The 144,179-nt window shown below is 38.8% G+C and overlaps 3 protein-coding genes across 6 annotated transcripts in view; all 3 read right to left on the reverse strand.

Moving 5' to 3' along the window:
* Positions 1–4,292: 4,292 nt before the first annotated feature.
* On the reverse strand, positions 4,293–6,042 carry CER1 (cerberus 1, DAN family BMP antagonist). Its single transcript, XM_064736759.1, has 2 exons — positions 5,515–6,042; positions 4,293–4,586 (listed from the first exon to the last, which is right to left on the reverse strand). The coding sequence occupies exons 1-2, from the start codon at positions 6,040–6,042 to the stop codon at positions 4,293–4,295; spliced, it is 822 nt and encodes a 273-aa protein (XP_064592829.1).
* Positions 6,043–14,479: 8,437 nt separating this feature from the next.
* FREM1 (FRAS1 related extracellular matrix 1) lies at positions 14,480–78,222 on the reverse strand. 3 transcript variants are annotated; one of them, XM_064736385.1, is made up of 38 exons: positions 78,155–78,188; positions 75,806–75,981; positions 72,660–73,152; positions 67,512–67,606; positions 66,661–66,962; positions 65,959–66,155; positions 64,970–65,293; positions 63,468–63,576; positions 61,545–61,676; positions 59,562–59,906; positions 58,757–58,899; positions 57,999–58,195; positions 56,757–56,847; positions 55,570–55,737; positions 54,804–55,012; positions 53,938–54,031; positions 53,327–53,579; positions 51,400–51,597; positions 50,021–50,206; positions 48,823–49,019; positions 47,839–48,067; positions 46,118–46,262; positions 43,703–43,844; positions 42,185–42,380; positions 41,193–41,457; positions 35,673–36,087; positions 34,350–34,551; positions 33,755–33,899; positions 31,382–31,511; positions 29,919–29,991; positions 28,888–29,037; positions 27,485–27,723; positions 26,740–26,787; positions 26,308–26,466; positions 25,991–26,116; positions 25,208–25,323; positions 17,997–18,082; positions 14,480–16,629 (listed from the first exon to the last, which is right to left on the reverse strand). In XM_064736385.1, the coding sequence occupies exons 3-38, from the start codon at positions 72,885–72,887 to the stop codon at positions 16,430–16,432; spliced, it is 6,534 nt and encodes a 2,177-aa protein (XP_064592455.1). In that variant the 5' UTR covers positions 72,888–73,152; positions 75,806–75,981; positions 78,155–78,188; the 3' UTR covers positions 14,480–16,429. The 3 variants fall into 3 exon arrangements, with proteins under 3 accessions (XP_064592455.1, XP_064592453.1, XP_064592454.1); XM_064736383.1 differs by lacking the exons at positions 14,480–16,629; positions 17,997–18,082; positions 25,208–25,323; ... (11 more) ...; positions 43,703–43,844; positions 75,806–75,981 and having other exon boundaries at positions 42,367–42,380; positions 78,155–78,222; XM_064736384.1 differs by lacking the exons at positions 14,480–16,629; positions 17,997–18,082; positions 25,208–25,323; ... (22 more) ...; positions 56,757–56,847; positions 75,806–75,981 and having other exon boundaries at positions 57,907–58,195; positions 78,155–78,222.
* A 32,044-nt stretch (positions 78,223–110,266) lies between these two features.
* Positions 110,267–144,179, reverse strand: part of TTC39B (tetratricopeptide repeat domain 39B) — a 78,069-nt gene continuing 44,156 nt past the window's right edge. For both annotated transcript variants that reach the window (XM_064735765.1, XM_064735766.1), the window contains 17 exons: positions 135,145–135,249; positions 133,756–133,887; positions 131,923–131,999; positions 130,718–130,785; positions 128,712–128,776; positions 128,446–128,551; positions 127,007–127,072; positions 125,363–125,471; positions 124,480–124,547; positions 124,333–124,392; positions 123,867–124,028; positions 122,724–122,815; positions 122,314–122,434; positions 120,298–120,409; positions 116,787–116,904; positions 115,538–115,654; positions 110,267–114,515 (listed from right to left, as the gene is read on the reverse strand). In XM_064735765.1, coding sequence (XP_064591835.1) covers positions 114,419–114,515; positions 115,538–115,654; positions 116,787–116,904; positions 120,298–120,409; positions 122,314–122,434; positions 122,724–122,815; positions 123,867–124,028; positions 124,333–124,392; positions 124,480–124,547; positions 125,363–125,471; positions 127,007–127,072; positions 128,446–128,551; positions 128,712–128,776; positions 130,718–130,785; positions 131,923–131,999; positions 133,756–133,887; positions 135,145–135,249 — 1,675 coding nt within the window. In that variant the 3' untranslated portion in view covers positions 110,267–114,418. The remainder of the gene's footprint in view (positions 114,516–115,537; positions 115,655–116,786; positions 116,905–120,297; positions 120,410–122,313; positions 122,435–122,723; positions 122,816–123,866; positions 124,029–124,332; positions 124,393–124,479; positions 124,548–125,362; positions 125,472–127,006; positions 127,073–128,445; positions 128,552–128,711; positions 128,777–130,717; positions 130,786–131,922; positions 132,000–133,755; positions 133,888–135,144; positions 135,250–144,179) is intronic.

Genomic DNA, 144,179 nt, shown 5'->3' on the forward strand with positions numbered 1-144,179 from the left:
AGGGGCATGGAAATACTCCTGAAGGACAACACAGTCATTGGTCACAGCCAGCATGGCTTCATGAGGAGACAGTCCTGCTTATCAAACCTGATTTCTTTTTGTGACAAGGTAACACACACAGGTGACCAAGGAGAGACAGTTGATGTAATCTTTTTCAGCATCCGCAAAGCTTTTGATGCTGTCTCTCACAGGATCCTTCTGGACAAAATGTCCAGCACACAGCTGGATAAACACGTCATGGGATGGGTGAGCACTTGACTCACAGGCACAAGGGGTTACAGTGAATGGGGTGACATCAGGCTGGGGACCTGTCACTGGTGGGGTTCCACAGGGCTGCATCCTCAGCCCAGTGCTCTTCAGCATCTTCATAAATTACTTGGATGTAGGACTGGAAGGGATGCTAAGCAAGTTCCCAGGTGATACAAAACCAAAGGAGTTGATGCCCTTGAAGGCAGGGAGGCCCTGCAGAGAGGCCTTGACAAATCAGGGGTCTGGGCCATCACCAACCATATGAAGTTCAACAAGAGAAAGCAGTGCTGTGGAAAGGGGGCCTGGGGGTCCTGGTCAATGAAAAGCTGAACCTGAGTCAGCAGTGCCCTGGCAGCCAGGAGGGCCAACCCTGTCCTGGGGGGCACCAGGGACAGCATGGCCAGCCAGGCAAGGGAGGGGATTGTCCTGCTCTGCTCTGAGCTGGGACAGCCTCACCTCCAGTGCTGGGGGCTGGTTTGCTCGGCTGAATATGAGAAACATACTAAGTTATTAGAGAGCATCCAAAAGAAGCCAGTGAAAATAGTGAAGGGTCTTGGAGGGAAGGAGCCATTATGGGAAACAGCTGAGGTCACTTGTCTGTTCAGCCTGACTGAGGAGACTGACGGAGACCTCATTTTGGAAGACAACTTCCTTGTGAAGGAAGGGGGAGGGGTAGACATTCATCTCTGTGGTAACCATTGACAGGATCCAAGGGAATGGCCTGAAGCTGTGTGAGAAGAGGTTGAAGTTGGATATTAGGAAAAGTTTCTTCCCCCAGAGGGTGGATGGGCACTGGGACAGCTCCCCAGGGAAGTGGTCGCAGCAGCAGCCTGACAGTTCCAGAAGTGTTTGGACAACACTCTCAGGCACATGGTGTGACTCTTGGGGATATCCTATGCAGGCTCAGGAGTTGGACTCAATGATCCTTGTGTATCCCTTCCAGCTCAGCATATTATGATTCCAGACATGATTGTGCAGCTGGCAGAGAGCTTCTGCCTGAGTAAGGAGTCTTGATTTGCTCTTGCAGCAAGGAGCGGGTGAGTAAATTTAGGAGAAAGCACTGCAAGCAATTTCACCACCTGCCCGTAAAAGCTAGTCAGCTGAGAGCCATGAGATTAGTTGTGAATGTTTCATAGGCGGTGAAAAAAGTACTAAGCACAGTGTGAAGTGCAGCTTCAGAGACTTTTCCCTAGAATATATGGTTGTGCAGGATTCAATAAAAGTCGATGTAAACCTGGTATTTGATGTATTTACAGGCATTAAAGCTGGTTGCGTTAAATTGACACTTAAAGGAATAGCATGGATTGAAGATTTCTTTTGCTAAAGGAGTAGAAAAAAAACAGCACTTCACTTACTTTCTACACAAAGCACACCCATTTGAAAAAAAGTGGGACAAATAAAAGAGCACAAGTGTAGAAACTGTGCTTGGAACTGATTAGAATTTTCAGAGAGCTCTGCAACTATGGCCCTGTTCTGTAAGTAGGTTTGCACAAGAAGTGCTGTAAAATAGATCACCTTAGCAGCACTTATCAGCATAGCTGCATTGGAAAAGCTTTCATTACAGAATGCATGCAAGCTCTGAGCAGACACAACTAGGGTCTGTTGCTATTATGTTACTACTGAAAGCATCCATAGTGATACGGATCACACCCCTCACCTTTCTAATCCACAGTGTTCTGCTTGTAGAGGTAATCATTATGCCCAGAGGCCAAAATCTCTTTAGGCCCTCGATAAAATATATTCCTAATTTGGATTTTTTAAACGCTGAGAAATCTGATCCAATTAACACATTGATTGATTTTGCAAAATACTGTGCTAATTACATGCAACCAGTCATTGCTGAGTTAATTAAACATGCATCAAAAAAACCTACAGATGTAATCTAATTAGCAATTACTACAGCTGTCATTACCTCTTTTCACCTACTTTTAAGCTGTGCAAATTCACACTAAGAATCTCATCCTGCAAACTCCTTACATGAATAGCTTTCTTTGACTGCTGTAATGCTTCAGCACAGAGAAGAAGCTTTAAAAATTGGGATAAATACTTTGCAGTCCACAATATAGCTTCTATTCAGACATCATTATGATAAACTTATACTATATCCATCAGTTTTGTCAAAATTACAAGATTGGAAGATTTTTCTTTTTAATTGACATGATTTTACTGGGAGTGTTTGTAGATCCTACCTTCAAGTGGTTCCTGCAAATCTAAATGCATACTTGCATTTCAGAAAACAAAAAAAAAAAGTGGATGAACATTCTTATATATTCAGACAGCTTTAAAACATGTGTCAAAAATTCTGAGTAAAACATCTCAGAACACAAGTTTTTTTTTCAGATTAAAGAAAATCATCAATAAAGAGAAAAGGTTTGTGAACTTTAATGCTGTGGGTTTCTTCCTTAGGCTTGATTAAAAATGTACACCAATTTTCACACACAATACAGGGATGATAAAACCTTGATATCTAGTTACTTGGAATGGCATCATATATAGAATATAAACGGCCATATATAGTTTTCACATCAGTCCTTCATATAAAAGAATAGAGAGAAGACTTGCTTTAGTACACAATTTTTATTATTTAAAAACAGGTTTATATGTAATAATAGGTAGCTGTATACTAATCTTTAGTTCATTCACTGCAAGTGACCTGCAAAAGGAAACAGCTTCACATCCAGTATCAGAATATAATTCAGATGAAATTTTTAGTAAATATTCAATTTGGGCCTTGGACTCCAAAGCCATGCTGCACATGTTTTTTGAAAGAACATTAAGATATTTCTAATTCCATTGCAGTTCAAATACAAGGAATCATTTACCCCAGCCCTTGGGTCACAGAATTTGACCTTGAATAAGCTAAGTCAGTAGTGATTTCCAATACCCTAAAAAAGAGCTAGGACAGTTTAACAACTGCAACCCAGACCTGAGAGCAGATTTCCAGAGGACTGAAAAAACTGGCATAGAAATATGCTGAGCTCGTCTGCTGGAAGATGATCTCTGTCTGGTGTGCCAGATCTGCAAGAGAAATCCAGGGTGAAGCAGCTGGAGAGAGCCAGAAAGCCAGTAGTTCAGCTAATAATCACTATTGCTGTGTTGCCTAGCAGTAGATTCCAGTGCTTCCTAGCAGGGCTCTCTCAGCTCTTCCTGTAAAGTTGTTAAGGTATTGCTATAATGATAAAGCCCTCCTCAGATTTTCTGTCACACAAATGCCTTTTCTGCTTTAGTCTAAGAGTTGAGAACATTATTTAAATTTTATCTTAGATTCAGTTACAATGTAAAAATTCATCAGACTGGAAAATGTGCATTGTCTTTCCACAGTGAATTTAAATAATAACAACACTGTATTTATCTGTGATGTTTTCTGTAGGAGTATGGCTTTTTTTTCTCTTTCTGCAGTTGAACACCTGAAGTAAAAATGAAGGTACAGAGTGAATGCAGGCGTGTGGAAAAGAGAGCAAGTGGTTTCTATGGCAAAATACCCCTTGCCATTATCTATTGGTGTAAATTGTGTGGTATATTAGTTCAATGAGAACTGAACTCCAACTGAGCTCAATCAGCATGACATTAACTAGTCGCAGCTTTCTATGTACCTCATGTCCATTTATGTTTTACACTCTCCAGCCATTTTCTAGCCGCAAAAGTAGACCCGTTTTTGTAGGGAATAGACTAAAATCTCATCTTTGCTGCCAATAGAGCTATATTGGCACTCCTCACAAGGAAAGGCAAAGAAAACAAGTCAACATTCAGGTTTTTCATGTTAATTCAGTCTTTGTTGACTAGCATCCAACAAACAATGATAGGAAGAGTGGAAAATTTTTAGTTTTCCCTTTTTAAAGACCTTTACACATAAGCCCAGTAATTTCACCTCATTTTCCTTAACAGCTGCAAGGAAACATTTGTTACACTTTAGGTGAAGGTATTGTTAAAACAGAAATCATGTAGAAAGTCTACATTTTTAATGTTTATATGTACTGGAGTGATGTCAACTTGTTTTTCATTGGCAAATTCTTATGATCAAGTTAAGAGGTTCTTTGAGCAAGTTAATTGTGCTCATGTATATTTTCATAAAAGTCTGACAGTAGAGTCCCAATCACAGGGTCTTTAATCTTCCGACTTTCACATTTACACTCTTCTACAATCATGATTTCTTTCACCACTGGAACAGAATCAGTGCAGTTGAGATCCAGGCGCTTCATGGAGAACTTGCTGGGCAAGCAACGTGAACAGAAGGTATAAAGATGATCTTCTGAACCAGGAACATGAAAAGAACTACATTTTCCAAAACACAGATTGTTCTGCACTGTCACCTTCTCACAGTTGTTATGAGTAACACCCTGAAACAGAAAGAAGTTTAATGTTTCTGATGCAGAAATTTCTCCATGGACTTTGCTAGAAGGAATGAGCAAAAAAAAAAAAAAAAAAAAAAGGGGACAAAAAAACCAAAAAAGCTACTGCACTTTTTCCTTCTCAGAACAAATAGTACAGGTTTCTAGGCAACATCTGTATGAATGTATGTCTGTGTGAAATAAATTTAGTTTTGGATGTGAAAAGACGTAGTCCTTGGCAGAAAGGACAGAGAATTGGTTACATGGTTACAGAAACACTGAGAATTGATGGTGATTTACAAGGAATACAGCACTTTTACCTATACTGTTTGCTTGTCCTAATGTTACAATGTGGCAGAATGGCTTCATCTATGCATGGGATAAATTACCAGTTCTCTGAAATTCTTATCATAGAGTTAGACATAAGCATTGGTTTTCTAATTAATACAGAAGAAAACAATCCTTGCTTAGGTGTAAGAGAACAACCAGCTTTTCCTGTAAATACTTGTTCTGAGAGTTTCTATATGCACGCGCGCGCACACACACACACACACACACACACACACATGTATATCTATACATATATGTATATATTAAAAGAGAGAGAAGTTATAATTCAGATGTACAAATAGTTGAGATATATATTTATTGAATGGATAATTACTCGTCAATTTCCTTCCTGCTTAGACCATGTTGAATATCTGTGCATAAAAATAATAAATAACTCTATAAAAATTGAGTCTGCGGCTTTCCAGTGCTGCAGTTCAACAGTTTGCCTCATCAGACTAAACTTTTTCATCAGAGTCTTTCAGCCACTTTTGATCAAGTGTTCTGAAGGCCTTTGACTAAGTTACTTAAATAACCCATGTCCCTTTAGTTGCTGATTACAAGAGATGGGGGAAAGGCATATTTGTTGATCTTGGATACGTGTTCTTACCTGGGCAAAAGGCAGGGTTCTGCAGTTTTCTTGGTGCATTTCATTGGTCTTGATTGGCAGGACAACCTCTTCAGATGCTGAATTTTTCTTTAACATGAAATGGTCCCAGAATTTCTTGGCATCTTTTCTGTAGGGAACTTCAGATTCTCTCTTGCTGGAATAATGGGGTGGAGAGAGGTTTTCCACAGGAGAGGTCTCTCTGGATGCAACCCAGGTTCTTGGGTTTTGGTCTGCATGGAGTCCTGCACTGGGAAGTATGAATCTGGACATTTTTTTCTCTTCTTTCTTCTCACTTCCAGATGCTGTCTGTGGAATTGATACAAAAAAGCTTGGTACTTTCAGGGTCTCTTCAACTCCTACTGGGTTCTCACTTGTCCACTCAGGAGAACTTTGGCTTTCAAACTGATTTTTGTTCAGGTAGAGAAAGTGCTGAAATGGCGCTCTGCTTTTCCTTTGCTGTGAATTTCTCTGTATCTCTGTGGCTCCAAGACATGAGAGCACTAACATCTGAAGCAGAAGCAGTGACATGATCCTGGAAAGGGCAACCTTGTAGAGCTGCTGCTTTTGCAATGAATGTAGTATGCTAGCTTTATACAAGAGGTTATGGCAGAGGAGAGGAGGGCTCAGGAGAGACCCTGGTGGGGCTAATTGCATTCGTTTACTGTAGATTACAATTATGATAGTGAAGTTTGTGCTAATGAAACTCTGCTTTCAATCTGAGTTATGTGTATTAGAAGCTCCTATCTGAAATCTAGTAACCCAGGATGTTGTGGAGGACAGAAGGAGTCAACAGGGGGAAATGTTTGGATAAGGTGTCTAGTTTAGGCTGAGGAATTAAGTAAACATTTGAGGTTGTGTATTAGAATGTTCAGTGTGGTCTCCATTGTTTATTTTGACTTTCTATTCCATACAGCCAGAGACTGTCAAAACAGGGAGTGTTATTTCATTATGATAGGAAAAGGCAAAACATTTGCTGAAACAGTAAGCTCAATCTGGAGACTGTATTTTCAAAAGTTAAGTCTAACTTTGGACTTTCAGGTTTAGGATATGACCCAAGGTCTGCATGACTAACAGACTGTTGCTCAGACAGTCAGAGGAATCTGTCAGGAAGCACTAGTCCTCACTTCATCTTCCTCACAGCAGGTTTGCAGCTGCTGGAGTACAGACATGTCACTAGCACAGAGCAAAAGATCTTAAGGTGAAGAAACTCTGCTTCCTGGGTTTTCAAAGATTCTCTTACATCCTGTTCAGGCACCAAAGCCACTCCAGACATCCTGTCAAGTGATAATGATAAATGAATATTTAAATAAAATGTGTTAAAAATAGGTATTTATAATTCTAGCTATCAAAGTCTCAACAGAATTACCTAAAAACTATTAGAGGCATCTTTTGCATAATTACCATGTTATGCAACATGTAAGAAAAAATAATCTACTAGAACAGCATATAGAGAAAAGCTTTGGGAGAAAGAAAAGTTATTTTCGATAAACATTGCAAACATTGATGCCAATATTAAAGTACAAAAAAGAAATTCTGCTTCAGATAATTTGCTATTTAGGTATGCTAATCTTCACAGCTCCTGTTTCTACGAAGCTCTATCAGAAGACTCGAAAGTTTGTATTATTCTTGAAAAATTGTGTGTACTAGATGTATGATGTTACTTTACTTTGATTTTCAGGGAATTAATTTCTTGCCTAGAACTGCATTTTGATTCCACACATCATATTTGTGTTCTCCAACAATTTGAACTGAAGCAGTTGATTTTTGTAGCTAAAATACCTTTTATCTGATGTGTATTGGTAACAGTCACTCAAAACTATCCAGCAATGTCTTTCAAACATGAAATTTTTGAGGCAAGATACGTATTTGCAGGTCATCTAAGGATGTCTCTGATGATGCACAGATAAAAATTAAGTAAATTGTAGAACTGGAATGATTTGGCTTCCCAGACTATCTAAACTAAACTGGCCTGGGTGCAGTGTAACTGTTAACAAAGAATGTATAAAAATCTTAGTATTGACATGTATATAGAAATGTTTTGCTGCTAATGTTACATTATAGTACAATGGCAATGAAAAAAGCCTCTTCAAGATCAGAATCCACTCCTGTCCTGTAACATACAGCAAGAAGAGAAGTCTTTGAGACCTTCAGATGTAAATGTAAAAATTATTATTTACAGAAGGGTAGGGAAGAAGACTGAAGCAAAATGGTGTCAGCAAGTCACTCTGCAAGCTGGTCTGCAACCCAAAGGCTGATAAAAGAGCTCTCTTCACTACTAGGTCAGGCCAGTTCTAGTTCCTGGGGTTGGGATGGTGTTACTTAAGATCTGATGAGACCAAAAAGCAGCATGCCAGCTCTAGTTCTGCTAAGACAGTCTAACACTGCTCCTTCATGCCTATAATATCTATGGCTGCTTTCTACGAGGCAAAAGTGGTAAGATATGGGATGTGGTACATCTGGGCGTGGTTTTCAATATCTAAGTACTACCATAATCTGTTTTGAAGTTGGCTGCCTATATAACTGTGGAGAGGCAGCAGGTCTCTCCTTAGCCTCTCTGCTTAGGCTCTCAGGAAGGCATCCCAATTCAGACAGCAAGCTCAGATAGTCATTCTGAAGTTAAAAATAGCAAGCATTTGCAAGTCTCTTTGTGGTGACATTGACTGCATAGACCAGTAATTGACTACTGGCATTTGACTGGGTACATAGTCATTATGTTCCAAATAGACCTAATCTCAGCTTTCTACAAAAAAAAATGCTGTTTCTTTTCTAAAACTTGTTTTCCTGCCTGATGGCCCTTTCATATAAGCATAACATGTTTTCACTGTTTTCTAGTTATTAAATCTTATATATATGCAGCAGTATCTTTCAAGCAGGCTTTAGTTTACCTTCATAGTAGCAATTTATTCAGGACATTCTGTTTTCACTAGAAATAGTCATTGTGAATGTTTGCCCATCCTTTTAAAATTGTCAGGTCTATAGATGATGAGTGCTATGCAAATGCAAAATGGTATTATTCATTTGTTTCAAAGCTGGAGTTTGTTCAGTCATTAATGGACATTATCTGTGCTGCTAGTTGATGCCTAAAAATAATTCTTGGGCAGTGCTTGAATTACTTGCCTTCTGTTGAGCTAAATAGTCTCATCATACCATGATTGATGATAAAATCATTAAAATGGATTATATGTATACAGTCCAATTCAATATCTTGTAATTTTGGAAGCACATCTGATGTAGACAAACTTGTATCCAGATATATCTTTCACAGACCCCATATGAAGACCTCAGAACTAATGAATTATCACTATGCAGTTTATTCTCCAATAATTGTACTTATCAAAGAAGGCCATCTGTGGTCTTTGTTTTACTGAGTTTCAGGGAAGCAGATCACATACAGGCCGCATGGGAAATTTTTAATTATGAAAGCAAGAGTCTCTTAACAAGGTATGAGATGAAAGAGCAGGCAATAGGTTTGTTTAGTTTTGTACTTCCAGCCTTAGTTACTCTACATCATGAACTCCCCTATGTTTCAAGTCCTCTATTGCACTGTTTCTTTCTCCACTCATTTATGTTTCCTTGTTAACATTTCTGTTTCTTTTCTGTGTTCTGGCAACAGAACTAAGAACAGCATTAAGTTTTCATACGGCAGCCAAAATGAAGGTGCTCTTACTTTAGAACATTTTTTATGGCTTCAGTGGGACTTGTCCTTTCACATGTATTGGACCATGGTCCCCTGGCTGTAGGTACATACAGAGGACACAATGGGTGATTCTGTCTCTGAATGGTACAGGCACTTATGTGCTGCCAAACTGACAGTGTATCCAGTTCCAGACCCAGCCTGATCAGTTCTCCTGGGTCTGTAATTGCAGCAGATTGCTAAGGCACGGGACAGGGAGAAAGACACTGGGAAAACCTGTGGGACAGGGAAAAAGAGTTTGGGCAAAGACAGTCAGTGTCAGGAAGATGCAACTTCCTAGATTGTTGTGAATCATTTGAGAGACGCAGGTTGTTCACTGAAGAATTTGACACCACCACCAAAATTTTTGTAATATAGTCCAAGGAAGATGCACACAAGATTTTTTTTAGTAAATACAAAAATAGATACAAACTTATCTTAAAATTTCTTCTATATGCATTAAAGGATATTCTTTTGTTCACTCTGATTATATGCAATTCTTCAGATACCAGATTCTTAATCACAGAATCACCCTTTCAGTCATTAGGGTTGAAAAGAACGTCTAAAGATCATCCAGCCCAAACCTCCTGCCAAAGCAGGGTCACCTAGAGCAGGTGACAAAAGAGTGCATCCAGGTGGATTTGGAGTGTCACCAGAGAGGGAGACTCTGCAGCCTCCCCAGGCAGCTGTTCCAGTGTTCTGCCACCCTCAGTGTAAAGTTCTGCCTCATGTTGAGATAGAATGTCTTATGCTTTCGTTTATGGTCACTGTACTTAAACCAGTTTCTGGGCACCATTGAAAAGAGTCTGGCACCATCCTCCTGACACCCACTTATGAGATATTTCTGTGTATTGGTGAGATCAGTCTCTCTTCTCTCTTTCAGTCTTCTCTTCTCCAGACCAAACATTCCCAGCTCCCAGAGTGTCTCCTCATGAGAGAGAAGCTCCAGACCCCTGATCATCCTTGTGGCTCTCCCCTGGACCCTCTCCAGTAGCTCCTTGTCTCCCTTGTGCTGAGGAGCCCAGAACTGGACACGGCACTCCAGGAATGGCCTCACCAGGGCTGAGTGGAGGGGGAGGATCACCTCCCTGACCTGCTGGCCACACTCTTGCCAATGCAGCCCAGGATGGCATTGGCCCTCCTGGCCACAGGGGCACTGGTGGCTCATGGGCAGCTTGTGATGCACCAGGAGTGCCAGGTCCTTTTCCACAGAGGTGCTCTGTGGGAGGTCAGCCCCAGGCTGTGCTGGCACTTGGGGCTGTTCCTCCCCAGGTGCAGGACCTGGCACTTGCCCTTGTTGAGCCTCACCAGGTTTCTCTCTGCCCAACCCTCCAGCTGATCAAGGTGCCATTGAATGGCAGAGGAGCTTTCAGGTGGATCAGCCACTGCCCCAGTTTGGAGTCACCAGCAAACCTGCTGAGGGTGCCTTTGATCCCTTCCTCCAGGTCACTGACAAGTAAGTTGAATAAGTTTGCTCCCAATATTGATCCCTTGGGAATATCACTATCTGCAAGCCTCTTGTTGGACTCTGCTGCACTGATCATGACTCTCTGAGCTCTGCCTTCAGCCAGTTCCTGATCCACCTCACTGCCCATTCCTCTAACCCACAATTTCCTGAGCTTACCTATGAGGATTTTATGGAAGACAGTGTCAAAAGCCTTGCTGAAGCTCAGGTAGGCAACACCCACTGCTCTCCCCTCATCAACCATCCTGCCATGCTATCACAGAAGGCCATCACATTGCTCGAACATGATTTGCCTTTGGTGAGTCCATCTTGACTACTCCTGATTACCTTCTCTTCTTTTATGTGCTGGATCACTGTCACCAAGAAATGAGGGCCTTTGTCGGGGATGAGCCATTTGTCGGTGAGGGGAGACTCAGACACTCAATATGAGTGATAAGCAAATTCCGTTTATTGAAGAGAGCATCAGACATTTATACAGCGAGTAATAAGCTTATGAATATTCTGTAAGCCAAGCAATCTATTGGTTAAACTATACTATCAACTCTTCCTCATTCCTTAGGGGTTACATCTCTCTTTTCTCATGTCTCTTTCACTGTTTGTTATCCTACCACAGCTAGGCCCAAGGACACTGCTATCTGTGCAGGTGCAGGACTTGGAATTAGCCATGGTTTTGTACTTTTCCATTTTCTAGCAGCTAAATTCCCAACAAATCACAGCTTCCAGAGTGATCTGTGCCAACACCTTTCCAGGGATGGAGGTGGGGCTGACTGGCCAGTAGCTTCTCAGGTCCTCTTTGTTGCCTTTTCTGAAGATGGAAGTGACACTGGCTTTACTCTAGTCATCAGGCACCTCTCCTCCATTATTTTTCAAAGAAGGTGCAGAATGGGCTTAGCAACAACATCCGCCAGCTCCCTCAGCACCTGTGTGTGCAACCCATCAGGCCCATGGATTTGTGGTTTTGTCTGCCTGGCCAATCTCTAAACAAACCTTCAGTGGCCAAGGGCAAGTATTCTTTTCTCCAACCTTCCTCTCTTGCCTCCAGGGTCTGGGATTCCTGAAGGATGGCCGCAGCAGTGAAGTCTGAGGCAAAAAAGGAATTAAATTACTCTGCCTTCTCTATATCTTCTATTACCACAATGTCCACAATACTCCTATAGGTCTTCCATATAGCCTCTCCCTTTTTCCATGTTCCATAAATTTCCTGTTTGAGATTTGCTAGAAGCTTTCTGCTCATCCCTGTAGGTCACCTGCCACCATTGTTTGATTTCTTGCTCATGGGGATCCATTTGTCTTGAGCTGGGAGGAATGCTGAATACTGACCAGCTATCCTGGACTTGCTTGTACCTCTAAACCATGGGATTGCTCCTATTAGATCCTGTTGGTTCGGACTATTTCTGATTGAAAAAAAGACATTACCTCAATGCAAAAAAAAAAAAAAAAAGGCTTGGGAAAGAGCTATTTTGTTCATATAATTTAAGTGTACTGACGCTGAGAACAGTATTTAAGTAACACAGAGTTGTCCATACTACAGTTAGGGTAGCTTCTTAAAGGCCAATGAGGGAGGAGAACTTCCTCTGAAGAAGACTGAGGTTTCTGGGGGACAAGGACTGTTTCACATCCTTATTTAAATCAAGAATCATGTTTAAATAATTCTTATAGACTGGCAGTCTTGCTTGAATTCATTCTTCCTCTTGTATATCTGCTTGCAGACCTATATCTTTTCTTAGATTTATTTCTCAAAATAAGCAGCATTTTGTCTTTTATGTGGGGTTAACTTATCGTACAAATGTCCTTATAGCATTCACTCAATTATCGGCCCAAAGAGAAGAAAAAACTGATCAGAAGCGGATCAGAGTAAATAGTAGCTATATTATGCTTAACTATAAGGGCATTTATATTATGAATTTATATTATTTATATATAAAATATAATATATATCATATATAAAATAAAATTTATTTATTTATGTCTATATATGATATATATAAAATATAAATAAATATAAATAAATATAAATGATAAAATCTTATATGATGTATAAATATCTATAATTATATATTTATATTATACATTTATATTATTTCTATTAATAACTAAAGTCATTATCGCTAGAAAGTAAGTTTTTGTGCAATTTTGAAATTTCAAAACATACTTTCAATAAAGTATGTTTTTGGGTTTTTATTAACACACATTACAGAGTTAAACATGACAATATATATAGTGTTTTGAATAGAAAAATTACCATAGCACCAATCTTGTGATGTAAATAATGCAGAATCACCAGCAGTCACTGAATCTTATGCATAATTCTCTCAAAGTTATTCTGATAATTTGAGTGAATAAAGGCTTGAAGTATCCATATGTAGGAAGAAGATCTGGAAAACTTTTCTGATATTTTTAATACTAAAAGCTTGATATATATATAAAGTTAGTAAAAACTCAAGTGTTTTAGAATACTTTGGTTCAGAGCAAGTGCTCCTGTGACCTGTTGCCTATCCATTTTTTCCACAATCATTGGTTTTGAGTTAACTATCTCCCTGTAAAATTTGTTTGAAATATTGACATATTTAAAAGATACTTGACAGGGAGTGAAAGTAGTTAAAAGTGACAAGCACACACAGTGCTCACACAGCCCATCCCTGTATATAAATCTAATATAACGGCTAGATTCTTTTCACTTAGCAACTTGGTTCTGTTGCTCTTGGGTATGTATTTATGGATAGCTCTGGTGAAATAAATCCTTTGTTTATCCAGAAAGTGTGACATCCGTATGTGAACACCAGAATTTCATGCTCCTTTTTCTTATTTTCAGCCTTTTGAAATACTCCTCATATCACTCCTCATAGTGCTGATCCCCTAAATACTGATTTTTCCTGGAGTTTGCTCAGCATCTAATTCAAAAATGCTGAAGATTAAAAAATCCCCAAAGCTCCTCAGAACTGTAGGCCCATCCATTTCTAAACTTCTTAGAAGCCATAATTTCCTATGTCAATAGAAAAAAAATATTTGTGCTTTCCCTGATTTGAGTGTGTTTTGTTCTTTGAACTCTAGTATCTAACAATGACAATAAAAGATGTAAAGATCTGTGAAAAAATACCTATTTAAGGACAGGAAAAATGAAATTTATTAATTAAATGTTTGGAGCAGTTAATTGTATTGGAAAAAAAATCAGCCGCCCTCTCAGGGCAGAAATATACTTGCTCTGCAATATAAGAATTTTAGTTTCATTAGTGTATTGTTTCAGACAAAACTGAGCCAGTAAACTCATGCAGTTTGCACAACTAAAAATCTGTTGTGTAGTAAAATCTTCATGCGCAGAAGTCACTATAAAGTCGTTCAAATGAAGTCCAGAAAACAGAAAACTTCCCCTACTCTCAAAAGCAAACCTGAGATCACTGTTGTGTCAGATGGCATGGGTCATTTATTAGTTACTGATCAAGTAACAAGCACCTTTGTCAAAATCCCCACTCTGTTGATATCATTTATTTATTAAATAATTGGGAGAGGTATTTGAATAATCTCAATAGGTTTTATCAAATTAGCACCAATAAATTCTACATCTTTTATTTTTTAAAAGGCCCTAAAAAATAAAAGTTTATGTTAGTCAATTTTCCCTGCAATTCCAGAATACACCACTAAAAGATACAGAGAGTGCTTTTTTAGATGCTTTGTTTTTTTCTGTAATGAAAAATTTCAGGAATAAAATCAGGTCTAAAACCAGATATTCAGGAGTACTTGGTTTGGAGACAAGTAGCATATCTATGTTGACCTAGAAAACTCCTTAAACAAAAGAGTTTCTGTCTAGCAAAAGTGTCTAAAAACTTCTCATAATTATTACGTTAAAAAACAAATTTAAAAAGAATAAAAAAAAAAAAAGAAAAAAATTAAGAAAAATTTAAAAAAATTAAAAGTCCTGGAAATATTTTTGTCTGCATCTGTTGATAGCAAGAGAAAAGGTGAGGAGGTTCTGTCCCCAGTATGTTTTTTCTCTGATTCTGCAATGCACCCATATTTATTGGCAGCAGTCCTTTCAGGGAGGCTCTTTCCTGTATACAAAGACTGTTCAGCTGCTCTCGTGTTGATATAGCTTGTTACAGGCAAGGAGGAAGGATGAGTAACCCATGTATGACAAAGGCAAAGAGGAGGAAGATATAACCCCTGAAAGTGTCCTTTAGCTCAGAGAACAGAGGTGATTCTACTCTGTCTGTCTCTTGCAGGACTGAGAAATTGCTATGAGCAGCTCAAGAAGGAGGTTTTGCAGCTCTGTTGCAAAACTGATCCAGAGGCTGGCTGAACAGATGAGCAAGGGGGATCAAGGGCCAGCAGCAGGCAGGCAGATGGGAAGGATGAGGGTTCATAGGTGCAGGGCAAATTCACCCTACTCACTTCCAAACCAGCTGCCACACACTGGCTCCTATTGAGAGGAGCTTTAATTTTATTTTTTTTTTAGGAAGCCTATGCTTGGATCCTAATTTCATTTTTGTTTGGGTTTTTCATTGTTTTTGTTTGGTTGGTTGGTTTTGTTTGGTTTTGTTGTTTTGGTTTGGTTTGGGTTTTTTTTTCATTTGTTTGGTTGGTTTTTTTGGTGTTGGTTGGTTGGTCCGTTGGTTGATTGGGTTTTTTTTTTTTTGTAATTTTAAGGCTGGCAGTAAAAATTTCAAAAAGCAAGCTTTTGACGGGTAAAATACAAATCTACTATATTGTTACAAAATGGTTATAGTGCAACCATATTTTTCTAAAATAATAAGTTCTGGCCAGCTGGATTTTTCCTATTAATTGCTGAGTTTTAAGCCATTCTTAGAAATAAATCTGGATTTTTAAAAATTATTTTTAAAAGCCTCAAAATCCCTAATAAGGACTTAGATTAATACTTTTCAAAAGCCATAGCTGCTTTACTACAAAATATGTCTCATGATTACATTGGTTTATACACACATATAAATCCTATTGATGTTCATGTATCAGTGACTATCCCCAAATAATATCCTAGGATTAAGTTGTGGTTTTTTTTAATAAATCATCATTTGCTGTAAGATTTGATTTAGAGATGTCCCATTATTTAATTACACTAAAAATTACAGCACCATCCTGCAGTTCCAGGAAAAAAAAAAGAAAATTTTTGCTTAGGAATGTGAAACAGATGCAACTCGGTGTGGGCAGATCCATTAGGTTCTGAAGCTGGCCTGGGGAGGTAGAAGAAATACAAGGCCTTGCTCCTGTTAGTACTCTGTCACCAGGCAGTGTCCAGCCATTGGTACTTTTGTAAGATGTACTTAGGTATTCACCAAACAAACTCCAGTACTTACATGACATTACTCAAATCATCACCCAAAAGATCTGGTTTTAGGCAACTGTCTACCCTTATTTCCAGCCCCAGCAGCATTCCTCTTAGTGTGACTGCAGAGTAGAACTGCAGTTCTTGAGTTGTGCAGTTCACAACTCTTCCTTGAAGAGGCAAGCAAATCAATTGACATGGTACTTTCTTTAAAGAAAAAGTACTTTTGCACAGAAGTGTGATGAAAGCCTTGAGACCCAGCTCTTTGGTATAAAAATACTCATAGGTAAGTGACAGATCAAAGTCTTTGGGGAGGTTTCAAAACCTTAACCTGGGCTTAGTTTTTGCATCTGATCTCTATACCTTCATTAGTTGCCAGTGCATCTGCACCTCTGGCAGCATATAAAATAAGCCCTGCTAATGATTAGAATGGTTTTCTAACACAGCTAACATACTGAAATAGCATGAATGTCCATATTCTTTCAGAGGCATCCTCCATCCATTACAACTTTCTTGAACATATATAGCTGTTTGGTTTGACCTTCTTGCAGTCAGTTGCTTGCCATTTTCCTCGCTTCTGCACAAATACACAATTTCTTCCTCTCACTGAAAAGTGGTAGGAGCCTCTTCTCCAGTTTATGTAGGTTACAGGCTCTCCTCCATTCCACTCCCAGTGTCCAGGATTGACTTGGTCATTCAAACCTGTGTGAAATCAGTAAGAAAAATCAGTGGTGTTTTTATTGTCACTGGAGCCAGATGCCAAGAGAGTTATGCTGTTCTATAAGTTGTTCTTCATTAAAAAATGCATACAGTTGCATGCTGAAAGAAAACATCTGATAGAACACAAGCAAAACACAATTTATGATTTAATTAGTTCACTTCAATCACAGTTAGTTCCATATGAATAAAGGAAAGCGCACTTCTCTGCAATAGTGCGTCTCTGAAATGTTTTTTTCTCCTTTCATCTATTGCACGTCTATGACCTCATAGGCTTCTCTTTCGATACTTGAAATAGCAAGGAGTCTGGGCAGCATCAGATGCCTTCAGATTGCTTCTGAATATAAAATTCTGAAGATCTTTATGGACATGATTTACACTGTTTAAATTAAAAGTTGTAAAACTAGTTTGTGTTAATTAGTCCAATAGACAACATATCTTTTCACCTAGCCTCTGAGTTACTAAGACCAATAGGAATGGCATAATTTCAGATATGACTTGTGTTCTTGTGAGAGACCATAATTGGCATAACAATCTTGTACTCTTAATCTTTGTCAAATAAATTTATTTCTTTCAAGTTAGCAGAATTATGATACCATTAAACATGATCCAAAACTAACTGTATTTTTCTAAGTTAATTTAGTATACCTAGTAGGTCCATCTCAGCAAATTACTAAGAGCTGATAATCACAGTCCAGAATCAGAGAGAAAGAGCAACACTGAGGACAGTGTAGCAGAAACAAGGTTAGAAAAAAGCAGTACCACTAGTATATGAGCTGAGGCAGTCGTTCACAGAAGGGATGTACTAAGACCCATGCAAATTCTTTCAATTTCTCATTAAATATTAAGTGCCTAATAAGAAGTAGCTAAATCTGAAATGATATGATGAAATGTTCTTTAGCTTATCATCTAATTAATTAATAAGATTTCTAACACAAGATAACACCATTAAATTAGGAGTAACACAAATAATTATCTAAGCTAAAACAAAATAAAAGAAAAAGCTAAATTAGGGATAAATAAAATAACAGTTGAAAGAAAGACAAGATAAACAAAATTGTAGGAGCTGGAACTATTTTCTTCAGCTTGTGTCAAAATAGGAAAGGTTTCAAGGCAAAAACAGTCCAGCAACAGACATCATGATAAACACATCTTTTTGATAAAGACTTATAAAAGTAGCTAGGTAAATTATGACTTTTTGGTTTATGCCTTGCACTGAAATAATAAAACAGCAGAAACATGAGAACAATACAGTGTTTGAAATCTGGGCTTGAACTGCTACAGCAGTTTCTGCTTTTCAACATGCACAGTAACTATAGTCTGCAGAGGGAACTTGCAGCCAATATACTTGCCTATCCAAAAGGGCATCTTCCCACTGAAGTCCCACAGCCACTGCATGTGTTGTTCATTAGCTACGCTTGTTAGACTCCCCAGGTACCTAAGCTCAACGAGAGAGGGCAGAGTAATTAGCATTCCACAGAGTGACAGACAGCTCCCATCAACTTATCAACAATGGGTGTTGATTCTACCATAACGCATATAAATAACGAGTCACAGGAAAACCACAATTTACTGGCATGAAGGAATAATTACATGAAGATGAAGTCTTAAAATTGTGGATTACCTGGGGAGGAACCAAAGTCCTAATCTGGTTTCTCTAACAAAAAAATTAAATCAGTTTGGCAACTGAAGGAAATGTATACAGGAAATATGTGCCTCATACTCACAAACTGTGTTTTAAACTATTGGCACAATTATTGGTACCTGATTTTCCATAAAATAATAAACTTCCTACACTGAAATCCAAGCCACTGAAAGGTACAACTTCATCTATCTGGTAGTAGAGCAGGAGATATCTCTTTAAAATCATATTTTGACAATACTGAAGCCTTGAATAATACATTTAAGTGGTAATGTGGTTCTGTGAAGTAATGATAGAGTCAGAAAATCATAGAATGTCCTGAGTAGGAAAAGACTGAAAAGACCATCAAAATATAGCTATTGGCCCTGCACATGACAGCCCCAAGAACCACAAAATGAGCCTGAGAGCATTCTTGAACTCTGTCAGGTTGGTGCTGTGACCACCTCCCCAGGGAGGCTGTTCCTATGCCCAAGCACCCTCTGATTGAAGAACCTTCTCACTATATCTAATCTAAATCTCCCCTGTCAAAGTTACACACACATCCTCTAAAATCAACATTTGGATTATTGCATCATCCCCCCCCCCTCCATTTCCTTCCTCTGCCTCTATCCCAACCCTTTATTTTTTGCATTTTCATCCTTTTCAAACAGAACATCCTCAACAAGCTGAGATGTTCTGTTTCTCCATCCTCCTGTGAACCTGCACTCAGTAAATGCAGGTATCCCATGGGTTCCCCCAGTTGTTCATCACAAGAAATTTGGTATCTGGAAAGCAACGCATTCTTCAGAGGATTATCTGCAGTGGCTATGCATTTAGTTCTAATTGGTTTGTATTAAGCAGACTAATTTCTGAATTAAGTCAACACATAAGCTCTGTTCTGCATTTGTACTTATAGTCTGCCAGCTCCAAAGGAGGATTTGCCAACTTTAGCCACTGAGTGGCCGTGCAATCAGTACCAAACATACAAGCACCAGCAGGCTATTCTTAAGCCATTTAGAGATCAAGCTAAATCTTTAGGCATTAAGAGACAAATGTCATTCTTCACATTTGCTGGGAACTGTCAGCCATCAGTGGCTCCACTTTCTTATTTATCCATCTTTGTGTCTGCATTGGTATATCCCCTTTTTACATGTCACACCTGGTGTTGCCATCCCTCTGATGCTGAACATCTGGTGCTGACGTTTATTTTGTCCCATATTTCTGACTGCTGCTCAGTCTAAAAGTGATGCCAACCCCTTCAGCCTCCCAGAATATCCTGGGTGACAGTTGATAGGGCCAGAGCAAACAACACTGTTCATAAAAACATTTTAACAGAGGAAAAAAACTTTTCTAACATTAGAATAAGTAAATGGTATTGTAAGAATTTTACTAATTTCATTACTTTTGCCAGATAACAGAGACAGAAGATTACTATTGCTCCAGATGAAGTGATAACTCCCTTCTTTAGGAGCTGGGGCAGCAACCAGGCCTGAAGAATGGCATGGCAGACTTGAGCTCACTATGGAGACCATGAGCAGATGTTAGAGTGAAATCCCACCATTAAGCATGCTGCCTAGTTAAAGATCCATGCCTGGAGCTCCATTCCCATTATTGCCCTGTATGTCTTCTAAGAGTACTGATCCCATAGATTTCATATGATGCCACACAAAGGGAACAGGAAAAATTTACATGAGAAGAATTCAAAGCAGTAGTCCACAATATTCTGCACAGTCCATACCACACAAAATCTGGACCATTCCTGAATCTGGGCCCACAGGGCCAGGATATGAAATAAATTCATTGTTTTTTTCTGAGGGGGGATGCTCCTGCTGCAAAGCCCTCCTCCATTATCCCTGCAGGCCAACCAAAGCAGGAGGGGATGGAGCTGCCCGGTGCTCCATGCTGCACAGTGGATCTGCTAAGGTCAGCAGGACAGCTGGGTGTTAGCCCTTGCCTGTGCAATCACAGCTGCCCTGGGGCAGGCACTGTGCAGTAATAGGCCCATCAGGGGCACTCTGAGTTCCTGGGCCACCAGAGAACAGCATGTAAAGGTTCACACTGACACCTGTGTACCTCTCCTCAACAAAAGGTGTGGCAGAACAGCCTCAAAACTGTCTGGTAGCAGTCAGGATTGTACACCCACTGTGGTAGAGGCCCCCAAAACTGCACCCAGTGAAGGTATCAGCCGAGCTTAGCTCTGCCGCTCATCAGAGTGAGATGTGCCTGTTCCACCCTTGGGACAGGCTTCCATCCTTCTGGGCCAGTCTGCCAGGCATAGAATCTCTGGTGAGCTAGGAACAAAGCTGTTACTCTGACAAACACTGTCGGGAACTTTCATACTCCATCTTCTCCTACAGACAGAGTCCCGGAAAGCAGGCATAGCTAATTCAGGTTGTCCTCTCAGGCTAACTGCTTCAGCAGCAGGATTCTATTCTGCCTGCCAGGGGCTGTGGTTGCGCTGACCAAATGGACGTGAGAAGAGGTTTGCACAGCAGTTTCTGTGGCATCACTACTAGGTGAACAAGAACAAAAATAGAGCATTTTATCTGGGTTCTGCTTAAGGGCACTCAAAACCCAGGAACAAAGTAATTTACTTTAGGTGAGCATAAAGCATTATGCACCAAAAAGCATCAATATGTGTCAGTAACTGCTGTATCATTTATGACATACAGGCATAGTCTGAGCAATAACAGTTTCAGACTTCAATTCACGTACTGGGGAGAGACTTCATCACTTTGAAAGGAAAGCACTACAATAATTATAATTTAACCTAATATTTTCTCTATAGGAGTGCTTTCTAAGTACAGCTTCACAAACACATTACTGAAGAGAGAACAACTGTTCTAATTGTTATACTTGTTTAGGGGAGTTGTGTATTTTAGGGAAATGCAAACCATCCTGAAAGAACATAGCACTTCCATAATGTTACTCACTGAACCTTGAGGCATAGGATCAGACGCCGGAAATTACAAGATAATGTTATTTGTGGAGTGTGCATCTAACACTTCCTAATGTAAATTAGTCAAGATAAGGAGTTATTATGCCTTATTAGGGAAAGAACCCAAACAAAACAAAAAACAAACACCTACCAAAAGAAGCCACAACAAACCCACACACACATCACTTTTTTCTGTGCTGAACTATCTATTTAAAATTGTTCCTGCATGCTTCATAACTTTTGTTATTGAGTCAAGAGCATCCTTTATCTTAGAGCAGTTGCACAAGTTAAGGAAACATTTTGGGTAGCTATTGACCTTGAAATATTATATGGAAATACTTAGCACAAAGACTTTACTGATTTTCTATTAAATTGCCTGATGCATTTAAGAGTCTTGTACCATTTTGGTAAATTTAACAATGGCAAAAGCATACTTGACTAAGTGTGAAGGTCTCCATGGGACACAAAATTTTATTTGAGCTGCTGTAGTAAATCTGTGTCCTATACTGATATTGAAGGGTGTGGGGGGTAACTGAAAGACTGTGCTTATCTCAGTCTTTTGTTTGGTCACCTAGGGAGTTATCCTGATGCCTTGAAATAGGTGTCTAGTGTTGTTTACAACACCTCCTATCATTCAGAACATTCAGATGAGAGTGGCAGACATGCTGCAGAGCTTGCAGAAGCCCTGCACTTCCAGACTGGCAGTTGAAAGCCAGACAGCATACACAAGGCCTTTAAAATTACTCTAGGTACCTGGATTCCTCTGCTGGAGTCACACACATATGAGTTAACCACTTAGAAAACCAGTACTAAAAGAGGACTGATGTTCCTAGGGAACACTGAGCCATCATGAAGTAACTAATGTATTACTTTAGATGTGGTTCTGCCTGTAATTCCGAAGGACTGGGGCCACATGTAGCTGTTCAAACAAAATAACATGTTCTGCCTTACACAGCTAGCAGTACAGGATCTGAAACCTAATAATATTTGAGCTTTAATTAAATGTTCAACTTCAAAAAAGATGAAAGTATAATATGACTAACAAGGCAAAAGACACAACTGTGGGTTCTATCTATGCAGTTCTCCCATCCCTTCAGTGGCAGCAGTGAAACCATCTCACACACAAGTGAGTCCTGCTGTACTGACCCTTGGGGAGGACATGTTCCTATTGGATAAACAAGAGCTGTGGCATAAATCATCAAAATTGCTTCTAAATCAGACTGCTGTGGGATCACTCAGCCATAATATCCCCCAGATGCTTCTCTTCACGTTGCCAAGAGTCTCTTCATGCATACAAACAAAGCTAGAGAAATGAGTTCTTAAACCACCTTTCTCTCCATTGAATTGGAGAAGGGTTAGAAATAGTGCAAGATTTTCACAGCAATTAACTGAGATTTCCCTGTCCCCCCATCCCATTTAACACTGATATATAGAAACTTGCATCAAGACAAGCACTTATTTTTGTCTGCTTCTACCCTTGAACATGAAAACTAAAGAAAAGGGTTGTATGCCACCTGCAACAAATGCATACAATGTATATCAATATAAACTCAAACAGGCCTGCATTAGCCCATGCATACGTACTTATGTCTAGACAACAACTGCTTCCACAACGAATACATTACTGTGATGGAATAGAATCATAAACTATCATGTTGAAAGGAACTCTAAGGATCATCTGGCAAAAGGACAGTCCAGACAAGATGGGCCAGCACTCAGTCTAGCTAAACCTTGAAAGTGTCTGATGTTGGGGAATCTGCTCCTCTCCCTGGGGAGAGTCTTCTAACGGCTGATCTCACAGTAAAAAAAAAAAAAATTCCCTTGTGTGTACTTGGAATCTTCCCAGGAATAACTTGTTCTCCTAGCTCATCTTTTCTATGTGACTCCTTGTAAAAAGGGAGTCGCTATCCTCTTCTTAGCCACCCTCTAAATATTGAAATACAGTGAAAAGGGTTCACCTATGTCTTCTTTCTTCACATGGCAGGCTTTATTGTCCTTTGATCAACTTCGTGGCCCTTGTCCAGACACTTTTTAGCCTGCCTACTTCTGTATACTTTTTGTATAGCCTATTCCCAACTTCATCATCTCAAAATTGCAAGATTGTCTCAAAAAGGGTAGGGCAGGAGACTGTTAGTGAATCAACTTCAACAATGCTTGGGCTCTTTTTCCTGCATAATAGAAAAATTCTAGCAAGACAAATGAATAGGAGCTTAAAATTATGCCATTTTTTGTAGTAGTCAAAAAATTATTCTTTTTTTCAAGAAAGTTGGCTGATTTACTAAAAGTCAATTCTAATATTTTCATTTAATATCTAGTTTGTTGATCTGTTGAAAATTGAGGGCTGACCTCCATGGTAGTTTTATTTCCCTGTTGGAAACATTTAAATGTCAATAGAATCCGTATTAATAACAGAAACACCACAATTAGTGGTGGTGATGATTGCTGGAGGAGCTGGGGAAAAGCACAAAATAAAATTTAATAAGTTATGTTCTTTTACCACATTTTAGCATGTTCCTGGAGCTGTACTCTTGTAAATTAGTTCCAGATGGAGGCAAGGAGTACTCCATTTACTAGGATAAATCTTCCTTAGTCTATGCTAGTATGACATTAATTGAATTAGCACTGCCGTAGGATTCATTTCCTTGTGGATTCAGTGATATGCCTTGATTTTCTGTGTAGCTTTTTTAACACTGTCCTTTAGTTACTGTTGTTTACATTTATTTAGTTTTATTCAGTTTAGTATCTACATTGCACTATCAAGAAGCTCCCACCTACAAAAAATATGGGTCACAAAGACTACACTCTTTTAGAAGATAGGATACACCTCCCAGAAGAGTGACATATGGTTCCAAGAGATCAATTCATTGTTGAAGCCTTCAGAAAAAAAAAAAATCACAATTTATAGCATTGTTTGTTAACAAGTAGCATAATAAAAGCAGATAATAACAAAAAAATTCAGGAGCTGAAATAGTAAGTAAACCAAGTGTTAACACAAAATTTAGGGTTGGCTCACAAGAGGACATGACATTTACACTTTAGTAAAGAATATCTTCCATCAGCTGGGAGGTAGGAGTATCAAGACTTTTCTTTTGCATGTTCCCAAGACATCATAATCTGGCATAACTAAGTGGAATGAATCAATCCTTGTTCTGCATGCTTGGCCATGATTCACTGTTCAGCATGTCCTTCCATTACTTTAGGAACATAAGCTGTTTCTATCATTTCCCACTCTTCCCTGTTTCAATTTTCCTTTGGAGTAATGGAGAGATCTGGAGTAATGGAGAGGTCTGTTTAAGCCCTTCCTATTTTTCAGATTGGTTTTCAACCTGGTGCTCACAATTCAGGACAAGGTACAGAGCATGCCTATCCTTGGACAAGCTTCATGATATCATGGCTAACATTTTTTTCCAGTACTAACCTAATACCTCTAAAGCCAAAATCTCAAACGTATCCAGAAAACAAGACTGACAGGTTTTTTGTCTCCTACTTTGAGACAGCTATTATTATTATTACTATTGTTGTCATTACTGTTGTTGTTGTTATATCCCTAAAAAGTCAGAAATGCACTGTTAAATTGAATGTAAAAGTTTTCAAATAGTTACAGAATCTTCAAAGCTGCATCTTCAGAAGCATACAGCAAGGCACACAGGAGCTGGCAATATTTTACCTTTGCTATGTCAAGAGGAGGTAGTGCCAAGGAAGTGGTGGGTAAGAGAGGATTAAATTCTGTCTCTACTGACTCCGAGTTTCTCTTCTCCCAAACTAACTCTCCCATTAGAAAAATATCCTCACTGCAGATGGACAGCTTTGGGAAACAACCACCTGAAGCGTTATGAGACTAATATTTCTATCGTCCACTGTGTTTGAATCCCAGGATTTGTGCAGTTTTGGGGGGAGCTGTGCAGAGCAGCCAAAGCTCGGCTTATCCAAATAAATTTGGTCTCAAGAGCAGCATTTGTCTCAGGGCAACAGCGCTGTACAGCAAATGCATTATGGTCTCTTACTGATCTCTGCAAGCCTGAGCAGCGATGTTCCAGGTGACCCTGTGATTCAGCACCAGGAAGTAGCAGCTGCCCTCATGATAAGTCCATCCAGAGGGGCATTTCTTCATAGTTACCTCCTAAAGTAAAAGAGGAAGAGGTAAAGCAGACTTCTGTCTATGCACAGATAGGCTGTGCACTAGTGTCCAGAATTAAACCAAGCATGAGCTTTGGTGTCTATAAATAAACATAGAGCATTGCTTAAAACATTTAAACAAATAATGCCTGACAGAGGATCCTACAGTTTATAATTAGTAGTTTTGATGGTGACAGTAGGATTCACTTCCAAAAATCTTCTAAAGGCTTTCTATTAGTTTGGACACCATTTTCTGTCTCCTGTACTCTGTACAGGGAAAGCAGTGCAGCAAAATTCAGCGTGACATCTTAAGTGGTGGGGGGAAAGTATGTTTACAGAATACCTAATTAAGCTTATTTTACTAAATTCCACCTATTCTCCCACAGACTTCATTCACTGACTGTGTTATGTCTCCATTGTCCCAAGCACCACAACACTAGTGCTCATGTGGTTTGTCCAGGAGCACCTGCGGATGACAGAGAGAAAAGGCAACCCCAGCAGTCAAGTCCTCATCATATTCCTGGGAAACTTTTGTTTCTGCTGAAAGCAAACCTGAATCTGGTTAACATTTATGCCCTGTTCAAGTAAATAACAGGTCCTCTGCTATAGGGTATCACCAATCGTAGACTCCATGCTCTGATGTAGATACCTACACATCGCTACTTTTTTACCTTGCCTTGGGAATTCCAGAATTTCCATGATATCCCATCACACTGAAATAATTTCTGTGTTCTTTCTTCATAATGCAAGAGACCCTTTAAATCTGGTGTACAAGGCTTTTGAAAAGTGTTCAAGTCCTGGAAAGAGAAAATGTCATTTGAATATTTGAAGGAAAATAATTACACAAAACAAGTGAAATGAAACAGATTAATTAGGTCTTATATTAAAATTGTATGCCATGAAAACTCTTCTAGGTGTTAAATCATTTTGGAAAACAACACGACTGAAAACAGATGGTGAAAATGCCCATGGAAGAAGGATTTCATACCCTATGTCTTGATCTTGGTTCAGCTGCAAGTTCTGCCTTATCAGCCAGTGGGATTTCTGTCTTTCTAGAGGAGATTACATTTATCTGTGTTTGTGCTTTCTTGTTGGTTTCAGCTGAGGAGGTGTCATCCTCTATTTTGAGTGATACAATCCCATGATACTTCATTTTACAGTATCACACAAGAACAGGAGAAAAAAAGGGTTAGTACATACAGGCAGCTCTTTAATTTAGTTTGTTTAAACTAAATTAAAAATAATAAAAATTAATTATTATAAAAATTATCACAAATAAAGGGAAATTACACCAAAGAAAAAGAAAGATAGAAAAATAAAGTATTAGACATAACAAATTATTAGGAGTGATAAAGCCTAGAAAGAGCAGAATCAGAAAGAAATCATGGAAATATCCAACCAACACCCATAATACTCTTACTTTGAAAATCACATCTGTTTCATTTCTAAATACAGATGAAGGAGGAACCTGAAAAACGTAGAACAGCAGAATGAGATGGGATTATAGAAACAAGATGACTTTATGCAACATTTATCACTAGCTTATACATCGTGGAGAGCATGTGTTGGTTTAGTTCTTTCTCTTTTAGTATAGAAGCATACCATTTCTGAAAGGAGCCATTAAAACGCACAAATTACAAGTGTAATGCTCAGTGTTCATAAAAATAGATTCCAGAAATCTTTAAGGTCACAATAGCAGAAAATTACTGAATACCTAACTAAATTAATATAGCTTAAGCAGGAGAATCAGTGGAAAGGGTTTAAATAACTATTCTGTGTTTAAACCAACAGTATTTTCAGCTCTATAACTTCAGTACCAGATGCACAGCTTTGCCTAGTTCAACCAACTTCTAACTTACCCATAATTTTTATAAGATTGGGAGTTTCATAATTGCTGAAGTTGCTTCATGCCCGTTTCCTCCCCCAGGTCTTGATTTTATTCCTCTCTTGCATACATGGATCCTCAAAACGTTTGGTTTGTTTTTTGGCTTTTTCCTTACAGTTTTTTTTTTTAATAGCCCCAGGTCTGACTCAGTGCAAACTCATGTAGTTTATAGTTATTGTGTGATCAGATAGAATTGCTACAAAAATGACAGTTAAATGAAGATGTCACATCACAATAAATTCACAAATCAGTTCATCACTAAACTACAGAAGTGTCTTACTATTCTGCCATTTCCAGTTACTCTCAGCCTGGTCCTTGACCGATTCGCCGAGCTGTGCTCCTGCCACAGATCCCCTCCATGCCCTCTCATCCCTTTGGAAGGAGGCAGTGGGATCCTTTCCAAGGAAACATTGCCAGGCCTGGAAGGTGATGAGGAGCCTGAGGAAACTGGAAACAGCGTGCCTCTCCCCCAGAAGTCATTCTTGCTTTGCCCAGAAGAATGGGAATAGCTGCACTGACCTGAAAGCATAGAAAATGGCAGATGGTCAGCTTTAACTGCATGAGCAAATAACTGGTCATGTTCACATGGGCACATAAACTGCTTTTCCTTAAAAGGTGGATGATTCTTTCACTTGAAGTAGTTGATTTGCTGTTTGTTCAGTCACCCTCATTTTTGGGGTTATCTATGACTATAACTGCAACTACTATCTCTATAAGATTTTATATGTGATGCATCTGTCTACCCACAGGTCAGAATTCAACCAAGCATCTGCTGAAAACACCTGCTTTCATTCTTATACTGGCCATTGAAGTGCTGGGTTTTTTTTTTTTTTGTATGAATATACAGGTATCTTTAACTACCATTGATGATATTTCCATCATCTCCAGAGAAGCTTCTTCTTGGAAATCCAGGATACTGTTGTTTCAAAGTCGCTGCATCGATTAAGTCCTGATTTACACTAGGAATATTTAGAAGACAAATCTGAAATTTTAAAGGGGCTTTTTGTAACATGAAGCCTAATTCATTGCAATATGGATATTTTAAATATTGTTTCACTAAACACCAGAAGAAGAGACACTCTTCAGCAGTCAGAGGCTGCAACTGCTTTTCTAATTATTTCTATTTTTCTACCATTTTCCTATGATTCTCTTTCTACAATTGCCTCCTTTTTGGTCTGATTTCAGATACTCCACATTTGATTGCTGAAAAACATAATGATAATGCAGTCTTCAAAGACTAAACTATTTGCCGTGATGTTATAGACTGTGCTTTTTAAGTATTGGAAAATATATTGCTAAAAGATGGATTAGTTTTCTACATTTCTTTTTGAGAGAAAAGTAAATCTCTTTTAGAGGGTGTGTAACAACTTAATAATAACTGGGGGGGAAAAAACGAATTTTCCCCAGTTTAGAAAATGCAAACTGAACTCATGGTGTTATGAAAAGTGGTTTCTTTCCTGGCATTTTTCTCATTTTGTACTCGTTGCTTTTCTCATCCTGTGAGGATGCGTATGATTTTGTGAGAGAATAAAGGGCCTGCAAGTGTCAAGCCTGTTTTCGCTAAAAATAAATTAGGCAGTTTGGTCTAATGGTGAATGTTAGGAACAACTCATGGTTGAAAATAGATAGCTATTCAGCCAAGATTGTCCCACCTTTTTAGTCACAAAGATCAAAAGAGAATACCTCCTTTTGAGTCCAAAATTTTCACTACAGCTTTTGTCCGTGTGCCAAGAACAGCATTCACAGGGGAGTTCAGAGCTACTTCAAAGACTTCATCATCTTCCTCTAATCCGTCATAGGTAATTGCTATATTCCACATCTTGGTTGACACTCCTAACACAAATAAACATTTTAATTACTCTTTAAGTGCTATTTCAATCAATCAGGGTGTCAAAGAAATAGATTAATTAACATGTCTGCAGCTAGAGTGGAGTAGATTGTGTATGCTATTGTGCTCCTACTGACTGACTGGAGTCCTGCTGTTCTTCCAAATAACATTAAGTTTGAATTTGTTCCTGAGCAATGATGATTCAGTTGAAGTGCATACACTGTAACAAAGTGCTGCTGTAGATGTGCAAAATTGCACTGTAATACATTGATTTAGGACTTCCACTGATTTTCAAGAGAAAATGTATCATAGAGTTTGTATCTGAAAAGTTTAACTTTAAAGATGGAGCACTTATTTAAAATACCTGCAAATGGATCAAAAACCATGTTAGACTGAAGTGCAACCATTTAGGCAAATCTTACCATTGTTTTTTCTTGTTTCCTTGTCTTTACTGGGTAACTTCAGTATTGTATGTTAATGAAATAGGGCCTTGGACATCTTGAATACCCTAAGTTGTTCTCAGTTTTGTCTAAATTTGACCTGTGTCCGGGGCTTTACCTATAATGACTGAAGTCCTTAAAGCATCCCATAGATCAGCTCAGGGTGAGTCCTATCCAGCCTAGTTGTTGGGAGATCAGGAGACAACATATCAGCACTTTTGATATTTTAAAAAAAGTAAAAGACTGTGGGCAATCTCATGCCAAATAATTAGGATACCAATTCACTAAAGAAGCCCAAAGCACTTCCAAAAAATAAGCTCAAGTCTTAAATACTATTCAGCTTCTCTAGCTGTAGATATGTAATAGATTTCATTCTCCAAAGCAAGAGGTTGCTCTTCTAAAATCAGTGAATTAATTTTAGAATTACTCAGTACACTATTTCATACCTGGATCAAACTGAACAAGCTTGGATGGAGTCACTGTGAAGTCCTTTCCCAGCCTAGCAGATATTTCATTGACCTGAGAAGAAATCAAACAGTAAATACTACACTGTGACTCTTTTCACCAAACCACTGCACTCTGCTGCACCCAGAAGGTACTTTGGATGTCTCAAATAGACAGGCCAACTCATACAAATACTTAGGCTGGGGAAAAAGATAAAGAGCTGAAGAATAAACCTTCTTATGTGCAACTGTCATTCTGTTCTTGCTTATGGCTTAAAAAATTAATAATAATAATAAAAAAAAATCCCTATCTTAAAGTTTTGCTAATTCCCCTCTGAGATTGCTATTTGACAACACCAGGTAACACTGCTGTTCACCATGCCTGGGGACCCTGCCATACCTGGCTCCTGGAAAAGCACATTCTGTCATCTCAGAAGAGCAGCAACAACTTGGCCATGTTTTCCTATTTGGCCCTTTGTGATATCTTGAGATAAGCTTTTTTGCACAGAGCCTTCTGTCACTCCCAAAGACTCATTAGGATAGATGTGAACCCTACATATGTAAATATAGGGATTCCAGCAACTCCCTGAAATTTTACAGGAGGCACCAGAGGACGCCAGTTTCCATACCGTGTATGTTTCCAGCTCTTGATGCTGGAATCAGTTTCACTGTTTCAAGTGACTGCTGGAGTAGAATCACCAAGATCTGTGAAGGGTAGGACAAGATGTTCCCCGAGGGCATCATTAGCAAAATTCCCACTCATTTCAGTAGAAGAAAAATTAAAATTATGTTTCTTATTAGGGCTATAATCCTGAGAAGCTCTGGGGGGGGAAAATTGTATTTCTCTAGCAAGGGGAGCTGATAAAATACTGGAATTTCCATTTTATGAGGAAAGATAAAATTTGTGAAGGCAAGTTGCACAAAACCTGCTCTACAAAATTATAGCCTTCAGCTTTCAGTCTAGTCTTTTTGACATTAGACAGAGGCAGTCATTGAAGGTACAGGGGAATTTCCCTTGGCTGTGGGCAGTAGGGGGTGAAATGGAGAAGGCTGCCATGGCTGTGTAGTTGAAGTACCTATACTTCCTGGGCTCCTGCAGCCTGAGAAGGCAAAACAAATACCCCAAGGCCCGAGATTGCCCAAAACCTGAATTTTAAAGTGGCAGATTCTGGAAACCAAGCTTCTGAGCACAGTGCCAGAGGAAACTGCCTGCTCTGCTTTTCCATCAAAACTGAAACGCTGCTCCAAAACATTCCAGGTTTGGTTAATCAGCATTTCTACTTAAGACTCAAGAAATTTTGTCAGAAGTATTTCAGCCATCTGTAGTAGCAGGGACAATGTCCCAGTAAGTATGGATTGAATCACATGGCCTCTTTGATGATTATTGAATTATATTTACATCTGAGGAATAAAATAACAGGCAGCACTTATTATTATTAAATTAGGTTGTTGGCTTTTGGCTTTACCTTCACGGTTATAAAGGCAGACTCCCCCAGGTGTCCTGCCCTGGTGATTTTCAGAGACACCACTCCTGTGTTTTCACACACCTCATATTCAGTCTGTAGCATTTCAATTCGAGACCACCGTAGCTCCAGCCTGTGGGAGAGAAAGGAATGTGAGTTTAGAGCAAAGCCACCTGGCCAGCTGCCCCCAGCCCCTGCTGCTCAAGGGCTGTGTGAGGAGTCTTCTCTCCCGACTGCTGATTTAGCCAATACACATACTGAGTCTTTGTCTCCACATTAACATATTTGTGTGATTTAACTGATTAGGAAGAGGCAGTAATAAATCTTGCAGACTAGCCCTGATGTATCCTAAGCCAAACTTGAGCCCTATTTTACAGCCAGAGGGATTCGGAAGTAACTTTGAGAAGAGCAGTTTGTCCATTACAACAATAGGCCTAGACAAGTTATCACTGTTTATCCTGGTTCCCTTTAGCCTTTCAGTTTATTATACTCACACTCCCCAGTCTTTCCTCAGCAATATCCTCCTTTCCGCCCATTTGCCTTCATGTATCCTCTATCTCTCGTCCTGAAGCACACAGAGTATGCTCTAGGACTTTTCTGCCTCTGTGCAAGGGACTTCTCTTCTTCCCTTACTTTAGTGCTCGGCACACTTCACTCTTCAACCTTTACCCTATCTGATTCCAGGTGTCTTATGCACTGAATTTTAGAATTTTTTATGGAGGATGGGGGCAGTGAACCTCAGAAGACTGTGTGCTGCACAGGATCGCCAATAAAGATCTTTCCTTGTTTAGAGCTGTAATAAAAATTAGTAAGACTCAGAGAAGGATGAATGAGATTGCAAAGAAGGAAAATAAGCTGAGCTATTTACAATTTGTACTTTACTAATACAAAATTCTAGGCCTTTCACAGCTGACTAGCTCTATCACCAGTGGAAGTTCTCTCCTGTCCTCCTTTACCCTCTGATTCTGATTTTGTGGGAAACCCGTTTGGAAGCTGATTTGCTTTATTTTTGCTAAAGAGGATGAATGTGCCAGATGTAGTCCAGCAGCATTCAAATAAAAGCTGGGATATGAACAATAAATTGTGTATTTTGAAACAGTTATCATTAGGTGATAACTTACTTTAAATTGAAAAAATACCTCATAACCTTTTAAATCCAATATTAAAATGCTATTTTTTCACCAAACTTCCCCTTTGATCTACTGGCAGATAACTTCACTGAAACACTTATTTTCTGCAAAAGAGTTTTTTCTTTGCTCTTCTCCTAAAGCTGAGCTATGCACTGTCATTTGTTTAAAGGAAGTTGCATTTTCCATGAAGTGGCATCACATAATGGTGATTTTTCATCTGCAAGCCAGCACAGAGCAACTTGGCTATCCATGCTCAGATGTGTTTGTGTATGGGGACATCTTTTGGCACAGCACATAACTGCCTAAATGCTGCCTCCAGCTCAGCTGAGTTCCTGTCCTCTCTCCAGTGTGCAGAGAAGTACTCTGCCCCTGGGTTTAGCTCTCTGCTTCTCTTTCTTCACCATGAGTCCTAGTTTGTGAGTAGCCATTTTAGCCCAGAAAAAGCATATTGGGTTTTTGGTGGTTTTTTTTGTTTGTTTGTTGGGGTTTTTTGTTTGTTTGTTTGTTTTGTTTGTTTTTGTTTGGTTGGTTTTTTTTCAATTTTTTCTGATTAAATAAGTTGGTTGAACACTTAGCCCTATTTTCAGGAATAAAAAGAAGCATTGCCTCTACTGAAGAGCTACTTGCACTTCTGGCTTTTATCATCAAAGCCCAGTTCAGATGATATTCTAATTTTTCTACATGAGGCTTATGGTATGTCATAGGATATATTGGATGGTGTGCCTAATACATGCAGTGGATGACAAAGGTGTTGTGTGTTCTCCACCTTCTTTCAGTGCTCTTTTGCAGAAATATGGCACTGAGCTTTGTCATTTGAGAGCATCCTGTCCACTGTAATGTCAAGCTTGTGAAAAATGCACTGCCATCAGCTAAGGGCAAGAGTGACCTGCAGCTGCAGGACCATGTTCATGAAGCGGTAGTCCCATCCTTCAGCATGCAGCATCTCACATATGCAAATGCCGAACCCCACTAAATGCATTATGTTTCCTGGTGAAGACCTGAAGGCCCTTGAGAACTGTGACACAGTCTAACCTGCAGCTCTACCCTTGTTGAGCTTCAAGAAGGCTTCAAGAAGGCTTCACCTTCTTGAGGAGGAGAAATCTTCTCTACTCTTACAAAAGCAATGGCAGGTTGAGTTGTAGCTATGTCCGTGTCTGCGTGGCTTCAAGCCCAGCACCTGTTCATTTGCCCCAAGGGGTGGCAAGCACAGTGCAGCACAGCCCATGTCACCAAGGACTGGAGCTACCTTTGGGGTGCTGCAGAGTTTCCACTGGCATCTGTCACTTGAAACTCCAAGTTGTCTGAATTCACTTCTCGTGATTTGTTGATGACATAAAGTATGATTTTGCTGTTTAAATCCTTTTGGCTAAATCCATCCTGAATGAATCCACCTAGGAAAGACAAATGGTATGCAGGTGAACGAAAATCCTACTAATAAGAACCATGTAGATCTTATAGACTCTTTTCAACTTTTTTTTTAGTTGAGTATCTGAACTTTGAGACATGTATGCTTACAGCTAAACAGCAATATCTGTTCATTATAAGCCCCTGCCAATTTCTTTATGTGTAACCTGTTTATCAAAAGGCCAAGTTCAATATTAATCTTTTTTTTCTTGATAGAAATAAAAAAGTTTCTCAATAGTTATTAAAAATTATCTCAAACTCTTTGAGGATTCATAACAAACTTAAGACTCAGGTTACATTGTCAAAGTTTTGTTATTACAGTCAAGCTTTGCCCAAAGTTTGCTAACAAATTTTGATTCTATCAAGCAAACATTAACAGGGTAGGGTTTGAAGTCTGGTCTGGTATGGCAAATCATAGAGATTATAGAAGAAATCACCTGTCGTTATATTTTCCAGGTAGCCATAATGAGGACCTTGCAAAATCTTAAAAATTATTTTGTCATCTTCTGTATTGGGGTCAGATGCCCTCAGGGACCTGGCAGTGATATAGATCCCATAATTGCCATTCTTCAGCAGTTCCACGTCAGAAAAACAATGGAGATGAGTAATTTTTGGTGCCATTTTGTCCAAATGATCCACCTAAATCAAAGTTAGACATTCATATTATAACATCAGGGTATTCTCTGTCCTGCTTTTGCTAAAAGAGCAGTAGCCAGATCAGGATGGCAATAGCCACTTTGGCTCACAGTCTGCTGCAGACCCCTGAGTTCTAGCTAAGTTGTACTTCACATGAAAAGTTTCCAGGTCCAGATTACCCATCACTTGCCACATGTAGCAGGGTATAGTACACTCTGGGGAGTGAAACACAAATTCTATATACCTCTGCCCTTATGTCCCACATTCTCCATAGCCCTCATTTTTTATGATTTTCTTCACAGCAAAAGATAACTGCGACAAAGGTTTGTCACCTCTATTTTATAATAACAATTCCATCTTTCACAAATTCTGGTGAACCTTCTAGCAGTCCACAATGGTTGTTGCTGTTTCCATATATCACCCTCTGCTGAAATAGTATGCCTCACTGGTTGTATAACTTGAAACTTTGTCATCAGGAAATATTAACAGTCTTTCATTAGCATCAGGGTTTTGAAACACAGAATTCTGACATGCAGTGCAACCAGACATACTTTGTGTACTGAACCATGCCACATAAATAGATAGATACAAAAAATCACAGCAAACAAATCTGAGCCTATGACAAAGTATGAAGGACTTGAAAACACAGGAAATGGGAAGTGAACAGAAAGATTCTAGCAAAGAAAGAAGAATCAGAGCATCTTACATAGAGAGGAAAGCTCAGAGAGGACAGGATGTCTAGGTGGGGAAGCAAAGTGGCTGTAATTCAGGATTCCTGTGACATTGACATGAAGATCAGCAATCATACTCACACCCCCATATGTGCAAATCACAGGATCAGGCACCAAGTGGGAAAGCAGAGCAGCAGAAAGTTCTATCCTTCCCATAGTGGAGATTCCTATGTAAAAATTTTAGCATGCAAGTATTAAGTATTTACTTGCTTATCTTTATGCATTTTGGTAAGTAGTTAGTTCCCCAGGTTAATTATTTGTGGAACACAGGAAGCAAACATACAAACAGTTAAATCAGAGACTGCAGCAAGTACCAGCTGTCATCAAAACTGCTACATTTTTGGCTTTATCGTCCTATTTATCTCTCTTAAGTAGGTCCGTGATCACACTTGCCTGAATGGTGAATGTCACCGGCTCTCTCTGCACCCTCCCATTCACGATGAAGCCTTGGTTAGTCCTATCTGAGGCAACAAATGTAAATCTGTCTGTCTGGGAATTCCCACCTCGGTGCTTGTATGCAACATCCCTGTTGTCCACATCTTGCTGTGTGAAATTGTACTGCAGTAGCACAGTCCCATTATAATAGAGATGACCATACTGGGGGAGCTGAGCCAAGAGGAAGGTAAGGTTTTCTTTCGCAGTATCTGGGTCTGAAAGCTGCAGTACATCAGGAGTAAGAAGTGCCATAGCTCCTTCACTTAATCTTAACCCCATGTTCCTAGATAGAGTGGGCAAAGCCTGGTCAGCTGCCTCCAAAGCAATCTTGAATGTCCCATGCTTAGTCCTCAGTCCATTGCTGATGATGAATCTGGCAAAGAGAGGCAAGGCAGTCTTCAGCATCTGTTCTTGATTCAGCATGTACTGAAATGAAATGATAATGCAGACCTTTACTACAGGACTTGCCTGTGTTGATACTGCAAAAGTAGAAGAGCTGGGTGGAGCACAAACCCAGACACTGGGTGGAGTGGATGTAAAACATAAAAACATGAAAGCAGACAGCCAGGTATTATGACAGGAGTTACAATGTGCTGGCAGGGTTTGAGCAGATGCCGGAGGAAAGGCCTTGAACATCAACAGTCATAGCAGAGCTGATCTCAGCTGGAAGCTGAGGTACAGGTGGAACAGATCTAAGAGGAAAGGCTGTCGGGGGGGCTTATTGTAGCTTCTGGTGTACATATTTTATAAATCCTTAAAATTTATCTTCACTTGGTTACCTGGCAGTAGCACCTACAGCTTACAGAAAGATGTATGTTAAGTGCATGACCTGCCAGGTTTTGTTTAGTTTGGGTGTCTTTCTGTTCACTGTTACAAATCTTTTCTACCCAATGCCCCCAAAGCTATCTGAAAAACCAAACTGGAGAAAGATTCAGCCTTATCTCACTTCATGGGTTTGTTTAGGCACTAACTCTATCTTTAAATTTTCATCCATTCAGTAGAATATGATTTATGTTTCTTTACAGAAGTCAAGCAAAATTTCACTGAAATGCTAAGATATTGGGCAGAACTGTACAAGTTGATAGGATAATTTTAATAACATAGATATCCATAGCATAAATTTATCAAATGGTCATATCTGTACAGCTCTTCTTCCATGCTGGGAATTTCTATCAATAGCCACATAATTTCTTGTAGTTCTCTCTCAAGTAGTGATGTCAAGTAGCGATGTTTCTTTAGATACTCTAAAGATTTGATTATTCACTACAGATAGTTTTCCTTTCAAAACTAAGAGAAAAACTGTAGGGAAAATCTGTTAGAAGCTCTGCTAGTTTTGACTGGGGTATAGTTAATTTTTTTCATAGTCATTTGTATGGAACTATGGTTTTGATTTGTGCTAAATACAGTAAAATAGTGTTGATAATATAAGGATGGTTTGGTTACTGCTGAGCAGTGCTCATACAGCATCAGGGCTTTTTCTGCCTCTTACGCTGCACAGCTAGTGATAGGGCTGGGAGTGCATAAGGAGTTGGGAAGGGGCACAGCCAGGACAGCTGACCCAAAGGATATCCCAGAAAATCTGGTGGCATGCTCAGTGTATAGAGCTGGGGGAAGAAGAGGGAGGGAGGCAGGGAGGGAGGGAGGAGGAGACGTTTGGAATGGTGACATTTGTCTTCCCAAGTCACCCAGTGTGTGATGGAACTCTGCTTTCCTGGGGATGGCTGAACACCTGCCTGCCCACAGGAAGCAGTGAATGAATTCTTTGTTTTGCTTTGCTTGTGTGCACAGCTTTCAATTTACCTACTAAACTGTCTGTATCTAAACCCATGAGTTTTTTCACTTTCACCTTTCCAATTCTCTCCCCAGTGCTACCAGGTGGGGAGGGAGCAAGCAGCTGCCTGGTGCTTAGTTGCCGGCTGCAGTTAAACCATGACAGAAGCCTACCAGCTGGGTATGGGCTTTTGCCATACGTGTGACAGCATGATCTGCAGAAATTTATTACTAAATTTAGTTGTGGAGAAAAACAAGGAGAAAGCCAATCTTTTAGCCTTTAAAATTCATCTTTGATTTCACAGGCAAGATAATTATTTATGTATTTTCTTCTGAAAATAATTACATGGAACATTTTCATGCCTGTAACAAAAACTTTTGAAGGTATATGAAACTAAAAATTGCTCTGAAAATGTTTCACAATCCTTCATGTCCCATCAACTTACAGCATGTATGTGCTACCTTTCTACATAAATTTCAGTGGTTATGCTGCACAGTACATGCAAAAATATTTTGTAAGGTGATTTTTCACCCAGGTTGGTTCTGCCTGAGTCAGAACAGAGTCTAGTGTGCAAAGAAATTTGTCTCTACTAGAATGGGACAGTTGTTTCAGACAGTATGAGGGCCAGTCTAGCTGGCTGCTTTCCATGTAACACTCTTCTACCATACTTAAGTGAAATGGGGAGTGGCTGACATTTAGTGGGTTATCTGTTTCCCCTTGGCCTCTTGACTGCAGACCTTGAAGATGCACTTTTAAAATTACAGGGTCAACACCTAGTGTATTGCAGCATGACTTGAATGGGAGTGACTTTCAGTAGGTCATGGAGCAGCTTACCGTGTCACAGAGACTGTCCATCTAAAACTCCTCATTGCCTTCACCAACACTGGATGATTAGAGCTTGATCACTTGTAAACTGGCACTGTGCCATGAAACAGATGGGAATGAGCATAGGCAGACCAGGGACTATGTAGCAGTTTGAAATATGTTTACTGAGGATGGTATTCCCAGCTGGGAACCCAGAGACATCTGCCTACGCTGACCAAATGCTATTGCGCCAATGGTAAAAGGGTTGTGTTATTTGTAAACTATCTGAAATCAAATACAGAACTTAAATAATGATGATGAATACTGTAATAGGAGAAAAAGGGTAAAACACCTTCAGTCAAAACCTTAACCTTCTCTCAAAACACCAGAAGCATTGCAGCAGAAGTGAATTTTCTTTCATTCTTTTGATGGTGTAAAAAACATTTGGATGATGTCTCAAACAATATTTAGTGAAAGACTTAGATAATTCAGTTAATTAATCTGAATATTCATCCAGCCTTCTCCAGAATGCCAGATAGGAACAAAGCTCCTGCATGGATACATCAGACTGAAATTTACCATGAATTTCCTTCACTGTTCAGTTTCACAGGTGATGAAACTGCCTGTGTCCAAGATTTCCTTCTGCACTTTGGGATATTTTGGTTATTTGTTTATTTCTAGTTTATCTCTGCTTTGTCATTTCCTAGGGAATAGAGAGCAGCCAATATTCTCACTCTGATAAAATTTAGGATACAATTCTCAGACAAAGTTTGGAGGACATGTTGCATGGTTTGATTTCACAACTACCAACATTTCATGCTTTCTGCAGTTTGATGGCAATAGAGTTGGCTACAGGATCTACCATCTGTCATGGCATTTAAAGGATAAAAATGGAATCATAAATAGTGCCAACTCATTACAAAATCGAGCCAGCATGTCAAAATGGAGGACATTAGCATGTTCCTTTAGCATTCTGCTGCCAGCATCTGATGTCAGGTTGCTAATCACTTGAAGTCATCTGTCCAAACAAGCACTGCCAAATCTTTCTTCCAGGCCAACAGCACCAAACAATATAGGTAAATTTATGTCTGAAGGAAGTACTTTAGTGGGAAGTAAAAATCTGGTCAGTTAATTCCTCCTCCTCCCACAATCACCCATATAATTAATTCCTTGTTGAAATAATAATACTGTTCTGCCAGAATATTTATATGTGTAGACAAAACCAAATTATTTTCCAAATTATAACATCAAGGAACTTAATTATTGGGATTAAAATAGTTATCAAATATCAATATTTATTAAAGCATCATAACCTCACTTTAATAAGACTGACTTTTTGGTTTGTTTCTTAGCCATTGGCCTAAACAGAAAACATTTGGTTTATTCACACTTGAAATTTGCCTAGAATTGCTCGATCTGTTTTTAATAGTGTGATATGGGAGCCATACTGACACAAGGCACTATACTACACTGCCCAAACTAGGGCTTGCATGACTGTGACCTTACTTGAATAATCTAATTCTAGTTTGGGTGAACATGTTTCACAATTAAAAAACATAAAACCAGGGAATATTTTCTCACTTTTTCTGTAGTGAGTACAAATGAATCAGACAAATCTCCTAACAAGAAATTCCAGCACACTGAATGCAGTGGAAGGGATGGTTAAAAATGTTTAATCTGAGGAAAGTTTGAGAATTACTTTTGGGCTAAGTCTGGACAATGCTACCTGACCCAGTATCATAGGGAGATTTATTTGATGTCTCCATGCCCAACTTGCTTGACTTGTCTGCAAAAAAGTTCTCAAATTGGATGATGCAACATCTTGTTCTTGTAATTCATCATGCCTCACAGAAAAAGCCATTCAGATCAGAAGTCTATTCTAGGAGAGTTTAAAAAGGAGTCTTTTCTGAATTTCAGCTCTTAGGAGTCAATTCTTCAGTTTTTAGTAATCACAAATGAAAAATAATAATCTCTTAATTTTGAATTTTACAGTAAGTCCATCTTCTGTCAAAAGCTGTTTTTAGAGAAAATTACCAATATTAGCAAAAAGTAAGCATTCTTCTTTTAGAAACATTTTCCTTTTTTTTGAGCTTTTTCTTTTCCCTGTTTTTGACCTTTTTTACAAAACTGTCCACAGAACATCTGCTCTTTATCTGATGATAATTCATTGCATCATTCTACTTTACAACCAAGAGAGCTTCATTTAAGAACAGAATGAATGCACCTAGTCGAAACTGTTCTAAGTGGAAAATTTCAGAAATAGGTGAAAATAATTTTCATTAGGCTACTGAACTGGGCCTGTAGGTAAACCTACGGATTTACCTCAAAATTTCAAGAATCTACATGAATTTCCATGTCAAAATGGCATGCCAATGATAATGTCAAAATAGATTAAGTGCACTGGCTTTCATTATATTCCAGAATACTTAGGGATTCAAAAACCCATAATCAAATTAATATGATGAATTATAACCTCACAGATAAGAAAGCTTTTATTTAATACCTGAATGGACCAGCTTTACCACATCCAGCTGTAGCAAGAAACCAAAGGAAAATTCCACCAACTATGTTCTCAATCCTTCTCTCTCACTCAAATCTTAACAGCTGTGTATGTCCGGGTGCTGTAATAATGTTGAAGCTGGTATCGAGTAAATGTGTCTCTGATTATGTTTTCAGGGTCAATGAGAAAATTCATTTATTTCCAAAGCATTCCCAACTATATTTATTGCTGTAGAAATAGATGTGCTGTGTAAACATTGGGAATTCACACAGAGCCTCCAGCTCTTTTAATAAATTATTTTGGGGCCTTTTGGGTGTTTTTTTGGGAGTTGCGTAGTGCAGGTTTTTTAAATACCTCAAAAATTCAAGGGGAAGAGCTTAGGGGGTGGGGTACTACCCCTTACCTGAATGTATCTTCACGAACAACTGCCTTGGCTCTGTGAACATAGCAGACAATTTGTCGTGCTACATCCATTTGACTGAAGCTCGTAATGGGAATGCCAGGATAGCTGACATATTCTATTTGTCCATACTGGGGTGGGGAGGTTATCACATAAAGGAGCTCCTCTGGCCTGCCAGTACCATCCAATGCAAGGAGGACATCAGTTGTAATGCAGCTGTGGTCTCCTTTTGGCACTCTAAGGAGTTTTGTAAAAACAGCAATGTCTCCTGCAGAATAGACAAAATACCACTAAAATAGTCATGTTGAACTGGATGATCTCTTCTGCATTTTTAAGCCACAGGAAAGCCATCACTGGTAAGAAAAACTAAAAGACTTTAAGATTATAGAGAAATTCAGCATGGAAGGGACTTCAGGATATCTTTATTTGACCTTCTGCTCAAAGCAGGGTCAGCCATGAGATCAGCCATTGCCACAATGCTTGGGGTTTTATCCTGTTGGAACCTAAAAACTATTACCCTTTTGAGGCCAAGGATGAAGAGACCACAGACTCTTTTGACACGTCTTCCAATCTTAACATTGTCAGGTAAACCTTTATGTTTCTAATAGAGAGGAAATAAAAAAAAAGAGAGACCCTAAGACTGTAGAATAAGCTGGAAGACCAAGCTGTTTCTGAACAGTCTTTTGCCTACTTTTTATATTCTTGCCATTTTTCTCTGCTGCTTTACTCAGACATAAAGCTAGTTTCAGAAAGATATGTTTAACTCTATTTGCAAAGCAGTTGGTAGTCCTGGGAGGCAAGGTGGAACACATTGTATTCAGTGGAGCCTTTTCAAATCCCAGGACCTGGCCAACAGTGAAATCTGAGCAGTTAAATTTACAGGATCTGCAGGAATGCTGGCTGGAGCCTATATAAGGAAAGGAGCAGGACACATACTCAAATATCTTGGTTTCAGAAACAGGCACTGTAAAACATCAAGTTTAGTGGATCTTTACCCTTTTCCAAGTCCTTGATGTTTATGTAGAAGTCCACAGCTGGAGATCTGTTGTACCCATCCCAGAGGTAAAATGTGAAGCTGTCTTTTTTCTTGGACCCTGCAGTTCCTGTGTGGACATATCTCACAAGGTTCATATCCAGCTCTTCCTGAGTGCACTTCATTCCAGTTAGGAGAGTAACCCATCCTTGTCCTACCTGGAAAACACAAGCATCCTTCATGAACTGATAATCACCCATGCATCTTTCTCAGTTAATTGTATTTCTTTGTAGTTATATAGGCTGTTAGTGGCAGCTACCTGGCTTTCCTTCTATAGGCTCTTTCCTCATAGCATGTTTTGAAGGGCAGCAAATAACTGGAGTTTTTTCCCAGCAGATATAAGGCTGGAGAAGATACAATGATCATTAATAATATAGGAATATGGAGTTTAGCCACTTTTACTCTGGGAAATCATATTATGCACACTTCTCAGTCAGACACCAAGATGAAAATTAGTTCCTGACCCAGCTTATGTTTTCTATTTCCTAATTTCACAAATCTGCTCTTGATCCTACCTGAAATCATAGCTAAAACAGTATGAGAAATAGCTTCAGGGAGCATGGGAGTTTTAAGCCCCAGAGGTCCTCAGCTGCAAAAAGAAAAACCTTTTGGTGTTGATTTTTGGACCAACCAGCCAACCAACCAACCAACCAACAAAAAAAACCCAACAAAAAATCAACCAAACAAAAAACCCCCACAAAACAAAACAAAACAAAAAACCTAAAAAAACCCCCGACTTACACCATAAAATTCTGTGCCTTTCTGAAGATAGCCTAGTACCCTAAATTAAACTGATCCATGAAGTTCGTCCCATGTGATCCACAGATTGATGTTGAGATCCAGCATCAAAATGCTTTCCAAGTTCAAAAGATTTAGAAACAGAATTTTATTTCTATCACATAGGCACACTATTTAAAAGCTGCATTTTTTTCAATCTTTCTTCCTTTTTCTTATTTTAGGTCAACAGATTATCATCTCGCCTTCCATTTCTAATCTTAATTTTTGTGATTCCTCTTGACACATCCTTTCTATCATCTTCCTTTTCCCTTCTTTCCCCCTGTGCTTTTCTTCTAGTTGGTGGGGTATTACTCACTCTTTAACATGCAACTCCTTCCATGCCTTCTGAACCCTGAAGTAACTGAAGTAAGGGTTGGATTTTTCAACCAGAGACTTTCCCCCATTCCCCCCAGCTTGATTTTCCCCCTTTGTAGGATTATTATTCCAGAATCTCTCTCAATTTTCACCTCAGTTGGTCTGCCATGTTTTTTACATTCCATCTTCTCCTGTTCAGGATCTGGGTTTTAATGCCAAAGCCTCTGGGACAGCACCATTGTTGTTGCTCCTTCAACAATTAAGCTGGCCAAGCTGTCTACTTCAGAAAATGACAGGCATTTGGGAGAAAAGGAAAATGAACTTCATTTTGCCCTAAAAAGAGAGAGTTCTTTGCATGCCTGCTTTTTGTTGAAGTACAAAGACTAACCTTGAGTTGAAGCTGACCATTTTCTGGAATTCTTTCAAATAAGTAGTAAATTCTCTCCCTGGGGGTATCTTTATCTTCTGCTGACAGAACATCACTAGAAATTATATGAGTTTCACCTATGTTCACCTCTATATCGTTCTTCCTGAAAAAATTAAAAGTCATGTATTGATGCAATAAAGGAACCTTTTCAACATGTAATTTCTCTGCCAGAAATATGGATTAACCAAATGCTGAGAGAAATTACGATTTCAGAGAGAATAGGAGGTAGCCTTTTTCAGTTCAAAAGAGTAAAAAAAGCAAGCAGTGCAGACAAGCTTCTCCTTACAATGGTAAGAAACAACAAAGACACCTAAAACACTGATTTAACATATCTCTTATTCCCCTGTACCCTATTCTGCTCACCTCTATACAATTTATAGGAATAAGACAATGTAAACCAGTAGACTGCATTATTACTGCCAATATAGAGCACAGCAATAGTGGTTCTAATGGACTGATTGCTCATTTAGGAAATGACTGTCTTTCAAACAACTAGTCTTCAAGGCTCACCTTTATCTGTAGGATACACAACCATATCTAAGTGGCTTCTTCTCTGTACTCCTTCTAGCACCCACATCTCATTTTGGGAAGAAGCTCTCAAGAGGAATGTGTGAAGGCTTTACATTCCCCAAGGGCACTGTCTGTTACAGGATGCAATCCAAGAGGTGACAGATTGAGGTTTTGGCAATCCCTCTGAATAAGAGGAACTGTTTGCCAGGCAAAAACATCCCATCACAGGTTCTTCAGTCTGTTGACCATAACTAATGGAGATAAGAGCTGAAAATCCCTGGGGTGGACAGTGCCCCAAGATCAAAAGGTTAAGAAAAGCTTTCAAGTACTGCCCAATATTCAGCTGTAAAACTGCACTAGTATAAGGAACTCTGTACCCTATAGTGAACATGTAGTGACTGAATGTGGCAGGCTAAATCACCTCAGTGTCAAATTGAACATTTTCCTAAAGCATACTGCTTAAACACTGGCCACACATCTCATCTAAGTGGAGGGGTAACAGCTATTCCTTCTTATAAAGGAATAGCTATTTTGGGAGTAAATTTTTCAGTCTATGAAATTGTTCACCACAGGAATGGCAAGTGGTGAGACCTAATATTGCTAGACAAGGAAGCAACAGTTTCTGGATATAGCTGGGCAAAGCTAAAAACACTTGACTTCTTGCACTTCATCATCTTATTTCACAGAGAGGGGCTGGAAAATGGCATATCAACAAGCTATAGCATGTGAGGAACAAATAGGTAATTATCAATAATTACCTGTATATAATATATGCATACATAAATTATACTCTTTATTCTAACTGAAAATTCTCAAATGTTAGCATTATGTGGTCATTGAAAATCTTTTAACTAAGAAACTGATATTTGTTATTGCAGGAAGTTCTACCTGGTAAAAAAATAATAATCACTCTGATCTGAAAGTAGGCAAATACCCTGACAGATCAGAAATTCCCTCCTTAGAGGCAGTTGTGAGTCTGATATGCAAACTTTAGAGTTTCAGAGCTATTCCCAAAAAACCTTTGAACTCTTAGCTTCCTGTCTGTCAGTCTGGGGCTGGAAAACAGTCACAAGTATGGAGGTCCTGATGCTCTATGACAAGTCATCAGCTGGAGATCCCAAGGGATAAACTCCTTTTTAAAATGCCCAGGAGGTTTGGCTCTCTTGCAGCCAGCTGCCTATCTATCTATATGGTCTGCCAGGCAATTTCTTATCATGTCTAATTCATTTATGACTCCTAGCTTTGAAGTGTAAAGGAAGTTAATGTGTACTTTTGCAGCAGTTGAATTATGGCAGAGAAAAGTTTTAGAATATAAAAGAAGAGAATTATATTCAGAAAGCCCTTCCCCTGCTGCAGCCTTGTGGATCCTCCCATTCCAAAATCCAGAGCTGCTTTCAAAGAGGTATTTTAGGCAGGTCTTTGTCTTAGGGAAGAGAAAAGCAGTACCATGGTGGTCAGTGTTCAGCAGAGATACAACACCTGGCAAACACTTTGAAGCAACTTATGAAAGAAACAACCAAAATTTTTCCCCCCACATTTTTATTTTTCCTCTATTTGCATAATGTAGAGCAACACTAAGCAACACTAAAGCTCTTCTTTCAGTAAAAATTTTTTTGTTAAATAGGCTGATAGAAAAAGACCTATACAGAAACATTTTTATTGACATTATTCTGTTGATTGTTATGGCTTCCTCTTTGTGTCAGACACCAGATATTGTTTAATGGTAAACATGGTGGCTGGATTTGATTCTCTTCAAGGCTTTTTCCAACCTTAACAATGGCATGATTCTATGATTTGGTGTTTTGTTCTATTTTCCATCATTTTTTCTAAACATCCCACTGTCAGGAACAGAAACATGTGACTTACTTGCTCAGTGCTGGTTTCTCATCATTAACTGGAATTATGTTTACTGAAATGGTTCTGAGGACTTTATGTTTTCCATCTGATAGTTGAATTTTAAAACTGTCAGTAAGATTTTCAGAGTTGTCATGCATGTACATCAGCTTCATTCCTATGTGAGACAGGAAGAGGATAAAAACGGGAGAAAGAGAGGAAGAGGGACAATGGGTGAGATAAATGGAAAGATTTATTTTTCCTGCAAAATCCCTCTCATCACTTCACTCTGCCTCAGCCACCTTTCTTCCATCTCCTCTCTCCATATGCTAGGGTAACAACAAACATGCCTTAGCTATCAGAAGATGAGTTTGATGAGCCATTGCTGATCAGTGATCTAGCAACATACTATTGACTCAGGGTCACCAGCCTGACCTAAGTAAGGAGTGACTGTCCAAAAAAGGAGTCTCTGACAATCTGAAAAAGGTACATTTCTTCTCCTCTCCTTATTCTATGGGAACTATATAGAGGGTGAAACTGCCAGGCAGTTTCAAATTTGAAACACTTTCCTGTGTTTCAAATAATCCTCAGGGAACTTTGAAGACACCTTTGGAAGGACAGCTGGCTTTGTATCTATGACCATGGACAATCAGATGTTATAGGCTAAAGATGGCTCAATCACCATTGTGGATAACAGGCAAAAGCCAAAAAAGAAAGTCAAAACCAAGACTTGGGAAGGCAGAAGAATTTGGGGTGGACTCCTGATATTTCTGGAGGCTCATGTTAGACAGAGAGACAAAAAAATCTTTCCTTGGTTTTTGAGGGCTGAACTGAAATTTGAGTGACGGTATTGAATTCATGCTTCTCTATAGTGATAGATTCCATCTTTTACTAAATAGCCACAGTCAGGAGGGATCCACCATATTCCTTGCACTGTTAAATACACTTTTTCATTACATGTACTTGAAACAGATTTGCTGCTTTAAAGCAGGCTGACTGCTCATGCTAAACTGTGGAATCCCAATTTGTATGTTTATTGCTAGACATATGGTATATTGCAGCCTTTCAATGTCTAAAGAAGGCTTATAGGAGAGATAGAGAGACTTATTACCAATGCCTGTAGACATAATAAGGGGCAGGAGTAGGTTTAGGTTGGACATAAGGACAAAAAGTTTTACAGTGAGAGTGGTGAGACGCTGGAACAGTTTGTCCAGAGAGGTTGTGAAACACTGGAAGTGTTCAAGGTCACGTTGAATGGGGCTTTAGGCAACTTGGTCCAGTGCAATTTATGCCTGGCCATGGCAGGGGTGGTGGACTAGTTGACCCCTAAAGGTCCCTTGCAACCTAAAATATTTTACAATTCTGTGATCATTTGAAGAAACCTCATGAGCAGTTAATTTGTCTTTAAATCAGTCTTGATGTGTCTCTATTCTAGGTACTGTAAAACATTTACAAATCTATTTGATGATGTTAAATTATGTTGCATTATTCCTTTTATTTCTTTTCAGAACAGGTGATTTTCCTACTCATATTACTACCCTTTTCAATACAGAGGTCTCTCAAGATGATTTTATAGACAGTTCCTAAAATCAATAGATAAGGACAGCATTAAATATGGACAACTTCCATTCCTAAATATTGTCTAGAAAATAAACATAAGGCAAGCGAATAAATAAATTATGAACATTTCTTTGGTGTGCATCTTGCCTCATCAAAATAATGAAAGACTATTGTAAGAAGAATGCTGCACCTACCATTCCTCAGTAGTTCCATGGAAAAGGCATGAACAAGCAACCCATGGCTGTGGTGATCATGGTTAATTAACTCTTTATAGTGCAGAACATCACTGCCATGAACGCCGTTAATAAGAAACCCATATGAGGGCATCTGCACAACCCCAAACACCAGAGGGTCTTGAGGCACATCCAGATCAACTGCATTGATAACAGACAGATCCAGCTCTTTCATCTCCCCTTCTTGAACCTGAACATGAGAGAAAAAGCATCCAATTCTTTTACATAAAAAAAATCATACAGTTCTAGCATGGTTTCATGAGTATTTTTGTGCATAAGTGTATCTCTTGATTCATCCACCCTTACCAAGATTTTTAACCAACCTCTTATTTCAACCGGTTTAGGAGACAGAGAAAGTGGTTATAGTGACAAAGAGAGAAGTTGCAATAAGGAGATCATTTTGCCCAGATTAATAGAAAATGCATTAAATCAGTGCCAAATCTAGTGCTCAAAAAGGGGAATGCCTTTCAATATATCAAGGTATCTAAAAATGTCAATGCATATGGATTTATACATCCACTTTTTACTGTGCAGTAAGTTTACATTCTGCTCATGAAATTATTTATATTAATGACAGTCTACAGAGAGGGGAGAAGCTATGCAAGAAATATTTAAAAATACTCTAGTAAAAATGTGAAAGCTCTTAGGAATGCAGAAGGAGATGGAAGATCTCACTGTTTGCTAGATCACATATTTGTTTAAAGATTTTGATCACTTCTTTTTACAGAAGTGCAAGTTTCCAAGATCTATGCACTGCTCCTATCCCACTGAAGTTCTGTCTTATAGGTTTACATGGGATTTCACTGGACTGTTTCCTGAAGTAGGCTGAACAACAAAAAATAAGGGAAATATGCAGAGGAACAGAAGGACAATGTTCTTATTTATATTAAAGAGTGGTTTCTGGTTAAAGTAGTTCTATGACAGACATATTGCTTATTTCCTTACAGTAATATTCCTGGCTATGAATTCTGGAACTTCATCATTGGTTGGACTGATTAGTACAAAAAATGGAGTCTCTGCTGAGCGATGCAGCCCATCAGTGACATAAAGTACAAATTTGTCTTCTGTTGGCTCCATTCGCACGTGCCTGGCTTGAACGTAGTTTATATTCATGGCTTTCAGATGCTTCAGCTGAAATGAACCTACAGATTTTAAAAAGAAAATGAGTTAGCACAATACTTTCATGTCTCCTAGTCTTATCCAGCATCAAAATAATTGAAACTATGTCTTTTTTCAAAAAATAAGTAACTTGAATTTTTAAGTTCTTTGTCATTTTTTGACGGTAAGAGTTACATTGAGCATGTTACTCCAGGAAACAAGCCCTTTACCCCCCAAAATGCATAATTTTCCTTCAGGTGGGATTCTGAAGCTTGTCACTTTTCAGTTAAGACTGCAAAACTGAGCCCACATTAAACCAACTCAAAAAACGGGTAGGAAAATATCTGAGGTCCAAGGTCCAAGATTCCTTGATAGTGCTAGGTTAATCACTGGACTAGATGCTTTTTCCAAGCTTAACGATTCTATGATTATATTATTCTAATTAGATTTTGACTGACAGACCACAAAAATGAGAACTTAAAGACTCAGTGATTACAGGTTTCCAGCTGAGGATGCCTGGTAAAAGCTGATAGCATTACAAATCATGTTACAATGTGTTCTGCTGAGGGTGAAACTGCCTTTCACAGTTTGAAAGTGGACAAGGGAAGTCATCATCTAAGTCAAACACCACCTCTAGCACTTCTGCAACTTTGCCTTGGAAACAAATGTGGGACTCAGGCTACTGCATTTAATTGGCAGAGGTGTAGGTGATGGAACACTGGAGTCTTTCATGGGGGACTGAAGAGGAAGGCAGGGAGAGCAGATTTGTATCTCATATCGTGACTTCTAATAGATCTCAGCAGGATGCATAAAACAACTGTTGCCTTGTTTGCTTCAAGGGCCGATTCTTCACATTTGCATTGCTTTAGTCTCCCTTTGAACTCCTCCACAAAGTCCCACTGCTGTTCATTTGTCAGCACCTGCATTCCTCATAAGTCTGTATGAGTGCCCACACCTGCATCTGCACCACCAGAGCCCACTGCAGAGCTTTCCACAAGCCCTCCAGATCTAATCTGCTTGATTATCCTAAATTGTTAAGACTTACCTATGCTTATCCCAATGTTGCTCTTCTCAAAGCCAGGAGAAGGCAGTATGTTTTCAATGTAACCAAACTGGGGAGGAGAAACCAGCACAAACTGTAAGTCATCTGCAGCGGTGTCAGGGTCAGTGGCAAACAAATGTTTGGTAGTAAGGGTTGCTGAGGAGCCCTCTTCCACCACAAAGCTTGCACCTGCGCACAAAAAACATGTTAAGCATTATTGGTCATGAGCTGATTTTACTGTTGTTTTTGGTAATAAGAATGGAAATAATAACAAAGGGCGGAAATACAACAAATACTGAATTACTGAGGGGTTTTGTTTTAATGTTTTCTTCTCTGCTTTCACTGACATCTCTGCTTTTGCCATCACAGAAGTAGAGAAGAGGATCATGAAATTATTTTACTGGTTATTAGCTATGGTTTATATACTGCTCAAGAACAATTGTTACTTCTCTTTGTCAGAGCATTAATTACATGAGAGCTGTTAAGAATTGCTCGTAATGAACAATTTTTGATGCATCACTGCTTAATTTCCCTGCTGGGACAATGCTTCATTTCCAGAACATTACTTGGGTGAGCGCCTGCAAATTACAAAACTACTCATACATATGCTTAAATAGTCTCTGAGATACATAAAATATACCTGATATTTACAAACAAATGACATTGAAAGACACAAGCATATAGAAAACATACTTTTAATATGTACACCACAGACCACACTAAAAAGCCCAGGAAATTGATGGAAATTTCACATAAAGGGCTGCAGTTGGACTAGATGTACATTATGAACTCTATTTCCATTATAACTGAATTTCTTAGATTTTGAAGTGTAGTTGTGAAAATGTCGCTTCATATCTATTAATGTATAGCTTTTGTCTTTATTTGCTAAAATAATTAAATATAATGATTCTGTCCCAAATTTCTGTTTTGTGCTCTAGACACAATGGTAAATAAATATCTCTATTTATGGTTATTTATGGTTATGCTTTTGCCCTGTATAAACCTAATAATTGTTGAGCCATGAGTTCAGTTCAAGGACAAGATATAGATCACTTTTACCTAGACATAGCTTACATATGCAGCAGTTAGCATGTAGACATGGTAGGGAGCAGATCTGAGTGTTCTTATCTCTAACTGCATGCTTTAAGCATGCAGCTGAAGAGCAGCCAGCTCAGACTTGCACTGGCAGCTGGATTGGGTGTTTGGACTGTACAAGGAAATGAAAATGAAATTGATGAAAAGTCTGATACAAAACTTTTGTATGCTGATCTCAACTATTTCTAATGCTAAAAATCAAAACCAAAAACAGCCACGCTGAGTCTTTAGCCATTACAGCGCTGGGTAGCCCCCTTTGTTCTGCTGTATTGAGAAGAAGCTTTCACCGGTTAAAATTGATGGAGGCTGGTTGTCCACTGGAAGCACAGTGATGTTAAGGTCATAGACAGGAAAGGGATCATCACGTGAAACTGGGGGGGAAGGAAGTCCATCATAACAGCAGTCTGTCACATCTAGGCCAGCCTCGCCATCAGAGACAATCAAGGTTAGGATCTCAATGCAAGGAGTCAGGCCAATCTCACCGCCTGTGAAAAAATATTCACCAAAACTTAGAAGAAATTATTTACCAAAACTTCCTGAAGACTAATTTTTATCCTGCAAGGACAGTCTTCAATATTAAGTCAGAAGAAAAAGACAGCAGCAGCAAAATTACTGGAATTCTTAATTTTGAGTGGTGAGATGCTGCTTGGTTAGAGATTTGGTTTGTTGTTAATAATTAATTTTAACCAGCTCACTTTTATGATATAATGAGAGGGTGTAGAAAAGAGTCTTAGCATTGTTATATTAATTATAATGTTATAATTGTAATGTTATGATATTATGTTATATTGTCATAACACAGCTAATAGTCCTCAAGATTCTGTTCTTTGTGCACTAATGTATGTACAAAATTTATATTGTGTGGGGAAAGTGTTTTTTCTGCACTTCTTATCAAGGAATGTAGGAAAATCTTTATTTTATATATGTTTTCCTCTATGACAAATGGTAATATCCATGCTCTTCAAAAAGAAAAATATTAATATAGCGAGTAATGTATATATTCTTATGTGCTTCTTATCCTTACAAAATGGACTATAACAAGGGCTGTACTTTAGTGCTGTACTTTATTACGGTACTGTATATTATGCCTATATGCAATCACATTTAAAATGTGGGCTGATACAGCACTGGGAACTGCCACCTCTTGCAAGAAGCATCTGTGGGCTCAGAGCATTCCAGCTGTCAGCACTGCTGGCAGCCTGTGTCTTGCATTGCTGCAAGATTTCATTAATAAGCAGCCTGAAAGGAAAGTGACTCCCAGACTTCTCTTGTAATACCTACTGACAGCACATTTAATGTTAGAAATTTGGAAATGAAAGCCACAAATGCTACATCCTACGCTACAATGAAGTAAAACTTCATTGCCCCTGAAAAATATTGTCATTGAAATACAGTTTGTGATGTCTTTGGAATGCAGAAGAAAAGTTTGTTGGTGGTGGCCACAATTATGTACTTCCTTTTCAAATACCAGCTGCTCATTTTACACAGTGCCAAGCTTGAAAATACCACATCTATTCTCCATGCTAACACAGAATTACAGAATCATTAAAGAGAAAACCAGAGTGTTTCAGGGGAAAAAAAACACTAAAGCTGCTATTCAGAGACATAGAAAGGATAAATCAATCACAATGAAAGGATAAATTTAAGTAAGAAAGGAAGTTTGCCAGCCCTTGATTTCTGCCAGTAATTAAAAAAAAAAAAAAAAAAGGTACTAACAATAAAACCACAAAATAAAGCATTTTAAACATTTTTTTGTCTTTATGAAACTCAGAACTTATCTTGTGGTATGGAAAGACTATGAGCTGTCCAAAGTAGATAGCCTTCTAGATTGGAGAGGCAAGGAAGAAGTAAAAATGGGGGGTTTTACTGTCATAAAGCACATCAAAATACTGTAGTTTTTACTTAATAATAATTTTGTCAAAAAAGTCCAAGACATTTTGTCAGCAACAGTGAAAGTGTTCCTCCTGGATTATGGTGCTTTCATATACTTGTTCCAATATAATTTTCAGTTCAAGCAGGGATTTGGATAACATATTAAAACATTTGTTGGTTGTCTATCAGACAGCTCTTTTTTAAAGCCAGTTTATTTTTTCCCTAGTCACAACGCACGGTTTCTAAGAAGTTCCTACTGGAATTCTGCAAAAGCGTTAAGATATTTTTTACTAATACTTGTCTGACCACCTTTCATTCTAATTGTGTCCTTAGCTCACTTACTGGTGTGCTTGTAGGTGACTAAACCAGCAACAACATCAGCCTGGGAGAAACGATCCACGGCAGCGCCAGCTCTCCTCACTAGCCCATGGTGCGGCTGGCGGGCCAGCAGGAACACCAGCTCCATGTCGTTGCTGTCCACATCTGTGGCATAAATGTACTCCGAGGAGAGCACAACTTCTTCACCCTCCAGGCAGGGGAGCACGGGAGCAAGGCCTGTTTGCATAACAGGTCGCTCATCATTCACAGGCAACACCTAATCAGAAAAATAATTTAAGGTTTTCTTGCTGTTCATTTCAGTGGAAGCCAGTTGTTTCAGTACACTGCTTTGCAGCCCAAGCTAACAGTTTGATGCCACTGTCAGAGTACACTGAGCTTTCTCTATGAGCAAAAAGAAGCCAGCTGAAGTAAAAAAAACCCAGTTAAAGTACAAAGGGCAAGTCAAAGCTACTCTTAATTTTGCCACATTAACCTGAAACCTACGGTTGAAATGGAAGCCTAACATATCCATTATCTTCCAGTTTCCAAGGTAATGCAAGGACTTTCAAAAATCAAGCTTTGAACCATTTGCCTCCACACAGACAACCGCTCTCAGAAACACACCACACACTGACCTTGACCTGCAGGATGAACTCTACAAAATGGGTGCCATCTGAGGCTGCAAAGAAAATTTCATCAGTGAGAGTCTCAGAGCTGTCATGACGATATCTGTGGAAAAAAGATTACAGAGCTACACAAATTTTTCACAGATAAAAAGAATCCATGCTTTCTGGTCATGCCTTACAATGTGTATCCCTCTCTGTGTAAGGGTGTACACCTAACCCTGTGATTCTGAATCAGAGTTTCTCCAAAGGGTTTTTGGGGTCTCTTACAAGAAGAAAACTCCCAAAATAAACCATCCATCAGTCAGGAAAAAGATTTCCCTAAGGATTTGTCACCTATGTCCTGGCTGCTTGTGAGGTGTTTAGTAAAACATGTATTTCAGGACTGTGGTGAGTCCCTACTTTCTAAGAGATGGAAATAGAGCCAGGGAGCTCTAACTCTGCATGCATGTGTCATGTCTTCTTTTTGTCACAAATAAAGAAGGAAAATTTTCTTCTCTACATTAATTAATGTTAAAAAAAGTTTTCTTGTAAACAAACCCAGCTTAATAAACACACAACTTTCTTAAAAGAAAAAAGCTGGCACCAGTGTCTTCTTCACAGGAACTTCATGGCTGAGTACAGAATTTGTCTCCTCACCTGCATGAAGCAGTGCTTTTATAGAGAAATCTATTTACAGCAGACATGCTGACTCCCATTTCCTGGCCATTCAATGCTCATTTCATGGTGACATTGCAATCCCAAGGTTCAGCCAGCAATCTTCTGGAGCAGCTCTGCCAGAGCTATGGTGAGCACTGCTATGGTGAGCTCTGCACCACTTCAGGCTCATTCAACCGAGAGCCTCAGCTACCACAAAAGACAGCCACCACTCTTCTAACCTCACTGCCAGGGTACGCAGGTCCTCACAGGAAAGCCTGTCACCTCCATTCATGGGAATGTTATCCAGCTCCACCACCCCATGCTGCGGCTGCCTCTGCAGGAGCAGGAAGAGATGCTCTCCTTTCGTGTCAGAATCAGAGATGAGAACGTGTCCCTCTGTAATAGGGGTCGTGCCACCCTCTTGCACTCTCAAAGGGGTTGCTAAAACCTGCAGGGAGGAGAAATGCTGAGCTTTCCGTGCTGCTGCACCTCTAAACGCACACCAAACAGGGTTATTCTCATTTGCTGTGCTATAAAGATGTGTGGCACAATAAAAAAAAAATATGCCACAGGATATCTCTTTTCTGCTGTGTTAGAAAAAGCTAACGAAATTACCAACAGTGGGCTATGATATGTGCCTCCTAGTTCTCATCCCATTTCTGGAGGCTTCTGACCTCCTAACGCAATAAGCAACACAAAATATAGGGATGCAGTTTTGCTAACCAAGATGCAAAACATATATGTTTTTGTACAGATACATAGATGCCAAAGGTAGTCCTCTGCTTATCAAGGAAAATGACATTTTGCACACTCGCTAGACTTCACTAGAGAAACACTCACCTGGTGCTCCTATCCCAATGCAATCTGTGTGCAAGGCTGAAACCCTGATATACCATGGAAAATTCTTTTTTTAACTCAGTAAAATCAGAACATTTTATTTTGTTTGTACCCAAAGCAATTTCCAAGTCCTTCCTTCTCACTTTCCTACCCTACACCCTACCCTACCTCTGGGGCTTGATTGTCCACAGGAAGAATTGTAATATTGAAGCAAATCCCATACAAAGTGCCTCCATGCTGATTGCTGACAGAAAAAACAAACTGGACTTGCTGAGGTTCGGGTCCAATGTCCTGCAGGGGTGGCATGTAAGCAACTTTCATATAGTTCACAGCATGCTACAAAAAGAGAAGAAGGGTACATGTAAGAGAAGATGATGGGGGGATATTCATAATCCATGACATTAGGGATCTTTATCATCCCCTGTTTAGGTGCTATCCAGCCATCAAAATAAACTTTAGAAATTTTGTATGCTTTAGCTACTAGCCATACCTTGATTAAATGCATCTTTAAATACAAATTAGGTGAGTACATGTTCAAGTACTCAAACTTCTAGCAAAGAAATACTGATATGGTTTAGAAGTGATAGCAGAGGTCATGGCCTAAACTTCTTTACGGGTCCCTGTCAAAATGCTGGTCCAAGGACCTTTTCTAACTGTCACTTTAAAATAAAAAATTCATAAAACCTAACATCTCCCAAAGGAGCTGAATTTGCCCTCATTAGTATGAATAGTAAGTGCATGCCCTCTCTTTCATGGCAAGGACAGGCCAGTGATAGGAACATTAAAATCTTGCATCCAGATACCCATATTAGGCACCCTCTGTAGGGTCAGAGCTCTCATTTTGGTTCTGCAATGATCATTATGACACTTTAACCATACAGCAGGATATAAAACAGGTCACTTTAGTAATACTTATTTGTCAAACTACAAATGCATGAAAACTGAATTACAAAATCCTGAGAAAGTCTGTTCCAGCCTGTTCTATCCAGCACTACTGGTATCTACTGGAGGAGACACTGAGATGAAGCAAGAAAGTGTTCAAGATCTCATTTCCACATTTTTCATACTTTTTCATTTCTCTTTCATCATTGAAGCCAAATTCAGCCTACCCAAGCAACTGTTGCCCCTGCTTCTTTTAGGATATTTGTGTTTACATATTGAAAAATTGAAACACCATAGAAATTTGTTTTAAAATCTGGTACTGGAATAGTAGCGTTTTGAGCTTCTTAAGCGAAGATTGTGATAGTACTGCTCCTCAGTTTTCACCTCTCATTTTCCTGTCAAATAAAAGCTATACACTTGTAACTTTTAAAAATTGTTTAGAACTCATTACGGTATCAGGTAGCATAACAAACCTGAGTAAATGACCGCAGTGCAAGAGCAGTAGGATCCTTGACCAGTTTGGGGATGGTGTCCACCATAAACAGCTTCCCAGCATCTGAGTAGCTACACAAAAATATGTATGTCACATCTTGGCTAGCAGTACCAAAGAACAAGGAAAATAGCCATATAGCTCAATCTTGCATTTCAAATTAGCTTCAAACTTCCACCTGCATTGAAAGGAAAAATATTTTCCTTTCTTCCATCCTTGTTATTCATTTTAACATTACCACAGAAAACTGACCAAAAGAAATACTTTTCATGATGACCATGAAAAATCATCTCGTAAGCAAGAATTACTGTGAGTGTGTCTCTACACACCCCAGATACTATTTACACCACCTGCAAGTCTAGTCTATCACAGTATTATCATTATTACTCGCACACCTGCATTTATCTTTAAGTGGAAAAATTAATTATTTCTAGTTTCATGCATCTTATAAACTCTGAAATTAACTGGTTTTCAGCAACCCAGCTTTCCAACAGCTGTAACCAGCAAACTGGATAACCATGTGGCTATTTGACTGATTAGGAAAATAGCCTGCTCTCCCAGCTACGTAATGATCCTTTGCTGCTTGAGATCAAAATTGAAAGTGTTAATCTTCAGCTTAAACCATGCAATTTCTGGATTTGAAACTTTTCGTTTAGCAAATTGTTGCTGATGTTCTAACAAGATTACATCACCAGTGATGTAAACTGCTACTGCACCCATTCATTCCATACGTCCCTTGCTCCCATAGTGTGTTTTGCCTGTTTTCTGCTCCACATCTTCCTAGTCCACAATCAAGAGTGTCTGATACATATTTTTGAAAAAGCTGCAGCACCTCCTGGTCTCATTCTGGGGCAGACACAGGTCAGCCCCATTCTAACTGTTAGAAGAGGTGCTGTGACTTGTGCTTGAGGCTGTACAAAATCCCAAACTTCAGTGTAAAATTCATATCAAGCAAAAGGAAAGTATTTCACAAGGTTTACTCCTTCTTGTTTCTTGTTCAACTATGAATTACCTATTTTTTATTACTCTGAGTATTACTCTCTTCCTTCAGGCTCTAGCTTACCCTTAATCATCAGCAGGAGAACTGCATCCAGCTATTGTCACCTGCACTTTCAACAAACAAAGGAAGAACTTGAGGCACCAGTATGTTACTGTCACTGAGGCCGCTGCTCTTACATGGGTTATTCCCCAGTCCCATCTGAAAGGTTTGTCAGGTTGCACCTACCCATAGGTGCAAGAGAAAAATGGGGAAGTGGTTATGGTGTATGTGAGTTCCCTGTCTTGCTCCTCCACATCTATGAAGTGGAGATGTTTCTTAGTTAGGTGAGAAATCTCAGTCTCCTTAACAACCAGGTGGCGGGTCACTCCTGGAGCTTCTCTGGGCAGCTGGTCATCCACAGGGATAATGTGAACCATCATCACCTGCAGTTGGGGAGACAGTAGAATCATCAGCCATTGCTCTCAGTAAGAGTGTCCCAAGCAGCTGTTAACCAACAAGCACACAGAATTGGATCACTGGACTGTGAGATACAGAATGTGGCTGTCATGTCATATCATCAACACATGATCAATGGAGGTGTTCAACAGTTAAAGGCAAAGCTTTTGAATCTTAGAGGTTTCCCTTTAAATTAAATGCAAAGTTAAATTTAGTATGTTGGGCTTTTGCATAAAAAAATAGTCTATTCTCAGTTGACTTCAGGATGGTTGTTTAATTTGCTTGTACTATCCCCAAATATGATTTGTTTTCAACATTTTGTTTTATAGCATAGGAAGAAAACTTTTTGAAGAACTTTAATCAGCCAGGGAGAATTACCCCATTGAAAGCAAGAACAAGAAATAGCCCTAAAGAACATGGGTTTTGGTGATGACTGTCATCAGAAAAAAATCTATACAAGTCTTATTTGAAAGCCTGTCAGATCATGTAAGATATTAGCCATTTGAAGAAAAAATTCAGGAGACTGCAAAGATGCTTCCTTTCCATACCTGTGGCTCTGAGAGATTTGGAGGGTCATGACTATCACATAGCACAAACTCAAGGGAATCTTCAAATACTTCTCCTCCCAAATGATGATAATAAATCATTCCATTAAATAGATCCCTCTGAAGAAAACTGTTAACAGAATACCCTGTTGAAATGAAAAATTAATCTTCTATTTAACACTCCATGACTTTAATACTACATTAAAGTTATGCAGTTAGTTGTCCAAGTAACTGGAGAAGTGTAATGTCCTCTTTTTCATCCTAACTGGAGCAAGTCCTTCAAAATGTTCTCTCATTGTCTTCCACATTCTCTGAAGATCACCATTAAGTTCTTTTCTGTGTCAGTTAAAGATCATTCAAAAATGAAGCAAACAGGCCAAAAGCCCTGTTAAAAAGTCAGAACAGAATTTGCAGGACTAGCAGCCTCTACAGCCTAGCACAGGAATTTCTGGGTTATTACATGGAAGAAGAGTTTTCTCATCATTTAGCATAATTAGGATCATGTCTTAGCTCTGACTTTGTCACAGATCCTTGCATGTAAACTAACTCACACCAATACCTTTTCTGGAGTAAAGAACTGCAGGAAAATGGACTCAAAATGGAAAAATTACAGGATAAATTGTGTACATAGGAACAGTTATGCTAGTGCAGAGATCAACATTAATTAGTGCTGGGGTTTTACACTACAATTAAATAAGTCCAAAATTGCCACTATTTGTCCTGAGCCAAAATAAGGTCTCTGACTGTAACATGTACTGTATTTTTAAAAGGAGAGGACAAAGAAAAATTCGTACATGTGCTTCATTACCTAGCAAGTTTGGTCCTGGTTTCTTCAAGACTTCTCCTGCTTGTGGTGGCTTGGTAATATTGAATAGTATGTAGTGATCACTGGAATCCATGTCCGAAGCATGGAGCATGGAGCGCTGAATCAGGATTGTCTGTCCCTCGTGAACTTCAATGACCACATTGCTGATCAGAAATGGAGGGCTGTCATCTTTAGGGAGGATATTTATTGGAAACTTATGGCGAATACTGTGGGAACCATCAAAAATTCTAAACACCACAAAGTCCTTAGTAGAATCACTGTCATCATGATGGTAGCGGACAACTCCAGCCTGAATGTCAGAGACAGTGAACATGAATCCTTTCCCTCCTGTTAAAACAGTGGAAGAAAGCGCATCAAAAATATGTGGTTCAGCCCAAAAAAGTATCTTTCCACTAATATGAAGATTATTGAGGGAGAGATATGAACAGCATGTTGCTAACTAGAAAAATCAAATGCAATTTCACCTATCAAAATAAAAGGTTGTAGGAGTTGGAATAGCTAATAAGAATGCAAAATTTGTAACTGTGACAGCAGAGAAAATCCTCCAAATGTCACTAAAGGTATGTGGAGACATCAAGGATTTTTAACTGTGATTGTTTCCACTTTAATTTCTACTTTCTCATCAGAGCATTTTACAGGCATTTTAAGCATCAAAGAATATATCAAATATATATATTTATATTAAAGATCAGGACTTCATTTCAAGTAAAATACAATGATGTAGGGATTTTGGTATTTTGAGGTTATGGTCTGTCATAAGACAGTTTTATACCTCTGCTTCACTAGAAATGTTATGCATACAGACAAATATTCAGGCAAGCTAAAGGATTCATGAACTGCAAGCTGGCACTAAAAGGTATGATCTCCTCAGGGCCACCAAGAAAACAAGCCAGGCTTTCCTCTAAGGTTTTACCTACAAAAAGACAATTCCCAGAATATGCGGAGATGTTTTCCTTGTCATGAGGAGCACCAAAAGAGAATAAGGCACAGTCACTGGAGATAAAATACCCACCTCTGGCTGTATGGTAGCCTGAGAAACCCTCAAGCTCAATATGCACAGGCAGGATTGCCGCAGGAGATGGGCCCTGGCTGGCTGCACTGCCTCCCTAGCACTGTCTCTGGGGAGAGACAGCGCTGCTAGCTCTGCTGCAACCCACCCAGCACTGCTGCCAGCACACAGTTCCTGCCTGCAGATCTGCAGGAGGATGATCTTGCAGACACTGTCTTTTTACTGCCTTCTTAAAACTTCCTGATTTTTATAGATTCCCACAGTGGACTACTTGTCTGGAGTTCCCTGGAGTTAAGTTTACTTCTGAATAGTTCTGTATCTGCTATATTCAAAACACCACCCTTCTTTTTCTTTAAATAGCTTCTTTACATCTTTAGGTTATGCAATTTACATGAACACATTCAACTACCAAAAAAACTCAGCATTGATCATGGCTACGTATTCCCACCCTGCCAAGCCCAGAGTGATTTCCATTACATAACCTTTTCCCCAAGCACTGTGATGACTGATATGCTGGAGAGTAGAACTAGTGATATTGATAATGCAGAAGGCTAATGAGTTAGAAATCTAATTTATTTTCAACTTTTTGAAATAAACCTTAAAGCTGCCAGTAACAACTATATCCAAATGCTGTCTGTATTTGCCAACAAAACAAAATCACTTGGCATTCCTTAACATCTGCAAGCAAAAAAGTAAGAACTGAAAATGTATTGACTGTGTTTCTCCAAAATCATGTTTCTCAATGAAAGCATAGCTGATTTCTTTAAAATTTTCCCTTTGGAGTGTAAACATGCATTAAGAAAATGAAGGTTTAAATATTGAATTTTTTGAACATTCCTGTTTTAATACACATGAATAGCGTGGTTGTAGCAGGGGAAGGTGGTCAGCAGAGGGAGCAGAGCTCTTGTTTTATCACCGAGGAGATTTTTCCAGTCTCTGCAGTTGAAATTACCTACCTCTGACTGAGAGCTGCCCGTGCTGTAAGCCATCAACTGTGACCAAGCGAACATTTTGGATGTCATCGTTGTCTACAATTTGGAAGTGCTGCCATGTGATGGGTCGGGATTGCCCCTCTAGCAGGTTGAGTCCTACAAAGAGCAGAGAGTTACGTCACTGTCAGCATCTAACACTTCTAAAAGTGTTTTCAACCAGAGGAAAAAACTCAGAATATTTAATTCTATCTGCACATCTATGTGTGAAAGGCATTCCAGTGAAGGTTTAGATATTAGGAAAAATTTCTACTCTGAAAGAGTTATTTAGCTTTTCAACAAGCTCCCCAGGGCGGTAGTGGAGTCACCATCACTGGAAGTGTTCAGAAAATAAGCAGACAAAGCACTTCATGATATAATTTAGTGGGCGTGGTGATATTCAAATGAAGATAATTTTGGGGGTTCTTTTCAACCTTAATACTTCTATAATGCTATGATTTTAAGGCCACCTAAAAGTCTGACAACAGCTTCTGACATACTTGAATTTTTTCATTGTCTTTAAGGAATCTTTTTTAGAGAAATAACCAATTCTGATGTTGTAAAATGCACCTACTGCAGGTAGCCTCACGTGTAAGTTGCACATTGTGTCCTGGGGGGAGGGAAACATCTGGAGCCCCAGGCCAAGAACCATCAATGGGCATGGGTGTGTCTGGTCTAAAAGAGGGCATGGGGTCTGTCTGGTCACCCAGAGACTGCAACAAGAACAAATATCACCACTGGAACAAGAACACACAGACTGTGGGGGTATAAAAGACAGGGATTCCTGTGTTTGGGGTCCCTCCCTGCAGACACCCAGTTTGAGGTAATTTTGTGGTGCTGCACCACAGTTAAATTACATAAAGGAAACAGACAGCAAGGATTCCATATGGGAAACCCAGGCTGAGCCAGCAGCAGAAACTTGTCTGTTTGTGTGTGTGTGGTGAGTGTGGGAAGTCAAGCAGGACATCCATCAGGTCACTGGAGCCACCTGCTGTGGATGGCTTCAGTCCCAGCAGTGCAACGGCTTCAGTCTTGGCTAGTGCAATTGTGGCTCACAGGGAGGGGTATCCGAAAGGTAAGGCAGGAAATTTCCTTGACATCTGGTTTCTAATTATCTGATAATCTAATGAGGCACATTTCTGGACATTCGCACTGAACAGGAGCATTGCACTTGAAATCTCACAATGTCTGAAACTGGGCATTTAGATTTTTTAGTGAGTTAAAAACATATGTTGATCTTCCTGAGAGAGGACAGGTGCTCCTTCTTAATTAGACAGTCATTTCAGGTGAGGTTTCTCTGGAAGACATGAGGCGCCTTCTTCTCAGATCCTTTCCTTTTCTACCATAGGAAAACTGCGCTTTCCCTGGTGTTAACTTCTAGACGTGTTTGATCTTATATTTTTTCCTTTTGATGATTAAATATCAATGCACTCTAGATGAGAGACTCTATTCTCTTTCCAGTGCAGGCATTATAAATCTGTTTGAATTAGACCTAACCCTGTAAGGTTTCCAGGCTTTAAGTGATGGTGGTATATCATGCCCTTTTTCCTATTTGTTAATTTTTGCACACTTCCACTTTAAACAACACCAACAAGCCTTGGTCTTTCCTACGTGCTACCCCATTCTTCCTATTCCATAGTAGTAGCCCTTAATATTCATAACTTTTTATGTACAGTCCATTCTTCAAGAAAATGCTATATGAATAAATCACAGTTTTCCTGTAACTCTATTTTTGAAGTTGTTGTAACATGTTCCCTCCAAAATGGATATAGGGGAAAATAGATTTCTGCTCCTTTACTTTAATGATCCTTAGACTCCAGGTGTAAATCTGATTTTTAGAGCTTTGTCAAATATTTGTGCCAAAATGTTATTGATTCTGAAGCAAAATTAACTTAGCATAAGAGATCTCACCTGTATTCCACGAAACCCGTGGGGCATTTGTATCTGTTGTTCTGATAGACAGATGCACAGTGATTGGTGAACTCCTTTCAAAGTAGAAGTCATGCACCTCAAACTCCACCTGTTGTGAAAACAGATAAACTGCTTATTGAAGACTGGAAACAAAAACACATATACTCCAAAACACATATAGTGCATTCTCTTCAGAGAGACCTTACAGGCTATTATCTGATAATATCTTAATAAACAAAACTTGATTTAGCTTCTAAAAAGAGCCACGGAAGTTCTGCACAAAACTGAACCTTCTTTGCTCTTTGCAGTGAATTCTGTGAAACTTGGTTTATAGTGCATGTAATTTTCATTTTATATGGAGTAGTTAAATCATCAATTAATATGGAGCTTTTTAAAACTAGTAGTAATAAAAAGTGAGGGAGACATTTCCTGCTTTTTTAAGACGTGTAGGACCGAAATAGGTATGACAGAAAATATATGCACTAGTACAGAAAAAATAATTTTAAAAAAAAATCAAACTCCTGAGCTTTCAGATTCCAGAACTGTCAAATTCTTGAACCTGCAATCAGACAATGTTGAAAGCAGAACAGAGATGAGGCACTTAAGGAGAAGATGTTTTGGTAGGATGTCTGGTCCTCACTTTAAGGAAACAGGGAAATGGGGCTCCTGTGAGAGCCAAGAAAAAAAAGGTGAGACAAGTCTTGTCAGCATCAATTGCCAGTTATGGTTGCTGTTGCTCTGCTTTCCAGGCAACCATTTCCTCATCTTATCTTGCTCTGATTTCTTGTTTGTTCAGTTTTATTGCTTTAGTACCAACCATTTTGCTTTGATTGGATAATTCCTTAAGTAACTTATCAGACAGTATTTCATAACTCACTCAAGAACCTGCAGACAGAAGTCTGACCTCATTCATCATTTCCATCATGCTCTCTGTGTTAGTGACATGCTTTTACTACTCCCAGCAGGAACTGTTGGGAGCCCCTTTTTGTTATCCCTAAACCCTCATTATCACAGCAGGTAGGCTGTAAAGCAAAAGTGCAATCCTGGCCTTTACCTGGTCTATCTTTCACGACTTTAAATATGTCACCTCTGCACAGGTCACAGAGATCAGTAACATCATGCAGGGATAAAAGCTGTGTGGAAAAGGCACCACTGATCTTTCCAAAGCCTCTTGGGTAGAAGTAAAAGCACTGTTATTTCACTATTCCTCTTACTAAAAAAAAAAATCCTGTTTACGTATTTCTCAGTCAGAGTGGATAAAAGGTTTTCAGTGCAAAAAAAAATTCTTATGGAATGAGCAATAAGCATGTATTTTGTGTTAGTTAAGATGATGTGTCATAGGAGAAAGTGGTAAAAGATTTTGCCTCTGCTCCTGTATTGCATATAGTTTTAAAAATGTCTTTCCCCTGAAAAATGTTCATTACATGTGATTACATTTATTTCCATTTTACGTAATCTTAAGGAGGTGGAAGCCAGTAAATGTTCACACATCCCCCTGTTACCTCATAATTCCTCCTCTCTGTGTGGCTGTTATTTGGAGGCTGATAAGCAATGAGCATGTCGCTGAGATCCTTCCACGTGAAGGAGCCAATAGGTTTGGTGTGGTCGGAGAGGTGAGTGATAAAGCCTCGTGGAGGTGGCTTGGTGATGTTGAATATAAGCAGAGACTTTGGAGTTTCATTGTCTTCAGCATCAATGGTTGTGGTTGTAATAGGGGTTAAAATAAATTGATCTACTTCCAGGATGAACTTTGCCATTGGGGCAGCTTTGGGTCTTTGGTTGGGAACAGCACCTCTAATCCGAACAGGGAGCCATGCGTACTCCGTCTACAACAGAAAAAAATGAGACAACTGAAAAGGCAAAGAAAAGTGAAAAAATAAATCAAATTTCTTCTAGCTTCACATAGCAAATCCGGGTACATGTTAAAGCAATAATTATTTTGAAAAGAAAAATTAAAATATTTTAATTAGAAAATGCCTAGAGTAAATATTGAGACATCAAGAATATGACTTTCAGGTTCACTAGTCTTATTTGTGTTCTTAATTTGAGGCTGAAATGACTTACTTAATTTGATGTGAGTTTAATGAATAACTTTATCTGACAGAAACATGCACAAGCTATTAATTATTATTAACTGAATATGTTCACAGAGCTCTTAACTTATAATTACTGTGTATGCTGAAGTCAGTGCAGATCATGCTGTACAGAAGTTGTGGAATTATGCCAGAATTAATTTTTCTCTCAGGATAAACTACTTATGTCTGACAGTAATCAATCAGAGGTGTTTCTCTCTAGCCATAGTGGTCTAATCATAGAGGCATGGAGATAATGCCTTTCATTAACTTAGCTGGCAAATTTCTAAGAACTGAAAAGATTTAAAGGCTCCCTATCTCTCTTCAAATGTGACAAGGAGTAAAAATTATTAAAAAAGAAACAACAACAGAAATCACAGGATGACAGTCAGACATTATAAACTTGCATAAACACCTACCTTGTGCAGAGTTTTGCTTCTGCTGTCTGAGAGATCCAACCTCACAGGAATATAATCAGTGTCAGGTGAGGGGGGATCAAGATGTCGATACTGAATTCCCATCCTCAGAAATTCTTCACAGCTCATCTTTTTGTTGGTAATGTCTCCTAGCCCCTGTGCACAGCTCCTGTTTCTGCACTGTTGGCCCAGATTGTGCTCTGTAACGCAAAAGCAATAGTGAAATTTACCAGAGCAGAAACCACCATGGGGAACCTGCCCATGTAGCTAAAGCAACCCTGAGAGAGACAGTGTGATGAGAAGTAGGGCTCCTTTCCCTAATTTCTCCTACAGGATTTTGTTTTCCTCTGATGTCTTCCAACTCCATCCTATCCTGGTGTTTTAGTTAGGTGATGCCTCCAGCAACGACCTGTGCTCTTTCTACTGAGTCTTGGCACACACAAAGCTGTCACATTGGTCCTACATACATCTATGGGCCAGAAACATGGCCAGAATCCAGTCAAGGAATTATTGACCCAGATCTGTGGTCTGCAGGGTGCCTCACAAAAACTTCATGTGCCTTTCATGCCCACAATAGCTCAAGCTGTTCATTAAGTTTCACACAACCCACTGTTACACAGCACGTCTGAAACAGCCCACTGCTCCAGACTTAATCTGCTGCACCTCTCTGAAGGTGCTAATGCAAACAACAAAAGCATGTCATACTAGTGCCAGGGAAGAAGCTCCATGGCTGATCTCCACCAAACTGCCCTTGCTGCACTTTCCCGGCAATAAGCAGGCCATGAGCAGGCAGGTGAGCTTCCGAAGAGATTATGGAAATGGTGCAGTCCAAGTTTATCTTCCTGTCGTAATCAAAGGTGAGGATGTTCTTGTCAATCGCCCTGGACAGACCGTAGTATTCAGGGACCTCCAACGCATGGGACCGCATTTTTATGATGTTGCAGTCTGGCTCAAGTAACTGCACATGAAGGGTGAATGTTTCTACAAACGTTTCTGTTTCTGTAAACCTGCAAGGGACAGAAGAAAATCAGTTATGTTTCATGCCATCTGCTGCTGCTTTGTGATCTGGGCATTGTCCTCATCTTTGAAACGGAATTAATTGAACTGATTTCTCTCTTGTGTGCTCAAGCCTTGAATCACCATAACATAGATCCTGCTGCCCAAATTCCCCTTCTTGTAAGGGGGTGTGTGTGAAGATGTTACTCTCTGTGTGTATATGAGAGTATCTTTCCCTGTACGCAGGACAACAGAGAACAAACATGCAGTATTCTGAAAGTGCTATTGCCCCTTTCCACAGCATAATGAAAAATCACCGGTTGTGTGTAATAAGCCAGCAATACATAATACACGTTAAATGAGCATATCTGCCATGCATGGTAAGAAATGTTCCTGTAAACAGACGGTCACTTCTTGACTAATGATGCAGCTAGTGGATCTAAGTGGTTACATCATGTACAGCAGAACATGCTTTAACTGTAAAAAATGGACTGCTTGTTCTTCCTAAGGTCAGCTGGGCTCCTGGTAACAGTGAAGTGTGACCTGCTGCTGCTGCTTACCTGTACAGCCTAAGCATGACCATGTCTTCATCTAAAATCGGACATCCATTGTGGGTATATTTGACTTCATTAGGAAGGAAGTGGCAGTCAAAAACCTATGAAGGAGAAAGAATATTCTGGCACCACACTGCTGAAGAAGTTAACTTCACAGCCCCTGTTCCACTTCTCTCTGAGTGCCTGGAACCAGACTAGCAGAATGTTGAATATGTAGTTTATTTCTGTGAATGGGTATTCACCTGTACTGTGATCCCTTAGTAAGAGCCAGAGCAACCACTTGACCTGGGGCTGCCTGCACGCCACAATTAGAAGGGCGCAGGTTGTATGTGATTGTTTCAGGCCACCAAGTCCCTCCCCAGTACAATAAATAGTTTGACCTCACCTTCTTTACCACTGCAGCCTGTGGAGTTAAGGCTGTAGATATATCCAGCAGTATATACAACTGCAGTGGAGCTGAAAAGTCAGCAGTTCCAACATTATAATTTGAGACTTATTGACTTTTAAAGTTGCTCATGACAATAGCTTGATTATATAGTAAATCTAGCTTTATGTCCACCACAATTATACCAAAAAAGTACGACACAGCTAACTTAGAATTGTTCCTAGTTTTTGTGATACTGACTTTGTACCAGTGGCTCTTTTCTAGATCAGACATCATCTCTGTGCCATACAAACATCCATCCCCAAAATCAATGTAATCCACAGCACAAAAGCAAACAGATACCTATGCTTTCCTACCAGCTAATTCAAAACGGACTAATTCTGACAACATACCTGATATAAGCAAAATTTGGGAGTCTGTCTGGCCACAGTTTAACCATCTAAGGCAGACACTTCTTTCAGGCAGATTGATTTATTTAATGGTTGGTTAGTTTGTGAAAGCAAGGCAATGAGGAAATATGCCTGATGTAAATAGAAAAAAGATTGCTTTGACACACTCGTTCTTTGGAAAAGAGATTTGGATTCTGAGGAATACAATTTCCATGTTCTCAAATACTGCAATTGGCAAGACTGGCAATTTAAAATTCCCTTGCAGTATTGTTTCTTTACTGAATCACCAGCTGAAAGCTCCTAGCATTGATAGACTGTGATAACCTGGTGATAAAAAGGAATCCCTACACAGTCCATGGAGGATGGGACATGCTCATGTTTCTTATCTACAGAGAGAAAAGGCATATTCTAGCCAGCAAGAAACCAAAATCATTGCATTTCTTAAGTGAATCTTCACTGTGAATCTAAACATAGTTTTCATTGCATTATTTGGGGCAGTATTCACAAATGGGTATATGGACTTCCACAGACTAAAGTGAAATTTGTTCAAAACTTACTAACAGACACAATAAGGCCATAACTAATAGCAGTTAATATATGTATATGGCTGACTGACTAGTCACATTTATTTTTTCAAAAAAGAAGAGGCAATTTCTTAATGACAGTAATTTTTTTAAAATATGACAAAAGAATCATGAAAATTATTCTTTGAGCCAATTCGTGCAAATGCCTTGCATGAATTGTGTTCATTCCCTAACCACTTTAGACGGTGGTGAAATGGCTGAGAGACCTTAGTAAGGTTCTAAAATTTTGACGGAAAGTGTAACTCATAGAGAAAATCTTTGGATGCTCTGACTTTAAGTGTAAAACTTATGTAATAATTTAATTCTAAATTAATTGTTAATATATGCTTAACTGAAGCACCTCATGACATTTATATTAAAGAATTTAAGAATTATTGAACTTTGTTTCTTTCTAACCATTACAGAGAAATATAACTTACGTCCTTCTTTAACAGAAGAATAGTTGGAGTTTCTCAGCTTTTATTATTAGTGAAAGGGTCTACTTCCACTAAAGTCATTCTCAGGTGCTCAAGCAATGTGATAATTTTTCTATGCTCCAAGCAATTTTAAAACTTATTGCCTGCTTTTAACTTTCATCAAGAAGTTCATTGCACAAAGTCTTTATTTTTTTTAGTTGCTTTTTGGGGTTTTTTTTAAGTGATGAAGTAGTTGCTTTTCAGACATATATATATGTGGATTAACCTCTTGGAATAATCTGTGGTTTTATGGAAAGTACACTTGATTTTATTTGTTGGGTCTGCTTAGAAAGGAAGGACAAGAACAATATGTGGAAAACAAAATTACTCTCATATGATTAAAATTTTGACTACGTTGTGGCTGTTCTGTTGTGCATTATTTTCAAATTCTGTAGAAATATGTACTCTGCTTTATTTTTCAAACAAAACTAAAATATATTCCTTTTTCTTACTTAATGTCCTTTCTTTCTTAGTACAAACTAATATAAAGGAACATGATATTTAAGTAATAAAATGGATAGTCTTATGTGATAGTCTACAAAAATGGAAAATAAAATTAAGAAGTAGTTATGTGGTATGCTATCTTGAAGAAAGAAAAAAATGTATATTATGTACAAAACCCACTCATATGGTAGATTCAGAAGCTTAATGTTGTACACTGAAAGTAAGATTCTTCACTGACATAAATCAGTGTAGACCCCTCAAAGTCAGTAGGATTTTGGTTTCATAAGGGTGTTGTGGGGGACAAGGCCAAAGGGATTACAGAATTCCAGATAAAAGACACCCGAGCCCTTCCCTTGCCCCTGATGGAGTCACTCCATCACAGAAAGCCAAGAGGGGGTCAGGCAGGACGTGCCCTTGGTGAAGCCATGCTGGCTGGCTTGAATCACCTCCTTGTCCTCCATGTGCCTTAGCACAGCTTCTAGTAGCATCTGTTCCATGATTTCCCTAGGAACAGAGCAGAGGCGAACAGGTCAATAATTCCCAGGAAAGATCTGCCTTTTCATAGGATGGTTACTGTAGCCATCCTCACCTGGCTGCCATGACTTTTCAAAGATTATGGAATATGGCTTCACAGCTACATCAATCAGCTTCCTCAGGGCTCAGGGATGCATCTTACTGGGTCAAATCATATCAAAGAAATAATGTCCCTATTTTTAAGACATCATTAGTTGCACATCTTATTTGGTAACAAGAGATTGGAAAATTTAGAACCTTTCTACAAAGATTTGTTACCACTGACTGACAGTCAGTTTATATGTGTATTTAGACACAATATGCTTTGCAAAAAAGAAACATCTGGTTTATGTTTCCTGATGTTTTCCTTTTGTATGAACAGGCAACTCTGTCTATAAACTCACTGGGTAAGACAAAGGAAATCTAAATGTTTTCCTAATTACTGTTGGGCTTTGGATTTTTCCACTTCAACTGCTTTTCAATTACAATTTATAATTAAATTGTCATACATTCCTAGAACATTACCCAATCTAATGGAAGCAAACCAAATCATACCAGAGACATTTTCTGGCTGCAGAATTTCCTGCAGAAAGACCATGAGTGGCACAAGGAGATCTGGTCTCTGGCACCTTTTTTCAGGAACGGTGAAAGCTCAAGCACCACTAGCAGGCACAGTCCTTGTCCAGCCTGGTGCCCTGGGGCCACCAGCCCAGCAGAGTCTTCCCTCTACGTGTGTGCCTCCAGCTGCCACACTCAGCTGCCTGGGCAGATATGCAGGGCCATGAAAGAGCAGGTGCTTAACAGATGTGGGGCTGGGAGAGGGGAGGTTGTTTGGAAAATAAGGTGCAGTGAATGCACATCTCCTGGGACCTCTTGAAAAGATATGCGCTTGGAAGGTGTCGGGTTACACAGGACAAAGTGGCTATTTCAAAATGCCTGGGTCCTGCTGCACATAGAAGCTGAGGCAGAAGTTAAAAGCAAAATTACTCCTCAGCCAGACAGATTGCCTACAGAAGAGTTCACTATGTAAGTCCCTCTTTTCTTCCTCTCCTTTAGGTTGTATATTATGAAAAATTTCTTTACTGAAGAAATTAAAACAGGCATTAAAACAGGTTCCCCAAGGAAATGGTGGAATCACCATACTTGGAAACATTATTAACATTAACATTAAAAAATTATATATAAGTAGGTCTTAGGAACGTGGTTTGTAGTGCACCTGGCAGTGTTGGGTTAATGGTTGGACTCATTGCTCTCCAAGGTCTTTCCAGTCTCAATGATTCTATGTTTGTAGGAGCCAAGGACCAAACTGGGCTGGGGAAGTAGAGAGGTGGGGTACTAAGGTCAGTGTTCCTGGCTGGCAGAAAACAGGCCCTGGGTAGTTTCTGCAGATGCACTACACGACTTAAGGCAGTCTCTAGAGAAGATCACACATTGTCTTCCTGGTTTCCCTGGTACGCCTCAGATCCTTAGGAGGGCTGATTCAGCTGAAATACTTGTCAGTGGTTTGCAAAAATAATACTGAAGACCAAGCCAGAAGTTTTGAAAAATCTATTGAGATTGGTGCTTCTTCACCTATCTTCACAGAAGACACCAAAAACCCTGGAAAGGAGGTTAAAAACTATATTCATATACAAGCACATGAAAATGTATGCTGTGGCACAAACCAGAACTTTTCAAACTCCAAAATCCCCTTAGTTATGACATTAAAACCATTTATCTTCTGTCTATAACATTACATCTTCATGACAACTGTGTTCAGCTCCTTCCTGCTATAACTCAGGTAGGCAATTTGTAAAGCAGATGAGTAGCAGAAAAGTCATATATGAAATATATTTCAGTATTTCTACAAGCTCAACATTTGAAAAGAAAACGGGAGTTTTAATGTATTTGCCATCTGCTAACAATTTGGCTGTTGCAGAGCAGAACAAACAATGCTGCACACAATGTGCTTATTGTATGTGATTGTTTTTTCTTAATTGGTCCTTAAGTAGTGGCTCCGTGACTAAAATTCAAAATGCTGTAGTGGGATGTGCATTATTCAAGGGGCACTGGCTACCCTCATGGGAGAAAAATAAGCAGCTGAGAGACTGGAGGATATCTCCTAACTGGAAGTTTTGAAATACCCATTCTTCACTTGTGAAAGGAGACTCTGACCAGACTCACTTCTGTGCACTCATGCTACTGATCTCAGCTTTTGGATTTCAGGGTTGCAGTTCTCTGCCAGCTGTCCCCTTAAGCAAAAGGCTGAATCCCACACACCATTCAGATTCGTGCCTTTTAGTCGCTACCCAAAAGAAGAACAAAAATCAATCAAGCAGCCTCTTTTAGTTTCTCCCAGACCTGCACACACCGATACTCACGGCAGAAAAACAGAGCCCAATTACCTGTGGAGTAAGTTTCCCAACCCTCTGTGTTATTGGCTCATTGATCACTTCTACTTTGCAGACATCTTTCTCTCTGGGGATGGAAAAGTTGAGGTCTTCTTCTGACAGGAAGACAGACTGTCCCTTCATCACTTTCACCCCAAGGTTCACACTAATAAAGGAGGAGCACACAACTCTTAACACAACAGGCAACAGTAGAAGCAGCCAGCCTTTCTCAGAGGGCTTCATATTATAGGGGAGTGCCAGCCTTCTTCAGTGAAAAAATTTCTTAACAAAAGGAGTCTTCTTCCTCCACCAGCAGACTTTCACCATGTAATTAAGGCATTATTGGTCACAGATTAAAAATGTATGGCACATTTTCTATTAATAGGCTCTCCTTGACTGAAATTTGGGCAATTATTGGGCAGGTATTTTCAAAATATCCTTAGGTTTTTATAAAATTGATTGGTCAAGCCTGACAAAATGATGAATGTGTTCTCAAGGTTTGTTAATCCTGAAAAAAAACAAGAGAAAGAAATTGCTATAAGGAATCAGGCAACTATAGGGATAAAACCAAAGCAACTAACATAAAAAATACTTCCACCATTTCTGACAAATGCAGTTCATTTCAATACTGTTCAGTGCACACATGATCAGAAAATAGCAGACAACCCCTAAGTCTGAGAAAAAATCAGCGGAGATAAAGAAGACAAGATAACATAGAAAATAAATTATACAAGTTTCTTGTGCCCCTAATTACAGTGAATCTTCATCTTTCATGTTTATAACCTCATAAGAAAATATTATTCTTTTTCTGGCATTAAACCAGCGCTATTGAAATCCTTTTAAAAGCCTAATTTCTACAATCCTCCAAAGTAACTGAAGCTACAGCACAAAGAACAGGAAGTGAGATTGATTTAATTAAATTTGAGAAGATCATAAGAATTCCAAGACAGAAAAGTGTCAACATTCCTTTTTGTAAAATTTTAATGCCCTGACTAATTGTTTGCCACAACCTTACAACCAACAGGGAAGTTTCCTGAAAGTGAATTAAAAACCAAGTTCTTGTATGTCTTTATTTTCTTTGTTGTTTTTAATAGGTAAATGTTCACTCTACTGTTTCTGGCAGAATTAATTTCTGAGTAGCCTGTAACTGAATATAGTTATCCACCCAGATTTAAATTTCACTTAAAAATAACTGGCAGTTCAGAAGTTCTGTAAAATTATTCACTTTCAAAAGTTAAACAAGACAGATCCACTCACTTCATCACATGTTTAAGATTGAAGATAATGAGTCTCACATACATATGAAGTTAGATGTATGTTGACTGTGTAGTCTGGAATGCAAATTTTTACTCTAGTTTTCTACATATTTATCGGAAAGTCTTTCCATTTTTGGTTTAAAATGTTGAAACCATACCAGTCTGAAGTAAATCTGAGAGACAATGTAGAATTCTAGCCAGTGGAAGAGGAATGAAATCTATTGTAGATCATTCTGATAAGAAAACAATTAGAAATTTTAGTTTCAGACTAGAACCTGGCAAAGTGCTCACAGACAGTTAATGACTCTGATACATAGACCTGGTGGTTTGCATCTCATGACAATGCCACTTATTCTCTGCTCCATAATAGCAGGCTGAGGCAAAGAAATATGGTGCAAAATAGCTTTATTCACAGGCGTTTTCTTACACAGTGCCTCATCAGAAATTATAAAATTAAAGCCTGGATAATTTTGACTTTCTCTACTCCAATGTGGATAGCTATCATAAAATGATGTCAAAGTTGAGAGATAGCTTCATCACCGGTTTGAAAATGACACTCATGCAGAGACATCTGTATCTTGACTCTGCTTCATCTGTTTCTGGTGCTGCCCCATAAATCCCAGCATGGAATACAGCTCTAAACCTTGCGTGCAGGCAGTGGCTTCTATGCTGCCCTTTCCGGCATCAAAAACAGAACAGAAAGTGTTCAGGAGGAATCAGGAGCATTTTGATCAATTTCATGGTGGATGTATGAGATATTCACTGCTATAAATTTGGCCCCTTGGTCACTGTGTATTACAGTCTTGCTTTGACTACTTTAAGGTGCAGACAGAGCTCCTGTATCACTATTTTTTTGCCCCATATGTTGCAGCCACTGGCCTCTACTTGGATGCTGTAGGACTGTCTCCTGAGGTGACCAAGGGAAGACCTTGGGAAGTACAACCTCACTTTCTCAATTACTTACACAAAAAATCATAGCAAGATGAAATGGCAAGAGAGTCTTTCAACACATAATAACAATAAAAATAAGAAGGCTTTTGGGGTGAAAGCCAAAGGATTAACATCCTCCCTATCTGTAAAGGAGGGCATTGCTTCAATGAAGTTATGTGTGTGCTACATGGTACTTATACTGATTGACAGTCTTCTGCTCTTCAGCAGATACGCTGCTGCTGGTGATGCCACTGTCACATTTTGTGACTGCTTTGAACTTCCTTACAATCTCTTACTTATCTCTTTACATCTCTCACTTATCTCTTAATTATCTCTTACAATCTCTTACTTCTCTGCCCTTAATATCACAGCTGAACCTGATTCTCCTCTGCTACTCATTTCCACGTCACCTGTGTCTCCAGAAGGGACATACAACTAAGGGACTATTTAATTCAAAGTGCACCAAAATATTTCATATTACCTAGTGGCGTAATGAAATAATGGTATTCACAAACAACATAGAAGGAAATTAAACTGAAATTAAGCTGTTTTCTCGTCGGCTTTCTAAGGGTCAGTCTATATGCTAAAACAACTGAAACAACTGAGCAACTCCAGGTGCACTGTGTGAGTACAAGCTCACAGAAAGCTACCAGCTTTGGTCCCAGAAGCAAAACAGTCAGTTCTATGATATATCATGTGTAGCTGTTATTCCTCAGTGGGGATGGAAGGTTTAATTTATGAGGAGGGGCCAACACAGCTGGATTTGTTCAGCCTGAAGAAGAGAAGCGTTATTGCTTATTTTTAGACTTCTGACAGAAGAGTGCCTGGAGCGCAAGGAAGAGACATACAAACACACTAAAACAGCAAGGTTTATTTAATTAACAACTAATCAAGGCCCAAGCTGCTTGATGCAACTTTGGAGCAAAATTTTCCATAAAACTGGCTTTTCTTGGGAAAAGAGGTAGGCACAGTTACCTGCAGAAGTCCTTTTCACCCTAAATCATACGCTGACTCTAGGCTGAAAAAGCAGAGCCATCTGACTGTGGGATCTCAGCATTTCAGGACTGAGGTGCCGAGTCACCGAGACCACCCTTGGGGGGCTTGGGAGTCCTGGAATGTTGCCAGAAGTGTCTGGTGGCTGGACTTTGATCCTACACAGGAGACGACACTTGTATGAGGATTGGAGGATTTCACCGGAGTGAATAGTGAAGGGATAAGTTAATTAGAGAGTGAAACACAGGGTTTAGGATTTCTGCACAGGGGGGTTTAGAGAAGTAAGATGGAGGAATTGGGGCGTGTCCTGTCCTTCTTCTTCTTCTTCTTCTCCTCCATCTTCTGTGGTGATGGTGGCACTTTGGGATTGGTCATTACTAAAAGTGCACTGGTCAATAAGGGTGAAAGGTATTGGGGAAAAATGATAAATATTGTACACGTAACTTTGGGTATAAAGATAGGTGACCGCCCGGAGGGCAGCGGAGTGTGCTCATGGCTGGCTGCTGAGCAGACCTCTGTCAGGCCGAGAGAAAATCTTTTAGATAAACAATTAATAAACACTGAGACCGAGAAAAGAACTGAAGCCTCTTCTCGTCCTTTGAAATGCGGGCTGCCCCAAGGCCACCCCGGGCCTTTCCAGGCCATCCAAACAGCCGAAAATCGGACATCTGACTGCTAAGATCTAAGATGGTTCATTACAAACATAATAAGTGAGCCTGATTGTGAGCAGAGCTACATTGATGTAAGTAAAAGTTTAATACAAAATTATTTAGATAGCTATCTACCAACACAAAAGAACTGAAAGTAAAATCTGACACAGCACCAGTAAGTCTCAGCTTTAATAACTAAAACTTGACAAAAATACCTGTAATCACAAGTTGGCTTTGAGCCAAGTCTCAATGACACCCAAAACTGTCATTGGGATTTGGATGAGACTTCAAGAGTTTCTCTGCATGTGACAAAATCTCTGGTTTCCTGGGGTATTTCCCTCAGCACGTGGATCAAAATTGCCCTAATCTTTTGCAAAGCTGGAAGGGGATAATGGAGAATGATTGCTGTAGGTTGGAAGTTGGATTGGTTTGTTTTAATTAATACCAGAAAAAGTTTGCAAGAAACAGAAAGAACATACAAAAATTTTTGAGGACACATTTAAAGAAAACAAGAGCTTTCCATGATTTCTAGGAAACAAGATTAATATTATTATAGTAATTAAAATCTGGCACGAGGTAATGAAAGGATCATGAAGTATTAAATTAGAAGAATGTGCACTTAACACATGCACCCCTTGGACTGTTTGCTATTTAATGGTTCTGTTCCATGCACACAAACAAGAATTACAGGTCACCAAGAAGCTAAGTATCTGGCAAGGTATTTGCTGAGTTAAGGAATGCCAGATAACACCCTGTAAGTAGTTACACCTTGGACCCATGCCAATGGCAGAGATGCATTTTGCCTAAGGTAAAGTGCAATTCTCAGTTAGCTGAGATTGTGACTAGTAGAATTCTCTAACTAGAAAATACATTACTTTAAAAATACCCTTCTAATAACCATTTGAAGAAACAGTGTATAATTATCTGCAGAATTTGCTGGAATATCTCAGCAAAACACAGGAAAAGCAACTTGTTTTTAAAAGGTGATGATTCCAGACAAATACATAGAAATCAGCAGGAAATGTAAAATCTTTGTAAGCACATACATTAAGGGACACATGTAAACTTTTATGCATGCATATGACTAATAAACCTCTTCCTATTTTAGATTAATCGGTTGTCTGAATGAAGATGAAAATGTAGAAATGCTGACAGTTCCCTATTGCAAAATAAGTGTACGATTTTAAAACATGTATTTAAAAAATAAGTTATCCCAACTAAATGAAATATATCCTTTTTAATGACTTACTAGTATCAAAAGGTTTTAGCATATGTTTCAGAGCTTTTTATCACATTTGTGTCTCTCATTAATAAGACAATTCTAAGCAAATAAATCTTATTTAGGTCTTCCAAGCTTTTAAAGCCACAAAGTTTCATTATGTCTGATGAAAAAAAGCCAGCATGGTTAAGAAATTTATATCAACTTAAATATTAGGATAAAGTAAGCTGTTTGGAATCCCAGCTTTCAAGTTAGCTTCTACTAAACCACTGGCAAAACCCAGTGCCTGCTTTCCTCAAAGTTAGAACTGAGCTTTCATCCATCTCGAGCTCAAAAATTACTGTCTGGCTGCTCTGCTGCAGCATTCAGCAACAAACTGAACTCTGCAAGCTGCTAAACACTATTACAACCACAAACACCACAGCATTCAGTTTGTACAACAAACTTGAATAAGATACTTACAGGTACAGTGTTTCTGCTGGAGGCTGAACATGAGATCATTCTAGAAAAAGAGGAAAAATGTATGTCACTGACCCAGTAATTTCTGTTTTAAAAGGCTGGCAGAGAAAGAAATCCAACGAGTGAGCGACAGAGAGAAAGCAGAGAGGGGGAGGGGAGATAGATGAAATTCCAGTCTTTCTGGTCAGCTTGGCTGTAGTTTTCTCTGTACTGAAAATCCACAATAAACACTCCTTGCTTGCAAGACTGCTCCTGACTGCAGAGTCACAAATTACAAATACTTTCAGGCTTCGTATGATAAAAGCACTCACAGATGCCTTGAAGTGTTTACACTCAGCAATGTTTCTCTGTCAGTCAGCTCCAGATCTTCTTTTCCCTTTCTCCCAGTTAAGTCAGTTGGGACCAGAAACTAAGCTGCTGTTACTGATGTTTGCTCTTTGTTGTTCTCTTTTTTCCCTTTTGTTCCTTTTTTTTTTTTTTGTCCCCGTTTTTGCTACTTTATTTCCTTTGAAATGCACACAAACACACTACTGCAGTAGTATTCAAATTATAAATTTATTTTTTCCCATTCGGAACAGCAAGGAAGACAAATAGTATAGGCAAAATCCTACCAATTATTAAATATCTCATAGGATTCAAGATGTCTCTCCAGCTTTCTGTTATGATTCACATCAGATTTAACTAGCTGATGAGATTCTAAGTAAAATTTGCTATCATACAGTGGGTCATGGGTGCACCCTGAGGAGTAAACCTGACAGCCCTAATTTTCGGAGCACAGAAAGTGAATTGCAAAGTCCCAATACAGGGACAGACTACCCTAATCCATCTCAGCACAGGGACCTAAAGAGTTTTTTAAGTACACAGAACAAAAACGTTTTCAGCCCAGCAATAGGGCACTGGGACAAGGGCAAGAGGGGAAGAGCTACTGACTTCCAGGTTGTTTTGCAGGAGTCAAACCCAGCACAACTGTAGTGCTGCAACATTGTCTGCCCTTGTCCCTCTTTGAATCAGCAAGCTGACTTTGACCCTCATATGGAGACAAAACCACAATATAAAAATGCAAAACTGAAGTCAGTGGGAAGAAAGAAAATAACCAGCAGATGTTCCTGTGGCATGGCTTATGTACAGATGAAGAAAACAGATGACTGTTAAAAATTGAAATTAACTCAAAGCTACACAATGTGTAATATGATACAATCTGGCCTATATTTCCCTAGGGAAAAAACCACCATGCACAAAATTTGCCTCGAGGTACATTGTTCTTATTAATGTACTGTCCTGGATTTTAGACCACACATTTTATCAGGCTTCAGAAAAACTTGCTATAAGTATTTGTCTCCTCTGGGTTGTGTAGATGGCTGTGGGTTAGCCTGTATGTTTCTGGCTTTGCTTGCTGAAACGTAGCTTCTAATTCACTGTGATGAATGGCCTGTCTGTACTGTACCATGGTCTGATTGGGAGCATCAGCATAACTGTCCTTACAGGCTGATTAAAACAGTGGCAGCTTATTATAAAGCCTGTGACACATTAATCAATAATATCATTGCAGAAACTGTCTTCAAACCGGTTTTATTACTGCAGCAATGAGCTTAGCATTCCATTTTTTATTGTACTCCTTCGCTACAATTAATTTTTGCAATCTATCAAGGTCACATTACCTAAAGGATAGAACAAAATTACCCAAGCTTTTCTTGATAAATGCCAGAGCACTGAAGAGAAGACAAGCCTTTTGTACAACACTCAGTCTTTCCATTTCAATGTTTGCCTGCACAGAAAATAGTGTAGTTATGTTTCCCATAGACGAAATTTAGGCACAGTATATATTTTTTATCAATTATTAGTAAAATCATGCGGTCCAGATTGTTGATATGAAGGTAATAAGTTAAAAGTTTTCTGCAAGCTTTTGTTAACAAGATACAGTCAAAATCAGCCACTTTCTTTACAGGCTTTTATTTGAAAAATTAAAAAAGACCTTACTTGAGGCACAAGGTAGGCAAGAGTACACACACACACAAGAGACACGTCACACACAGCCCCATCTCTGCTTTTTCATTTTGACTTACATTGATAATAAAGGCCTAAACTCACATTTTTTGATATCTGCACATTCAGCCAACACTCCTGTAAGGAGGATGAGGTTCTCAAAGGAACAAAAAAGAATTGTTCTTATCCTAATCTGAAGGCTGTACAAGAAGATCTGCTACATTGTGAGGAAAAAAATACAATTATTTTCCAGGTATTTACTACATGACATAAATTTTATTGTGTGAGCAACAATACCTGATAGCAGCAGTCCATTCTTCATACGACTTTTAAAGAAAATATTCTAATACATCAATGTCTTACATGGAGCACAGAGTTCCTAGACAAGTTGAGCACCATGAAAATATTTAATTTGGCATCATTGTAGAGTAGCACTTAATGAAGACATAGGAGGAATGGCAATATCCCTGTGGTAGAGGAAATAATTATATTCCCACTAGAAAAGAGTTGGCCTGTTCTTTAATGTGCCTAATAAGGGATAGAAAAAGCATTTTTTCACACATCAAGATGCATAGGAGGGAAAGGGTAAACACTATGTGTTCAAAATGTAGGCTAAAAATGGTTTAAAATAATCCCAAAACACATGAAGGATTGGTTCATGCTGGCAGTCTGCCCACTTCTTGCAACAGTGCTCACAACTGGGCTTCAAAATGCATGTTAAAAATGCCCACGTTTTCCCTCTCTTTCTTTAAAGTCTGTTGTTACATGTCCAAGCATTCCACCAAATCTCACAGACCGTGTGTCCTCATTAATGCAAAGGGGGAATTGTTTCAGTTGCAATTTGCTTAAAACTGAAAGATTTTTAGGAATATTACATTATTGCTATTAAGGTAATTTGCACTCAGGAAAGGTTCCTTAGTTGTTTTAATTGAGGTCAATCAAGTGAATTTAATGAGACTCTGGAGATTTTTATCCAGTCTTTGAAAATTGAGCCTTTTTGTGGGGCAGGGACTTTTTTTTTTGCTTTAAACCACATATGGATTTAGACCACAGCTGTTACAAATGGATTTCTGTCACAGTTCATGTTTCTAAAGTTTCACTGGCTTTCCTTATTTAGCTTGCTCTGAAACTGACTATGAAAGATCTGCAAAGAGAGCTTTCCAAACAATGTCACAGATTTTATTTTTGTATTCTACAGAAGGGTGTAGGTTCTGCAAAAGCAGAGTACATTATGCTTAGAAGCATAATATGGTAGGTCTAAGGCATAACAGATACTGCTCCTGACCTTAAACAGTAGTTCCAGAAAACCCATACTTTTTAGAATATTGAAATCATTCTGTGCCGAGCATGCAGGCTAAAACCAGGAATGCTGATCCTCCCTTGCCTCTGGAGTGTACATTTTTACCTACATCTGTGCTTTAAGTGTGACAACACATTCCCAAAACCTTTGCAATCCCTAACTGTTCCAAAGGCATGCAGAAGTCTTTAAGCACAAGATAGTGCTTTAAGCTGCTATAGTCCTCTAAAAAGGTTACTTCTGAAGAATTTTCATTTCTTGGCATTCAGCGAAGATATTATTAAGATGAGAGGTAAATTAAAGAAAATTGAAGGAGGCTTCTGAGATAGGAGAAGAAAAGAGAAACCACACTAGTTTGCACCTGCTGAGGATAGCTTAGGGAATTCTAGGAAGATGTGTTATTTTAATTCTAACAGCACCAGATCTGAGTCTTGCTTGTAATGAATGAAACACAGAAACTGGAAAAATGGGTAGTCCTCCAGAATATCTCCACTGTGCAGGTGGGTACTCCTGTCATCTTTCTACTTTACTATCAAAGCCCAGCCGTGGCGCAAGCAGTACCTTCTGTTATCTGGGCAGATGCAGACCTAAGGAAGGTGGAACAGAAAGGGCAACATGAGAGGTTTGAGAGACAAAGCCAAAGAGAAAAGGAGAGGAGAGCAGAACAAAGACTGGCTTGGAAAGGAGAGCTTGAAATCCAGATGCCAGCTATGGCCAGCAGCATCATCTCACACACCTTTGTTTCAACATTCTACTCAACTGCACATTTGTGATAAGACATGGTCTGTTGAGACCAAAGAAATATTTCCCCATCCTGACACAGATCTGTATCTTTATGTGTACAAGCAGATGCAGATCAGCAAGAATTTTATAAGAAATTATGCAAGTAATGCAATAAAGTTTGGTCACTGGAAGCAAGGAATCATACTTTCCTTTTCAAGAACTCAGGATTACAGTAGATAGTACAAAGAGAAGAAGAAAATTATTAAGTAAGGACCTCTAATGTCTGGGAAAGAATCTTGAATAGGTGTTTTGAGTTGTATTAACTTCATAAGCGTCCATATATGACAAAGGAATTGGGAAAAGACATCACAAAACATTAGACATGCTATGAAGAACAGAGACTTTCTAAAAATTCAGCACCCAGTCACTGTAGTTGGTAGATTCTTTAAAAAAAAAATTGATTCTACCTTCTCTTCCTCTTTCACTATTTGCACTATTTTTTGCAGTCTTTCTTTTCTAAGTCTGCAAATGACCAAATGTAGGTCCATTTCAGTTTCACCTGGAAGTGCCTAGTTTTTATTCACAACGTCTGTTTCTTTCTTGAACCGTCCTTCCTGCACTGGTCAGAGGACAAGCCAAGTTAAAAAAAAAAACTGAAATAAGTAAATATACTTCATTTAAAACCTCTTTCCAGCTGAGGTTCTTTACAGAGTGACAGTGAATGATAATGTGAGGTGTCTTTTCTCTTGGCAGTTTGTCCAAACAGAATTTTAAATTAGCCAGCCTAGGTCTGAGTGAAAAAGCACAAAGACTCTTGAGGACTGTAGGGTGTAGGTCAGAAAAACAGATGCTTGCATAAAGAGCTGGGATATTGTGAAAGAACAGAAATATGAATGAGGGACAAAGAAAGTTGTCCCATTTTCTGCCTTTCCCAAGCCAAAGGTAGCCAAGGTTAGATCCAAACTGAGAGCACTACATCACATATGTTGAACCAGCTGCAGAATTTCCAGGCCACAAACAAGCCTCATGGAATTCTAGAACGACAGTGTTCTGGTTTGGAAGGGACCTTAAAGATCACGTATCCAAAACCCCCTGCCATAGACAGAAGTGACATTTACAGGACCACGTTGCTCAAAGTCTCATTAAACCTCATCTCATAGGATGGATTGGGGCGCGCCTCAAGTGTTGTTAGACTGAAATTTACAATAACTTTATTAGTGCAGACAGAATAGAAAGCCAAAGAGAGTCTGGGCAGAGTGATTAGAAACCTACTCAGCCTTAACAGCATTACAGTGTGCATGGCTGTAAATAGGAAAATTAGTGGTGCATGCACCTGTATTTGCATTGCATGTCTCAGTTGCCCACAACTTTGGAAAATGGCTTTTTCCAGACTGAATTAAATGTCACATTGAACAATCTGAAAAAGTAATCTACCTTGAATTCAAGAATGCTAAGTTCTTTGAAGACATGCATGACTGCAAGCCCAAAGGAAGCTTGTCCTGGGGGACACCACCGTGCTGAGCAAACCCTGCCTGGCTGGTGCAGAAGGGGCTCACTTTACACCAGAGTTTTTCAGGGGGTGGATATTCATTCATTTTCTAGTGAGATGGAATTTCTGAACTGAAATTTTTTATAGCTTTTGAGGCGAGATAATCCCATCCTCTGCAGATGTGAGAACTGACAGGACATACTTCCTAGCAGTTTAGCCCATCACTACATGCAACAACTGGATACTTAAGGAGACGTCAAAACCTGAAAAAGACATTTTTTAAAATACATCTTGGTTTAAAAAAAAAATGTCAAATTGTCTGGGACAATTACACAATTTCAAATTGTAAGCAGACATATTTAAATGTGCATCATTTAAAAAGTGTACCAAACTTCTCTTCACTAATGTTCAAAGTTTGAACCAGGACAAGCCAAAAGACTCACCAGTTGCACTTATGAGCTGTTCAGTCTTGCAGCAAATAGCTTTATTATAACAAGCCAGTGCACACATCAACAAAAACTCTGTTAAGAACCTAGCCAAAAACTGTAGCTTGATCCTTTTAAGTCATGTACTCAGGTCACATCTGTAATCACACAGCAGGGAATTATACAGGCAGTATCAAAGACCTCTTACCTGTGGTGTCAGATATGATCTTGACTCACAGTCTTTAATGAATTTCACTATGTTGAGGCTATTGTATTCTGCTATTTACTCTTTCATCTGAAGAAAAGGCAGAAAGAATGGTTTCAAAAAGTTTTATTGATGTAAAAGAGTTTGAAATCATAAGATAAGTTTGCCCTGTTTTTTAAATAAACAAACGCGCTCTTATCTCTCTTTCCGTGCATGCAACATGAGAAATTTGAGCCTGCTTGCTATGCTGAGGAGAGAAGAAGTATGTGCTTAAGTGAGGGGGTTCCTCAGTTGAAGCCACTTGTACGGCCATGCATATACACTGTTAAGTTTGCAGGAAGAAGCCATGCAAATACACTGTTAAGTTTGCGGGAAGATGCCATGCAAACACTGTTCAAGGGTCCTTCTCTTACTGACTGTTTAGAGCACATCCATAGTGTACATCCTCCAGCTCTGACTCCGGAGGGAAGTAGCCCTGTTTGGTCCCACTGTTGGGAGACATTTCATGCACTGCTTGGGTCCTGGGAAAGCCCAGAACATGTGCTGCTGGGGCAACACTTCAAACAAATCGGACAGAACTACTCCTCCCACATGTGCTGCCTTGGCTCCAGACCAAAGTGGGAAATTCACTGCCCCTGTGCTCAGCAGCTTGGGCACAGAGAGAGCTGGAGCCTAGTGACAAATACAGACACGGTGCCTGCTAGGTAGGACCTGGGGGAGCTCAAGGTGCAGGAGCAGGATGCTTGCAGAAATCCCAGCTGCGGCAGACCCAGCTCCTGTGAATGACTGCAAACAGCTTTTCTTCCTCAGGCACGGCTTGGGCTGCTCTGTCTCCCCAGTCTGACAGGAAAACATTCTCTTGTGAACTGGCAGGTCTCACTGGGATGAGAGTGGAATGTAAGGAAACAGCTAACAGTGCACATTTCTTTCCTTTCACCAAGCCTATTCCCTCCATTAACAATACTGCCATAGCACTTCTACAAAAAACTGAGGTGTCAGAGAGACCTCATCCTACAAGCACTTAGCTCAGATGTACAAGCCATGAAATTATATATTGCTTGTGGCCAAAGAAGGCAATGACTTACATATGCTGTTAACTACCTTGTGCTATGGTCTGAAAAAAAGAGTGTAAAACAACATGGTATTTAGAACCAAATACCAAAACTACTGGATGGAAAGGGGGGTCATTAGTACAACCGAGGGATGCATTGATAAACTGGTAATAACTGTACATTAGCAAATTTTGGATAGTTTCCATATTTTTAACAAAAAATTTATTCTTTATATCTTTGATCTCTCTCTACTGCTGCATCTTCCTAATACAGTTGACTTCCTTCCCAAAAGAGGGACTTGCATGAGCAGGGAATTGCTTAGTCCAGCTTTTCTAGCCTTCAGGGAAGCATAGCCAATTACATTTATATGCAATGTTTAAGGGCAGTTCTTGAAGTTTAAGGGCAAGGTCTTGACCAGACTTCAGCGTTTAATGTAAAGTCTGTGTTGACTTCAATATTCAAATAAGTTCGTGTTGGTCAGCAGACACCCCTCACTTCCTTCACATGCCTTTTCCTTTTTCCTGCTTTTCCCTTTTTTCTCCAGCATGATGCAGGATACTGACCAACAAAACAACTGACAAAAGGAATCATGTGTCTGAGAGAAAACATTATCTTGCCTCTAATACTGTGCCTTTATTCCCAAAGCTGATCTTATCAGGACTGTTATAAATGGGGGTGCAGGAAAGATACAAAACCACAGAATTCTGGTCATCTTTGAGATGGAAGACCATCTCTGCTAAAATCAGTAAGACCTGACAATTATTTGAGTTATTTTTCCTTTAGGACCAGGATTTACTCCCTAGAATCCACAGATTTTTATTGAGCATTGAGAAGATAATCATGCAAATAGAAAAAATGCCTTTTAACTTAACCAATGTTTTTTTAAAGTCTCTAAATAAGCCAACAGTCTTAGCCAAATCTCATTTTAGACCTCTATTTCTAAAGTATTTATTTGAGTAGACCAAACATGTTGTACCAAAACCAGAAAGTCACTGTGTTCAAACCAAAAGGAGAAGGCAAAGGTCTTACTGAAGTTATAATAATTTTAAAACATAAAAAATTCTTAATCCAAATTGATGTCCTGTGTCTTCTGTGGTAATGTGTTCAGCACATATTTTCTCCCTCCCAGTCTTCATTCAAGTCATGGATAAAACCCTCTGGGGCCTCATTCCTCTCAATCCTGAAGCTGTGTCCTAACAATTTTTAACATCTTCCTCTTTGCAGGAGTCTGTCATAGTAAATCCCTCTCAGTTGTGTCGGTACCAGACAGGGCCAGGAAATTCCCTTGGATGTGGCAATTGGCTGCCCTGTATTTGGATGTCCTCCTGCAATGCACTGACCTGCAGAGGTGCTGAGCATCTGGCATCCCCCCCTTGCTGGTGCCAGCTGTTGAGGATTTCAGCAACACACCATCAGAGGCCTGACAGTAAGATCAGATGCAGTATTTTTAACAGTATATTCATTTCAACCATATTCTATCAATGTGTTCAAAACCAGGAAACTTCAGTTATCTTGATTTTAAGCACTAGTCAACAAGCTGCTTACCCTGCAGGCCAAGTATCCAACCTGTAATCCTGTGAAAAATTATCATTGCCTAGGTGGAGCTTTGAGCTCCCATGGAGCCTCACTGAAATAAATCTTGTTCTCCCTATTCAGAGTTTATCAGGGGATCCAAAATGCATCATTTATCAAGAATTCAGTAGAAGTACTATTAGCAAACAAAGCAGAAATACTCCCAGTGCCAAAAACCCTGCCAAATGGATTCTTGATTGCATTTAAAACTTGGATGCAACCACACAGCACTGTAAAACAGAAATGTCTACTTTCATTTTCACAGCGTGTTGAAGGATCCCCTCTATCCTACGTAGGGCTCAGCCAGGGCCCAGCAATGCAGCAGTGTGTTCACTGCTCTCATTTTGCTGGGCTGCGAGACCAGGGAGGCAGCAACTTGAAACTGGAAAGGTCATCCCTTTCTGAGTTTGTGTTACAACAGATGGTTACAATCAGCTTTTCCCAGTAAGCACAAATGAAGAATGATGTTTAAATTCTTACCATCCTCTAGATAACATCTCATGTAAACAGAAATAAATTGCATATAAGAAATGCCTTCTAATGTATTTAAAGGGACTACTGCTATTTCAGCATTCCTCTCTGAAACCAAGACCATGACTTCTTGAATGTCTGCAGTCCAAGGGGCCCCAAGTTTGTATTCTGCTGTAATAGCCAAACCAGTTCTTGCTAAGAACACTGCCAAATGCTGGAGACAACAGCATATGGAGCAAGTATATCACCCTTCATAAACAAAGTAAATGCCAGAGTTGCTATTCATACTGTCTTTGCACTATATAATTTAATTCTGTAATGAGAACACTCTCTCTTCACTAACTATACCAAACATTCTTAAAATCAGGAGGCCTGTGTTACACCCATACTGAGCATGCCATTCTCAGCCTTGCTAAAACAGGATACTAGGATAATGAAAAGCATATTTCTGAAAGATGGGAGGCGGGAGGAGCTGGACAGGAATGTTCCCAAAAAATAACAAACTGTTAATAATGGCAAGAATCAACATAGCTGACACCTGTTACATCATTTACAGTTTAACAGCAAAATGAACTGTTTGTTTAGGAAATGAAACATAATGCTACTCACTGCAAACACATTTCTTTGCTAATGCTGCTTTGTAACTTCCTGCTGGCTACATCGCTGAAGCATTTGCTTACTTTGGAAGAAATTTGCTCCTTCCCCATGAGAAAAATGTTTCCTATAATTTTTGCAGTGAGCAGAGGGAGTTCAGGGGTCAGGGGCCCATCCAGAATATTTTTGTAGGAAAAGCCAAGTAGTATTTTGCCTGCTAGCTTACAACCTTATTTTCCCTATCTCTTTTTTTTTTCATCTTTTCACTCAAATTTCCTTTAGGGGAATTCAGGGGATAAAAATAGGAAGTTAAAAAAAAAAAAGGAGTTTTTGGATATCCTTTAACTAAGAGTGCAAAGGTGCAAGTGTATGAGAGAGAAGTAGGTCTATTGCTGCTGAAACTCTTTTCTAATTAGGTCAGAACATTAAATCTTGATCACTTCAAATATAAGTTATAGGGGAAACTGGGAAAATTGTTTTCCCACTGGAGTCAAGAAAAGGAAGGCAAAAGACACAGAGAGCCTGGGGAAATTCTAAGGTTGGGGTTCTTCTAAGCTTTTGTTCACAGCTTTTTATCCTGATTTTAATAGCAGTTTGGCTAACATTTTGAGATATCTTCCCATCAGTCAAAGAATACACACAAAAAACACATATGTGAGCCTTTTTCTGTGTCAGGACATCCTTCACCTGAACGAGCACTGAGCAGGGCAGCTATTTCTGATGCTTATCAGGAAAGAAAACAAGCAAAGAGACTATTCTTAAAATCAGAGATTTTAAGGTTGAGTAGAAAAGGCCAGCTCTTTCTAAGAGCCAGGAAAGTCAAAAAAGCAGATTTGAAAGTTCTTTTATGGGTTATATTTTGGTCCACCACAAAATAAAATAATAATTGTAGCGTCAAACTTTTTGTTTCCTGTTCAAAACAATTAAATATTTACTAGTCAGATTTCACTGTATAACCTCAGTGCTTTTTGTGTTTAAACACACAAAAATTCACTTGACTGAAAGATGCTTGTTTTGCAGAAAGAAGAATTGTAGGTTGATAAAGTGGCGTGTTGATAACACGGCATGATAAAGTAAACATATCTGCTTTGTGTTCCTGAAGAGTGGATGGGTCTCTTCTCCCATAGAATAGGAAGAGCATTTGTGCTAATTCAACACAAATGTGTAGTGTACCCTCTGGATGAGAAAAGTAAAAAAAAAAAAAAAAAAAAAATCCTCAAAAAAAAAAAAAAAAAAAAAAAAAAAAAAAAAACCACACACCAAAACACTTGCTAATAAGATATCCAGAGTTTAAGTGTTGTACCTGCGTGGTACATGTGTTTCTTTTTTCAAAACCATGAGTAAGTTGAAGAAGTCATCATGTTCAGTTAATTATTTCTATAGTAACCCTGGAAGTTTGAGCAAAATAAGCAGGAGGACAAACCTAAATGTAGGTGGTAAAAACACTTGTATTTCACTTCCAGCAATGCTGTTAATAGTTTCATCTTGATTCACTTGATTCACAATAGTTTCATCTTGATTCACTTTTCTGTGACTGGAAATTTCAGTTTCTGTTGAAGAAAAAGGCTCCTCCCATTTTTTCCAGTCATGCCCGGTTTGTGTGATGGATGTAGCCAGGACCACGATCTGTCTCTCTCATTGTACTGCTTGCAATATCCCCATCTGGAGAAATGTCTTCCTAGAAAGTCTTAGAAAGTTTTAGAAGTCTCAACGTAGACCATGACTGACCTTGCCCAAAGATGAAACAGTGAAAAGTCACCCTCTGTACCCCGAACTACTGAAATTTGTCTGAGATTGGCACAGCCAAAGACAGCTGGAGCTGAACAAACTGCACTGAGACCTGCTCTCACAACAGGCAGCCAGTCAAGCATCATTTTAGTGTTTCCCAGACAATTCCATGAAATACAGATAGCCATGAAACATCAAGAACATCTCCCTCAGACCATACATTAATCTACTTTAATTGTTTTAGTCAGAACTGGCAGTTTTCTCAGTGTGACTGAGCACATACAACTTCCCTGCATTGTTTTTAACACGCTGCTCACTCGCCCTGTTCTCCACAGGTGGAGGCAAAGGCGTGTGTTTGGTAAGAGTGACAAAGAAACAGCCTTACCACTTCTGGGGTAACTCAGCATACTGAAAGGAGTCAAAAAACTTCAGATCCTTTGTTTCTTCTGACCGATACTAAAACTCCCAAGATGGTCAGAAAACGTAATAAGTAAATGCTCCTTTAATAATTTTTAGTGCATTACATTTTATTAATAATCGTTTGTCCCGGGCAAGTATTTCAGCATGCTGTAAAAATATTCCACATTCTCTAGGACTTAACAGTATTTGTTCACAGCTTTGTGCATACAGAAATAAAAAAAGCTAAAATAAGGCCCAACACAAATTAAAATAAACCACAAACTTATTCAGAGCTTCATATCTGTTCCAGAGGAGATAGCTGCTTTCCATGCCAACAGAGAAATCTATTCACATGCAAAGATTTGCTATTTACCTCCACACATGACATTTTTAGTCCATTAAAGCTTTAAAGGGAAAGAAGGAAATACAACAGAAACTAGTTACTTATCCACTTATTGGGGAATGTATTTGTAAAATATGGCTGCACTGGTACCTGAGCTGTGCTTTTAAGGAGTTGATATGTTCCTGCCCTGAGGAGATCACCACACAGGGGCAAGCACAAGGGCTATATTCTGCCATCACAAGCTGCTAATCTACTTTGCTCATGTGGAATTTCAGTCTTCACTGGATCTCCTATTCTAGTGTTTTATGCAGCGCTACATAGATTTCTTACAGAGTTTATACTTGTAGAGAAATTCAATTTTTCTTTAAAGAAATTAGATGGAATGTTGCGAGTTTTAGTAGTCCAGTTCATTCTGACCCAAAATTACTTTCTTCTACAATGGATGATAAAAAACAGTATCCATTCTAATACTAAAATGCAGCACTGCTACAAAGAAAAAAAAAGAGTTGGCGTAGGCTTCTCATTAATAGCAAAAAATCCTGAGTAAGCATCCTACCACATTCTATGTTTAATGATCCTGAAGGCCACTAAATAAATCCTGTGAACTGATGCATTTGTTTATCTTTCACTCAAATTTATAATTAAAAAAACCCTTAGGAATACAAGAGTGAACCAAAGGTAACAGTATTGAATTGTCAAAGGCAGTTATCTTTTCATCCCCTTTCATGTGAATCTACGTCCATACATGAGGTATTTCAAACATGGACTGTACAAAAGCATTTCAGGTTGACATCTCTGCCCATAACATGTCTGGTACAGTGGTAAAGCAATTTGTTCTGTGTCAGTAACAGCATTCATGGCTGATAAGGAAACCTAGGATGTGATTTATTCCTAGAGCAGCTGAAATTCCAGCTGTGTTACATTCTCTTAGTTAAGCCAGCTGTAAATTACAGCCAGATCCCTCCAAAAGGCAGAGAGATACTGAAAAGATGAAAAAGGAAAGCATCTCCAGAGACACAGTACCTCACAGGCTCCAGGGCCCTTGCCAAAAGGCTTGGCCTGGTTAATGATAGCCTGTGTGATAAGGAACATATGGCTTTCACACTTTAAAAAAAGTTTTTTTAAAAGCATCTCAGAGAAGGGAATATTGAACCTCAAGCAGCTACATTTGGTGAAGGGCAAAGGGAGGGAAGTGCAGTATCTTAGCTGGCAAGAGCTAAAACAACACCAAAAATTCTTACTAGATCTGGAAACTGAAAATTACAGATAATGGAAATAAAATGTTATTGCAAGGGGCCACACATTCCCACCAGGGGAAGAATTCTTCCAAAGTCATAGAGTTGGCACAAAAAAGCCTCCCAACCTGGTGAACCCAGGTGTAAAATGATCATCTGTTTAGCAAAAGTATATGGCCACACTGCCTTTGGGAGCTGCTAAGTATAAGACAGAATTTGCAGTTGTCAATTGCCATGGAAAGCTTGGACAGAGCAGAGGGCAGGAAGAGGAACAAAAATGTATATTTGCCTCTCTTTTCTACCCTTTTCCTCAGCTGAGGATGAAACCCTTCACAGATTCACTGCAGATTCATTATATTTTTGCAATCTTCTGGAAAATACACATTTAAGATGAAAATGAGAATAAAAACAGCTCCCAATAATAACATTATTAACAACAATTCAGTTCCTATTTTATTAGAGTCAGTGTTTGTTCTGTTGTAGAAAGAGGAACTTCAGCCTGTGTCTTCTGAATAAGTCTTCCTATTTTTATGGAGATACTTTACATCTGGAGACGTAGCTGCAAAGTCACATAAACATTGTCCAGTTGCAGTAGTTATCCAATACAGAACTTTAAAACTTTTTTACTCTCTGAAACAAAAATATTTAAAAGAAACAAACAAATGAAGCAAAATTAAAACCAACCAAAAAATAAACCTAAACTAACAAATTGAACAGTTAAAAAAAAAAAAAAACCAAAACAACACCACCAAAAATACCCTCACAACTCAAGTAAATTGCAACTGAGTTATCTAAAACACTGCTCTTGGCAGTGTTTAACTGATTATGCTTATTTCAAGATGCTTTTAGAAAAAAAACAATAATTTTTTCTCAATTTCTTGATAATCTATTTGCCTCCATTCTCCAAGCCCTTTTTCATTTCAAAAAGTATCTATTGAGAGTAATCACAAGCGAAATCAAACTGACAGAAAAACGCTAAACTGTAACTACAGAAAACTAAAGAAAAAACTACTTTTACATGCCAACCTGAGTACCATTTCTTGTCTCTCACTATTATTTCACCACTGTGAGGACACGTACATGTGCCAGAGCTGGCTACATGCAACTAAAATTGCTCCTAAACATGAAGGACGCAGGAAGAAAATGCAAGAGAAGATTCTTGGAATCTCAACCCCACCCCACCACTCCTGTTCTCTGTCTTGTGGACACAGCCAGACTCAGTGGTAGACAGATTCCAGTACTAGTTAAGGGTAATATTTTTACTGTAATAGGTTTGAGTAACCCCGATGTATGTAAAAAGATTCAATGTTATTGCCTTAAGTATTTCTCAGCTTTTCCACATGGGTATCATTGGCCAAGCTCTGAATTACAGGTACTATGCAAATACCTTGAAAACCCCAATCTCAAGCTTGCTCATAGAAGGCTAAGAAATTGCCACTGAAAAATCTTGTTGTCCTGAAAATTTCTGCATGAAAACTCCAGTTGCCACATTATCTTCTGAAGTCATAAGTGAACAGTGAAATATCTGGCATTAAAAAAGAGCGACCATTGATGACAGACCTTTTAATAAATGTGTTTTACTTGATACCATAAATTTTGATAGGCCAAATAACAGCTTCTGTAAAAGCACCTCATTGGAGGGCTAAGATCACTATGTAGCACAGATTTCATCAACTGATGAACAAATCCAAACAAAATTATGGTGCAGTCGCAGCACTTTCTAGAGGCATGCAGTGAACAAAGAGAGAACTCCCACAGAGAGGGCAGTGATTCCCACCTTACCCTGGAATTGGGAAACTGTGTGAGAGAATAACATCTCCAGGTTGTAATGAAAGAACAATACCAGCAAGACTTCCTCTTCCTCCACTCTGCAGACCAGAAAACACTTTATTAGCTAATCAGCAAGACCTCCAGCCAGTGGGAACTGAGGGAGTAAAAGCTGCAAAATTACATTGCCAGTCTTCCTGGATGACTGAGCTTGACTACTTAATAGGAAATGGAATTCTGATTAAAAGGAATTAAAGACTTATGGTAAACAAGTTGAACTCTGGCAAACACAAGGCTTGTTGGCTATAAGCTTTGTCCTCATATCAGTGTTAAGGTATACACAATGGCAGGAGCAGTCAAACCTCACAAAGTCATTATTGTGCATTTTATTATGGCAAACAGGGTGCATGTTTTTCTTCATAGCAAATGAAGACCAGTGTTATTAATCTTTCTGATTTTGTTATTCAGTGTTATTCATCTTTCTGATTTTGACCAGTATATTTCAAGTAAAATATACTGGTCAAAATCAGAAAGATGAACGACACTGAAGCATTTCATCTCACCAAGATGCACAGGTTAAATGCTCCAAAAAAAGTGTTCATATATTGAGTGTTAATTTGTGAAACTGTGATTGTGAAGTTATTTCTTGCAGTAACTTCCCAAACTGTAAATGCAGCTAGGCCAATCAAATTAACACCATAGTGCACCAACACTAGTTTAGCTTTTTAGGGACTTTTGTCCCTAAAAAGCACCTGTACAAGTCTTTGTAGTAGTGATCCTTGATATTCTTCACCCCTGATACACATCTAGGTATAAGGGTAACATTGACTCTATTCCTCAGGTCTTTCCATTCAAACCTGCATATATTGAATAACTACTAATTTGAATAATCACTAATTATAATTTTTTTTTCAAATTATCTAAATAATCCTAGGGAGGATCATAAGAACTGATGCAGAGAATTCACACAAAGGTTAACAGCAAAGAGTGCAACACTGTAAAACTGCAGCTTTTTACCAAATGTGTGCCAAACAAAGCTATTCCAGAGAAATTAAGTTGCTAGAACACCCCTTCCCAGTGAAGAAATTGCTGGTATTCATGGGAAGACATTTAATTAAGTTCTTTCTGAACTTATATCTAATTCCTAATTCCTGTACAGATTTTCTTCAAAGTGACTTTTTCTGATCTTTGTATGAGTGAATGAAATAATGAAATCCCACAGGTGGCTAGGAATGTTGCTTACGAATCTTCTATCTTATAAATGACCAGACAGGTGCCTTGTGGATAGTTTCATTACTTGAATGATGCATCTTTATCACTAATGGATGAAGAGCAGTCAATTGAGACATGGATAATAACTATAACTCACAAGAGAAATTATGACCAGACTAGCAATAAGTTACTTGCAATTGTGCTTTCATGCTTTAAATTCCAACAATGTAGTCAGATCAGATTTCCAAGTGGGAGAGGAAACAGGATCATGGAAACGCAAGAATGCCCACAGCAAAGGACAGGAGGCATGGTTGAAATTCAGAAGGAAAATTGGCAATCAGTTACTTGCAACTCTGAATTTACAGAGCTCTGTTACTGCACAGCTAATAGATAAACTGAAGGATGAGGATTATCTATTAAAAATACACAAATAACACCAAACACAACAAGCCAGACAAAATATATCAGAGCTTCTGAAAGTCATATGAATTAAAAATACTACTTTGAAATGTGTTTGAACAAGCACCATAGATGGTAAAAGGCAGTCGCAGGTATATGAACATATTAATTTCCACTGTTTCTCTCATACAGTAACACACAGAGTAGAAAAGAAGACTTAAATACCTGGGATATCACTGAGACATACATGAAAAGACTATTTGTATCAGAGCCAACATTCATTCAGCTGTGTGTGACATTACACACTGCCAATCACGCGGCCACAATAAGGCAGAAAAAGTTCTCACTGTGCTGTTAGTTGCATTTTCTGTGTTCGACCCCCATGGAGCCAGGGCTAAGCATTGCCTTTCTGCAGCATGGACCCTGTCAGATTTCACAGGATGTCACTAAACACCCAATCAGCATTTCTGAAACGTTCCTTCCTTCAGTAAGCTCATTGGCTTCACCAGGACAGCATGCAGAGGAAGGAGATCCTGGCCTGTGAATAGCCGTGTATATTGCTTCAGTTTCTCCCACCAACAGGCACAGGTTGCATGGGCAGGAAACGCACCGTTGATGTCAGCTGTAAATACCAGCCCAAAGCCTGCGCCAGGGTAAAGGGAGAGCCAGCCAAGCCAGCCCTTTGTGAATCCCTGGTTGTCTTGAGCAGTAGAGCAGACCATGGTCAGTGTGACAGGAGACACCCCTAGACCCCTGAAGCCTGATATGGTTTCTCACATGACAGGGAACACATCACTGGGTGGGCTGATGGCTCCTGCAGCCACAGGACTGTGCTGTGAGGAGCTGGGGCTGCAGCCTTGGCACTGTGCACCTCCCCTTGCCCCTGCACTGCCCCACAGCTGGCCTGTGTGCAGCTCAGGGCAGGCACATGTGGTGATGGTGGCCGAGCTTGGATAAACCTCTAGTCAGCACAGCCCTCAGCCCAGCCCTCTGAGGGACCTTGGCTTGTGCCTGAAGGGACCAGAGGGGCAGAAAAACCAATTACTTTTGGTTGGATATCAATGGGCAGGTGAGTATACTTCAGCTAAATCCTCAGGAAAAAGTTCTCTACTGCCCATGGTCCCACATCTCCTTCCACCCTATAAATCATATTGTATTTCCCAAGAGACTCACAGCTGGGCATGTGTCGTGGTTTGACCAGGAAGGAGTGGGAATTCTGGGAAGCTGTAGTCAAACCAATGAAGGTTTTGGGTTTGAGACTGGCGTCTGGTGTGGCTAGTGGGGTTTGGACACACTTCTGAGAATACACAGGGGTTAAAAGCAGGGCACTGCTCTTAGAACTTCTTCTTTTGGACATCGCGGCGAGGAGTTCAGATCTCTCTCCCCCGCCCAGCCTGTTGCTGCTGGGCGGGGGAGGGGCTGGCTATGCGGTAGGCCCGGGGCCTGGACAGAGATGGGGTTGAGGGGGCTTCGGGGGGGCTTCGAGGATGGAAGATCTCAGAGAGTCAGCCCTCGGGCAGCTAGCCCCCCCCTCTCCCCCCCAGGAGAGCAGCTAGCCAGGAGGAGAAGGAGGGAGAGTGCCTGGCCGGAGCGGCAGCGTGTGGGCAGCGTGCGTGGGAGTCGCTCCGGACTGACAGAGACTGAAAACTTTTAACCCTTCCTTGCATGATTGGGGCTTTGCAAAAATGCTAATCTTCTTCGAAGCAGAATAAGAAGAGAGATAAGAGATGAGATGTGGAGATGATTGGATGGGGAGAGATGATTTGGAGTAGCTTTTTAGCTAGACTTTTCTCGTAGCTATGGACTCAGTTGTTCTTGTGACACAGACTGCATTTAGGGGGAGGCAGTGCCTCAAAACCAGGAAGGTTCTTCGTGAAGACTCCCTGGCTCCAGGGGGTTGGAAAAATATGGGGGGGACAGATGTCTCAAAAGCAGAGACTGTGCCTTTTTAGAGTGAGACAAGGCATCCTTGAAAGACAACTCTAAAAGCAGCTCTGGTCCATGTCTCAGTGGTGAGAGCACTGGGCATGGAAGGACGATGTTACAAGCGGCAGAAGGACTTTTTTTTTTTCCGGGCGGTGCCGAAGTAACAGAGAAGCACACGAGGTTTCAGTGTGTTTCCAAGAGAAGCCTATAGAACGAGAAGGACTCCTTTCCTCTTCATGAACTGATGTTTGAGTATACTAAAGTGTCGTACCGAGTGTTTTGGGAGAATGTATTAGATTGAGAAAGTCAAGTGGTGGGGAGGAAGAAAATGGTTTTTTTTTGTAAGGTTTTCAATTCTTTTCTTCTTTTTCCTTATGGTCTTTCCCTATTTTCCTGTAGTTTAAGTAATAAAGTGTCCTTTATGTTTAAGTTAGAGCCTGTTTTGCTTATTCCTGGTCACATCTCACAGCAGACACCAGAGTGAAGCATTTTCATGGGGGGGCACTGGCTCTGTGCCAGGCTCAAACCATGACAGCATGGGACATGGTTCTCTTCAGCATGAGCTCCACAACAGATGTTCCTCCTCACCATCACCTTTCTCAGCATTCAGTTTGACATATGTACCTCAATCTTCTTCCACCCTTCCCTGGAATTTACCCCAAATATTTTTCCAACTCTTTGGTTTTGATGCCCGTTTTCCTCACGCCTCTTAAGCATCCGCTTCATCTTGCCTGACAAACTGACTGCATGAGCTAAGTTGTAGCCAGATGGGCCTCCTTCTTTCTTCTTCTAGAGCTGGCTACAAGGGATTGCCCTGAAAGGACACAGTTTCCCTTCTGGCTTGGTGCCCCAGAAGCTTGTGGACATGTCAAGCCTTGATATCCAGGCATCATCTCTGCTTTCCACCTTTTCCCCAGGTGGTGAGTTATAAAGTTCAAGCTTTCTCATTCTTCTTATAACAACAGTCAGAGGCAGACCTTAAGGACCATGATTGCAGAACCTTTCCCCATTTCTGTGCTTTGAGTCTTTCTTATTGATTAGGAGAGGAACATTTTCCTTTACAGTAGTAACCTGCACTTGTATTTCACATACAATACTGTTTATTCCTTACCAGAATGCATCTTAGCCTTCCATTTTAGCCCCAGCAGAGCTAGTGTGCTAGCACAGATCCCTGTGCTTCCTCAGGAAGGCTATGAGCTCCTACTATTTTGATTTGCTTTGTAGGGGCTTGTTTTCATGTTTGTTAGGAACTGATTTTCCCCCAGGACATGTAACTGCCACATCCTAAATTGAGGGCATAGGTGAAAAAATGAGGAGTTAGTTGCATGCAGAAAGTTCATGGGGGAAAAGAGAAGGAAACAATAGAGCCAGAATATGGAGAGAAAAATCTTACCTTAAACTTTAGGAGGTAACATGATTAAGATGAACACAAATTCAGACAGGATCAAGAGGTTATGTGGGGAATATGCAGCGTATAGAGAAGCACAAATGAGGAGATAGAAAACGGGGTATTATATTGTGAATATGATCACACCTGGTGATTATGTTATTAGATCTACTGAGCCTGCTGGTTAAAGGATGAAGAAATATATGGTGAGGGAGAAGGAGGGGCCAGGCGAGGGCTGCAAAGGAGAGTAAAGACTTCTCATCCTTGGATCAAAAGTATTAACAGAGTTGTCCCACAGCAAGCCAATATGCTTTGCTCAGTTTAAATGTATGCTGTAAGTTTGGGTCCTCCAGTTCAAAAAGCAGATGTCAGGCTTTAAAACAACTCCCATCATTGCTTCAGGATCTCATGGCTGGAAACACAAATAAACGCACACAGCGTAATGAAATTATCTGCCACTGGATGCATGGCTTGTCATCATTACCACTCAGAAGAGCAAATTCCAGTTCAGACTACAGCTCCTTTCCAATCTGACTGTTTTCAGTTTTCCCCCACACACACAATTCATTCTTGCTAATGAGGAAGCAATCTCTTTTCACAGACCCAGAAACATTCCCACAGAGGACTTGCTTGCAGAGGAATAGAGGGCCTTTGTTCTTTGTCTAAATTCAATGTCGTTAAAAACAAGCTGAACAGCTGCAATAACAGTTTCAACCAAACAGTCATCCCAGGGACTGAACCTCCCTAGTCATTTTCAGATCTTCATTAAAATCTCTCTATTGCTTCTTGTTTCTTTCCACAGTTTTCTTCACTACCTCTTTCCAGTGATGAAGCACCAGAGAAAAAATTGCCACAGAAAAATGCACGCATTACATGCACAATGTCTTATACTGTGAATGTGATGACAAATATTTCCAGGGTGTTTGGAAAGAGCCAGGTCACAGCCCCTTATGCTTTCAGCTCTTTTCTTAGTGCCCCTGTGCATCAGATACCCACCTTTTTCTGTCCAAATGCTCCTGAGACATAAGCTCCTCTGCAAAGCCCATGGATGGTTAGCAGAAATGTCACTGGTCCATCCCAAGGCATAGCCTGTTCTCTATTTCACCTGTGTGAAACAGGATATGTGTTCACTTACTCTGTGTCACTGCTTGAATTGGATTCCATGGTTTCTGAAACACAGGAGTCATTTTTGTTATGTGCCAGAGGGACCTCTTAAGTTTCTTGAAGATGATCCTTGTTTCTGTAATATGAAGAATTTCATGGGCTCCCTCACACTTAAAGATACTAAAAAAAATGGTAGCAACAGAGGATACTTATTATTAAAAAAAAAAAAAAAAGCAGTGCTTTGTTCGTATTTTAACTAATTGTTGATCTGTCATATCAACAAAGCAACAAACTCGGCCTGTGTACACTGTTTTTCCTTTTAAATAGCAAAAAGGGAACATTTTTGCAGTTGCTCATTCACTAATCTCAAAAAGCAGTACAGACAGAGAGTAAATACTCCATTGCAGTAGCTATACACTTTTTCACAGATCAGTTCAGAAAAGAAAATGTTTGAATTAGGAGCAAAAATGGCAGCTTTTTGGCAAGGGAAAGAGGGCAAATATTATTTGCATGAGGTCCAAGCAAAGCTTTCCCAGCACATGTTATTTTATCTGAGGTTAAAGGCCTGCAAAAAAAAAAAAATCCACCTAGCTACAGCTTGTGAAGTTTGCCACCTACTGAGGAAAGCACAGCACAGCAATAACAGAAAAAACAGGTGAAAAAAAATTATTGTGATGAAGCTATTAGATGTTATATACATATTTACTCTCATAGACTATCCATAAAGGCTTCTCATACCTCTATACAGCTTCCAAAGGACGAAATAAACAACAGAAATACATCTCCTCCTTCTCCTTGATACATAAAGTTTTAAAGGCAGTGTTTTACCCTGAATCAGTCCTAGATTTTGCCTTATAAACCTAGAATAAACTGAAAAAAAATACTCCCAGCTTCAGCAAGGAACGTAATTTCCCAGAAATCTGAGGTGATGAGATGTTCTAAGTCACAAACTTCTAGGTAATAAAAAGTCCTGCTGTAGCCATTTCTAGAATTATATTGGTAATTTATATTTACCTCACAGCCCCATTAGAAGAAGTACCCTTAAGAAACTAAGAGTCTGCCTTTATAGCAGGACCATTGAGAAATATAACCTGCTAACAAGTCCAGAAAGATCTGTTGTGGTTTGCAAAGATCTCTCACCATACTTTAGTGTGAAACACATAGAATACAACATGGCCCTGGAGCAAGGCAGAGGGTGCTCATACAGGATGTGCAGACATCACTGAGCGTGACAGTGATTCATTTCACATTCACTTAGCTAAAATACAAAAATAATATTAATAACCTTAATGGAGCCATGGGAAAAAAAAAAAAAGAAAAAAAAAACAAAAAACAAAAAATGAGGAAGCAAAAGGTGCAGAAGACTCAGAGTCCATCTTAGTTTTCCTTAGCACCTGGTCATGAGGGTACAAATAAAGCCTCATGTAAATATTACCTCCCTGCTAACAGATGAGTTTGCTGCCTGGCATAGCAGAAAGCAACAGCTCCACAGCAGATTCCATCTGTCTCCTGTTGGAGCATAAATCATTGGCCCTGCCTGCTCACAGGAGAGTGTTGTAGGAGAAGTGGGAGCTTCAGAAAAAATCTACTAAAGAAGCCCTTCCACTGAGTCACAAGGTGCCAAGAAAACCCCTCTGCTGTATTAACTCCACCTCAGAGAGAGGAGTATTGGGGAAGCTGGATCTCATTTTAGCCTGTCAACAGGTTTTTTTTCATAACTATGTCCCACAAGTTTTAAAGATGGCAAATCAGATATATTAATAAAAGATGAGTTATCTATTAAAAGAAATTAACAGCCAGAAGATCTGTATCAAAATTAATTACAGTACAAAAGCTAAAACACTAGTCATCTGTGATGTAAAATGGGAAAATGGACTATATTAAAGCAATTATTTATTAAAGTTAGCAAAAGAAACTTTAAGTAGAAGTTTTGATGTATCTTGCCACAGTTCTTTTCATGGAATAGTTCTTCCCCTTTATATAAATCCCTGGGAAGCAACCATGAAGAGGCATCCCAATACATGGGAGAAACTCCATATACTTCACAAGGAAGAATCTAAGTGAATGAAAGTGTGCTGGACTTCTATAACATAAAGGATTTGGCTACAAGACATATGCCTTCAGGTCAGCTCAGCATCTTATCTGTCAAACCTTACTTCAAAGGGTTTGAAGATGGCAGGCCAAGTAGAGCTTTTAGGATATCCAACACCAAAAATTACTGGCACCTTGTCCTGGGGTGACGTTATGATGCTTGTATATCCCCATTCATCTGTTCTGTGCCTTTAAGACCGGCACTGAAGAGTGGAAGTTTTGTTTGGGTTTCTCTTATCAGGACACAGAGACAAGCGGTACACAGAGCTGGTTATTTTTTTAATTCCAGCTTCGGCTTGCTGCTTTTGCTTGCTGCTTTTGCTTGCTCTCTTTTTCTGCTCTTGCTTCTGCTCTGCTTTCTGCCTCTGCTTATTAGCTAGTTCTAGCTAAACAGTCCACATTGCTTCCTGGACTGTTTCTCCTCTCCTGTTTCTGTGACCACCTCGAACCTGCTCCGGACTGGGACCCGGGAACACCAAGGGTTCGGCTGCAGCAGCTGCCCCAGCGCTGGAGGGACTGAGAACAGAGCAACCACCCCCGAAAGAGACTTTCTGATTTTGCCATCTTTCTCAGAGCGGTGTCATTGGGTATTGTTCATTTTGTGTGCTGGGGGGTGCGGGGCCAGTCAAATAAACAGGTTCTTTCCACCTCTCTCCAAGGAATTTTTTCCCGAACCGGTTCGGGGGAGGGGCCGTGTGGGTTTCGCTTTCTGGAGGGGCCCTCCTTTGCAGATTCTTTAACAAATTTGCCCTAAACCAGTACACACCTCCACTAGTTCACCACAAACAGTTTACATTGTTGTATCTTTTGACCAAATTCCAGGCCAAGCAGGTAAGCTTTGTCAGGGTGAGGTATTTTAAATACATGTTTAAATAGCATATATATTTATGCACACATTTTCATATGTATGTCTATATCTGCAAGAATGTCTATATATATACACCATGGCAACCAATGTCAAACAAATACATTTTAATAGAGATGCACATGAAATGTATGTACAATAAAACAAAGATGCTGAACAAAGTCCCAGGTTCTGGTAAATGAGTAACATCATTCAAAATCTTCACCTCTGACAGAAACGATTCTACAGAATAATATCCACATGGATAACTATGGAGATATATTTCATCATATACAGATAGAAAACCTGTGTTTGGCTGGTGCAACTTAAAACTCAGAAATACTTCTTGACACAAAAATGTTACTACGGCAAGGCTCCAGGAATGGCATATGCAACACTCCGTGTGCTTCTAGCCCCACACAACGGCTAATTCGCTACGCACTGAGCTGGCGTCCACTGCTGTCAGCCTGTGTGCCAGTGCTCTCAGAGCCCCACAGTCATCAGGGCACTCATCAGGGCTGCACATGGGGCTCTGACACACACAGGGCAAGAGCAATCTGCTTGCCAGAGCACCAGTAGAAAAGCATAATTGCTGGTCTTCCAGACTGTAGGCTGAGAAAATGACTGGTTGAGTGAATGCCTTACCTTTTCAGGAGGCAAACTGAATCACCTGCTGAGATGTTCCTAGTCAATCAAATTGTAATGCCAGAGCAAAGCTGGCATACTCAGTCCTCTCATACTCCTCTTCAGTGAAGAAGATAGCAGTGGCTTCTGGAAAACTTGCTTTAAGAAAATCTTATAACGTTGACCCCTAATATAAAAGTAATTAATTTAAAATATTGTTGTCAGTGAAAGATTACAATATAGATTTGCACACACTACACTTCTTTGGGTTTCTTTCTGGTGGGATAATTAAGTTAGGAGAGAATGTTTTGGTTTTCAGGTACATTAAAATCTTTATGTAAAATTGGACTTAATTTGCAGCAGAATGTCCCATAAAATCAGCTTCATGCCCATCTGGCTGTAGTGCTTTATTAGCTAATATTTCTTGTAGATCTTCTTTATTTCTTCCAAGCCACACAGTCTGGTTCTCACAGCAAGAGCAGCAAGGAGCTGTCAGGAGATACCACCTCTCTGATTACTGCTATGCTGCCCTCCATGTTCACAGCACACACAGCTCTTTTCTCAGCAGCCCCGGCTTCACATTCCTTTCTCATTTTCAACATCTATCTTTAATCCCCTAGCAGGAAAATTGCAGATTTGAAGCTTTGCAATGCTTGCTTTCTCTTCTGTGGGTGGAGCAAGACATCCACGCACCAGGAACCTTAAGCTCAGTGACAGCAGCAGGCTCAGTCTCTATGTGTCCACCACAGCCGTGTTCCTGCTTTTCTCCAAAATGGGAACAGACCCCAGATGTGAACTGCATGAGATCCAAACGGGCAATGCACAAGACTCAGAGAGGTTTGAACACAATTAACGTCCATCTGTCTCAACCACCCCCTCCGATGTTATTTCAGATACTTCTTTACCCCTCCCACCCTAAATGTCCAAAGAAGGCTGTCCAGCCCCCCAGAGCAGCTCCCTGCTTTGGATGTGTCACGTACTGTACCTATGGACCTCCATTCCAAAGTGTCCTCTCAGCTGGCATTTTGGCTGTCATGTACCTGCAGGCAATGCAGCCAAAAAGGCAATGACCAATTTACCCTTTTCTGGAGCCCCATCATCAGTTTTTAAAGTTTTACCTGGGTGATACCAATAGCATTTTTTCAGTCTCCAAATCTTGCTATCTGCCTTTGAGACTACTGTTTTCTCTGTGAGTAACCTTTCTCTACAACCTTCAGATGTCTGTATTCAGTCCTCCAACTGATTCTCCAGCAATTAGAAGATTGTCCTCAGTAACATTGCACACATTTCTCAGCTCCTGCTAATCTTATTATAGCTACAGCTATTTCTTTCATATCCTGGAATATAACTCCCACAGCATTTTGTATTCCCAATTTCAATTAGCTCCTGTGAAGAGCAAACCCTTTTTATTGTGTAATTTCAGAATCCTTTGTTGTTTGTGTTGTCAAGGGTGAGGTTAGCTTCTGGCAGCCAATGCCCTCCCTGAGGAATAGAGTCTTTCCCTTCCAAGAAGTGCTGATCTGCTCATTTAAGTTATTTTCTTGGAACAATATAAAGATAGTAGAGGGGAAGAAAAATCAATAGGTTGAAAGATCCCATGACAGGTGTTATTCCACAGTCCCTGGCCAGTCACTGCAATTCTGGGACAGCACAATAAGCCTGCAGTTTCTGCTGTACTCATATTGAGAAGCATGTGAAGAGGTCTGGAACATCTCAAGTTCAAGGCTCTGCTTTTACACACATGAACATGCTCATTACTTTCACATGACCATCAGTAAATATTCTGATAACAACAAGCTCCCCCTGCAAATTGTGAACAGGGACTAGTAAGGATGAACATTTTGTCATTGAGGATGCTGAAACTGGGTCATTCCATGTTCTGCTGCTGTCTCACAGCCTGAACACAGAGTTGTGGGATGTGACTAGGTTATTTTCACTGACCGTGGCTTGTCCCACACCCAGCAGGAAAGCTGCTTTTCTCTGCTGACCTATGGTTCTGGCTGTCCTGTATCTCATACTCTGCAGCTGAGCAAGTTCACAGTGTCATTTTTTGCTACTGCATTCTCATTTTGCTAATGCATTCTCATGTGAGTCCGAGAAATGGCTTATGTGACGCACCTCACCTCCAGGCAGGTGCCAAAACAGCAGCTCAAGACTGGAGAGACTGCTATCCTGGGGTGCTCTGCCTAGAGGAAAGTTTCCCCACAAAAGCTACTTAGCCCAGTTCCCAAAGTGCACTTCTGGCCAGCAAAAGCAACTGTGATCCCCAGCTGCTAGAAGGGTCACTGCATTCTAAGGTTTGCAGCAACCTCCCTGACAGATCAGCCCAAGGCCTGGTGAGTCTCCAGTCTCTTGCACATGTGTTGCTGCCAAAACCAGGTCTGTGACAGAGAACACAGGGTTCTTGTTTGCTGGGGTTTTTTTCTTTTACAAGGGCACCTTGCAATGTTTGGCATCTTCTTTGTCATTTCACTTGTCCCTGCTCATGTTCACCACATATAGCTGCCATTAACTAGGGTCACTTCCACACATAGCCAAGCCAGAGGCAATGTGAACCACTGGCAGGCAAAGCCAGGTGCCAGGATATGGGCTGCTCCCCTGGCTCTACACAGTACCCCTGGTGAATCTGTATTCAATACACGGTGCCAGTTCCCTGCTCTGCGAGCTGCTGGACCGTGCCACTCTGTCTGCTCCCCCCATTCACCTGGCAGAGGGAGAGCCAGGCAGAAACCTGCAGATGAAGCCCTGAGCTTTCATGGAGTCGGGAGAGGAGAGAGAAGATAAACTAGGTCCTGCTAAGGGCAGGCAAAGACAGTGGAGCAGGGGAGCAGGAAATTTTCTTTGAGCAAGACCACCACCCCTCCAAGTTCCCTTTTCCAGATCTAAACCCTGGAAGATACATAAAAGGCACCAGTCACAAAAGGAGGGTGAAATCTACAAGTGATGAAGGGCCTCTTGTCTGCTACAGAAGATGGACAAGATGCCTACAAAATAAGATTGAGTAAACAAAATTTTGTTCTATAACAATTATTTTCCTGCCAAATACTTCTACCCTCCATGCATTCTGGTTGGATTGAATTGCATAGTGTTCAAACTTCTGCCTCAAGTCTCAAAAAGAAGGGATTTTATGTGGCATGCACTCATGGTCAGCTACCACAAAGGTAAGCTTCACACTGTAAATAAAAGAGAAGCAATGAACACTATTTCCACTGCTGTTTTATCTTACTTTGTTTAGAACATACATGCCTTTCTCTCATCTATGAGACAATTTTAGTGGTTTTAAAGGAATCAAAGTGCATATAGCTGAGACTTGAATTTGGTCCTTAAAACAGTCCTAATTTGGCCCCAAAAAAGCTCAGACACAGTATCATGATAGTTAATAAAGAGTTGCTTCCACAAACACTGTTTGAATCAATCCAATATAGGCAAGCTTTTGCTGATGGTATATTGTTTCCTAGGACCTGACTGCCAGCAGGGTACTAAGGGAGGAGAAAAAAATCTTACACACACAAACTGCTAAATGGCACAGCAGGGCACTCTGGAACTCCGTAAGATGCCAGCAACGAAATGGGAGCTCCTGGTTTCTTCACAAGACCTTGCAGGACACTTCCAAGACCTCTTTGGTAACCAAAGCCACATGTGTGCTGTGCAGTGGTACAGTACAGCTGGTCACAGAAGACCAGTTAACAGGATCAGATAGCCAGGTTGCACCAAGCACACTGAAATCCATACGGACACACTGGGTTGATAATGGTGGATTGTTTGGCACATATAGACCAGGAGTTACAATGCAGTCTTTTCTGTGAGATCTAGCAGGGCTACTGACCAGGCTACTACCACACAATTTGGGTAGCAGTATTGTAGTTGCCAATATTTAGTTAAGACAGTTTAAGTGCTCCTTAAATGTTCCCAAAGAAATAGCTGGGAGACAGAGCCTACAGCTACACTGATCTATTTTCTGACAAGCAATATTTTTAATAGTAAACAACACAATTGCTATAAATTTTCATCTATTGTCAGAGCCATGCTACAAAAACAACACTGTAACTTAAGAACTTCCAGATGGAAGAGCTATTTCTGAAATTGTGTAACACCCCCACAGGTTCTCCTTGTTGCAAAGTGAGCAGTCTGGGGTTTTTTTTTTTTTGGTTGGTTGGGTTTTCTTTTTGGTTTTGTTTGTGGGTTTTTTGATTTTTTGTTTGTTTAGGACACCACCACCTCTGGATTACATTGCCTCCATTTAGTTAGCTAGTTAGTACTCTGCACAATAATTTCTCTTCCTAGACACCTTTCTGTCAATCCTTGTGATAGAAGTCCTCATCATTTCATATTATTTTATTTGGTTCCATAGTTTAAGGTGACATCAATTGTTCATGTGCCACAGAAACTCCTACTTATCCTTCACACATGAATTTCTCTTGCATTTCCTCCCTTTCCTAATGGTTATCCTCTTCCCCATCAGTGGGGGCAACTGCCACAGCCAGCAAAGACAAGCAGGTATCTCAGCTGCACATTATTCCAGGGAAGCATGGAGCTAGACACTCGTGAAAAAGAAAAGATTTTTCTTTGAAGACTCATACCAATTTCAGACAATCTAGCAAAAAGATGAGACTTCAACTTTGCTGTCCTAAAAAGCAGTAAAAAATTCAAGGAAAATAAAATTAAAGGAAAGCTCCTTTTTCAGCTGCAGAATTCTCCAGAAGGAAAACAGATGCTGACAAATTCTCACCGGGGTTTCATACACCAGAAACATTGGGCGTGTAACAGTTTCCAAAGTCCATCAAGACAAAATTTCCAGGTGACACATTACAGGATATTCAGCTTGGTGGACCTCATCTCATTTAGCTGCATAGGTAAGATTCCTGAAGTTAAGGAAACTTGCTTGTTTCAGAAACCAGAATTCCATTTTTTGTCCTGCCAATTTCAATCAGTAAAATATGAATTCAATTCTGCAGTACTGAAACCAGTATCTTTCTTGCAACATGTTCTTTGGGTAATATATCAAATAAACAGAGAAGCTTTAATAACAAAAAGGAAAAAAATAGAAAATAGAATATTCATAATGTAAGGCCCACCAATTTACCAAGTAGCACTGAAAACCAGAAGTGTTTAGACAAGAAAATATGTAACTTGATTTTAAAAAGATTGCTTGACTTCAAACTTCCAAAAGTTATCAAAGGAGAGAGAGATCTCCTAGGGAGAAAGACATGAGGGGATGGTTGATGAACAACTTAGCATGAACTGTAGCCCAGAAACCAAACCAACCCCGGCTGCATCAAAAAAAGCTGCCTGGCCTGCAGGGCAAGGGAGGGGATTCAGGACCTGCAGCGACAGAACAAGGAGGAATGAGTACTAATCGAAGGAGCGGAAATTTAGGTTAGAGATTAGGAAGAAATTCTTTACTGTGATGGCAGTGAGGCACTGGAACAGGCTGCCCAGAGAAGCTGTGGATGCCCATCCCTGGTAGTGCTGAAGGCCTGGACGGACACAGCCCTGAGCAGCCTGGTTTAGGTGGTTTAGGGTGAGGTGCCCCTGCCCATGGCAGGCAGTGGGGTTGGACCAGATGATCTTTAAGGTCCTTTTCAATACGTAACATTCTATAAGTAACTTTTCAAATGCAGCACATATCCAACATCTTAAGTTAGCTTATCCAGATCTTCCACAGATTTCCTTAAAAACTGACTTGTTCAGTAAGAACTGTTATTACTCAACAGCATACAGTATTTTGGGTTGCAGGTTTCATTTTTCAGGCAAGGCTTATTTTTTTTCTGCCTAAACTATTAAAATCTTAGCTTGTAGAAAAAGTCTGTAATTTGATATTCATTAGATGTATTCTCATAGGCCTCCAGAGTATACTGCATTTAAAGTAACATCCTGATATTATTGTTCATCTTCTATGGCCATTCAGAACTTTCCATAACACATTTCACTTTCATCTTTTTCCTTTTCTTCCAACTCACAAAAGTCGGATTTAAAGCATCTCCCACTCCAAAAATTAATTATGAAGCAGGCACAATGATTACAGTATTGTTACTATTATTGCTTGCAATAAATGAAGTAAGTTGCTTCCACAGCATATGAACAGTCTAATGAAATTACTGTAAAGTACAGGAGGAGTACTTTCCTTTTGGGTCGTGAAAAGCAACCTGTCTTGAATTTTATGCATATTTTAGAAAAAAAAAGTCTAAACTTTCTTCAAAGTGCAAAACCAATTAATAGTAGGTGAAAGAACATCTGACATTTTTTCATTGTCAAAAGTTTTCAATGTTACTATGTAAAACTAATACAGATGGATTTGAAGCGACTTTACTGGTATGACTAGAATTTGCAGATTAGAGCCATGCACCTTTTTTAAGTAAAGCTTGAGCATGCATATTCTACACCATATGAAATTTTAACTACAGCTAGATTCCTTTGTAGAATACTGCTTATGGAAGTTCATCAATGCATGCAATACAGAACCTCTCTTAAAAGAGAAACAATCTCATCAAGGTGGGTAGGGTATTACAAATGAAAGTTTTATATCTGTACTGAGCATATGTAGGCAATGTGTTTTGCCTAGATATAAGTTCCATGATCTTGAGCAAATCTGTAATGAAAATAAAATCATACTTAAATTCATACTGCCCTTTTTTCTACAACCAAGTTTAATTCTGAAGATCACCTAATGCTCTGGAACAAGTTAAGCCTAACATAAGCTATATAAATAGCATTAACATAATTTTACACATCCTTCCACCCTGACTGCAAATACTGATGTAACATGTCATTTAAGCATATCAGTAAAATTATCCTTATATACTCTTATATCCACTGTATAGTCAGAATATTGAGTTTTGAGGTCCACATTTACATGCTCAAGCAGGTAAAACCATTAACCTCTCAGGCAGGATTTTAATAATACCTTAACTTTTCCCAGTCACATGACGTGAACACTAAGTATTTTCCATGCTTCAATGGCACAGATATTGAATCTCAACCACTGCAATTTTCATGGAACAGAAGACAGAAACATCTCCTACTGCTTATGTGTTTGAAGAAGTTGTCTCTTTAGATAAATGACACAATCTAGGAAGGTGCTCCTACCTGGGATTACAGTTGACATGTGCTTCTCTACACATTGGAAGTACATGCTTACACTACTACAAAAAGGAAAGTATTTAATCTTGCAATCACTAAGCATTAAATTTGTTATGCTAACCATGAATGCTTGACTTTTTTTCCCAGAAGGTACTCTTCTACAAATTGCAAAGTTAAGAGCCACACTGTTTCTTTATGAAGCTGTCCTATAGCATTTATTACCAGATTACAGGGAAAAATACAAATCAAAACCCAGAACACAATTTTAAAAAAATCCCAAAACACAAGTAGCACCACAAAACCTTCCCAAAAAACCAAAAAACCCTGCAGCTTATTTTGTATTTGCTATCTACATTCAAAAGACCCTTTGTTCACTCAACAGACCTTGACAAGAGGTCAGAAGCTATCTTTGACAGCTTTATACAACCACTCAATCTGGACTGGTTGTATAAGAACTCTATGCTTAAGGTAGCATTTATAAATTAGAGATCAGGCCTTATAATGATAATGCTTTGGTAAATCTCATCTAGAGGTTCCTGACATACAACTAAAATACAGTGCCAAAACCAGCACTTGGTAGCACAAGCATATGTGATTTATTCTTCTGAAGAGTAAATCCAGTCCATAATAATGAACATTTCTACATGTTCTTTAAACCAGAAGATACTTCATTCTTCATTTTCTGTTTTTCTTCCCTCATTGTTTACTCATCAAGTACCAGATAAGAACATGTGGAAACCTCAGTAGATTACAAGCAAAGAGACTGCAGCACCAGGGGAAATATAAACATTCTTTGTTGCACTAGGCAGTGTAAGAATATACAGAAACAAAAAACATGAAACATTAGGATTAGTAATAAAATAACCGCAAAGTCTAAGTGGAATTTGCCACAAGAAATTACTTGTTTTACACATTACATTGCAAGGTGTTTAAGAAACGCAAAAAGATCTGATTGTTATACATCTCTATGGCCATAAAGTGCTACATACAGCTGCTACCCCAAGTGTATTAGAACAGATATATAACAATCTTGCACCAGCTTTCTTTTAACATATATTTGCTTTCAATTTTTTTTAAAAACAGAAATTCATTCTTTATTCTGATGAATAAAGACTTACAAACTGTAGTACAATGATGTTTCAACAGATTAATATTTGATTGATATGCACAGACATGAAGGTTTTTGTAATAGTTTCAAAGTAGGCAATTCTTAATCAAAGTTAAGCTTTGTCCTATAAGCAGGCCAATTTATTATTGCTTACCTTAAAAAAAAATCTATTATCAGAAAGAACTATAAACAACCTTTTGTCATAATGTAACTGTAAGCACAGCCTTTCTTGCTTAAACTAAAAAGTTAAATTTGCTCTTGCATATATTATAATTCCTACTATTATCAAGAGAGGCTATAGCATCATAGGTAAATGATCAGCTTTGCTTAGTTAAGTCTCAGCACAATAGTCAAAATTCCCGTGGAGGACAAGCGTGTGCGGTGAATATTACAAACAGCAGTTAAGACTAAATCAGAGCTGTATTTAAGGCCCAGTACAGAATATAGCAGATTAAAAAAAAAAATCAAAAAAGCCACAGACCCTTTGTATGAACTCTTAGACAGGAATCATTTAACTTGGGCATAATGTCCTAAATAATACTGCATCACAGATGCATTGTGTCATGGAGAAATGCACTTTTCTGCAGCATTTGGAAAACTAAGCATCTCTTGCAGCTCTGTGGAGACCCACCTTAACTGAAGGGTAACAAATCACTCTCACACATTTGTATGTCCACTGTTAACAACTTGGAAAAAAGCCGTTCAGAATAAAGCTTAAAGTAAAAAATCTGATCAGTCAATCTTTCTAGCCAAGTCTGGAACAGCAGCACAGAAAGGAGGCAAGCTCTAAATAGCACTTCATATTGGGTGCTCAAAACACTACAGAGGGTACTGGAAATTTTTGTGGATAAGCGTGTCTCTTCAGTCAGTAACATCACCCATGGAAAAAGTACACTGCTTCTTGAAGCTTTGTTCTAAACTTTGAAAAAATCAGTTTCTAAGGGAGATCACTGTTCATTTTTTGTTAGTTTTGATTTCTATCTCAAATCACCCGTAAAATATTAGCTGTAAGACACTCCCCACAAAAACAAGAGATCAGAGACTACATCATGCTCCGCCCTGAGAGTCTGTAGTCCCAGTTACAACTCTCCTGAAACGAAGTACTGTTTGCAACACAAATTACAGAAGTTTTACTGGTAATTGTTCCCACCACCTTCTACAGAAAAATAAACCCAATCCAATAATCAGATTAAACTAAAATAATCCTAAACTGAACATATAATGCCCCCAGATGCATCAAAAGTATTTTCTGAAAATACATGAGTTTATGCTCACTACAATCATATATATATAAATGGGTAAATCTTTAGAGAAGTCATTTGACAGCTAATCTCTGTTTTGAGGTTTAGCTACAGTCAACTGAATATATTTGAAAATAAACATGCATACTTTATCAGTAATTCAGTGTCTTGGGTATTTAATTCAGTGTCTTGGGTATTTAATATATCAAATTCACATGTGTATAATTTCACATAACTTAAGTTACACATTTACAATAGGCACAAATTCCAACCAACAAAGAAATACTTTGGATCAGGTTTCCATTTTGAAAGACTCATTATGTTTATTTAGCTAATATTTTTAAACTCTTACTTCTCCTGTAAATATACCACTCTATTACAGAATTATAAGCAATTAAATGACCCCATTATTTATAAATCATAGAAGAAAGCTGTGTTCTCAGTAACCTGAGAAGAACTTCTATAAATCATATTGAATGTTTAATTAGAAACTTCAGTTACTCATTTACTGAGGACACATTCTTCACCTATTTCTTTCGTCCTGATTTTGCTTAGGTGGTAGTTAAGGGCAGCGAATCACATACAAGAGCACAGGTACTATGAATTTACTGTGCAGAAGTAAACACACCAAAAATGGATTAAATATGGAAATGGCAAGTTTTGCAATAGCTAGTGAAAGAAGAGTTATTTGGTGTATACTTAAATAAAAAAGATATATATTTTTATTTTTAAGAACAGACAGCTAGAATCTGTGTATCTAAATGAATGGGAAATTCAATTTCATACTGCTGTTTGCATAGAAGCATGAAAGGAAAAATGCACTTATAAGTATCTCAATTTTACTGCACATTTTTGGTAGAAATTAGACTAGAATACGCACATTTTCTCAACAGCAAGATTAAAAGTGGATTCACTTCTTGATGCACAATCAACTTCTGTTAATATGAATTCTAACTTGTTATTAGGAAAATACATAAATCCACCAATATTTTATTTACTTTGGTTGGGATCAAAGAACAGAGAACACCAACTAGGGTGCTAGTCTACAAATACTATACGATTGCTTTAAAAACGGAAAGAACAATCCTTTCTCCAGATCCATGACAGGGAAGATGGGAAACAATTAGTTTCAGTTATGTCAAGAACTATTTGGGGTAGACATCAGGCAAAATTTCCCAGTCTTTTCTCACTGGGAAAGACATCCTGTGTAAGTTTCAAAATGACTGTTCTCAGTGCTTCTTTTTTTTTTGTTAAACAGGTGAAATAAATCTGTCAGGATCAACTTAAGACTACTTGAGAACAAGGACATAACGTCCTTTATAGCTCTGCTTTTCTACAAGTGAAAAATATCTCCTAATATGTGTTTCTTTTGAATGAAACAGACCTGCAAAGACATTATAACTGTAGCCCTGCTTAGCTTCATCTGACAGAGTAAAAATATTGCACTTCACACAGTTTAATTTTGTTCCCAAAATAAAATTAAGTCAAAAATTACTAATTCTTTCCTCTGGAACACAAATTTCAGAACATAGTATGCAAAAAAATATTGTAAATGGGTAAGGTTATCTGCAGACATTGCATTTTTGTTCCAGAGGAGAAAAAAGTCTCAAGTGCACTGCAGAAAATAAAACTTTCAAAAAATGCAGAAATTATCACCAGTTTCACTGCATAACCCGCATCTGTTCTTATATAAAAAAAATAAAGTATTTTCATTAAACTTTATTGCACCATCACCTTTTGTTTAAAAATATCCCCCTTTCATTCAAGTCAAATATTAAATTATTTATATCAACAAAATATAAGGTCTTCTTTAACAGCATGTAGATACAGTATAGGCGCCATACAGAAAAGTCTAAAAGAATGACATCAAATCAGAAGTGACAGAAAACAATCATCATGTTCTTCTCTATGATTAAAAAAAGATTGTGTAGGCTATCTATTGTATGCATGAAAAGCATCCCTTCTCATTCAAGGTGTTGAAGCAGGCGACACCTTCAAGCTGTCAAGTGCTGCATGAATTCTGAAGTGCAACCTGGACTCCATAGAGTATTCCTTGTAGTTGTTTCTGCAAAACAGACAACTTATTTTAAGAAAAAGATGTTTGGATTGAATTGTTTATACTTCCTATGTTTGTAAGTTAACAATCTTTATTCCTTCAACAGGAAGCGGAGACTGACACACAGATGAGTTAGGAGACATTTAAAACTACATCCACAAATTGAGTGAAGAAAACATAGACCAATACTAAAATTAAATGTCCTCATAAACTGAATCCATGTCTTAGCATCTCTTTCACTTATTTTGATCCTTTTAACAGCCCTCCCAAATACTAAAATTTGCTGTGAAAAGACAAGCCAAAGCCTTTTCTAACTACAGAAAAGTGTATTAGCAGAAACTGTAGGCTTCGACTCAGAACACAATTAAGCCAGAGTAATAAACATCATATGTACAGAAATCATACTCTGTAAATCCCATCCCCCCAAAACAAACAAATAAGCAAAAAAAAAACCCATGAGGGGACACTATTACAAGACTGGGCTACTTCTCTGTTAACACAAGGGACATTCTATCTTATACTACAGTCTACAGATAATGCAAATATGCTGCTCTACAGTACTTATTTAAACTCTCGACTGGTCTTCTGCAACACCTTGTGAAAGGAAAAAGGGCTGCGATCAGACAGGTGTAGTGGCCTTTGACCTCTCTTATGAACACCTTTAGTGGAACACATTTAATTCCCACAGCTGCCCTCTGGGACAGAATGGTACACAGCCCTTCCCTGGACTCTCCAGCTTCATCCCATGCATGCAGTGGACCCTCAGCATCTCTGAAGCCCATACGAGAAGTAAACATTTTCCCTTCATACTGTGTCTTATTTGAATTTGTCTACTCCACTGTGTATGAATTTTGCAGTTTCATGAAACTGCAAAATTCAACAATATTGGACAAGTCCTGCAAATCAAGAACAGAGATTTATAATTACTTGGATTTTGCAAGGAAGCTGTCAGGAACAAAAATCAAGTGTCCTCAATGCTGCAAATACACAGTTATTCTTAATTTACAAGGTGATAAAAAAAATCCACTTACTTTGCAGTTTCTATGTATCTTATTGCTTTTTCTGTCTCATCCTGCTGTTTGTACAGAAGACCCAATTCATACAGCGTGAATGGCACCAAGTAGCTATCATATTTTATTTGTTTCTCACTAGAAAACCAGAAAAATACAAAAATGGTTACTTACAACCCTGTTTTAAGTGACCAATTAACTTTAAAAGCAATCACTGCCTGTAACAGCACATAGCCAGAAAACACATTCTGAACCCTTTTTTAATGGTTAATCCTGTACACATTGATAAACAGTCTTGAAGCATCATAGCGCCCTAAACATGTAGAAAATAAAGTTAAACAAAATGTAGGTACTCCATGCACCAGAAAACTTTTACCCTCACCTATGCAAAACATACGCTTTATGAAGAATTGCTGTCTTTAGTTTTTTTTTTAAATACCTCAGCTACAAAAGCCTGCCCATTGCCAGCTCCCTTTGGAAAAAGATGTTTAAGAAATAGTGTTCCTTTAACTTGCAATCATCCAAACCCCTCTGCCCTGTAACTTGCAATGTGCTTGACTAAACTCATATAGGACCTTAGAAACAGTAAGAGAAAACAAGATGGCAAGAGAACTAAAACACATTAACAATAACTCAACAACAAATTCTTAATAAAAAATTCCATTATTAATTTTTCTAAATAATTTGTTAGAAATGTTGCACATGTAAATATGCTTCTTCAGCCCAAATACCTAAAAACTTACAAGACATTTTCAACTACAAGCAGTACTGGACTCATGTTTTATATAGAAAAGCTATCACGACTGTTATGGAGCTGACACCCGAAAATCCACAGCACAGGAGAAACCAGTCTTCAACTGAAACATGTAACAACAACTTCTGATCTACATGGGGAAGCATTAATTACTGAACTGAAGCATTAACTACTAAATATTGAATTAAAAAATTAAGCCAAACAAACAGTAAACCTATCTGTATTGTCATTACTTACAGGTAGCTCTGCAAATACAAATCCAAATGTCTTTGGATACGACCTGACAGTTTGATTTATTTAGCCCCAAACACCACATATATAAAGCTACAGTAAGCGTTAAATTGCTACAGAAAAATACATGCAAAGTTTTCTGGTTTTCTAACTACTTGCAGAGGTATTTTAATTTCAGATCCTTAACATGACGTTAATTTAGTCAAAATTCTAACATGACAGCTGCAACAGGAGTATCAGAAATGTCACCAAAACCTAGAAAATCTATTTCTGTTATTTTTTTACCTTTGAATTACTTTACTGAAACATAATTCAGCTTGCATGAGTCTTCCCAAGTGTTTCAGACAGAGGCCTTTCAGCAGCTGCAACATGCACACATCATCCACATAGTATTCATTGTGATCTAACAGTGAAAGTGAGATATGTCAAACAATTTGAAGACATCATGAAAAGGAAAATTAGATTTTCAATAGGGAATATGTATTCAGATGCAGGATGTTGCTTCTTATGTCCTATACCTCAAAATGTATATATCCTTCAGGCACGGTTTAAAATACTGCTTACTAAAGAAGATGCACCCCTGACATCTCTATCTTTCTCTTAAAAGACAGGCAAAGAAGAAATAAGAAAAACTGAAACATCCAACAAATGGGCATAAACTTCATTAACTGAAGATTAAACAGTCAATAATTAAATGTATTACATTATATAAATAGTCATTAATTAAAGATTTCTTACTTGCCTTACTTAAAAAGACTTCTTACTTCTTTATAGCTAAAACTACAGTGAGACAGGAACCATCATATTATCTTAACAGCTCCCCCTGTAACAGAGCACTGGCAGACCTCCAGTAGCATCAGTAGCATAAAAAACTCTGTAAAACCATGCCATGACTCTCTTACAGAACTCTTCAAAAGCATCATTTTGAGGTACAAATTCAAGAAACAATACAGTTTGCTAGTATTTTTATCATCTCTAATGTTCGAGAAGCCTCAGAAGAAGTGTATAATATTTGAAAAATATTTGAAAATAAGTAATAGTGTATAATATTTGAAAAACTTCATTGAAAGTCTTATGTTCAATAGAGCTAAAAATACCAGATGAAAGAGGGTGTTTGAAACAATTCAAAATTTACTTAACAAGTGTGATCCTTTTTAGTTCCCTTAGTTTGTAGCATTTGCTGGGTACATGGAAGGAAAAGAAATGAAAGAAAACACATATGGATAGACAGATGGCACCACATACATCAACAATTCAGGAAGCAAAACACTCTCCCTTCAGATCATGTTGTTTACAACTAATTACCAGCTCTCTAAGGTCATGTTATTTTTTTTTCTTAATAGTCTGCCAAAGAAATCCTACATAAACAGTTCTGAAACATGCAAGACTAATGCATTTTAGGACTCTGAAAAGTGCTTTGCCATCATGTTCAGCCTTATTTCTGTTTGTGTGTAAACCCAGAAAGTCCTGATAGATTGTAACTGACAGACTGCGCTTTTAGGGACAGCAGAAGCGCAGCACAGGAGTAGTTTGCATTCTCTCTAGCCTGTTTTGCTAGGCTAAGGTGTTGGACTCTGTGACTGTCTCCTGAAGGACTCATTCATTGAAATAACTGGGGGCATGCACTGATGTCAGTAAGGGCTCACCAGTCTTTAACAACTTCAACTAGTATTCTAATTTCCCAAAAGAATAGATGCTAAAACATTAACACTAAATGCACAAATAACAAACACACAAATAACAAATGCACAGGCCAATTTAACACAGATAACCTTGCAATAAATGTGGGAGAACCATCTTTGCAGCTGCAGTGGTCTACAACAAAGGATGTATCAATACCAGGATAAAAAAAAAAAAGCAAAAAATTATTTTTTCTTGAAGTTAAATAATCTGTTTTTATATATTGCATATGAAAAAAAAAAAAAAAGATTCCCAGAAATCCTGGGGAAAAAAAATAAAAACACCATCTCTAATGTCCTCCATTTGTTCCTTCTACCATCTCTATTTTCAGCTCTATACAACATAAAATTACTTTCAGTCCTTGAGAGATCCCATGCTGTGCCTGTTCATGTGAAACAAATGAAATAAAAACAGTTCTATGAAGTCTCAATCCCAAAATGACTTTTGTGTATAATCAACACCCTTCTTTCACAGCACCTTAGCAATCCTTTGATATTACTACCACTAAAAACGGTCTATTAAAATTTTATTGTAACCTTGTCAGCAGCCTTAATCTTTTTTTTTTTTTTTTTTTTTGGAATTCAGTAGCAACTCTCTATTTTCACTGAATCCGTATCTTCAAAAGCAGATCAAAATCACATCTATGAAATCCAGAATAAAATAAATCTGACTGAAGTTATTACTAAAAAAAGAACCAAGAAAGTATATACACTTCCAGACTATATCCTATTTGCAAACAGTGAATTTCCATAAGAAAAACACAGTGATTTTATCTCCACTGCTTTAATTTTGGTACCTTGTACATCTTTCCTCAGAGATTCAATAGGAAAATCTACTTCACTGTTACAATAGATGAGCACTTCTAGTACAAATCACAGCACAATACAGCACTGGATTTCCAACAGGTTCTGTCAGAACTCTCCATGTGGAACTCATGGGAATTACTTTATTTGCAAGTATCTTGCATGTCACTACACTTTTGTTTTAATATTACAAGAAAAAAGGAAAACACTTGAGATTTAAAAGGCACCCTGTTGATCCTGCAGAAAAGTGAAGGGCAACACAGAAAATAAAGGAACCCCATTCAAACATGGCCATACAGGTTACTCTCATTTGGTTTATTATATCATGAAGATTTGACCATTATAAATTTCTTGCATGTCCCTGTATAATTTCTTATGCATCATCTCAATTTACACTATAAATCATACTTAGGTATATATTGCATTTCTGAATTGCTGTTTTAACCACTAAAATTGTTCATAAGTGTGACTTACGGTTTAGTGTTCATAACCACTAAACCATACAACCACTAAACTGCTAAATTGTTCATAAGTGTGAGTAGAATCTGCGTTCAAGAAAAATTGTTTTCATGAATTATCATTTAAAAAGATTCACATGAAAAATGACATTTATTCTAGAAAAACTCAAAAGAGAATTCTCCCCAAAAATTCACATGACAGGTAAAAGAACTATGCTGATAAAATCTGACAAAAATCAAGTACTTGTGCAGTAAACCAGTTGTAATAAATGAATTTAAATTCTTTCAGGAGTAAATTACGGGCTGATTCTCTAAATATTACTCCAAGACGTAAAACCATGGTCAAAGTTTATTCATTAAGTATGTTTAATTTTACAACTAGCAAATGTGTTTTATTTTGCCAGAAAGCAAAACAAAAAAACCGACTCATTCATGCATAGCACTTCATCAAATATTTTATACTTTGTCATATTCTCTGCAGCATGTGTCCTATGTAATAAAGCATGATATGAATTGGTTTAGAAAATATATTTTTCAGACATTTAAGATATTAGCAGATTATGGTCCAAGAACACTGTCAAAGAAAAGAAAAAACTAAGCTAGACCAGTCATGTTCTGTAACCAATAACCTCATGTCTCTGAGTTTTCTGTATTCTTCTGCAGCATCACACTGCATAAAGAACGCATTGAAGAACCATGCCTAAATTTCGTGAGGCTCCAAAACTTCCATACTTTGACTTAATTAGAACATTGTCAAAGCAAACACTTACTTCACAGAATATAAGAAGACAAAAGCATAGAAAAATGTCAGCATTTCTTATAAGATTATTAATTCCACCCTAATTGATCACTTACTAGTTTCATTTTGTAGAACAGCTTCTTCTTTTTCAATTGTTACCAGTAAGTTTTCGGTAAGGTCTGCTCTTTTGCCCACAATTGCAAATCCATTCCAGACATACATCATTTCCTGATTTAAAAAAAAAAACAAAACCAACCAACACAAAAAGGTGAGAACAACCCATGGAATTGCATAAATATTTAACTAAAGAGTGCCTCTGAAAAGGCTGTTGTGGAACATTTTTGAGTATATAAAATACTACCAAAGCTTGTTTTGGTACAACACATCTATGAATAGGAAAGGAAAAATTACATTGAATGCGTGTTGACAAAGTTAATTTGTGTTTCTAAGAGTTGAATGTTTTGATGCCTTTTTAACGGATTCTACTATCATGTATTTTCACAGATCTTCCGAAATTATACTGAACAGATTTTATCAGGACAGTTTACCATCACCCACATAACATGACAGCAAAACCGGATGCTTTAGATTAAACTTGTGGTCCCTGCCACCTAAAATAAAGAAGGAGCTAAAAGTAGTGCTTTCTAAAGGATGATAGGTAAATTTGGAATTTGCATTTGAGTGTGTTCTTGTATATACAGCATACTTATGTAAGCATGCACCCAAAACCACACTCTAAATGCTCTAATCGATAGACAATTACCCTCCATTCAGGGCAAAACTGGAGGTAGATAAAACTTTCTGGATAAAAATGCGATTCCAGTAGGCACATCCAACATATGATTTTACTATAATTTCTACAAAATTTTGTTGGAAAAAAATCAAGGCAAATCCTGGAAACATATCTTCCCAGATGGCTCACTACAGCAGTAAGCAATAAGCTTGATTTGATACATTATTACATTGTAAAACTTGAGGAGAATAAGGGTTAATGCTCACCAACAAGGAGCTTTGCCAAGATCTTTACTCAGTCATTACAAACTAGAGTATCATTTGTTCTACCATAATTGAAATTACACCTCTAAAATATGATGCCTAATGTCATTCTGAAGCTGATACAATACATTGGTGAAGTATTTCCACTTGCATTTGTAGTGTAAATATGTACATTTTCAGACAGAGAAAAAATCTGGTTGTATCAAAGTCTGAAACAATGTTAATAACATCATCAACTACATCATGCTAGATTATTTCAATTCTGTAGTCCTGTCTAACTTATACTTACTGAAATAAACCATACATTATGTTTGGTTATGCTTAGTCCATGATGAAAATATTCCTAAATTAAAACAGAATGCTGAATTTGACAGCAAGACCAAATATATATATTCACAACTTACAAGCACTCTGCTGTACAAGCCCAAGACAAATTTTATTTAATCTTCTATATGCAATTTAATACAGAATGAATTTTAGAACCAGAGGATTACTTTTATTTAGACTCCTCCATCTATATCAATGAGCATTAACATAAGAAATTTCTTGAATTAGGTTTTTCATGCACAGTTGTTGGTAAATTATGCACATATAAAGATTTTAGCATACACATATGAGAAGTATCAGTGCTGTGCACACAGAAACAGACTGTGCAATACTAATGACTCTGATGTTAAAATACAGGAAATTAGATTAGCATTCATAAAGTTACTTTAGCTTCTGCTTGTTTTAATCAGACTCAATACAAGGGGAATAAAAAAACACCAAAAAAAACCAACCACCACACTTCATTTTCATAAGAAAAATAGAAAGTACCAAAGTACTCTTTAACTTCCTAATGAGTCTAGAAGACAAGGACTAAAATCCTACCAACCTAAAGAACATTAATGCAGTTTTCTGTATGCTGAGCTTTTCACATGAAAAATATGGCACTTGTTTTATACTGCTGCTTAGTTGGTAGTATGATCCAGTCTCTAATACTTTTCACCAAAATCACATTGCATTAATGCAGTACTTCTTTAAAAAACTTAAAATGCAGACATATAATACCTGACAATACTATTCATTCCCTGTATAATGAACTATTCTGATTTCTTTTCTCTTTGAAAAGGATAAAACAAAGCAAGAACAAATACCAAGGCAGGTAATATCAGCTTCACTGGTTGAGGACATGCATAGCGTCGAGCTTTCCTAACTGCAAACTTCTCAGTTGGGATAGATTTTCCTGCAATTCTCTGTTTTAGACCATCCACTTGTCTACAAGAAGGGAAAATGGAAAAAGAAAAGTTTTTTGTTGGTATTTTTTTTCATCTGATTTTAGTTAGAAAGACTTACTGTTATCCTCTGAAATTTAACATCTTAAAATTTTTTTACACCATGGAGACCAGAGCTGCAGGATTTATCTTTGCTGATAAAAGCAATTCTAATGCTAAAGGCAAAGAGAAAAAAAATGGAAAGTTTATGGTTATAAGCAAGAAGTAAAACACACAAGATAAAGACATGGAAGGACAAAGAGTACACATTCAGCTGCTTTATAAAAGTTTACCTGAATAAAGACACTATGTCCTCACCAGTCCTCTTCACATCATCCTCTGGAAGCATACACAGAATTGCTGCCTTCTGGAATACATATATTGCCTGTTTCAAAAAGAAACAGCAACAGATTACCACATCTGATTTTCTGTGTTTAATCAATACATTAAAGACTCAAATCTCTCATCCAATTGCTGTAGCAAAGTATTCCCATAATTCTCAGGGAGACATAACTATAAAAGTTTAGTATTCCCTTTGTCACAGAATTTATGCTGTAAGTTTATTTTTAATGTATTTATATTTTTATATCAGTCAGAAAGTTAAAGGTATCCCCTGCAAAAACCAGGAGAATTTATCATGCAAACCACTGTCAAAGAGATGAGGTTAAATGACTTAACTGCTCTCAAGTCCATTACTGTTATTATACGATCTATTACATGCAGAGACATGAAAAAACCAGACGGAAATGTCTGGGTACTGATTCTAGGAATGTTTAATAACTGGGTTTTGCAGGAAAAAAAAATCTGTAATTCTATTAAAGACACTTGCATTTCATGCTGAATATACTATTCTCTTCCTCTTTTGTCAAGAATTAGATGTATACCCTTTTTCATTAAGATAATAAAAGAGTAATCTACAGAGGAACAGATAATAATAATGCATAAAAGGTTACTGGCTTGCTTCATACTGTGAAAAATGTTTTTACAAGGAAAAGGTTATCTGATAGCCCAGCTTTTCTTGTGAGATCCTGTCCCCAGCAGCCTTTCTCATTTTGTGCCACAAAGCATCTGAAGATTAGGTGTGTGTGTTTATAAACACCAAACACAGTTTCTTCAGCCAAGTTCTACTAGTGAATATTAGAATTTGACTTGAGACACAAGTTTACAGTTTTCCCATCCCTCTTCTTTCTCCCAACCCGGGTAAGCACCTCCATTTCTGGAGGGGCCAAAGCATTGCTGCTTATGGTTCTGCTGCTCCAAAATGTGAGAAATAAAAAGTCATCCTTAACCACCCAGTTAAAACAGTTTGGTCCCATTGTGTCTCTGTTTATGAGTTTCTCAGGAAGGCAAACACTACACTTATTGTGCAAAATTAAAAGTGACTTTAACTGTAGAGACCACTGGTATACCACAGCAATGTCCACCTGCCCATTTACCTTAGACCACCTGCTCTCTTTGCTGAGCAGGTCTGCATACCGATATGCCCGAAGCCAGTCCTGCTGGAAGGTGTAGCACCACATCAGTTCCCAGTAACAGAGATGATGAATCTGTTTCCACTCTTGCTGGGCTGCTATGCAGTCTTGGAACCTCAACTGTGCCTATGAGTAAGTAGTTAAGGAAGAATAATGAAAACTGGCTCAATTATAGCTTCATGTGAGAACAGTGTCTAATTACAGGACAAGCTCTTACCTAGCACCCAGGTGGAAAAACACCTGACAAGTAAAATAAGATAAACTTCCCTTTCAGTCTCACTTAGAGAGAGGGCTGGAATCAACATTGACAGTGAATTTGAACAGGGGTAACAGCATACTTATCAGTCCAACTGATACACAGATGAATTAATTGTTTTTCCTCCTCAGGCTAAACACTAAACAAAAATTTTAGAAAAAAAATACCATTTACCTTTTCAAAATTTCCTTTCAGTATATCTATTCTGGCAGCATAAAATAGAATAATGGAACCCTTGAAAAGAGATGAGAAAAATAACCAATTAGGAGTTTGAGCATAGGGAAATACATTTCTGTTATAAAATTTATTAGAAATACGCACATTTGGAAATTTCAGGAGGTAGGGTTCAAGGAGACTGTCTGCTTCCTGAAGGTTGGCTTCCCCTGTACCTAGAAAACGTAACAAACCAACCTCAATGTACTTAAAAGAATCCAAGTTTTCACATTGTATTTGATAGATCAATGGATGATAGCTTTATGTGAAAGCAGAATTATTTCATCATATTGTGTTTCTATAAACTAAATTCTTGTCCCAAAGATACTTTGTGATTTAAAAATACTAAATGTCTGTAAATTGAAAAAAATTACAGACAATTTAGGAATATTTTTTAGACTGTTCCATCACTGATCCTAGTTATATTTTTAAATCCCTTTAATTGCTTTAGCAAGATAGGAAAACATCCTCAGCTGCCTCTTCTCCTAATTTTGAAATCAGTAATGAAATACAAGTGATACTGGAAGAAATGAAGTTCTCCTTAATTTCCTGATGAGCCTGAGGGACAAGTACTAAAATACTTAAATATTAAAGAATGAGAAAATATATGGTAAAGAAGCATATAGAATTAATTACGACTTCCAGCTCTAAATGGCAAAAATAGTTAGTTCTGGTTGTATAGCTTTTTTCTGGAGATAGTTTTCACAACATCTAATTTAAATTTATGGATTATGATTTTTCTGTACTTAATAGTATTTCGCAATATTTTGCTGTTGAGACAGCCCAGCAAATGGAGCAAGATGTTGGTATACTGCTACCTACCCTCACTATTTCTGCAGACACAACTTTGTCATGGATATTAATTTTAGATCATAATTAAGTATACAGCAAACTCCTATTTGGCCACAATTTTGAAATTCTGTTATAAAAATAAATCACAATATCTATCATAAGGTGTAGCATGACTGAAAAGCTACACAGTGGGTCTCACCAAGGATTAAGGAGACGTAAGTATGATAAACCAACAGGGTGAAAGTACACAGAATGGCCCTCAAACTGCTGCCAGATGCGCCTTCCCGTAGTTGGCAGAGGCCCAACTCCTAAGAAATATCACAAACACATGCAGAATTAACTATAAGTATACAGAGTTACTATCAATTTTTTCTGGCTAATGAAAATTCAATTTTCCTTTAGATGTAAGTATTTCACAATTCAGTACTTATCTCAAATCCAACAAAACCCTCTACCAAAATATTTCTGTCACAGCTAACAGCACTCAGGAAGAAGACTAATCTAACTCTTAATAAAATCATGCATTTCAGTGCTCTGGTGAAATGGGAACACCACATGAACCATGCAGACACACAGGTCTACAACCCTTCCCCACTGTGTTCTGACTCTGAACCTTTCAGAATAACATCCTTCAATCTATGTTCGGTGGGAAACTCTCTCAACTGTTCCAGTGCTACTTGTTGGTGTGAGACTTCCTCCACTGAAAACCCTGGCTATCCTCAATGCTCTTCCATCAAGTCAGCCCTAAGTCAACTATTTTGAGGCTCTGACCAAAATATTACCTCTGCTGATACACCAATGTCTAAAGACAGATCCAGATTCATGGAGCCTTATGCAGATCTTAACACATGAGATTTCCCTTATGTTTCTGTTTAGACCCATTACATAGCAGCTTGACTATCTGAGGGGTGTTGAAATATCATCACAAATTTTTTGTGTGGTGCTTGAATTCTCCAATAATTCATCAAGTTTTATTGCATAGCAACTTGATGAATTATTGGAGAATTCAAGCACCACACAAAAAATTTGTGATGATATTTCAAAATCATTCTTTTCTTCCAGCCTTTACTGCATTTTTAGTCAGGGAAAAATAGGTATTTTGGAAGAGCTTCAGCAAGAACCAGGTTTTACGGAGGAAGAAATGGAACGAACTGGTCTCTACTGAAGTCTAATTTTACAGCAGGAGAACCATATTGTGGACAATCTAACAGCAATAAGACCATATGGTGACTGCAGCTATAGTAATTTGAAGTTCAGTTGTGTGTAGTTCTGTGGGTCACCTCATTACAGTTTCTTACTTGAGGTTTTTTTAGGTTTCTCATTTCTTATGGGCACCAAAAGGAGTTTTAAAGAGCTGTAAAATTATTAAAAAACAAGTTACAAATATTTTTGTCATCCATGAGAGAAAGATGTACCTAGAGTCCAGGATGACACATGATATTCAGAATTTTTTTTTTCCCAAAGAAATGGGCTGGGATTTGTGTGGAAAAATGTAGAAATATGATTCTTCCCTCAGTTACTGGTGAAGAATGTCAATTTCTGACTACATCAACTAGGAAAAAAGCTGATATCCCCTACTTAAGGATCAGCAAAAGGAAAGGATATTGCATTGGCAAAATCTCCTCTTAAGTAAACTGGTCCTTTCTCATGCATGTTAAAGAGTGGAGTATCACCATATGTGCTTTTATGCCTGTATCATCTAACACATTTCTCTTTTTAACAACAGTAAAATACTGATAAACAATCAAAATTATACTTCCAGTGTGGAATACATGGCATTAGATCCATCCAGTCTTTTATCTGAGAAAAAATTATTTGAAAAAGCAAGTATCAAATTGAATACCCTATTGCCAGAAAATCCAATAAATTCTAGAAGTCGGAGGATCCTTCCTGGTAAAAGTGACAGCATCTGAAATACATTTAAAAATAAAAAGATAACTGTAAACATGTACACTTCAAAAAAAAAGTTACATTGTTATAAATGAGAACCAAAAAGGCCAGCTACTATGTTAAATGTTATTAGACATTAGTAAAAATTTAGTAAAAATTTTTTACATTAGTAAAAAATTAAAAGATGAAAGAACCTGAAAGTAAACATGCATGCTCAGAATTCTGATGACCTGAATTTTGATCCAGCATGAAAACAGAGAGAGTCCAGCTGTGCTTCTTTAGAGAATGACAGATTTTTCTATCTTCAGCTGGTTAAAATTGCTTGAAAACTGTGGGTCTTTTAGAATGAAAGTCTTATCTATTTTAGTATGACTCACAACCTACAACTGCCATGTTCCCATACTATTATTTCATTTTATTGGGAGTCTCACAGAGGCTCTACTTGTTCCTCCTGTGGGGGTACTGAATCAGCAGATCAGTGAGCATAATGGTTTTAGAAATACTAGCTGTTGCTATCATCCTTTAGCCCTCTATGGGGCATTTTTGATCCCTCTGTTACTGCATCCTCCACATCCTACACAACAGAAAATGTAAAAACATCATAACCACCTTTTCAATAGCATTAAGAAGCAGGTCAACTTGACGGTCAGTTTTTAGAAAGCTCCATTCACCCTAATACATTTTGCCCATCAGACACTTTTTCTGTTAAGCCTCCTACTGAGAGGACTCCATGAAGAATAGGAGAGGCAAGAACACTTATGAACACAGTTGCTTGAACTTTAAAGTCAGGTGCAGATAAACCTGAGTTCTTCTGACCATACTTAAAATTGGCCATCTCCAGTCTAGAATGATACGGAAATTAACATACTGGCAGAAATCAGCTTTAACCATTGCCATGACAGATGTGAAAAGGTAACTGTAGCAAATTGTAAAGAAAAGGCAATTTTCCTTTGCACAAACTCAGTAAACTACTGTTCATTCTTCTACGTATAATTATCTATGAGAATCTAGAGTATGTCACTGAAGTAAAAGAATGGGATACATGGGGGAGTTAAAATTAAACAGTCACTCCAGGCATTTTGTAACCACAGCATAAGCATCTTTAAAAATCCTGCTACACACAGGTAGATGCAGCTCCCTTTTCACTTCAGAAATAGATGTATTAGTTACTCACAGAGAACTAAACTGTTCAGAATAAACTAACAGAAACACCCCAGAAAGCATGCACACACCCAGAAGTTAATGCTGGTTTCACATGGCATAAAACCTCCAAACCCCATATCTCTATTTTACAAATGTGTAAATGTTAAATCAGTTACAGTAGCACATATACAAAGAAAGACAGTCCTACAGAATAACCCAATGGCCTTTCTGTAGAAGAAGAAGTCATACCAAGTTGAATGCTCCAATTCCAAGTTTTACTCCTCCTTCAAACTGGTAGTACGTTTCATTTTTGCTTTTGTTCCCCTGAGTCGTCTGTAGCACCTGATGACATTCCCTTGTGATGGAGAAAAAAAGGAGGGAAGGGGAAACACAACATAGAAATTCCTGACTGATGACTAGGATAGATACAAAATATTCCTTTGTATTTTGGGAGCATTAAGGCCACTGCAACTGCTTATATTACTTTTGAAGTCAAGTGTTTTCTAATAGCTTACTTGTATATTTGGTAACTTGTCCTAATTTTCAGGCCACCTTTGATAAAGTTGATCATATTTTCATCCTGGAAAAAAAAAACTAACTGTAAAATATTGTGTGATCATATTACACATAACACATACATAAGAATCCTCCAGCTACATATAAATTTATTAATAAGCTTATGTCATAGTAGGAAACACTAAAAACGTTTTTCAGTCACTAGATGAGTCTCTAAGACTGACATTAACACTTGCTCTAAGTTGTCAGGGAAACATTTCTTTAGTGCACGTTACAAATTCTAAAACTGAAGAGAGAGATGAAAAAGAAAGTCGAAGTGTTAGTTATGGCAGAATTTGTGATGTATCTAAACGAACCAAGAAAGCTCTCCACCAGATGGTGCTGCAGGAACTGTTTCAAATATTTGGAAATGGCGATTCTGACATACACAAGGAAGCCTACAGAAACTGGCAGAAGACAAAATGAAAAATCCCTCGAACAGATGAAACTATTGCTGATCAAAAGTAACTACCTGTGTTACTCAATTTATGTGCTTACTAACCTCTAGCAAAACCAAAACAAAGCCACAATATACTTGCCATCAAAACTAAATTCCTGAAAAGCAAAATATTGGTTCAATAGCATGAATTTTTTTCTCCTAGAATTCAAATAAAAGGGGAAGATGCTGGCATTTCAGAAATGCAAATTTAAATACTTAGGAACAGTATATACAATATGGAAAATGAAAAGAGCAACAAAAAAAGGCCTCAGAATGATCAACCAAATGAAAGTCTGGCTTTCATAAAAAGATTACCATTTTAAAACTCCTCATCTCTCTTGTCTGCAAGTCTGAACACCCAAATGCAAGTGTTTCAGTACAAGAATTCTATTTCCCTCTGAATGTTTACATTTTTGTTATCATCATCATCATCATCATCCTAACACTAATTATGATCAGCCAAAGATGAAAAATATGAGGCAGCACAGCAATCAGCAGAGTAGGGTATTACAGTCAAAAGCAATACAGATGTGGTGTTCTGGAGAAAATATACATCTAATGTTTTTTTATTATTTTATACTGTCCTAACTCACCACCTCCAACAACATTCTTTTCATGGTTAAAACAGACTCCACCCATCGAATAAAAATAAAAGAGGGTTGCTTCCACATGGCTAGTAAAGGAGCAAGCTAATTACAGGAAAGACTAGCATTCCACTAATAGTATTTCCTGACACTTCTGGCCAAATCAAGTAGTTCCTAAGTCATAAGCAAAAGGAACTTAATCTGACCTTAGTGTATCCTGTGTGCCTCGCTTCTTTCTCATAATTTATACTGGAAAAGATCATCTATAATATATATTTAATAAACACTTGTTAAACACTCACATATCTTCAAAAAGTATGATGAACAACTCCTGTTTTCAGGAATCAAGTTTCAAATTGAATTTGAAAACTCTGTAGCATGAAGTCCCTGAATTACAACCTAAATCACTAGCACCACACAGTATAAAATACCAGATCTTTCTGTGAGCTGAATTGCTACCTCAGCAATGCTAAGCATGCCCATTTTATAAGCATTAATTACTGTATTATTCCTGACACCATGTGCACACAGAGCAAGATGGAATTGGAAATTACACATGTGTATCAGCTGAAGTTTTGTTAGTTGGAAAACATTCTACTCATTCATGCAAAAAATGACTTGTACTTTCAAACAATACACTTCCTCATACTTGAAAATATTTTTATGTAGGCACTGGACACTGTCCAATGTGATCCAATGTGTAAATCATTTAAACATACCATTTTGTATAAAACAGGAGGTATGTTTAAAAGGTGGTATGTTTATACCTTAGGGTAACACCTTGATATCTGAATATCATCTTTGGTTATTCATACAAACAAAAAGAGAACTTTGCTTAGCAGCACAAGATTTACCATACTTTCAACTGCTGCCATGAAATAACATTCAATAGCAAAAAATTTTTGTTTGAACATCACATCTTTTGTTGAGAAACTGACTTTACCTGTACGAAGGTGAGAGCAGCTTTCTGTAATAAGCACTCAGCATAGCAGATTTCAGCATGCATTTCCTCTATATAAGAAAGAAAAGTTATTTACTATCAGCAATGTCATTGTCAATACTGTCTTCTTGGGGTCAATGGAACAAACAAAATGCTGCCAAGACAAGAAAGAAAAAAAAAAAGAAAGAAAAAAAAAAAGCAAAATTCTGCTGTTGCCATTTCAGTAATTGCTGAGTAATAGCTCTAACACACAAATCCCAACAGAATTCTTCTATTTCCCTTCTTCTCAGACAAAACATTGTCAGAGCTGACCTCAGCCTATGGCAAAAGCTACTTGACATTCTGGTAGATGGATCTCCTACAATTTTCATTGATTCTAAGCTTAACAGCCCACTGCAACTCAGTGTTTCAGGCCTCCTTCCACGTCTTACAAGAAATTTCTGCAAATGAATAGTAACCCTCATGGAGGTTCAGGCTTTTCCTACATCCACTGAGACATTATGAACAGATTTTCACCAAGTCATGCTTAACAAACTGAAAGCCCCAGGCAGACTTTCTGTCTTCATGCAGCACTAAAGTACATTTGATTTAACACACATGACACAAGTTGCTCTGCACCCATGCTGCAAGACCAGCCACATGCACAAGGCTGCTGTATGTACAGTGCATACGTGGTGAGTTTGATGTGTCCAAGTATTAAAGAGGATTCTTGTGCCAGGTTAGAAAAAAATGCATACTTGACTCTGCCTGAATCAGAAATAGGAGATCAGCATTTTCAGAGCCATGAACAATGTACTGATACCATTTCCCAAAACACCTTAAGGCAAAACAGACAAGCACAAAACTTGTTAATATATTCAGATTCCAATGCAACTAATGACAAGGATGTACTCCTCCGCATCAATGGTTCTTAAACTTTTGGGAGCTCTCTTAAGTCAAAAAAAGGAAGTTTCCCTTCAGTCCTATAATGTGTTGTGAAAGGCATTCCTTTCTTAATTCATGCATGCTCCGAGACAAAAAAACCCCATTAGCCTGAATTCTCCACTGAAGCTTTGCATTCAAATTAGAAAAGATTATATACATGATTTGCATGTTTATTACTGTAAGACACCAGTAAAGTCAGAGTTAAGCATATTTGTATACATTGGTAGGGGTAGTTTTGAGCTTTTTTCCCTTTTTTCTTTTAACTGTGTTATTTAACTACTTACCTTCAGTCAACTGATCCACTGTCTGTTTAGAAACTAGATTGGACAAGGATTCCACCACTGTGCTTCTTTTCCTGAATCTAAATAGGTTGTGCATGGAAGAAAAGAAAGCCATACATTTCAACACAAACCTGAATTTAATAACTGGAATTCTTAAAAACTTCCAACCAAAATTTACAGAGATTCTTAGCAAAACGATCATGTGTCAACAGTTTCAATTCTTTCAGTAGTCTGAAGACTTGTATGTCTCTAGGCTAAAGAGCCTATCCAACATTAAATGCATGCTTGCAATTTCCATTAATCTACATTAAATGTGTGACAGCTTCAACCCCACTGCCACTCACTAGCTACAGAGGTGTCACTGATGCTGGGCAAGACACTTTAACTGGAATTCAAAGTTTTATGAATTGCGTTTTTCTATTTCTTAAACATGCACACAAAATTAGAATGAAAAAATGAAAAGGAGCTCTGTTTTCAACCAACATGTTTCAGTATTTTATGGTGGTTTATGCCAGATAAAATGCCATAAAAGCACATTACTTCCAAGAGATCTCAACTCACGTTCTAATTCCAAAAATTAATTTTTGGAAAAAAATTACAAACAACTCGGTGTTATGAAGAAGCTAGAGAAACAACGCTATATTCAGAAAATGAATGCACTCTGTAAGCCAAGGAGTCACTGATTATAAACACTAACCATTAGCTTATCATTTTTGTTTACACTATATATTGACAATTGTGGGATCCTGAGAAGAAGATTATAACACTACACATTAACATAATGCACACAAGAAAAGAGTCAATTAAGGTACATGTAGTCATGGTAATTCTTCAACTTTGAACATTTAATTGCCTTTCTCTTGCATTTTTATGAGTTTTGCGACAGACTAGACTAGAGTACTCATGAATTAAAGTTTATATCCTGCAGAGATGAAATCCTGTAGTGCAGACTAGAGGCACATCTAATCTTCACTCACACTAAACAACATAGTTCAGATGAAACTGCAAATTGATAGCACATCCAAAAAAGATGCAGAAACTGCTGACTCCTTCTCTTCTTCAGACAGCATCTGATAACGTTTTCTCATTTCTTTTTTGCCATAGCTAAGATGATGATAATGTTAAATGTCTAAACTAATATTTGGCAGTCATTTTTTGGGAAAAAATTGTGATAAAATAGACTAAACAATATTGAAGAAGAGATTTGTTTAAACTTTAGCTTCCACAACCCATTCTCTAAGGTTTTTTTTTTTTGATGTTCAAAGAAAGACCAGAAGCAAAATGTTCAGTCCAGATAATTTCTGATGTGAGACAAAAATTGCTTTTAACATCGTTAATTTTAAAGTAATCTAAACACATTTGTAACAACAACAAAAAAACTTATTTGGTTTTCAGCAGAAACCTTAGTACAAGCTTAATTGTATTAGACTATTGGTTCAACCTTTGGAAACAACTTTTTTAAGATGTTTGCATGCTGAGAGGGGACAATTCAAAATATAGGCCTTGAAACTTTTGGATAAACAAGAAGTCACAGATGCCAATGGCTCAGACAGTTGAAAAATGTCAGATTATGTGTAGGTCTACACAATGAAACAATCATTTAACTAAATGTAGTAGCTATTAATACCCACACAGGACAAGTCTGTTGTTGCCACAACACCATGTAGAAAAATATCTTCACCAGTAATGTAGTGGGACTTACTCCACCTTTACAAATTTAGTCCACTCTCATACAGACAAGAGCCTGCTTTAAAAACATACAGAGAACTGGGGTATGTCACAAATAATACTTTTTGGATTTAGTATCTCATTACAGTTGGGATTGCCTGGGCTCACCTTTGGCAGGTTTGCAAAGCATCCTTCATTGTAGAAATTCCCACTTGTATATCCTGCTGTTCAAAGGTCATTGCAGCTTGCATAACTAAAATAGTGCTGTATCCAAGTGCATGGTACATACTATCTTTGGACCTAGGGAAAACATGAATGTTGTGCATTTAAGCAACACTTTACAATGCAATACAAAATTAAATGCAGAGACACTTGTGTAAATTTGTGAAAAGATGGAAGAATTAAGCAGGAAAGTAACAGATCTGATAATATAATCTACAAATGTTTATTGGATAATTAGGACTTAAATAGCCTTGAACAGACATCATTTTAGCTCACTTTCTTGACTTGTTAGAGAGAGCTCACATCTCGTGAGTTCATAATAGATAAGGATAATAAACTTCAGGGTGAGACATCAAAAACAATGTCTCCTGAGTTTTATTCTCCCTGACCTTGGAGCAAGAAAGATCCTGGTACTCCAACAGTAATATCATCTTCCCCTGAGCTTAACTGCAACTAATTCTAAGAGATAATATTCCTGGCCTACTGCCTTCCTCACGTGAGCTCTCCAGACCACTAAAAGCAAACACTTGATAGCTGCGTCACCCTTCTGATGTTTCATTTAAAGCTGTCTTTGAGCTTGTTTGTACAACATCAACCAGCGTATCACTCTTAATCCATTCTTACTAGCACCAAACAGAGGGAGAATATTACTTCACTGTATTGACATTGGCTACATATCCCTCTTGCCAACACATCCCTCAATACCACGCGCTCCTTTCAGACACAGACAAGAGAAGAATGGTGGATGGGATTCAGATCCCAGTCCTAAAGATCAGCCACTCAGACTGCCTCCCAATGAAGTCACAGGTAAGACAGGTTTCATCTGTGAACTTCTCCATATTCTTTAATTCCCTACATCTGCACTGTCATACTTTTCTTCTCAGTGGAAGAAAGGCAACAGGGGAACAAGGAAAATAGTCAGAACATAAAAAGATGAGCTTAAAGATAAGCACCAGACTCAAACATAAAATAAAACATAACCAAAAGACTATTCTGGAGCTTTGCTCCAGCTTTTCTGTATTGTCAAAAACACTTTCATTTTACAAATTTTTTGATCAAAGATGCATTGAATATGGTCCTGCTCCCCCGCCTCTCCCCTCTGCTTGAGGACAGACAGACAGCTAGAGTGATCAACTCTATAACATCACAATTCAGTGCTTCATAAACAATGTTAGATGATTTTACTGACCCAAAAAAAAGTTTAAAAAACACAAATATGGAGAAATTTTGGAAAAAAGATAATAAATTAAAATTACTACCTTCAGACGCTTTAAATTAACCTTCAGGTATTAAATACTGTCTGTTTACAACAACTTCAGGAAATAACAATCTCACCATGGACGAAGTAGTTCCAGCGCTTCAGAGAACTTATTGTTTAGAAATAAGTTCAGTGCCATTGAACATTCTTCCAGAGCACACTTGAGATCCATTTTGGATGCCCTAAAAAACAGATTCTTAGTTTAATCACACTGTAAATATAAACAAAAATATTTTAAATGCCTTTTTGTTATGTAACACAGGTCTTTTATGGTGATTTTGTTTTCATAATTTAATTTTTCAAAACTAAAGCATATGCCTGACACTTTATCTATGTTACACAGGTGCATTGTTTATTTAAGTGATGTTTATAGCTCCGTCCTCCTAATCTTACCAGAAAAATTCTCAAAATTTATCATCATGTCCAAGCTCTCAATCTTTCCCATCAGTAGAAATGCTGTTGTGTCCAATGTCCATAGCCTGTGCTCATATTAGAATCTCAAAAGAGATCACAAGACAATATTTTAATCTAAAAAAAAATCAATAAAGACACATACAGCGAACAGGTATACTACAAACAGTTCTGTCAGAAACCTAGCTATGCCAATAGCTTTTGTTCATCCTAATTCACTTCAAGTAAAAGCACTTGCACTTGCTTAAGCAGAACCCATCTCAACAAACCCATTCTTTGGCCAGTTCTGTCTGAAATACTCAGGGGCACTCACAAATTATTCCGTGGGCCGAACCTACAACAAACTGACAATCATGGTAGTGACATACTGCCAGAGGCTACACAGCCATCAATGTGCACAGATGGATCTGGAAAAGATAATCTCTCTACAGCTTTAAAACAACAGGTTTAAACTAGATAATGGGCTTTCTCCAAGCACAGTTAAGCAGTGGTAAGCAACAGATCATGTCAATGAGATAAATATTTAAGTACTCAACTAAAGTGAAGAACTCTAAAGGAGGAATTTAAGAAAAGAACAACAGAGGAGTACAGCTGCTCTAACAGTTAAGACACACACAAAACAAAGAGTGGGGTGGACATGAAAATATGACTGGACAGGGGGCTTTTTTGCCCTCCAAAGAACAGTGTTAAAATGGCTTATAAAGATCAAAACTTTTTTAAATCATTCAATTTTATTAAATAATTCCAGGAATACCATCTGCTAGCAAAAACATTCCAAATAAGTATTTTTAACTACATTTAAAGGTTGATTTTTTTCCTAGTACATAAGCAAGGACCTGAGTTAGTCCCTTAATAACACATTATCCCTGCCCTCTGTGCGTTCCCATGCTTTTGTATCTTAACTTCTCACATCTGTGTCTAATGAAACTCTTTTCACTTGGTCCATGCCTAGTTATATTACTCATTCCATTTGCTCTGCCTTTCCTGCTAGGAAGAATGGGTTAGCTGCTTTCAGAAGTTTTTCAAGAAGGTAAAAACAAAAGGTGGGAAGAGAGTGGGGAGGGATTTTTTCCTTCTTTTAAATACCAATTTGGCACTAGTTGTCTTTAGTGGCAAAATAAAAAACAACACCACCACCACATCAGTAACTGAAGTTCATACCTACTAGACACCAAGAATGAGTTTTTATTTCTTCATACTTGCACACTACAATTATTTTGTGACTAGCACTGAAGCAGTGGCCTGTTCCAGGTCTGTCCCCAAACAAATGCCAAGATCAGTATTAAGGCGTGTGGAATCTTCAAAATTACAGAGGACAAATGGCCCTTTTGGTCCTCTCCTCCTTGCAGGCATGGTTACTAACTTTGTGGAGAGCCAAGAACTCTGTCAGCCATGGGAACAGAAAAACCCCTTGTGAGGCAATTTTCTGCTGCACAGACTATGGAGAATATTAATGGTGATCCGAAGTCAAGAGAGGGAAGAGAATGGCAAACATGGCATGTATAATCATACAGTTCATAAAACAATCTGAAGAAACATAGACCACTGGTAACTACAGGTAATTTAACAACTGATGAAAGCCTTAAACACTAAGTTTCAATATACTGGTGTTCAGCCTCAAAACAGTATGCTTCCCACATGAGAAACATGAGCAGAGAAATAATATCACAGTACTCCACCATTGTAGCACTTCTCCGAAGGCAAGGACCAAGATCTAAGGGCAACGTTTTGTTTTCAACTGCTTTACTAAGCCTCATCTTAATGAACAGAAATACATTTTCTGTACTTGTATGCTGTAAATCTGCACACTTCCACCTCTGCAATCAGAAACTGCTGGAACTTCCACTGGACAGAAAACCTAATCTTTATTTCATTTAACACACCCATGGACATGTCAGCATTTTAGCTGCATGTATGGATGGTTTGCCATCAGGCTCCCAAATCCCATCACACCACCAGCTTGAGCATCACCACAGTATATCAGTATTTGCAAACTGATCTCACAAACCACGGTTGTGTAAGGACACAAAACTGTATTTTTCCAGCTAAATGGGTAAGAAACATATCTCTCCAGCACTTGGCTATCATGTTTCTTTCCCTTTATTACAGACTCATTCCCCTGATGCTGCCTATAAGCGACCAAAGTCTGCATACAATGCAAACAGTATTCCTTAAGTTAATGTATTTAATGTTCCCTGCATCAAGCATGTAAATGATGTTACTCTGCCACTTCAGACATAAAACTTGGGAAGCCAGTTTTCTCAAACTGTCATTTCTGGTAAGTGAATCATATTCTCTACCAGAAATTTCCTCATTCCTGTTTCATTACTCTCCACATATGTTTTCTAATGTTTTCCTACATCCAGCAGCACAAGAACATAACCAGAAGGATTTGTTGCAACTCAGATTCCTAACTTGATAGCAGAATAGTCAGAAGAAAGGAGCACACTGACTCAGAAGCAACCTGATTATCTTTGCTGGCATTTCTATGCAGTGGCTCAGAATAAGTACATTTCCTCTTCTACTCCCGAAACATCACAAACTAATTTCCACAGCAAGTTACCAGACTAGCGAACAGTTCAGTCAGTAATACTGACTCACACTCTCTTTCTGACTCATGCTGTTTTCCTTCTATCTTATTTTTTCCCCTATCTCCTGTGCTGAAATGGACAGGAACTTTATACATTTTAGTACATTAGATGAACACACTCTTTAATCTAACCCAGAGCAGATTAAGTTAACACTACTTCCATGATGTTATTATGGATTTTACACCTAGTGATTTATTATGGATTTTACACCTGGTGTCATGGTTTAACCCCAGGGGACAGTCAAGCCCCATACAGCAGCTCACTCACTTCCCCAGCAGTGGGATCAGGGAGAGAACTGAAGGGCAAAAGCTAGAAAACTCATGGGCTGAGATAAAGACAGTTTAATAGGGAAAGCAAAAGCCTCACACACAAGAAATGCAAAAAAGGAACTAACTCACTGCTTTCCATGGGCAGGAAGGTGTTCAGCCATCTCCAGGATAGCACCGTTATCACAGATAACGGTGACTTGAGAAGACAAACATCATGACTACAAATGTCCACCCTTCCTCCTTCTTCTCCCAACTTTATATACTGAGCATGATGTTGTATGGTACAGAATATCCCTTTGGGGCCCAGTTTGGGTCACCTGCGCCTGCTGTGTCTCTTTCCAATCTCCCACATATGTGCAGTCCCCTTGCCTGTGTGACTACACGAAAAGCAGAAAAGGCCTTAGCTGTGGAAGGTGGTGATCAGGGAGGTCCCTGAGCAGCAGTAACAAAAATATCTCCATATTATCAACCCTATGTTCAGCACAAATCCAAAACACAGACCCATATGAAATGCTATGAAAAAGGTTAACTCTACCCTAGCCAAAACTAACACTTATCCGCCCCTTATTCCATACCCACACCAAATGTCACACTTTCCAATACCCTATCACCTTCCCTTCACTTCACTTACCTGTTTTGACAGATATACAGAAAGACATCATTCCCCTAGTCTGCAGAACACCTTTGTCAAATGTTCATACAACGTCCAAAAAAAATTTTTTTTGTTGAATCCATGCAGTCTATGACCTTGTCCATCACCCTTGGTAACAGTCTTTTGCCTTAAGTTGCAAATATAAGATGTGGCTGGGGGTGTAAATTCTATTGCCATCTGTCAGAAGTGGGCAGTTATCTTCTGTTAATTGGGCTACTTGCTAAAACTAGGTGGGGCAGTCTTCCACAACCCATCCTCCCTCCAGGAAAATATTTTCTGTTAATATGCCATTGAGTCTCACTGTATGACTGATAAAATTACATCATCCCATTGTGAGATGCTCCACCCAGGGAGAGGAGCCCAGCATTCCTACTTGGATATAATCTGAGATTTGGAACACCACAGGCAGCCTTTTCCCACTGGATTCCCAGAGGACCAGCTTTTTCCACTGGATTCCCAGAAGAAGACCAGGCCCATCTACACTGTCACTGGACCTTCAGAGGAAACCTGCACCCTTTTACAAGACCATTGTTTCAACAGGACCACATCTGTCATTGCAAGAGGACTGCAGCCACCATTCAATCAGACTGCTACCAACAGCCTGACCAACAGGGTGTCAGGTTGTATTCTGACTCTGCCAGTATTGTTTTATATTACTGCATTTTTATTTTTGTGTTTTTTATTTTTCCTAATAACTGTTATTACTACTCCCATATCTTTGCCTGAGAGCCCCTTAATTTCAAAATCATAAAAATTCAGAAGGAGGGGGTTTACATTTTCCATTTTAAGAGAGGCTCCTACCTTCCTTAGCAGACACCTGTCTTTTCAAACCAAGACAATTTTCCAACCAGGCAGCAATGTTTTGCCACAATTTAGCAGCCCAGATGGGTTTACCCCTACGTTATCAGTTATTCTGCTTCCACTGCTGCCACCCCCACCATAGGGCGACCACCCATGAATCAGTACAGAAGTATAAAAAAAAAAACATTGTCCATTTCTCTGCTTCAGTAAAGTCTAAGGCCAACTGGATGGCTTTCATCTCTCTTTATTTACTCAATTCATGTTCTCCTCCAGCAATTTCTGTGACTTGTCACAGGGGACTCCATACAGCTGCTTTCCCACAAGCAAAAGGATTAATCAGTAAACAAGGCATATTGCTTCTCAGTTTCTGGGAAATTATTATGTACTGGGGACTCTTCAGTGCAAGCCTGGTGACATTCCAAAAATCTTTGCCTTCTGGCCAGCTCATGATTAATTCCAAGTTTCCTGGATGAGTTTGGAGTTCCTATCCAAACTCTTTTTGTGATCAATGCAACTCCTTTAGTCCTTTTGAGCATCCAACTCAATGCAGGTAACTGGTGCCAGAAGCTGTGTGTTAGTACCGATCATCTCTGAAAGGTGCCAGTATCTCCTTTTCAGTTAGAATATAGTGGGCTTCAGATCCTCTGTACGCTCAGCTCCAAAAACATAGACGTCAGCCTCAAAACTTCCCTGGTGCTTTTTGCCAGAGGCTCCAGGTAGGTCCACTCTCTCCAGCTGCAATAAAAAGCCTATTTTTTACACATGTTCAGACTGGCCCTATTCAGACCGGCTCAAAGGCTACAGCATGAACTATTTCCTACTTGATTTGTTCAATGGCTTGTTGCTGCTCAGAGGGCTATTTGAAATAACTCTTCTTCCAGGTCACTTGAAAGACAGGGCTACAATCAGACTGCAAGCTGGAATGTGCATTCTACAAAATCCCATACAACCAAGAAAGTCTTGTCTTTTTCTTGCTAGTTGCTGAAGACATCACTGTTACCTTAATAAAAACCACTGGGATCTGACAATGTCCATTTTGATTCCTAAAAGCCGGATCTCTGTGTAGGTCCCTTTACCTTATTCTGTTTTATGGCAAAATCAGCTTTTAAAAGGATTGGATTATTTGCTTCTTTTTCTCAAAAAGACTGTATTTTCTCACAAAATGGCATCATTAACACACTGCAGGTGTTTCAGAGCTTCACCTTGTTCCAGTCTTCATCAGTCTGTGGCAGATGATACAGCTGTATTTCCTTCTGACTGGCAGTCAATTCCAGGTACTATGGACACAGCTTCAAAGAAAAGCAAACTGTGGCCTGCACTCTACTCTCAAAGGGACTAACAAAAACACAACAGCAGGATCAATTGTGGCACCATGTGGCTTCCTTTGACTCCAGCTCATATGGAAGTTCCTATAGATCCAGTACACCAGGACTCGGAGGCGGTACAACTTCATTCAAGCCACAGTTTACTGTCAGCCTCCACTCTCCACTGGACTTCAATACTGGCCATACAGGGTTGTTAAAGGTAAGCAGGTCTTGCTGACCACTCTGTGGCTCTCTAGGTGACAAATTAGTTTATAAATGGAAATTGGAGAGTGAGATTGTGAGACACTGCTTCTAGTGCACTGTTGTGGTGGTAACTGGCACCTGCTGTTCTTCAGCCCAAGAGCAAAAGGGATGTCTGAAATTTCCTCAGTCTACAGGGTAGTTATACCAAAGCCCATCAGCAGCATTTTGAATCCTTCACATATCCTCTCCTGAGACAGTCTATGTGAAGGATGAAGGAAGCCTCTGCTCCCGTCAAGATAGGGTACTTCTGCCACTCATGGCAGTCAGGCTAGTCTCAGCTTCCAAAACAGTCAGCTCTTTGGATCCCTCTGTCATCCCAGAAATCCAAACGGATCCATCCCTATGCAGATTGATGACATTAGGGTACATTGTGCACCACTGTCTACTGAAGCCACTCCTGTGGCCCCACTACTGTGGGGCTCCTGTGCCAGGTCATCAAACCCACACAGTCCAATAAACCTGGTTATTTCTCTCCTCCCCTCGGTGGAGGCAGGGCCCCTTCAATACTGGTCACAATGTTTCCTACTATTATCTTGCAGAAATGGACTTGTACTTCTCTCCATATGTTGTGTTGCATTCAATAGTTTATTTATTTGTTGTTTTGCAATAGGTTTGGTATTTTGCACTGAATAGTATGTTTGTATCACATGGTTTGTTCTGTTTTTCCCCTCTCCCCCAAAGCCCCTGGTGGTGGTGGTGGTCTCTCCCCAGGTCATTCCTCCTCTCACCCCTCCCATCCCTTCCATCCCATTGGCTTTGACACCTCTCCTCCACCCCCCTTCCCCTGGGTTTAAAAGCTCCCACAATGAGACTCTCCATCTTTTTTTTTCTCTCCCGGATCCTCTGGAGTAGTTCCATAATAAATGTGGGACCTTCGTCCCGAGGAGAAAGACCGACTCCAGTCTTTTACTTTTTACTTGTAAGACTGTGAAGGGCCTGAGAGTCCAGAGCTAGCCAGACTGGACTGCCCCCAAAGGCCCCAGGTCAAGCTTACATCCACAGAGTCAGTAATACGATCGGACTGAAAAATCTGCCTGAAAAACTGTTTACTGGAGACTGGAGCAGCAACTTCAAGTTATGGCTGTTTTTCCCTGCAATTCCCACACCAGTGCATCTACAATCAAGGTATTCCCATCCATCCCACTTCCTTGTCTCCTCTCCATTGACCCGCAGGTAAAACCCTAGGGTGCCCCATGGTGTGTATCTTCTATATCCTCTCTCTCAAAGAAAAAGGATACCTGCTGTCAGTTACTGAAATGTAGGCTCACACAGATGGGGTGTATGACATATTCCCTCTGAGTTGCTGGAGCTCCTGCATCAGTTCATCAGTTAGCTTCTCCACAGATTCTGTGATGGAGGAAGAAATACTGTCTTTATATTACCCGAGCTGCCAAATATGCATCAATTGCAGTTGGTGGTGCATCATCTTTCCAAATTACTGTTCTCAAAGGTACTGTTTCATGTGCCCTTGCTGCACTGCATAGAAATTTCTGCAACATTGACACAAGATGTGGTCTGGCTCTGTGGGGACCTGGGTGTTGACCACATGAAAATACTTAATTTCTTGAACAGCTAATTCCCTTAGGAAGTGAGTCACTTTCTCTACTGCAGTCCATCTGTCTAAATTACATGGAATATCATCTTTACAGGGATACATTCTCCCCCTCACACTTGGTAAGAATCATGGCCAGAGGTCTTTTCCCCCATTGCTTTGTCAGTGTCTGGGTCCTTGGCAAGTGATCTCAGCCTGGCTCCTTACCCTCTCATTCCACACTGTTGGCTCCATTGTCCCACCAGCGCACTAGCTAGGCAGCAATATAGTCATGGATGACTGCTGAAATCTTCTCATGTCTCCCATAGCTCCCTCAGGGATAGGGATCAATTCATGTCACTTCTGGTTCCTGTGATGGCCTTGATAATGGCTCTGAAAAATCATCCTTGTGATGGTTCTGCTTCATCATCCTCACTCTCCTTGTCATTGACTGTTTTTTGCTAAAGCTTTTTGACTGGGTGATTTTGATGTATCTTTCTTCTGCTTCTGTGCAGGGTTCACCAACACCAGCCCATGCTGATTCTCTCCTTCAGTGGTTTCAGTGCCATCGCCACAGTTGGGGGGAGTGGAGCAGTCACAGTGTCTTTCAGGTGGCTGGAGCAGCTGCAGAGCCTGTTGTCATCTCACTGTCATATTTATAGACCCTCTTTTTCTCCTGCAGATACTAAGCAGCGTTGAACACCATGACAGAACAACTTTTTTCAAAATTTTAGTAGTTTTTCTGGATTCGGCATTTGTTCAGGAGTAAAAGATGCAAGCACACTGAAGGTGCTCACTGCCCTAGGTACTGGCCCATACAACCCCAAACACCCTGCCATTCTGAATTATCCAGCTTTTGGGCAGATCTCATGTTATTAGTCTGACCTTAAACAAGATCTGAACCATATGCAACAACATGCTGGCTCCTAGCAAAAAAACCCAGGCTGTTTTGAAGGGCAGTCAAAGGATATTCAGGAATCTTTAAAATCTTGACTACCAGCCTGGAAGACAAGGAAGGAAAAAAAAAGGAGGAGAAAAAGATATAGGAAGGTGTCTCCCTCATAGGCTGTTCCTCTGAGGAACCAAAAAACCAGAGATGTGATTATTAATTGCTCCCAGTAGGTGACTCCCAAGGCACATAGGTGCCTGCAATCTTGCATACAGACACATCACGCTGGTGACCAGCGACATTATCATGTGATAAGCCCATTCCATAAAATACAACACACAGAACATGTACTGCAAGTAAGGAATTATTTCGATAATATAGACAAAATACGACAAGTATG

This window comes from Zonotrichia leucophrys, chromosome Z (genome assembly GCF_028769735.1).
Source record: "Zonotrichia leucophrys gambelii isolate GWCS_2022_RI chromosome Z, RI_Zleu_2.0, whole genome shotgun sequence".
Taxonomy (NCBI): Eukaryota; Metazoa; Chordata; class Aves; order Passeriformes; family Passerellidae; genus Zonotrichia; species Zonotrichia leucophrys.

Bases quoted from the DNA above. Each gene is read 5' to 3' on its own strand.
- CER1 (XM_064736759.1), bottom strand. From the start codon at position 6,042: ATGTCACTGCTTCTGCTTCAGATGTTAGTGCTCTCATGTCTTGGAGCC. The intron at 4,587-5,514 runs GTAAGAACACGT...TTTCTGTTTCAG, and splicing joins GAACCCTGCCTTTTGCCCAG to GGTGTTACTCATAACAACTG.
- FREM1 (XM_064736385.1), bottom strand. From the start codon at position 72,887: ATGAAGCCCTCTGAGAAAGGCTGGCTGCTTCTACTGTTGCCTGTTGTG. The intron at 66,963-67,511 runs GTAAGCAGCAGC...TGTCCCTTGCAG, and splicing joins GTCATGCTTAGGCTGTACAG to GTTTACAGAAACAGAAACGT. The intron at 46,263-47,838 runs GTAGGTGCAGCA...TGTCTCACATAG, and splicing joins CATGGAACTACTGAGGAATG to GAATGAAGCTGATGTACATG.